We start from the raw sequence: 113082 nt of genomic DNA, 5'->3' as shown, positions 1-113082 counted from the left end.
GAGTCCCCCATCCCTTCTGGGTACCACGAAATAATGGCTGTAGAAACTGCTCTCCAGCTTGCTCGGCGGGACTTGCTCTACCGCTCCTTTCTTGTCACCTTATTGGGGGGGCTAAACCGGGGCTATTCAAAATTCTGACGGGGCTACTGCCCTCCCCTAGCCCCGGTGTAGTGCCGTCACTGCTTTGAAAAGCTACGCCTTTTGAAAAGGACGCAATATTGATGTGCGCATGCGCCGTAAGCCCTGGTAGGAAAATCTGACGGGTTGGATAAAATGTCAGGACACTGGAACCAGGAACACTTTCCATAACACCCGATGTACTTGGCATCCAGGGGCGGACTGGGACAAAATTTCAGGCCGGGAGATCTCACACTCATCCAGGCCATCCCATAAACCCACAACAAAATTTTAAACCACAGACAACAATATTTTTTGTATGACGATCATCATCATCACCACATAAAAAACTTTAAATCCCTAGGCTGAGGCCGTGCAAAATAATTCAAGGTTATCACTTGAACTTCCATTTTCCTTTTTAGTCTCTTCATTTTCCCTGACATCTCAAGTCAAGTCACCTTTATTTATATAGTGCTTTTAACAGTACAGATTGTGTCAAAGCACTTAACAGTATCAAATTGGAGGACAGAGTGTCAGTAATGTATAATAATAAGATTAAATACTCAATTTTCAGTTAAAGGCATTTCATTATTGAATTCGGTGATGTCATTGTTTAACTCAGTTTAGTTTAAATAGTATCTGTGAAATCAAATTGACGATAATCGCTAGAAATTAAGTGTCCCCAACTGAGCAAGCCAGAGACGACAGTGTCAAGAAACCAAAACTCCCTCTGTGACAGAATGGAGAAAAAAACCTTGGGAGAAACTAGGCTCAGTCGGGGGGCCAGTTCTCCTCTGGCCAGGATATTATTGTTTATTTATTGTTTAATTATTGATTTTATTAAAATTTTAAATGTATAAATGTATTATATTTCTATTTTTATTTTGTTGCAATTTCTAACAATAATAGTATTATGTAGTTAGGTATTTTATTTTTAAAATATTTATATTTTTATTTTATTTTTAGTCGAGGTCTTCACTGGTGATATGTCCCCGGGGCTAATCCAGGTGTCCGGCCTCCGGCGACGATCAAGGCCGCAAACATCACCTCCCGGCGCCGATCCACCATCTGATCAGGACACGGACTGAGAAACAGAATAAGAAAGAAACAGACAAATATTAGCGTAGATACCATTCTTCTTACGATGTAATGAATACATTGTGTGTTATGGGGAGTGTTCTCGGTTCTGGTTGATCTAATTAATGCAGCCTAACAATCCATTAACGGATTTGAATAATAGAAGTTTAGTAGTGTGTTATGTGTAAGCCAGGTTAAAGAAATGTGTCTTTAATCTAGATTTAAACTGACAGAGTGTGTCTGCCTTCCGAACAGTGTTAGGTAGATTGTTCTGGGTTTGGGTGCTAAAGTTTGGGTGCTAAATAGGAAAAGGATCTGCCGCCCGCAGTCAATTTTGATATTCTAGGTATTATCAAATGGCCAGAGTTTTGAGAACACAGCGGACGTGGAGGACTATAATGTGATTAGAGCTTGCTCAAGTACTGAGGAGCTAAGCCATTCAGGGCTTTATAAGTAATTAACTTTTTTTACCGTTACTGATGAATGATACTCCTTATCAAACTCTATACGATGTTTGATAGGGAGACAGTGCAGTGTTGACAGAACCGGGCTAATATGGTTATACTTCCTGGTTCTAGTAAGGACTCTAGCTGCTGCATTTTGGACCAACTGTAGTTTGTTGATCAAGCGTGCAGAACAACCACCCAGTAAAGCATTACAATAGTCTAACCTTGAGGTCATAAATGCATGAATTAGCATCTCTGCATTTGACGTTGAGGGCATAGGTCGCAATTTAGATATGTTTTTGAGATGGAAAAACGTAGTTTTACAGATGCTTGAAACGTGGCTTTCAAATGAAAGATTGCTATCAAACAGCACACCTAGGTTCCTAACTGATGAAGAAGAATTGACAGAGCAGACATCAAGTGTTAGATAGTGTTTTAGGTTATTACATGTGGGGTTTTTAGGTCCGATAATTAACACCTCTGTTTTTTCAGAATTTAGCAGTAAGAAGTTACTCGTCATCCAGTTTTTTATATCGACTATGCATTCCATTAGTTTCTCAATTTGGTGTGTTTCACCAGGCCGTGAAGAAATATAGAGCTGAGAATCATCAGCATAACAGTGAAAGCTAACACCATGTCTCCTGATAATATCTCCCAAGGATAACATGTAAAGCGTGAAAAGTAATGGCCCTAGTATTGAGCCTTGAGGTACTCCATGCTGCACTTGTGATCGATATGATACCGCTTCATTCACTGCTACGAACTGATGGCGGTCAGATAAGTACGATTTGAACCATGCTAAGGCACTTCCACTAATGCCAACAAAGTGTTCTAGTCTATTTAAAAGAATGTTGTGGTCGATAGTGTCGAATGCAGCACTAAGATCCAGTAGAACTAATAAAGAGATACAACCACGATCAGATGATAGAAGCAGGTCATTTGTAACTCTAATGAGAGCAGTCTCAGTACTATGATACGGTCTAAATCTTGACTGGAATTCCTCACAGATACCATTTTTCTCCAAGAATGAATATAACTGTGAAGATACTACCTTTTCTAGTATCTTTGACAGAAAAGGGAGATTTGAGATTGGTCTGTAATTAACTAGATGCTTGGGGTCAAGTTGTGGTTTTTTAGAGAGGCTTAATAACAGCCAATTTGAAAATTTTGGGAACATATCCTAATGACAATGACGAATTAATAATAGCCAAAAGAGGATCTATGACTTCTGGAAGTAGCTCTTTTAGTAGTTTAGATGGAATAGGGTCTAACATACATGTTGTTGGTTTAGATGATTTAACAAGTTTATACAATTCTTCCTCTCCTATAGTAGAGAATGAGTTCCTCAGGGGATCTATAGTGCATCTGATGTGATACTGTAGCTGACAGCTGCATGGTTACAATTTTATCTCTGATAGTATCAATCTTGGAAGTAAAGTAGTTCATAAAATCATTACTGCTGTACTCTTGGGAAATGCCAACACCTGTTGATGCTTTATTTTTCGATACTTTAGAGACTGTATTGAATAAATACCGGGGGTTATGTTTGTTTTCTTCTAGAAGAGACAAAACGTCATCAGATCTAGCAGTTTTTAATGCTTTTTCTGTAGGATAGGGTACTTTCCCACCAAGCTATACGAAACACTTCTGGTTTTGTTTTCCTCCAGCTGCGCTCCATTTTCCAGGCTGCTCTCTTTAGGGTGCATGTGTGCTCATTATACCACGGATTCAGACTGTTTTCTTTGATCTTCCTTAAGCGTAAAGGAGCAACTGTATCTAAAGTGCTAGAAAACAGAGAGTCCATAGTTTCTGTTACATCATCAAGTTTTTCTGTGCTGTTGGATATGCTGAGGAATTGAGATAAATCAGGAAGATCAAGTACTTACAAAGCAGTCTTTTGTGGTAGAAGTGATGGTTCTACCATACTTGTAACAAGGAGTAGAATTTACAGTTTTAGCTATATGGAGTTTACACAAGACTATGATCTGAGATATCATAGCTTTGCTGCAGAATTTCAACACCAATAACATCAATTCCCTGTGACAGTATTAAATCTAGAGTATGATTTCGACAATGAGTAGGTCCTGAAACGTGTTGTCTAACCCCAATAGTTGAGAATGTCTATGAATGCTGATCCTAATGCATCTTTTTAATTATCGACATGAATATTAAAATCACCAACAATTTAGACTTTATCTGCAGCCAGTACTAACTCAAATAGAAAATCAGCAAATTCTTTAATAAAGTATGTATGGTGCCCTGGTGGCCTGTATACAGTATCCAGTACAAACATCATAGGGGATTTATCAATAACACGTGTTTCTCTAGATAATGTTATACGCAGCACCATAACTTCAAACGAGTTATACTTAAAGCCTGCCCTCTGAGAAATACTAAGAATATTGCTATAAATTGTAGCAACACCTCCCCCTTTACCTTTTGGACATGGCTCCTTTTTATAGCAGTAATCTTGGGGAGTAGACTCATTTAAATAATGTATTCATCTGGTTTTAGCCATGTTTCTGTCAAACAGAGCAAATCTAGGTTATGATCATTGATCAAATCATTTACAAAAAGTGCTTTTGTAGAAAAGGACCTGATATTCAGTAAGCCAAGTTTTATCAATTGTTACTCTGTATTGTAAACATTTTTTATTTGTTGAACATCAATTAAATTGTTACTCTTAATTTGGTTTGGACGTTTTCTGTATTGTCTAGAACAGACACAGTCTCTATAGCGTGATATCTAGGTGAAGGAGTCTCTATGCTGCTGAAAATTAACTGACTTCTGTGATGTGAGGCAGCTAGCAGACGGTCGGTTTAGCCAGTCTGTTTGCTTCCTGACCTGGGCCCCAGTTAGTCAAGTACGAACTCTAAGACTATGTGCCATATTTCTAGAGAGAAGAGTGGCACCACCCCAGGAGGGATGAACACCATCTGTTTTAAACAGGTCAGGTCTGCACCAAAAACTCGTCCAATTGTCTATAAAGTCTATGTTATTCTGCAGGCACCACTTAGACATACAGCCATTGAGTAACAGCTGTTTGTTTTGAATCTCGTCACCCCGCAGGGAGCGGGCCAGAGCATATTACAGTGTCTGACATCGTACTTGCAAGTTCACACACCTCTTTAACATTATTTTTAGTGATCTCCGACTGGTGAAGTTGATCATCATTAGCGCCGACGTAGATAACAATCTTACTGAATTTACGTTTTGCATTAGCCAGCACTTTTAAATTTGCCAAGATGTCAGGCGCTCTGGCTCCCGGTAAACAATGGACTATGGTGGCTGGTGTCTCTATTTTCACATTCCGTACCATAGAATTGCCGATTACTAGAGCACTTTCATCAGGTTTCTCAGTGGGTGTGTCACTGAGTGGGGAGAACCTGTTTGATGTTTTGAGCAGAACGGAAGAGCAGTGTTTTGACCCGCGACTAGGCCGCCTTACAGTCACCCAGTTGCCCTGCTGCATGGGCTCTAATGCCGGAACCAAAGAATGTACAGGACTCCCTGAGCTAGTCGCATCCAAGGCCGTATCTACAGCCCTCACATTCTTACTATCCTTAACTAAAGTTTGGATGCGTGTCTCTAGTTAATTTATCACATGTGAATCCCTCGTCGCCGACAGAGATAAACTGTACATGTGGCAAGCAGTGGAAACAAAAATAGCAGGAGAAGAAGCCATTACTCACCGTTACTGATGAATGATACCAACTTAACTTACCACTTACCACTGTTGTTTGATGAACTCGTGAAAAACGGAGCGAGAGAGAAATTAAAACGGAGTGAGAAAAAAGAAAACAATAATAGGCGAGTAACAAGCTAACTGGCTAACGAATGCTAACGCGCTGCACTCGCGGTTTTAAAAGCGAACGATCAAATTAGTTAGATTAGTTTGACAGTTAATACCAGAAATATGGTGGGAATTTAGTTATATGTTATCACTTTAAACAACAGAGAGTGAAAGTAAGGTAAAGATTAAATAAAAAAAGCAGAGCTACAATCGCAAACCTCTCAGCAGCACAACAGACAGGAACAGACTGAAGCAATTGATCAGGCAGGAAGCAATCGCTCTGTCCCTTATGTGTATGTTTACTTTTTCACTAATTTTTGTCATCAACACATCTCTACCTTTTTGCAAAACAACCACCTCATTATAATTTGTTTGCACGTAGTATACTATTATTTACTATTAAGAATTACATTATAATCATATGTTATTGTTTTATCTTACCTAAATGTCAAAATTGGTACAATACTAGCTACATCTTGAATATACCTTCTGTGTGAACGCAAAAACATCCCAGGATTAATTCTGGGATCGATTCCTGGTTGGGGACCTAGTAACATTGTCGGGTTCAGTCCTGGAACGAGCTCTGTGTGAACAAAAGCCAGAACCAATGCCATGCCATAAAGTGTGTGTCGTGCGACTCTTTTACCAGGTGTTTTGAAGGAAGATCAACGTTCACAATGCAAAAAATATGTGCCAACTGTAATGAAGCAGAGATCAGGGAGCTCCTCACCATCCACGTTGAAGCTGAGATCGTTCGCCAGCTTAGTGAAACAGAATGCATCACATCACACGTCACATCGTAATGTCACGTGTCTTTACGGGATCTTTGGGATGTGTGTACACACACACAGATTCCAGAAAATCACTGGCAGTGTCAATGAACCAAAATAAAACCATCCCAGGACAAATGGGACACATTATCCATGTATTTTCTGGAATTTCTGTGTGAAAGAGACTCTAGAAGAGCCCCAGAGACAGATCCCCAACCAAGACCTCGTTACCTAGATGGACAAGGAACCAGATGAGTCCTCTGCACACTCTGACTTTGTTGCAACCTAGAACCTAGAAAACTACTGGTTTGTTTTGGACAGAGGAGAACGGCACACTATTTCGACACACTATTTCCATTTAATACTGTAAAGCTGCTTTGACACAATCTGCATTGTAAAAAGCGATATATAAATAATGGTGACTTGACTTGACTCCTTAGGAGGGGGGGCTATATTATGATCCCTGCCTGTGTCAATGGTCATGGACTATTGTTGTGTAGTTCTGTGTCTTTGTTGCTTTGTTCACCTCATGTCTCCCGCTGCTTTGTTCCCTTGTTTGTTGACATGGACACTCATTGGACCACACCCATCCCCTTGTTAGTTTCTTTAGTTAGTCATTAGTTCATTGGTTCAACTCAGCTTATATAGCCCTTGTGTTTCTCTTATGCTTTGTCAGTCATTTGATGTTATGGTTGATGTTATGTTCTTGTTTCTCGTGCCCCCAGTGTTTGTGTTTGCAGTTGTTCCTATCATTAAATTCCTGCACTAAGATGCTTGTACCTGCCTGCATCATTACACTTATCAGCTCACTGCCAGCACTCAGTTCTAAGAATATACTAACTTCATTAATGCCTTCATTGTTCAGTTACAGTATGCTGGTAAATTATTTACACTGTTGTGACTGTGGGTCATTTACGGTGTGATAATATAGCACTTTATAGACTTCTCTAAGACTGAACAGTGGGCCATTAAGGTTGATCATCATTAAATTTGCAACATTTAGAGCAAAACATTAGGCACGTTTCATTTGAAGCAGAATGATCAATTTAGACGATTTGAAAGCATAAGGATACATAATCATTCTGCATAGCGCCGCTTCAAGTCGAATGCGCCAATTTATAACTCCTGTCAGACATTGATATTCATAAGACTAAGCCCTCCTACATTCTGCTGTCTGACAGGAAAGGTCTGTATATGTTCCTGAGGGGTTTCAAATCTTGGCACTCAGTATGAGGAAATTCAATTAAGTCTTGCATTCCCCTAATGGCCTGGGCATAGCACAAACTAAAACGTGTACACAGTCTACAAATCTCTGCTTCACTAAGCTCCAATGGCTAAGCTCCAATGGATACCTGCTTCTATAAAGAAAACATAGATGTTTGAGAATTTCCTTTGTAATTCAAGATTTTCCATAAATCTTTGAGAAAAGGAGGGTACTTCTGTAGACTTAAAATTAGGCTTTGCAAAAAATCTTCAGTGTTGAAGGAATCCTAGAGTTTAACAGTGGCTTTAACAAAGAGAGTGTCTATAGTTCACTCACTACACTGTCTTCCCTCAATCGATGACTGGTCAGGGGTACCCTTACCAAAATTAGTATACTTCAAGTTTGTTTTATTAAGTATACTTTATGTAGTAAGTATACAAATATCAGTGTACTAGTAGTATACTTGTAAGTGTACTATTTCAATACTCCTTGGGACTAAATTAGCCCACTTTCTAGTATATAAAAGTATACTTTAAGTATAACAGTAGTAAACGTTGAATACACAACTAGTTTACGTCAATGTTTATAGCTTGTACTGTAACTATACTAAACATGGACTTATAGGTAAACTGATAGTTTACTAATCAAATATTTGTAGTAGCATTTTTAGTACACTTTGAAGTATAATCTCAGTAAACTACTAGTTTAGTAGTTTTATACAGCAAGTTTTCTTTAAAGTCCGCATGAACCAGAAGTTTGCGACCATTTTTACTTCCGTATTGTGACGTACTTCCCAGAGAAACAGAATATTGAATGAGGAAAATAGAGGGCTTGGCTTGTTTTTTATAATGTGAATTGATTGGATGTAGTAAAGTAGGCGTTTCATAAAAAAATTAACTGACTGTTGGAGGGGCGTGGTTAAGGATGTCACACTCATGCCCAAGCCATCAAACTAATAGGTGCGTTCGACTTCATGCAGCACTTAGCAGACCGATCGGCGGCTGACTTGAAGCAGTGCATGCCGGTTAGAAATTTAGTCCGACTTGAACCGGCGCCAACCACACGTCACTGTCACGTGTGGCATCAAAGTACCGCGATAGCGTTTCGAGAGCAGCCGGCTGACTCAGACGGCGCAATTTCTCCAGAGCGACTGCGGGAGCGCTGATGACGACACAGCTGTTTCATGATTGGCCAAATTCATCACATGAGAACAAGGACGTGTATTTCGGGTTTATTCTGACAACTTCAGTCCCACTAATGCTCATATACGGACTTTCAAAAAAATAAAAATAAATTAACTTTTCATGTCATCTTCATCTCGTAAATCATGTTTATTAAAAGATTACAATTATTTTTACTGCAATCACTTTTTTGTTAATTCGTTTATATAGGTTTTGTGCATAGGTTTATTTTGGACCTTTTTCATACAGACCCTTTACAGTATTAAGCTGCATAACCTATTTAGATCATTTTTTTATGGAATAAATCAAGTGTCAATCTTACAGACTTTTAATATAATGTGGTCATCGTGGATTCTGATTGATACTAATTGTCTTGTTGCTGGGTTCATCCATCTTCACTTGCATGTGATTACTACCAACAACTCTGGCTGGATGTCAACTTAATACAACATTCAGATCACTTTTATAAGATGGTATAAATCATAATAGAAAGGCAAATAAATTGGGCTTATCCGTAGGCCTGTTCATGGTGATCACGTATGAATGTTCATGGTGTTTTGTCTTACTAAAATGTGCTTACCTAACTGGAGAAATAGTAAAATAAGTAAACAAATATGTAACATCCTAATTCTTTTATCTGTAATGAAAACCACATTTAGTACATACAATTATTATCTTCATAGATTATTTTTATTAAGTTGCAGTAGCAAAAACACACATAATGAATCATACTGCACAAGTCAAATTTTCAATATGTTCTATTTATTTACTTAAAACTTGTTTCTGTCGTGATGACACCCTTTCAAAATATTACATACATCTTAAAGGTTTATTAAAACATAAACCAACATAGTAATAAAAAAAGAATCACTTCTAATGAAAATTGTTAAGTATAATTGCATTGATTGGTTAGTATTAGAAATAACGAGTCACACTGGTGTTGGGTATGGTCCCATGTCCCTTTGGATATATAAAAACAATACTTATTACATTGAACCTTTACTCACTTTCGTTGCTCATTGTGCTCAATTTCATACAACAATAACGGCAATTCTATAGCTTCCAGTTCGTCTGCAATAAAGCAAGCAAACGCCACGTGATCTGCCATGACTGAGGTAGATGCAGCAAACTACGAGAGCCCCGAAGTGTCCGACTTGACGACTCCGTTTTCAACTCTGCCCCTGACTGCAAGCGGCTACTCTCGTTTACCACCGTCTGTAGCCGTGCTTCAAGTCGAACGCACCTAATGTCATCAAAGAAGGCCCGTCATTTTAGAGGGGAGGAGCATTTTCAGATTTTGATTAAAGATTACCAAAACAAACTATTTTTTTCAGCTGATTAACTTGCACGGATTGTTAACATCAAGACTAGCAATGTGCGATAGTAAAGTAGGCTATATAAAGTCCATTTTGATTTTATGCCGACTTTAAATGTGCTGTATGTAGGATTTTGACTCTACTAAAGCATAAAAATACAATATGTTTGCAGATATTTAAGAAGCATGCTTAGTTAACATACTTGTTTATCTGAAAAACAATGCTACAGTCAGTTATTCTCCTTTGAAAATGTGCATACCGGCCCGAAATGTCTGTGTTTCTTATGGTTTGTGAAACCTGCACACTGGCAGTTTACCCAATTGTATTTCGGCACCCCGGCTTGCCAGATGGCGGGAAACACATTTTATTTAATTTCATTAATCATCATGTGCTCCTTTCTGTTAGTGTTGTTAATCTGGCAACCTGCGCGTGCGTCAATTGTGAGGAGGAGGGGCCGGGTGAGTCTGTCCTCTTTGCAGCCTGTAGCACGATGACGTACTGGATCAGATCAAATACGTAGTGGATGTTTTACGTGCATGCGCAGTATTTGATTTTAATGCGCATGGCTAAGTGGGGCTGTCATTAAAGCTAGTATTACATGTAAATTAAACTGTAATTGCGAGATATATAGGTGTGTTTCACAGGCTTACACAAATTATAGTATACTGTGATTTTAAGTGCAGGCTATTGAAACTTTTTTTTAAGCAAGGATGGCATATAGTTTTGAATGAACGAGTTTATTTTTTACTAGTTTGAGTCGTTTTGGAAATACAAATCTACTAATTACGATTTTGTTTGTGCTTTATGAAAAAATGGGTTCTATTGTCTTGTTTTTTTCCCCCTAGTCTTATAGTTCTGTCAATAATTCGTTCATGAATCAAATATTATTTTTCGTTCTCACTCTCGGTGCTATAGGCCTACGTGACAGAGTATAAAAGTTATAGGCCTACTAAAATATGCGGACATCATTTGTTTATACCGTATAAAAATAAAAAGAACAAAAACAATCCTGTCAATCGGGGTTCCGTTAGCCAATAGACCCGTTATCCCAGGTTATACCGGGTTTTTACAGTCAATCCTATGTCCTACAAATAAATACACACACGGTCGGGGACAAGGTAACAAAGATGACAATTTCTATTTTTTTGTGTGTTATTCATATGCAAGTTAAATCCCTGGAGATAGATCTAATGGCTAAATACATATCATCCATTCCGTTACAAGAGCACTCTCTCTCTCTCTCTCTATGGAGACTTTGTTTGAGTGTTTTGTATTGTATCATCAGACGATGTGTGAAAAGCAACTAATAAAACAGTTGTTACCTGACTGAGGCGTTATTAGCGAGGTAAAGTCTTATTATAAATTTAATACTTTTTAAAAAAAATATTATTAGCCTATTGAAAATGTTTGTAGCTATATAAACAAAATGGATCGGCATTAATTTAATATCCCCTATGAAATTCAAATCAACATGACGGATACAATCAAAAAGACATTAAAGCTAACTCTGTCAGAGTGAGTTATATCTTTATAATTAGCTATTTACAGTGCAACATATATATGAAGAGTTCATTTGCAAAAACAGATAACTATGTTTTTATCAATTCTCAGAAATCATGTTTCATTGTGTATTCCAATTAATCTCAATCAAACTGCTGGGTTATTTTGACTAGGTTAAAAATAACTAAAAACAGCTAATTAACACAACAAAACACAATAAAAACATAATAACATAATTAAAAACATGATTTTTTGTTTTTACATTGTAATGTAATGTAGGTCATCGCGTATTGTAATGTAGATGAAAAACCCTTAAGTCGCTTTGGATAAAAACGTCTGCAAAATGATTACATGTAAATAAAAATATTAATTTATTCGAGACCAACATCCACTATGTATTGGATCTGATCCAGTACAGGCTGCAGAGAGGACCTCTTGAAAACCGTGGCTTTCAATAAAAAAAATAAAAAAATAAAATAAAAATAAAACCTCTTGAAAACCGTCTCCAATATTTTGAATTTGGACTGCAATGTCTAGTTCAACCGCTGGGTGTCAATCCTACATACAGCACCTTTAAGTGAACTTTACATCATACTTTAAGTATACTACTATGCCCCTATTTAGGTATTAATTTGTATATATTTTGTTATATGAATATCTGAACATACAAAACATCCAAAGAATGAACTATCTACTTGTAAACAAAAACATTTTATTCTAGCTTCATGCATTCTTTTTTTTAAAACACTTGAATGTGGACAAGTTTAATAAATAAAGAAATAAACAACATTTTGAACAAAAAGCTGAAAAAGACTGAATTAGATTCAGAATGATAATCAAAACATAGATGGAGTCGATCAGCACCCCAAAGCTTGACAGTCATTATGGCCTCTTCATTGGTGACATTGTATTCCATAACGTTACACAGTTTTGATGCTGTTTTATGTCTGATGATCGTGTTAGATTACATGAAGCATCTGTTGTTTATTTTTCTTCTTTACTTGTGTTTTTTGGAAATTCTGAAGATGTGTACAGAAGATGTGTACTACCATATAACAATGAAAACACAGATTCCAGCACAAGTATAGCTCAAATATATTTAAACTTTTAAAGTATAAGTCAAGTATACTTAAATGTAATTTTAAGTAAATTTCTGAGAGGTACATAAAGCCCTGAGAGGTATATAAAAAGTAATTAAAAGTATACTTTTTTATTTTTTAGTTTAAAAAAAGTATACTAATAGCACACTTGAATAAACTTTTTTCGTAAGAGTAGGGAATGGTACAATTCTTGTGACAATGTACTAAATCAAAGAATCAAATCAAGATCAAATTAAATGGCAAGCTAACATTAGGAAAGTATGTTATGGACTTCTGAAGCAGCAAAACAAGTGAAGGTATAGAAAAAGTCTGATTACGTCGTTATATGTAAACAGCCCAGAAAAAAAAGCATGCAGCATAGGCCCCCGGATACACCTCTGATGGTGTCAGATTTCAGTGAGCTAACTTCATTTGGCCATTTGAGTCTGTTTGGTTGGATCATGCACCCACAGATATGAAAGATAAATGTGAATCAGGCAATTTTGTTTAATTAGAATTAAATACTTTCAGACTGTGATGATACTAATGCAACAATATTAATCTGAACATCAGTTTAAAAACAATTAGCCTATCCTAATTAATTAATGGAGGAGAATACTAGATTTTTCAGTATAACAATTATTTGACACATTGCTTTTGCATCTAACAAGGCTGACCCATTGTGAGTGGCAGGCAAGGGTAAACAATTGATTTCTTAGAAAGTGAAAGAAGTAAGAGTTCACCCAGACAGGTGACCTCTGAACAAGTTGAAAAGATTGATCAAAAAAAAAAAAAATCCATAAACTTATTTTCTGCCCCTAAACTTCACTGAAAAAGATTCACAGGATATTCAAATAGCCTAGGTTAATTCCAGAATTGACGTTCCTGTGAACTGCGGTGTTTGACTGCTAGGGTGTGTACTCTGGACAACTGCGCATCATTTCACATCGAAGCAGAAGGCGCGGAGGAAAATGAGCGGAGTCTGAGGAGCAATTTATTGCGAAGCGAAAATATAAACAGATATTAGAGAAATATAATATTTACAAAATCAGTAAACATAGATTACTATAGATCAGTGGATTGATACTTTATGACATCTTACACAGGCGCCGCAAAGAAACGTGAAAAGAAAACAAGAGGAGAACAAACAGTGACATCTGTGTGGTAGGTTTCCTTTTTAATTGTAGAACCATACGCTGATATATAGGGGAGAATAAATTAAAAGCGGAGATGCAACATTTTGTTTTAATAATCATGTTGATTTTTAATTGTGTTTAAGAGCATAGCGATATGCAATTTCCTAAGAACAGCAGTGGCCATTGATACGTTTTCAATTTAATAGCCTACATTGCTGGCAAATGTCTAGGCCAAATCCTGCTCATTTATTTATTACTTTTGAATGTAGGCTATATATAGGCTGTGTGTGTGTGTGACCTGTTAAGTCCTGTAGGCTATTTGAACTATTGGTACTTACAGCATTGCATGATTTTGAAGGTCTCCGAGTTTAAAAAGAGTAAAAGCTGTCCTAATATATATATATATATATGATTGAAATATCTGATTGACCACCGCCAAGTTGCGCTGTACGATAACTAATGTATACAAAGTGAAAGCTGTAGCTACATAAAGTAAACTATTAAAATAATGGCAGCAACCAGTAATATAAAAATGTTTACTAGGGGTACCTTTTATATAGCTTACACAATTTATATTTTACTTAGGCTAGTTATATTCTCTAGATCAGGGGTTTTCAACCTTTTAGGACATGCGCCCCCCCCAACACCAACCACCCCCCCCCCCCCCCCCCCGCCCCGCGCGAGCCCAAAGTGCGCGAACATCATTCACATATTGTTTGCTGCATTTCCAGTGCGTAGCATTAAGAAACATACACATATAACCAGCTTACCTGATTCAGTGTGATGGCTGAGCCCGTTTCTGAGATAACAACATGTCAATGGTTGGATTTCTGACATGACTAACCGTAAATTATTTTACACCATTCTCACTGTCGCCTAACAGCGGGAGTCTGATTGCCCCCTAGCGGATGGCTGAAGATTTGAAAGCTCGTATTCGTAAATCTTCAAGGCAATGTCTCTGAATTAATTGATGCTCGCGCCCCCCTTGACATGTGCTGGCGCCCCACAGGTTGAAAACCCCTGCTCTAGATTATATATTATTTCTGGTGTAGCCTGTACTTTCTGCAAGAAGTTGATTACGCATTGCTGATTCCAGATGTCCACTGGATGGCATTAAGACACGACTTTCTTGTTTTAATTAGAGTTATTTCTAGTAATCACTGGCTTCTATAAGTTTTAGAGTAACATAGCATATCAATATGATGATGATGAATTTGTAAGTAAATGTAATTGACATTTAAATCAATTCACAAGAGCAAGTATATTGTTTGCACATGTTTATTTACATTAAAGGCAAAATAACAAGATAACTGAAATAATAAGAGCACAAGTATAGATCTGGAACTTCTTTAAGTCTGTCTAAATATGTAATTACAATGTCTTCTCGTCCATATCCTTTCCTCAGGAAGGTGTGCTAGACATTGATTAATGCAACATAAAAATACTATACATATTTATATATTTTGCTCTTGTATTGTGGAGTGACACTTTCATAAACTTTTCTATGCTCCTCTGATTATATAATGGTAAATATTACAATATCATAGCACAACAACAGTGATCAGCAATAATGATAAGCCTAATCACAATAAAATAAATAAGGTCATATAGATCATAACACAGTCTCGGAGGTAAGAAGTGGATTATCCTTCACCTGAAATTTCTTTTCATCCTGAAATGCGAGGCAAATGTTGGATCACAATAATTAGGAACCACAGTTTTCACAAATCCCTTCACTCGATTGGGATGTTCTCTTTTATTCTGGATGGCAAGGGCAGTGACTGTAACATCGAGCGTATTTTGCAGTGTTAAAAATGTATTTATACCGATTTTATCAGGCTATGAAAATTCTTCAAAAAGAACACACAGAATGGCCTTCTCAGCTGCCATAGTTGCAACACTTGCGTCATCAGAACAGGATGTTCAACGCATCATCGTTTCCGTTTAATAAACGTTTTGCACCGTTTTTTCGGGGCTGAACGCAGCCCTGGTGATCAAACCCTTGACCTTGGCACTACACTATGCTGTATATTGAGCTACAGGAAGGTATTTATGACACTAAACCATTTATTTTTATTGTATCCGCAAATAGTTATTGACAGTCCTAAAACCAAGAAAGTGATTTTGTGATACAATGTGATTTTCACAGGATTTAGTTTATCATTAATGTTACATAATTCTGCATATGGTAAATAGAATGGTAATAAAATACTGGTTAAAACTCTGGTTGATCATCAGAGAACCATATATATCTATGGTTCTTACAAGCATAGCGTGCACAATGTTATGGCATTTACATGAATATTGATTGGTTTGTTAGTATGAGTGATGAGTAGAATATTGACTGTTCCAAGATGGTGGACATGTTGACATGTAAAAAAGCATTACCATAAATCACGCTACCAATGGTGATTTAATCTAAAGATCGGTTAGCTCATATCACATTAAATCGTGCAAATTATTATTGTCGTTATACTTTATTCTCAAATGATTAATGTTAACAACATCAGCATTGCGTGACTGAGTATAGTGTGTAGATTTCAATTTCTGTACAGTCTAATCTAATTGTAATGCCATTCGGATTTCATATTTAGAAATTCTTTCAACCCAAAAAGCAAACTATGCTGCCTTCAAACTGTTTTTCTTTAAAATACAAATCTTGTGTAATCCCATGGCTATCTGTAATCAGAAGCATATGTAAAACTGGAATATAATTTAATTTCATTCACATGTGTTTCGTAAACACATAATCCTTTCTGGATCACAATCCACCATTAAAATGATACATTTAATTATTCTAGCTGCTGTGAGAAAAGGCTATAAACGATGTGTCACCTGCAGGATCCTCACATGCGATAGCCTACTAGCCAGGACAACTTCTTATGTTTACAGACGTGACATAATGACACAGTTCCATGCTCGAATTTCCCTCAAAAACCTACCCGTACCACTCAAATTAGAAAACATTATTATAAGCTAACCGTTGTGAATCGGGCTAAAGTAAGGTGAAAGTTTTGAACACTGGCTGGTTATGTTTGATCAAATATTGATTTCGGATCATTTTCAACCAAAAAAAGTTATGGACTGCAGCCTTAAATAAATGCTTTGTTTATAATGGGAACATTTTAAGCTATGAAACTTGCGGGATGTTTTAATGGTACAGAGACCTCTTATATGCCAAAAGATCAAGCCAAATTTGATTTCTCATGTCATGACCCCTTTAAGACACATAGTGCCAAATCAATGGTGCGATACAGCTCATTAAAGCTCTCCAGCATTTGTCCATGCTCTTTAGAACATCTGCGTAATAGTATAATGGCCTGACCGCCATTCCTCTTGACTCACCACTGCTTAAGTCTTACCAACCAACAAACACATGAGCCTGCACAACTTTGGTGGAAAACTAGCATGCTGCACAGACGTGCAAGTGGGCTGGCAAAGCCTCGTTGACTGGGTGGGGGCACCTTCAGATACCCATTCTAAGTGGCAATGTCCAATGGCAAAGTCAGATGCCACTTTTTCACATTTCTCCATCCCGCAGGGGAGAGATTCAGAAAGAAACTTGTCTGATTGTGACAAGACATCACTCTTGGTATCCTTCAGTGAGAGAGTATTCATTCCCTCATCCTTGCAGCCAAAAGTGACAGGACAGTGTAAAATGAGAAATACAAGGCCTGAGCTGCAGTCTCCTTTCTCCATGTCCTTCACTTTCTTCGCTTTTGTGACCTCTCTGGCACCACAGAGGTTAGATATCAGGAGAGCTGGGGATTGATCTTTTTAAAGAAACCAACCTAAGAAGAAAGCATCTTGAACTTCATGACAGAGGCACAATAAATAGCGCTCATGTCCATATGAGAAACTTATATATTTCTCACATAGAGGGAAACATCTGAATACCATCTTGAAAAAGATGTTAGTGCAGTCTCTCTTATATTGTCCAAATCAATCATTATCAAACACCCAGCAAGAGGGCACTTCAGTGTAAATAATACATTTGTTGCCACACAGCTGGGGGTGGAAAATCTGAACTGAAAATAAGACAGAAAATAAAGTAAAGACTAGATGTAATCGTGAGCCTGAAGACTAAAAATGGGACAAAATGACACTGAACCCCGAGTCTATATGTGCATGAGATTCATATATGTTTGTGGCCCAGTTCGAGGCTTGTCACAAATAATTTTTTGTTCAAAAAATAATCTATTGTGTGGAGTCATTATGATTATTTAACGGCTCCCGACTGAGACAGAGTGTCCCGAACTCAAGTTGTAAATTTCAAACATGTTTGATATTTACAACTCTTGATTGAGCTGCCTCTGACGTTATACCCATGAGCAATCATCACCTACCGGATGTTGCGTGCTTCTATAGCTGAAACTTGACAGCCACAAACATGCCATGAATGTAGAGTACTGAGAAAGAACATCACCCATTTTTTGTTTTGTTTTTCAGTGTTCAACAGAACACGCGGCAGGTGAGCCATCTGACAACATCGATAGTCCTCCGAGTGCTTTGCTTCTCTAGTCACATTTGATCTTGCAAGTCTGCTTGAGATCTCGTGTCACTGTGAAAATGTTCCTACAGTCAATAAGTGTGTGGTTTCGCGGTCTGGTCGAATCATAGTGTGTATGTTCAGAGGATCATAGGGCTAAAAGTCAATTGAAACTGTCTTCGTGTTTGTGATCTCCCATGGTTTAAAATTTCACATGAAAGTTTGATTTGCACCAGCATCATTTGTTCCAGACTCAGTTTAAATATTTTGCAGGGAATAAAGAAATCAGATCAGTTGGATAGAAGTTATTTGATCACACTGTTAAATCATAAGGATATAGAAGCTACATGATGGGAGCTGTGTGTTTTCGACATAGGTAAACATAGTTTTTCTGAGCAAATTAAGGATGGAGAATATTGCAACAACAAAAATAATATATATATATTTAAATATAAATAAATAAATACATATAAATAATAATAAATAATGGTCCATTAATCATTAGTTTTACAAAAATATGAAAAAGTACATGATTTGTGTACTTCATCCACCACTATTATAGGCCTATGTAAAATTGAAATAAAACATTGTAAAAAATCAATAAATTATAAAAAGGATGAAATTTAAAATATAGTTGCATTTATTTCATGTGAAGAATTACTGTTCGTAGACTAAATTGAGAATTTCATCATAGATCACAGGGTTTGTTTTGTGGAGCTGAATGGCATGCATATAACATCAGCACACATTAATTGCCACAGGAAGTTGGCAAAAAAAGTTATGGTGTTATGGCATTAATTATATTAATATTTTTAACATGTTAAAATGTATCACAGAAATTAACCCATACTAAAACAAATGTCGTCCTCTTTTTCTATTACAGCGTGTAGGTAGATCATGGTTAAGGAAAGACACACTTGGTGGTTTTTGGATCCGAAGGACAACCTTTTACACATCAATGTGGGTGGGTTGAGGCACACTCTATGTTCAAGCATTCTGAAGAAGTTTCCGGACACGCGTCTTGGCCAGCTCTTGTCCTGTGACTCAGAAGATGACATTCTACAGCTTTGTGATGATTTTGATGTTCAACAGAAAGAGGTTTATTTTGACCGTAACCCTGGCCTTTTCCCTTATGTCCTGCACTTCTACCAGACTGGCAAGCTGCACATTATGGAAGAGCTGTGCATTTTCTCCTTCTCTCAGGAAATAGAGTACTGGGGCATCAGTGATTTTTTTCTGGACAGCTGCTGTAGTTACCGTTACCTTGATCGTAAACTGGAGAGACATCATAAATCCTGGGATGAAGAGAGTGATGTTAGCAGTGTGGATACATCGGTTGATGAGATTTCTGATCTGATCAAAGATATCGAGCACTTCCATGAAATGCGTTTTGGAAACATTCGAAAGTGTCTGTGGCTAACATTGGAAAATCCAGGTTATTCAATTCCTAGCAAACTTTTCAGCTTGCTTTCCATTTGTGTGGTGTTAATATCAGTTGCCACCATGTGTATCAATAGCATTCCAGAGTACCAGATATTTGATGAAAATGGTAATCCAACCGAAGACCCAACTATGCATGTTTTAGAAGTGTTCTGCATCTGCTGGTTTACCTTTGAGGTAGTAACACGTATGCTTCTTGCACCAAACCATCGTAAATTCTTCCTGCTACCACTAAACCTGATTGATATCATCTCAGTGATGCCAATTTACATCATTATCTTTTTTGATCTGCTCATTGGGAGTGAGTCAGAGCTGGGCAACTTGGGAAAACTGGTCCAGGTGTTGCAGCTGATGAGAATCTTCAGGGTGCTGAAATTGGCTAGGCATTCAACAGGGTTAAGGTCACTAGGTGCTACACTACGGGTGAGAATACACTGATACTGTTCAAGTGCATTTACAAGCTGTATATGTTCAAACCTGAACTTGAAGTGAGACCCACAGCACTCCACATTTTGTATGTCTAAAAACCCATACTATCCACCCTAAGTATATCCAAGATTAGAATCTGTCCCAGAATACAGTATGTTGAAGTGAGAATCCAAAGATACCTGGATGATCTACTATTTCCAGTGGATTTTTGAAGCATGCATCCATGCACAGTCTAACAGCTACACAAATATCAAATAACTATAAACACGGCAGATGAGCATTAAATCTATGCACATTCATTAATTTCATAAAACTTCAATTAAGTTTAATGCTTGAATGCAATTAAAAACAAAACAAAATTGTTGTAAGGCCAGACAAAAACACAGAATATGGTGACCATACTCCCTCTTTTTCCCAGATATATCATGGTCAAGATTTCTAAATAACCGTGAGACCTAAAAAGAGAAGACACTCTGCATGCATGCTATCGTGGTACATTGTTGCAGCACTGCTTCAAGCCGAACACACCTTTTGAATTTGTTTTCTATTGGTTTCATACTTGCTGAAAGTAAAGACTGAAAAGAAGTTTGAAAAATAGCATGCAGCCATTGTACATAATTGAGCAATCATGGCATGCAAGAGTCTACAGAGAATAGGCAACCAATGCAAATTTTAAACATTTTAGGCAATTAAAGAAATCCCGGCCAGGACACCCTACACAGAATGAGCTGATTAAAGTCACCACGAAATCAAAACTGACAGTTTATTATAAGTGATTTATCTATGCACAAAGTAATCTTTAATCAAAATAACTTCCCCTGCAACAATATTTCTTCTCTTCTATGATGACGTGTTTACAGGTGCAAGGGTGGAACAATAACATCACCACTCCACCAGCCTGTCACTCACATGAGATCACAACAATAGCAAACAACAATGATCCAACGATCCAGCTAAATAAATCCAAAACAGTAGGCACAAACAGGCAGTGGTCAAATAACAGGCAAACTGTCCAATGGGCAATCAAGAACATCATAACATAAGGCTGATAATCTGAATCAGGTGTGTTATATAAAGAGAGACGTAGTTCTGTGGGTCCCCAGGATCAGGATTGAAAACCACTGACAATTTTAACAAAATTAATCCATGATACCAGTAGCAAATAATCCATAAATAGCATATACAGTATTTTGACTTCCTTTTATTAAAAATTCTATTCAACCTTCAAGTCCTTCCAATTATTACAAAAATGGAATACAAAAAATACAAAATTATGGAATAAAAAATGATTCCTGAACCAGTTCAGGCAACTTAATAGTTTAAGCACTTAAGTGCTTAAGTGTTTCTACTTAAATTTTCCATGTCAAAAATCATGTTTTTGTTTCTTTGTGTAGCACAGCTACAGAGAGGTCGGAATCTTATTACTGTACCTGGCAGTCGGTGTATCAGTGTTCTCCGGAATCGCTTACACTGCAGAATATGAAGAAGATGTTGGTTTGGACACAATCCCAGCATGCTGGTGGTGGGGGACTGTTAGTATGACAACAGTGGGATATGGAGATGTAGTGCCAGTGACAGTGGCAGGAAAGCTGGCAGCATCTGGCTGCATCCTAAGCGGTACATTAGTTGTGGCACTACCCATCACCAAAATTTTCAACAAGTTTTCACATTTTTACCGCAAACAAAAAGCTCTTGAGGCTTCAGTGCGAAACAGCAACAACAAGAGACTTATAATAAGACAACAGAGCAACAGTGAAGACAGCTCAATACATGGTCATAACCACTGTTTGGAGGATGAAGACGTGAATTATGAGATAGGAGTTGTCAACTTTTGCTACGAAGACCATCCACTGACTAATAGATTCTGATTTGTCCATTATGCAAGAAAAGTGATTTTTTGGGAATATTATACCAATATCAAACATCATATCCTCGCTGAAAATAGAGTAGATGGACAAATTAAAGGAAAATCTATCCGATCCAGTGGTTCCGCTATGCTGTGGGGGGCATTTTACTGCCATGTCCACTTGCACCCTTTGAGGGAAGAGTGTTTCTTAACCGGAAGGCTGCATCCTTTTTAGACCAGTCCTTCTGAGGTATTTAGACTAGAGTTATCCTCAGCATTAAACAACAGAATGAGACAGTCTATGGCTATCCCCAGCATGGCTCCCCTGCGTTCACAGCATGAAAATACTATGAAAAATTAATTTTGGGGAAAAAACTATATTGAAAATCTTCATATATCTGACTTTTTTTTAAAGCAATACAGTGAACAACTGTCAGTTTATTTTTTATTTTTTTTGTGAATTGGAATAAGCAATAATCGTGAAGTCAAGTCACATTTATATTATATTTGTATAATGCTTTATTCAATACAAATAGTTTCAAAGCAGCTTCACAGTAATAAACAGGAAAGTAACTGTCAGTGTTACAAAGTGCATAAATGAATTATGAAAAACTTTAGTTATAAATATAAGTTATAAAGCAGCTCAGTTTTGGAAAGTTTATCAGCTATAAAACAACTTCAAAGGAAGCTATATACAAAAGAAAATAGTATCATTATTCAGCTCAATTTTATTAAAGTTTTGCTCTCACTGAATAGCCTTAATGAAGTCAATCCATTTCTGAAACAATATAGTAATTGTCTTTTAAACCCCAAATGAGCAACCAAAACTCCATCAGACAACAGTAGTGAAGAACAAACCTTGGGAGAAAACAGGCTTAGTCGGGAGGCCGGTTTTCTTCTGGCCTTAAAAGAACAAACACTATGTGATCTATCATTCCAATCCGCTGCAACACAGGTCAGACTTTGTGGACTGATATTAAAAGAAAGAGAGTCCATAGGTTCTATTGCAACATTGAGTTATTATAAACTACTCTCATCTGATATACAGAGGAGTAAATTCAAAAGCAATTTTTAGTGGAAGAAGGGATAGTTCTCCCATATTTGTTAACAGGGACTTGAAGCTAAAATCTAAGCTAAATGGAGAATAAACAAGATTAGATTCTGAGATGTTACAGGTCTGATAGAATTTCAATATTATCAACAGATTTTACGTGACAATATTAAATCTAAGCATGATTATGACAATGAGTGACTCTTGACACATGTTGTCTAACTCCAGTAGAGTTTACAATGTCTATAAAAGCCAATTGTAATGTAACATTTATTATCATATTATGGATATTAAAATCACCAACAAATAAGGATTTATCTGCAACCGGTACTAACTAAATCAGCAAACCAGTGGCAAGCAGTACATGTAACAAAAGAAGATGCCATGACTCACAGTGTTTGTAAGTTGATTCTGAATTAAAGCAGCTGTTTGAAAGACTTGTAAAATATGAAATGAAAGAAAGAAAAGAAACTGTAAACACAACTGACAAATTAATGTAATGCTAACAAACTGTGCAAGCAATAGATATTCAGATTATAAAGCAAATGATATAAGATTATTTTTGATAGCCAATATCAGATATGATAATATTTACATTATATTTAGCAATTTAAACAGAACATCAAACATTAAACAGCAAGGCAGAACCTGGAAACAGTTTGTTGTGGGACAACAAAAAATACGCTTGGCACATCCGTCAAATGCAGTGAACAAAAGATGAAAAATGAAGGCTGCCTTCCAAAGAATTCTTCAAATGGAGATCACTTTCAATAGAAATTGATGACTTGGTTAGGTATGCAGCATTACTAGCATGAAACCTTTCAACTGAGAAACACCCAAAGTTATTCTGAGTAATCACCTATGACAAAACATTTCTATGCATAGAGCATGAGGGGTCACGGAATGGGTTGATGAGTATGAAAATGATATTATCCACATGACCTTCATAGTCACCAGATCTCAACTTAACTTTAAGTTAAACTTAGTTTTTGGCATCTTAGACAGTGCAAACCCATGACCTCTGCAATACTAGCATTTCTTGGTAATGGAACCCATGACATCAGTATGAGGCGCCACGTAGGATTTAAATCAAACTTTGCTTATCAATACATACATAAAACACATGCATATACACCTATAAATTACTCACATATACATGTATACTATTGGATGTTCAAAATATATATGAAATACATGTGCCCACTAATATGAAATCCATACCAATACATATTATGTTAGTAATGAATGCATATACACTTGTTAATAACTTGCGTATACACATAAACTTGACGCATACATACACCTATAGACACTTGCTAATACATATAAACACGATCCATGCATATACACCCACAATAACACACCAACAAACATATAAACTCGCTGCATGCAGACACACCTATACATACTCGCATATACATATAACCTTGATCCATGCTATAAACACTCGCACATACATATAAATACATATTATGTTAGTAATGAATGCATATACGCTTGTGAATAACTTGCGTATACATATAAACTTGATCCATGCATATACACCTATAAACACTCACACATACAGTGGGGAAGTCGTGGCCTAATGGTTAGAGAGTCAGACTTGTTGCCAAAGGTTGCGGGTTCGAGTCTCCGGCCGGCAGGAATTGTAGGTGGAGGGAGTGAATGTCCAGCGCTCTCTCCACCCTCAATACCACGACTGAGGTGCCCTTGAGCAAGGCACCGAACCCCCAACTGCTCCCCGGGCGCTGCAGCATAAAATGGCTGCCCACTGCTCCGGGTGTGTGTTCACGGTGTGTGTGTGTGTGTGTGTGCACTTTGGATGGGTTAAATGCAGAGCACGAATTCCGAGTATGGGTCACCATACTTGGCTGAATGTCACTTCACTCATACATATAAACTCAATTCGCACACACACACACCCATAAAACACAAAATTCACAAACGTATACAATTCTGATAAGAAAGACGCATGCTTTAGTTAATACACTGCCGATTTTTCAAGTTTTCCTACAAAGAATGGAGAGATCTGTCATTTTCATCGTAGGTACACCTCAACTGTGAGAGACAGAATAGAAAAAAAATCCAGAAAATCACATTGTATGATTTTTAAATAATGAACTTCCATTTTATTGCATGAAATAAGTATTTGATCACCTACCAACCAGCAAGAATTCTGGCTCTCACAGACCTGTTAGTTTGTCTTTAAGAAGCCCTCCTATCCTCCACTCATTAACTGTATTAATTGCACCTGTTTGAACTCGTTACCTGTATAAAAGACACCTGTTCACACACTCAATCAATCAGACTCCAACCTCTCCACTATGGGCAAGACCAAAGAGCTGTCTAAGGACACTAGGGACAAAATTGTAGACCTGCACAAGGCTGGGATGGGCTACAGGACAATAGGCAAACAGCTTGGTGAGAAGGCAACAACTGTTGGCGCAATTATTAGAAAATGGAAGAAATTCAAGATGTCTGTCAATCTCCCTCGGACTGGGGCTCCATGCAACTGTCAGTGTTACAAAGTGCATAAATGAATTATGAAAAACTTTAGTTATAAATATAAGTTATAAAGCAGCTCAGTTTTGGAAAGTTTATCAGCTATAAAACAACTTCAAAGGAAGCTATATACAAAAGAAAATAGTATCATTATTCAGCTCAATTTTATTAAAGTTTTGCTCTCACTGAATAGCCTTAATGAAGTCAATCCATTTCTGAAACAATATAGTAATTGTCTTTTAAACCCCAAATGAGCAACCAAAACTCCATCAGACAACAGTAGTGAAGAACAAACCTTGGGAGAAAACAGGCTTAGTCGGGAGGCCGGTTTTCTTCTGGCCTTAAAAGAACAAACACTATGTGATCTATCATTCCAATCCGCTGCAACACAGGTCAGACTTTGTGGACTGATATTAAAAAAAAGAGAGTCCATAGGTTCTATTGCAACATTGAGTTATTATAAACTACTCTCATCTGATATACAGAGGAGTAAATTCAAAAGCAATTTTTGTATTAATTCAATTCAAGATGTCTGTCAATCTCCCTCGGACTGGGGCTCCATGCAAGATCTCGCCTCGTGGAGTATCAATGATCCTGGGAAAGATGAGGGATCAGCCTAGAATTACACGGGAGGACCTGGTCAATGACCTGAAGAGAGCTGGGACCACAGTCTCAACGGTTACAATTAGTAACACACTACACAGTCATGGATTAAAATTCTGCAGCGCAGGCCCGTCTGAAGTTTGCCAAAGACCATCTGGATGATCCAGAGGATCATGGGAGAAGGTCATTTGGTCAGATTAGACCAAAATACAACTTTTTAGTATAAACTCCACTCGCCGTGTTTGGAGGAAGAAGGATGGGTACAATCCCAAGAACACCATCCCAACCATGAAGCATGGGGGTGGAAACATCATGCTTTGGGGGTGTTTTCTGCAAAGGGGACAGGACGACTGCACCGTATTGAGGGGAGGATGGATGGGGCCATATATCGCAAGATTTTGGCCAACAACCTCCTTCCCTCGGTAAGAGCATTGAAGAAGGGTCGTGGGTGGGTCTTCCAGCATGACAATGACCCCAAACACACAGCAAGGGCAACTAAGGAGTGGCTCCGTAAGAAGCATTTCAAGGTCCTGGAGTGGCCTAGCCAGTCTCCAGACCTGAACCCAATAGAAAATCTATGGAGGGAGCTGAAACTCCGTGTTGCCCAGCGAGAAGGCCTGTATGGAGGAGTGGGCCTAAATCCCTGCTGCAGTGTGTGCAAACCTGGTCAAGAACTACAGGAAACGTCTGACCTCTGTAATTTAAACAAAGCTTTCTGTACCAAATATTAAGTTCTATTTTTCTATTGTATCAAATACTTATTTCATGCAATAAAATGGAAATTAATTATTCAAAAATACAATGTGATTTTGTGGATTTTTTTTTTTAAATATTCTGTCTCTCACATTTGAGGTGTACCTACGATGAAAATTACAGATCTCTCCATTCTTTGTAAGTGGGAAAACTTGAAAAATCATCAGTGTATCAAATACTTATTTGCCCCACTGTATATGCAAGTGATTTCATATGTGGATGCGCGTGTACTTTTCAGTGCAAACGGAAGGCATTTCAGTGTAAAAGGAAGCAGCGGTGGGAGGAAAACGCTTTACGAGTAATTAAACACGTTACATTCTTATTCTGGACTCATCTACTTGTCTATACATCGTATGCTTTATTAATAATGTGTTTATTGAGTTTGGTCTTTTAAAAACACTGTTTTAATGCATTAAGCCACGTTAAGCATTTTCAAATGTTCTGCCGGAAGTGCCGCTGCTTCCTTTTACACCGAAATGCCTTCCGTTTGCACTGAAAAGTTCACGCACATATAAATCACTTGCATATATATATATATATACACAACTAAAGCATGGGTCTTTCTTAACAGAATTGTATACGTTTGTGAATTCTATTTTGTATGTTTGCGCGAGTGTTTTATGGGTGTGTATCAGTGCGCATTGAGTTTATATGTATGTGCGAGTGTTTATAGCATGGATCAAGGTTATATGTATATGCGAGTATGTATAGGTGTCTGCATGCAGCGAGTTTATATGTTTGTTGGTGTGTTGTTGTGGGTGTATCTGCATGGATCGTGTTTATATGTATTAGCAAGTGTCAATAGGTGTATGTATGCGTCAAGTTTATGTGTATACGCAAGTTATTAACAAGTGTATATGCATTCATTACTAACATAATATGTATTGGTATGGATTTCATATTAGTGTGCACGTGTATTTCATATATATATTTTGAACATCCAATAGTATACATGTATATGTGAGTAATTTATAGGTGTATATGCACATGTTTTATGTATGTATTGATAAGCGAAGTTTGATTTAAATCCGATGTGGCGCCTCATACCTCAGCATAGCAGGTGTGTTAGTGGTTTGAACATGTGCTGTGCATGATGTCCCAAACCACAAGAAAACATTTGCTTCAGCTGTTCCTGCTCTTCCTCCAAATAGAGGTTTACTATAAAAATAACAGTCTTGTATGGTATAGTCCTAAGAGAACGTGATGTAAGGTACCTCTAAACAGCGATATATATATATATATATATATATATATACATACAGAGTTCTGGCATGAAACTCTAGATGGAATAACACAACTCAGTCTGATAGGTCTAACTCAATCTGACCTAATGGCATCATTATCACATGGCACAGCTGATTGGTTGTATCAGTAGCCAATGAGCTCTCTGCTCAACATTCAAATGACTAGTGCTTGTTGTATCAGTTCGCAGCGTGCTTCAGAAACCTTCCACCTTCCCCAGCTCCACCTGTATAGATCTGCTACGAGGTGACACATGTATGCTATAGGGGGTTATCTCATGTATGTTATATTTGGAGCAACAGTATTTCTTACATGCTCACCAGGGTTTGAAATTAACACCTGCCAAATGCGGGTAAAAATCAGCTGTGGCGTGTAACGCTGTCAAATCACTAGCCAATTTGGCGGGTTACTTTTCGTAAGTTATATTCACTCATTAATTTCTTTGGGAAGTTCATGCAAGCCAAATCTGCCAGGTTAGCGCGAATACTGAACTCTGACAGCATGACATTATCGAGTATATTGCAAAAACCAAACAAAACACACAGAGTGCACTCGACTATTTGATGAAGCCTGGTTAGACTAACTTAGTGCGTGTGCGTTTTTAGAGTGCATTCTTTCACTGCATGATTCAGTCTATTAATATTCATTAAGAATGACCACAATTAAAGATAAGGGGTCAGAAAATGTATATATATCAATTCATATAGTTAATCAATATCACACGAAGAGTGCCGTTGTTTCTTTAAAAATCAGCATGGTTACAAATGTGATATTGATTTTATTCAACAGTTCAATAAACAATAAGTTAATATCAAGAGACTTACGTTTTAGACACCATATTGCCTGTTTTTGCGCTATTTCGACAAGAAAAAAATATTCCAAACACAGCCACAGCTTTGTTTTGCGTCTCTAAGCAACATGATGGTGTTTCGTTCCTGAATGAATCAATAAACCGGTCAATCGCAATGACTCACTTACTAACAGTGACTTGATGCCACCTACCGGTGGTTTCAATTTCACATTTACAGTATCTTTTCATTTTTTTAAATAATTTCAAACATCAGTATTCAGCATTTCATGTTTAAAATATCAAAACATTATTTATGCATTTCTAACTGCAAGTTAAAGCTTTCCATGTCCATCTAAGCTGCATTAACGTGTAAATACATCTAAATGCCACTTCAAATGCAACTTCTGCAAAGACTTCCAGTCTTTCCAGAGCCTCAAACTGTTTAAATTTTTTTTTTTTTTTTTTTGGCTAGTAGAAGTTATGAATGGCCGGTTTAAAATTTAGTAGCCAAATTGGCTGGTGAGTGAAAAAGTTAATTTCAATCCCTGATGCTCACAGCAGGATGTTGTGGATATATTGCCAGTAGCAAGTCTCTGTACTTGCTCTGCCGCAGCAGCAACGTAGCAGATCTATTTTGCCAAGAAATACATTAACATTGTCATGTACATTACCATGCCAATCCCTCCGAGATTTGTCATGACAGAAATATATATACATACATATATATATATATATATATATATATATACATTTACTTTTTTTGTTGTTTTTAGATTTAGGCAATTGTCTCTCTACCATGAAGAAATGTTGTTTCATAACAAATCAGAGTCATTCATTTCATTCTCTAAGGTAGAGGAAACTCTTTTGTTGCCTCAGGGGTGTCCAGTCCTTCTCCTAGAGCTCATGTGTCACTGTCCTGCAGAGTGTAGCTCCAACCAGCTCGAAAACACCCGCCTGGAAGTTTCTAACAGAGATTGTCTTACTATTCCCAAGTGAAAAAAGGGCACTAAAATACATTTTATTTCAGTACACTTCCATAATGTACTTAAAGTGCTCTAATTTTCTACTTAATATACCAAAAATTATTCTTTAGTTTTTCTTAAGATAAACTTAAGTACATCTAAGTGTACTCAACACAACCGACCTCTTTTGGGACACCATGAATATGAACTCAAATGTGCTTTTAATATACTTTCTCTGAAATAAATAAATAAATTTAGTTACCACTTATAGTACAATTGAAACCATCTTTCATACACTTTTTTTAAAATCTGTTCATTTCACAAATAATAACAGGATACAGGTACAGGAGAATCATTAAAGAATAATTTTCTTTCATAGACTTTTAAAAAATACTCATACATAGAAAATACACTTATTAATTATTTAAAATCAGAATAATATATAATGAATATATACAAAATATATTTATAATGTATTGCTCACATGTTTTATAGATTAAATAATTCATTTCAAATGTATTGTAATTCTTAACATTCCCTTTATATGATATACTTACATGCTTATGGTGTCTTTATATAGTACAATCAAGTGCATTTACTATGTCATTAGTAGCACTTTTTTCACATTAAAAACACTTCAAGTACTTTATGCTAAAAGTATACTTACTGTTAAATTGTGAATTTGGGTACACATCTAAACACATTCTAAAATTACACCAATTGTGTAGTCACTTCATGTTTTCCATCATTAAAAACTTCACTAGTTAAATGTTAGAAATAATACATTTGAATAAAAATACTTTAAATGTAATTCATGTAAATGTAAACACCCATAGATTGAAAGGATAATTACCCTATTACCACATAGATACAAACAAACATAAGAGTATCTCTTTCATCAAAAACACAATTTTTGTGATATATAATAGTTTCACACACCACACAAATCCAAACGGACCTTTAAAGAAATGTGGTTTTGGTGCTTCCGCTGATATCATGATTACCATTTAAAATAGATGATATAGCTCAAATAGATGACGTTTGTTGTTATCTTGCTGCTTCAGTAGAATGTACTGTTTGTAGAATGTGCTTTACTGATCAGGAAAAAACCTGAAAACCAAAGAAAGAACACATTTATATTTTTATACAATACACATCATTACACAACATGCAGCATATTTTTGACCCTGGACCACAAAACCAGTCTTAAGTCGCATGGGTGTATTTGTAACCATAGCCAACAATACATGGTATGGGTCAAAATTATTGATTTTTCTTTTATGCCAAAAATCATTAGGATATTAGGTAAAGATCATGTTCCATGAAGATGTTTTGTACATTTCCTATCGTAAATATATTAAAACTTAATTTTGATTAGTAATATGCATTGCTAAGGACTTAATTTGGGCAACTTTAAAGGTGATTTTCTCAATATTTAGATTTTTTTGTTCATATTCCAGATATTCAAATAGTTGTATCTCGGCCAAATATTGTCCTATCCTAACAAACCATACATCAATGGAAAGCTTATTTATTCATCTTTCAGGAGATGCATCAAAGAGATTGCTCAATGTAATCTCACTTTCAAAAGATTGATCCTTATGACTGGCTTTGTGTTAGAGGGTCACATTTGCAGGTAGTAACACCTGACTGGAAGTTTCTAATGAGCCTGAAGACTTTGATTAGCTGGTTCAAGTGTGTTTAAATAGGGTTAGGGCTAAACTCTGCTGAAAGGTGGCCATCCATGAACAGAATTGGACATCCCTGCTCTACATTCTTCTTAGCTCTCCTCTTATACCATTCCATCATAAACATTTTTTCCCAAATCTTTCAATGGTTATCATACTTGTTCTTTCCCTACCGTTTTCTCTTCCCACTTTCAACCTCTATTTAGCCTGCTACATCTTGTTCACCTCCTCTGCTCTTCTCTTCACCTCTTTCTCCTACTGCTTTTCCTTTACCCACTCTACCTCTTTTAAGTCTTACCTTTTCTTCTTTTTACACTTTCTTCACAGTTGGCCATTGTTTCTTTCTTTGCCCTGAATATTCACAGGTTACTACTGCTACACCATCTATTCTATCTAAACTTTAGATTGGGGAAATATGTGTGTAGTGCTCAAAGAAAATAATGTATATATTTTATTTATTTATTTAAAAATGTATGAAGGCCCAAATATGCAAAAATGAACAAATAAATGCATAAATATGTGAATCTATAACTTAATTCTTGTTCATTCCTGTTTCTGCTTACTTCTGAAGTATCTATTGGTCTATTGACATGTCTTTGTTCCATCTGCACACTGAAAACCAGTCTCTGAAACAACAGACACCAGAGAGCATTGGATTTGGACTGACATTGGACCACTGGACTGACAAGAAATGAATTCTAGCTATGTTGTGTTTGTTTCTAATTTTGTAGTTTTTCTTACTGGTCAAGAGAAAAACAAAGTCCCCATTCATATTCTCCAAGATACTCATGTGGCCCAGTTGTAAGTGCTTAGTGACATTTTACCATTCAATGAAGATTTGTATCATGGTTCAGATGTGATGGTCCAATAGTCTCTCAGAGAGTGACCATTCAGTCTGATCAGGTTTTTGGTCTCAGGTGGCATTGCCAGAAAACATTAGCAAAGAAATGTGTAAATACAGCTAACCTAAAAGTTTGTCTAAAACATAACCATCCCATCCAGTTTTTTAAACTGGGAACAAAAAACACAATTGGAGATGGAGACTGGTCTTCCAAACAGTGAACTATTATGGATGCCTTTGCCTGACAGTGCAAATATGTATGAACGTGACAACATGAAGTGGCGCATGTTCACAGATAGCATAGGCAAAGAGATCCTGCCATTCAACAATGTAAAACAAAATGCATTTGCATTTACAAATATGCTGCAAACAAAAGTATATTCAAGCCTTTTATAACAAAGTGAAAGATGATATTCTGAAGGAGATAAACGACGTCTCCTTTTACTCTGCCACTACTGTGGTCAAACTTAAATGTGATACTATATATGGGCTTGACCATACATTATGTAATAATGTATGGTCAAGTCTGTTGACTAGACTCCAGACAGACCAGATACAACTCCCAGAACCATATACTGCTGATGTACTTGCCAAAGCAATGGGCACTGGATGAGTGCAAAATGACCTGAATAACTACAGTCAATGGTGCCAACACCTGCAGAATGCCTACGTCAACATCATTGCCTCTTTAGCTCTGCCCACAAATTTCACACATGCAGTAGGAAGTGAGTAAATACAAAAGACATGCAAACACAGGATTACTTGAGTGCTACTTGAGGATTACTTGGCCCTCTCTACTTGCAGTGCTCCGAGCGGAATTCGAACCGGTGTCTCTGGCATCTGAGATATGCACATTAACAAGGACTCTAAAGATCACAGCCTCTAATGCCTGTCACTAGCACACCTCTTGAAATCAGGGGAGTGAGGTTTAGCTGACCTCCAGTACACTCACCTCCCTAATCCTCATTCACATCCTGGTCATGACACCAATGTAACCCCTCCAAGTCTACTTGTCCCACTCAAAGCGTTTACAGAATGGGAGGCAGGAGAGTTGTAGTATTTAGACTCGGGACTTGGAATTGGACCCTGACTCAGACTGCAATTGTGAATGAACTTGGACTTGGATGGACTCGGGTGGACTCGGACTTAGATATTTTGGATGCAGAAATTTTTCATAGCACAGACGAATCCATGTCATATAAAATAAAATTAAATAAAAAAAGTAACAACATAAAATTTATATGAAAAGACTAATAAACGTCTCCCACTTATCTCAACTGATTAAAAACTAGAACTCGACATTGGACTCGGACACTGGACTCAGATTCAACACTGGAAGGAAGGCGTGCTAGCAAGGATGCTAAAGACCACAGCCTCTATCATCACTAGGGTTTTGTCACGATACAACGCAAGGGAAGCGAGGAGACGAGGAGTAAACTCAAAATAACCAGTCTTCAATCAAATCCAAAACGGGGTAACACAAGGCAGGGCAGAGACACATAGGAAACAGGACATCAACATTAATACTGGACAGGAAACAATGGGCAGAACACACTATAAATACTAAACTAAATGAGGGAATTAAACAAAAACAGGTGGGACTGAATTAACTAATAATGAACCAATAAAGACAGGAACAGGAACAAAACCAAATATGGGCATACATGATGATGAACTAAGTAATAGGGAGCACATGAGACAGAAGTGAAGTGACATTCAGCCAAGTATGGTGACCCATACTCGGAATTCGTGCTCTGCATTTAACCCATCCAACGTGCACACACACAGCAGTGAACACACACACACCGTGAACATACACCCGGAGCAGTGGGCAGCCATTTTATGCTGCAGCGCCCGGGGAGCAGTTGGAGCAGTTGGGGGTTCGGTGCACCTTTGGATTACAAGTCCAACTCTCTAACCATTAGGCCACGACTTCCCCAACAACAACACAAGACAGGACACAGGTCTGACAGGTTCAAGTCCAGTGCACACTTATTTTGAGTCTTTGATAGACTACTGTGACACCGGCAAGTATTGTGTCGATACTCTACCCACACCAGCTGTTGACTTGTGGGGCTTGTGGGAAACCAGGCATTGAAATACCTTCTCGAGAGACTGGTTTGCACACTCCTATCTTGCCATTGGTTTGCAGATTGTCCCTGATGAAAAACGTCTCAGGTTACTTATGTAACCGTGGTTCCCTGAGAGGGAACGAGACACTGCGTCCTCTAGAGGTCGCTATGGGGAACTCCATCTACGTGACCCGTGTCTGAAGCATATATACAAAAACACCAAATATTGGCCGGCGACAGCCTATGACGTCACTCCCGGTGCGCCACAGTATAAAAGGGCGCCGGGAGAAAGCATCATCCACTTCTTCGTCTGAAGCTGCATCCGAAGCATGGCCTAAAGTCTAGAGGACGCAGTGTCTCGTTCCCTCTCAGGGAACCACGGTTACATAAGTAACCTGAGACGTTCCCTATCAAGGGAACTTCGAACTGCGTCCTCTAGAGGTCGCTATGGGGAACGATATACCCACGCCGCCATGCTGAGGGAAGTGCATGCCATTCCAAAGGCGAGCACTAAGCATCAACTCTTATCAACGATAAAGGAGTTGTCCCTGGGATGAATTGACGGCTGTCAGTGACATTATCCCCTTCGGCCAAAGGCCTGAGTTTCATACCCCAGAACTTACCTGATAGAGGCCGGACCTCGTGGATCTAGTGTAAAACTCAAGGCTTGGAATCAGAAAGAAGGATTCCTTTAAGGGGATACGACCAAGCGCTTAGGATAGTAACTAAGCCTGGCCTGTCACCCAGGGGCTACTGCTTGCTCCTACAAGAGCTTGCTGAAGGAACTGTATCAACAGATCCTTAGTAGTAGCCCCCGTACAAATAGTATCACTGGGGATACATAGGTAGAGTGGGGCCCAAGGAGACCGGGGCCTAACCGACTCAAAGAATGGGACGAAGCCTCAGCGCGTAACCCATACCATACAGGATTTTTAGAAAAGACCACAAAACACTCTGTGTGCGATCTTACCACAGTGTGGCTTTCAGAAAGTGCACAAAGACTAGCGTGCGCACTTACCATAACATGGATTTATAAACATCGTCCTTTTCATATGCTCTGGAGGGAGCAGCAAGCTCATAGATAACCCTCTATAGCGAGGGGAGCAATGCCAGCTCTACCAAGACAGAGCTCCAGAGAGTGGATAACTTAACTCTCAGTTCATGAGAGGATACTAGCACATACATGGGTAGAGTGGGGCCCAAGGAGACCGGGGCCTAACCAACTCAAAGAATGGGACGAAGCCTCAGCGCGTAACCCATACCATACAGGATTTTTAGAAAAGACCACAAGACACTCGGTGTGCGATCTTACCACAGCGTGGATTTCAGAAAGTGCACAAAGACTAGCGTGCGCACTTACCATAATCATGGATTTGAAAATTCTATTCTCCAAGTGCTCTAGAGGGAGCAGCATGCTCATAAGTGACCCACAAAATGAGGGGAGCGATGCTAGCTCTACCAAGGCATAGCTCTGAAGAGCGAAGAACTCAACCCTCAATGTAAGAGGGGACTCAGACGCTCGTAAGGGAGCGGCATGCTCATAAGTGATCCTCTAAGACAGGAGAGAAATGCCAGCTCGACCTACAAGAAGAGCAGCATGCTCGTAGGTGACCCTCTATAATGAGGCGAAGCAATGCTAGTTCAACCAAGGCAGAGCTCTAGATAGCGGAGAACTCAACTCTCAGCATGAGAGGATACTCAGCACATACATAAGTAGAGTGGGGCGTAAGGTAAAAACCGAGGCCTAACCAACTCAAAGAATGGGACGAAGTCTCAGCGCGTAACCCATACCATACAGGATTTTAGAAAAGACCGCAAAACACTTGGTGTGCGATCTTACCACAGCGTGGTTTTTAGAAAGTGCCCAGAGACTAGCGTGCGCACTTACCATAATCATGGATTTGAAATTTCTATTCTCCAAATGCTCTAACTTTAAATAACGTTACTCTCTATCAGATGCTCTCTGGAGGGAGCAGCATGCTCATAGTCAAAGTGACCCTCTAAGAGAGGGGAGCAATGCTATCTCGACCAGCAAAGAGAGCTCCTGAGGGAGCAGCATGCTCATAGGCGACCCTCTAAAATGAGGGGAGCAATGCTAGCTCTACCAAGACAGAGAGGATACTCAGCACATATATAAGTAGAGTGGGGCCCAAGGAGAAAACGGGCCTAACCAACTCAAAGAATGGGACGAAGCCGCAGCGCGTAACCCATACCATACAGGATTTTAGAAAAGACCGCAAAACACTTGGTGTGCGATCTTACCACAGCGTGGTTCTTAGAAAAGTGCACAGAGACTAGCGTGCGCACTTACCAAATATGGATTTTAGAAACCGTATTGTCAGATGCTCTCTGGAGGGAGCAGCATGTTCATAGATGACCCTCTAAATGAGGGGAACAATGCTAACTCTACCAAGAAAGAGCTCTGGAGAGCGGAGAACTCAACTCTCAACATGAGAGGGAACTCAGACACTCAGAAGGGAGCGACACGCTCATAAGAGACCCTCTAAATAAGGGGAGCGATGCCAGCTCACCCAACAAAGAGAGCTCAGTCAGGGAGCAACATGCTCATAAATAACCCTCTAAAGTGAGGAGAGCAATGCTAGCTCGACCAACAGGGTAGAGCTCGGAGGGGTACAGCAGCAACCAGGATCAGGTTGTTAAGTAACAAAGCTCTGGGAGCGGAAACTCTACTTACAGCAAAAAAGTTTCAAACACTCAGGAGGGAGCGGCATGCTCATAAATAACCCTCCACATTCTAGGCGAGGGGAGCAAAGCTAGCTCGACCTACAATCAGAGGGATACCCAACAACCCGAACAAGCTGCTGGAAATAGTATCAGGGTAATAGGTAGCTGAACAGAAGGCAACAAGGGGTCAGGGAAACTGCTACTTAAAACCCTAATAAGGGTGAGCAGTTCTAACCTAAACCTCTATGCACCTATGATGGCCTCGTTTGAAGAACAAAAGGGCCAGACTAGAAAATGCTGCTCCTCAGAGCCAAAGCATTGTAATAAAGTTGCTCAGCACTACACCTGATACCAGCCTGTAGTACTGGTTTATTTTAGGTTAGTTCGAATGGTATAAAACACACATACCAGCGAATCTGATAAAATTGGATCGTACTCACCCATCCATGGATCCCGCGCAGAAGAACGGTCCAGTGTAGGGGCAGAATAAGAGCGCAGGAGGTGCTCACCTAACCTCGGTCAGGTGGTAGAAAAAGAAAACTGAGGTTGCAGGGGAATTAGAGAGGGGAAGATGAGGGCTTTGGATGTACAGGCCCCCTGAGGGAAGGAGAGATGTTCAACTCTACCCTGGCCTGGGCGAGAGCATCGCAACGCCTCGTCCGGACCACCTCCCCAGGTCTTGCTACCTCTCTTTGACCCGCGCCACCCTGAAGCCCTACCCGCAGGCGGGGAAGGGCGCGAGTCGCGACACTAGCCTTCTGTGCCCATTTCTGATCCTCAGATCGGGATGGGCCATGACCCCTGCGCTGTTTGAGCTCAGACCTGGACCTTCTCATTAAATGAAGGTTTAAAAAGCCGCTGAATGCGCCTTCGCCTCCCTAAACCTTTCAACCACCGACTCGACGGAGGTACCAAAAAGTACGGAAGGCGAAACCGGAGCACTGAGAAGAAAGCCCCTCTCTCTCTTCTCAATATCTGCCAGGTTCACCCACAGATGTCTCTCCGTTACCACCATGGTCGCCATAGAACTGCCCATAGCAGAGGCGGCCTGCTTAATGGCTCAAAGAGATAAATCAGTGGTGCGGCACAGCTCAGCAACCTCGTCAGGTAAAAAATTATTATAATTTTTTTTTTACAAACCCTGACTTTTATCCAGGTCTTTCAACAGATCAGCCTGATATGCCTGAAACACTGCCATAGTGTGTAATGAGGCGACAGCCTGACCTGCTGCTGCGTATGTATCACATCCCAGCGTTTTTCTTTTTCTCAGATGACGTCAGCGAAATCGCGTCATTGTCATCCAACAGCTCGCCCTCGCTCGCGGCAGACGAGCGCGAGAAGGAAATCCCTTCTATAACTCATTGGCGAGAACCACCTGCAAACCCCATGAGCTCATTTTCCTCCGTGCTTCAGCAGCGGAGGGTCCTGAACCGCGGGAAGCAGACGGCTGCCCCTCTTTCCTCGAAAAGAGAGACAGACGAGAGCGGAGCTTTTTAGAAAAACGCTCGCAGTACATGCAGCGCGCAAACCAAAGATGCAAAGATCATGTGAGTCATCAAGCATCAGATAACGTGGATACGGATGCACACATCTCTCAAACGCCTTGCTAGTGCTCGCCATTACAAAAGTAAAGCATACTTACCTTGTAAGATGCACGCTTCAAACAAAACAGTCATTGAAGACGAAGAAGAGGATGATGCTTTCTCCCGGCGCCCTTTTATACTGTGGCGCACCGGGAGTGACGTCATAGGCTGTCGCCGGCCAATATTTGGTGTTTTTGTATATATGCTTCAGACACGGGTCACGTAGATGGAGTTCCCCATAGCGACCTCTAGAGGACGCAGTTCGAAGTTCCCTTGATAGGGAACTGGAGATAGTGCCAATCGGCCAGCAGAATTTCCTCCAGAAGTGGGAGATGAACTGGAGCCCCTGGACACCACATCCTCTAGAAGCCCTTGAATCCAGAAACTGTGGTCCATATCCACTTGGGTATCTTGTCAAGATAGTCTTCGCAGTTTGGTACTTCTAACAGTTCCCTAAGCATCAACCATTGACAAGTGACAGAAGCATTTTAAATGGCAAAGGCCATTGTAGGAAACTGTTAGGGGTTACAAAGGCAGAGTACTTTCCAGAGACTTAGACTTGCCAGTACTTCTTCAGTAGATCCAACTTAGTAAGTAGTCGTGGCCTAGTGGATAGAGAGTTGAACTTGTAACCCAAGGGTTGTGGGTTCGATTCTCAGGTCCGGCAGGGATTATAGGTGGGGGAGTGAATAACCAACAGTCTCTCCACCCTCAATACCACGACTGAGGTGAGACCCTTGAGCAAGGCACTGAACCCCCAACTGCTCCCTGGGCGCCGCAGCAATGGCTGCCCACTGCTCCGGGTGTATGTTCACTACTGTGTGTACACTCGGATGGGTTAAATGCAGAGCACAAATTCCGAGTATGGGTCACCATACTTTGCCACAAACCACTTCCCTTTCCTTATTCACTTTTCATTTAATGTTTGAGATGGTACAACACAGAATACTTCCTGATTAACTTAACTACCTTATCACAATGTTCTTTGGGAGCAATGGTAGCACTGTGAAAAGGGAAAGTCTCATGCAGCCATGCCCCACCAGCTGATATGATATAGACAAATTTCACATTAATTATAAGGGGTGCAAACCGTCATTAGCATTACTCAGAATGTATCGAATCTTCACTTGTTTTACTGGATTTCAGCAAGAAGAGCCCTAGCTAACTCACATACTTGGTGAAGATTTTCTCAAACAGTATTCACTTAATCTAATACAGACTCTCCCAAAACCAGTTCTATTTCATTCTTACTGACCACCAGAGGCAGTGCTTACACTGAATATTATCTCTCTTGCTCGTGCGCAGGTCGAGTCTAATAAAAGCAAAGTCATCACTTGACCCAGAATGTCAAGGAGATCTCCCCTATTTAATCCTGTGACATCCGGCAAACTGTCTCTATAATCTTCTCGCATACATGCAAGATTGCAGGTCTAGAGAAACCTTAATACAAATACCAGTGATTCCATCTTTAACAACCTCGTATCAAATATTCTGTTGGAGCCGCGCGCAAAGCGTCCTCCAGGGGTTGCGGCCGATCAAGTTCATTTATCATCGGGAGTACGATATCCGTCTGTTTATTTGGACGCGGAAAACTACGGTAAGCCTGTGGACATATGATGAGAGTGGTTTTCGCTCTGTAAAGTCTAGTTGGTATTAACTATATAGGAGGTTGGTGAGTGCTTTCGCTCTTAACAGCCGAACATGGTCTTTGGTTACAGATGGATGATTCACGCATGACCGGCTGCCCTGACAATAACCCTTGTCTAGTGGAGTTATACTATCACGAGTGTTTTCACTCTGTATAGTCCTTGTATGACATCTGATATTCTATTACACTAGGTATATCAGTACTCAGTCCTCTTTAAAAAAAAAAAAAAAAAATATATATATATATATATATATATATACAGTATATATATATATATATATATATATATATATATATATATGTGTGTATAAAAAATAAAATAAAATAAATAATAACAAAAAAACAACACACAACGAACACTATTGTTTTGATAAGTATATTGTGGCACCTAGAGTGTTTTCGCTAGGGCATTAGTAATACTGTTGTGGCAGTATGGAACAACTTGCACTGTGTGCAGGGCTCTTCTACAAGACAGTGATGGACATGACTGCTGCCCATCTTTAATTAGTCTTTACTAATTAATCTGTAACCACGTGAGGCACCACTACATGAAGCACTACCACCGGTAACGGAAAAGTGTTTGGCAAGTACATCATCAAGTAAACTTTACCTTTTATAAAGATGCTATGTCTATGGCGACATCTCAGAGTCAGTTCTGTGAAGAAAAAGAGGATTTTTTATCTGAAATCCACTCTCAGACCTTTCATGATGACTCTCAGTTCACAGCACTTGGATCAGGGGAAGGAGTAGATATGGACCAGGATGTTATTAGACAAGCACTACAGTTGGCACTGGCACATTTAAGCCTGGACACTGCTCCGACAGTAGCAGCTCATTCAGGTGCTTTTTTCAGAGGGGCAGCAAGACCTCCTGTTCTGAGTATTCCTCCTTCCAAAGATTATATTAATGAGCTTCAGAAGTGTTGGGCTAACCCTAAGAAACTTACTCATCATACAAGTAAGTAGGGATTTGGCAGCAATGCAGGAGGCAGAATCTTATTGCCTTTGGCAGATGCCTGAAGTGGATCCATTTATTGCCTCCGTTATACTTTCACCTGAGGAAGCATTGAGACCTAATGCTCGCTGTCCACGGCCCCAGTGCAGAATCACAGATGCACTTCTTATCCAGGCATATAATACCGCAGCACGCATGGGTCGCATAGGAAATTCTCTCTCCCATCTCATGTTAGCACTTTCTCAATCTCTTCAATCTATGGGGGATCAATACAAAATATAAGTGATGCTTCGTTGCAAGCATTTGCATCCATGTCAAGGGAACTGGGTAGACTAATGTCGACACTCAAGCACGCCACCAAGTTTGGCTGGCACAGTCTCCATTATCAGAAACTTGTAGGAAAACACTACGTGACCATCCAGTAATACCAGGCCAGCTGTTTGGTCCAACTACACAGGAAACTCTAGAGCGTAGCGTGCAGATGAACAAGACCAGACAGGATCTAGGAAACTTAAGAAGAGCACCACCATCTCACACTAGGCAAGACTCTAGGGGAAGATACCCGGTGCGTTTTCAACCGTTAGTTCATTCTGGAACTGCTCAAAGGAACCAATCAAGGCAAGTAGAACGGCCGGTTCAGTACTCTAGAGCTCGGGGTCAACAGTTTAATCAGCCGTCGGACGTTTTTCACACCTCAATCTTTGGGAAAAAACCACCCTAGACCCATAGGTCATAGCAACATTATCTCATGGTTACAAGCTGCAATTCCGACAGCGGGCCCCTTACTTCAACGGGATCAAGATGACCACTGTCAAAGACCCCAATGACGCAATGATATTGGCACAACAAATAACAGAGCTCCTAGGAAAGGAAGCTATAGAGCCAGTAGAATGGTCAGCACGGCTAAGTGGATTTTACTCAATCTACTATATAATTCCAAAACAAGATGGAGGTGTTCGACCTATTCTCGACCTTCGGGAACTGAATCAGTTCCTGAAGGTTTTGCCATTTCACATGCTACGCACATTGGATGTCCTTCAAGCAATCAACCCACAGCAATGGTTCACCACGATAGATCTGAAGGATGCTTACTTTCATGTGCCAATCGCACCACAACACAGACTATTTCTCCAATTTGCATTTCAGGGTCAGGTTTACCAGTTTCGTGTGCTACCATTTGGCCTGTCTCTGTCCCTGCGAGTGTTCACGAGGTGTTTGTTGGCAGCGTTATCTCCAATTCAAGCTCAGGGGGTACACTTGCAATATAACAGACCAGTCTTCTGATCTCTCACATAACAAAACTGGGCCTCAAGGTGAACTTCAACAAAAGCCAGTTAGTCCCATGTCAGTCGGTGAAGTTCATAGGTATGCTACTGGACTCGAAGTTGATGAAAGCCTCACCATCACTTCAGAGAGTGGACAACATTTTGCTCCTCCTTCGACGTTTCCGGAAGCATGTCAAGCTTCCATTCAAATGTGTCCTCAGGTTGATGGGCATGTTAGCAGCGGCAGCGATGGTGATTCCACTGGGTCTGCTTTGGCTGCGCCCTTATCAGAGATGGGTGAACGGTCTGCGCCTGAACCCCACATGAAGACTAGTAAAAATTATAGAAATATGCCTTCTTACCTTGAGACAATGGAGGAGGAGATCATTTCTGACAAAAGGAGTAGCTCTGGGGGTGATTCCGTGTCACCGAGAAGTAGTTCAAACCGATGCGTCACTGAGTGGGTGGGGGGCAGTGTGGCAACACAGAGCGATCAGGGGAAACTGGAATTCCGATCAAGCATCGAGAAACAAATATTTTGGAGTTGAAAGCGGTGCAACTAGCTCTGGAGCACTTTGGACTGGCGTTGCTGAATCATCATGTTCTCATAAGGACAGACAATACTTCATTTAACTAAATGCATGATTTGTCAAGTCACAAAGGGATCCAGAAGCAAAGGACGAGTCAAAACAGAGAATTTATTATCCAAAAACGAACTCAGGCAGTCTGTTGTTCGCTAGCCGGATTAGGCATACGCAGAACAGGAAAAACATTCATAAAAAACTGGAACATAGAAGCAGACTTGACTTGAGCGGAAGGGTGTGCGGTCTCGGCCGGAGTGGCGAGCAGCAACTTCCACAGAAGGCAGTACAGTCCGGAAGGCTTGCGCCCGGAGGCAAACGGACCACTGGCCGCCGACAACTGGGAGACTGAGCAGAGATAAGGTCAGACACTCGACAGGGCTCGACTTGACTAGACAGGACACTGTTCTTGACAAAACACAGAGTAACGGTAATAGATCGAAAGAGAGCTGGCAGAATGGCTGCGATGCACAATAATCTGACAAAGAAGTCTAGAAACACACAGAAAGAAATAGAGGAACAAATCAGCGTCAAAAGGAAACAGGTGCCGTCCCAATCTTCCGCATTATTGAAGTGCAGTACAGACATGTACACACCTTAATCACACTATTACCATTGTGTAGAACTTTTCGTTGCATTTTGCGACAGGATACACACACAGCAGTGGTCCGTTTGACGTCAAACAAAAGAGCGTGGCTTCAACAACTCCGTCGTCTGTTTGCATGTATAGCATGACAAATAATTAACTGCACTTGAAGCTTTCGTAAAATTAAAAATGCAACACACAAAAATGTATATGGCAACAAAACGAAGACGAACTGTATGTTGATACGTGAAATTCTAGAGGGGATGTTGAATGGCGTCGTGTATGGACATAATAACGTGTGCCATTAATCGATCTTTACTTTACTTTACTTTTGTCATTTAGCAGACGCTTTTGTCCAAAGCGACTTACAAATAAGAAAAAGTAACTAAAACTAAAAAGTTACAACTCTATAAATACTATCTACCCACATATTTAAGAAAATAAAGAAATTAAATAAAATTGACACATGCATATAACAACAACATTTCAATAATAAACATATCAATGAAAAAATTAAATAAAAAGCTACTACTATCCCTTGCCGGTGTCCCTGCCCGGTGGAGTCGCACGGTAGAGTCGATGGTCTTTACACTCTTTACTTTTTTACTTTTGTCATTTAGCAGACGATCTATGTACTATATATGTAAAACGGGAACATGAAAGGAATATTCTAAAAGCCACTCATGTAAACACCTTAATCATAATATTGTCTTATTTAGAATAAGGTACAGAATTAGATTACTGATGTCCATGTAAATGTAGTCATTGGCTTTTGCCAGCAATATTGCACTGGACCATATATCTTATGGCCAGTTTAATTTAGTTACAATACACTCGAATGGATTGAAGTATGCATCAATCTCCCCTTCACAAAAAATGCAGTACCAATTTTACATATGTCGAAATCTGGCTCGACTGAAACAGGAACACTAGCAGAGGGAGAGCAAGACTGAGGTACCAGAACCACCTTAGCACCTGGACACTGAGATCTAATCTCCTCATCTCAATCTGCCTCTATCTATCTCCAATATCATGTTCCTGTTACTTCAGCTCCAGATCTTTTAAACCAAACACAATCACAGGATCACAATCTGAACCCCTTCCTCTATCCTTGGAACCTGCTTTTACCAATTGCTTCCATAAGTTTACTGTACAATTCTTTTTTAATAATTTGTTTCTTTACAGAAACAGAAATATTTAAAAAGTCTGCAATATAATCAGATATTTTTTCAACAACTGTTTCATTACTCTAATGTTGGAGAAAAAAGGAAACATTACCAAATAAAGCCACTCACTTTACTCACCGGACAGGTTTGAAGCTAAGGCAGAGCAGACTGGAGAATGATGGCTCTCCAGCAAAGAGATGGCATGAGCTCAGGATACACAGGTTATCACAAGACATGACAGACTGACAGGGAGACAGGTATAAATCCAGTGAGCAGCCACCGTGTGAAGAAATGAAAACAAAAACAAGTGGAGAGCTTCTCTTACTGGAGTTTTTGAGAGATATTAAGAAGATATTTTTTTAATTTATTAAGTCCTATCTAAGTTTGTTCTCTGTTGTGCATTTTCAAACAACTACTGTGTGTCATGATATTGATGTAGGAGACCATCCAACGATCAAGCAGCATGCTTATTCGAACCCGACTAAGCATCAGGTAATGCAGGATGAGATGAATTCCACCTCTAACACACAGAGCTCACCCTCCCTGTTGAAAAAAACAGCATATGCTGGTTAGGTATGTTCTGAAGAATGGCTGTTGGTTTGAGCTGGTTAAGCTGGTCCTAGGCAACTAGCTCCTGCTCAGGACCAGCTTAGGACCAGCACTTGACCAGCTCATGACCAGCTAAGGACCACCTTAAACCAGCAGCCATGCTTCAAAACATACCTAACCAGCATATGCTGTTTTTTTTAACAGGGCTGACTCTTTGTTCCGAAGACTGATGATATGACTCATTTTTGCACTTATTATAGAAAAGTCAATGCAGTTAAAAAGATTCCCTTTCCTCTTCCTCATTTGGAGGACTGCGTAGATAGGGTGGCATCTGCTACTTTCATTTAAAAACTTGACTTAGTTAAGGGCTATTGGCAGGCGCTCTTAGTCTTAACCCTCCCATACAGCTGCAAATTCTGCTTTTGTTACACCAAGGCACTTCAACTCCAATACAGACAGGCCAGTGTCTCACTGATTTTAGATCTGTGAACCAAACACACCAAAACAAGCTAAAACAGTGTGTTAAAGATGCGACTGCCATGCTTCGCAGCCCAAGTATAAATCATCAGCATGTGCAACGCATATTCAGCTTTTCATTCTGCTCCTCTAACCTTTGTTTGAATTGTTTGAATTTACTAATAAAATGGACACACATTCGTGGATTAAATTGATTTTGGTATTTATGTCTGCTAGAGACTGGCCCTCCACGACTGAACCTGAAGACCCCTATGTTACACCTTAACAACCTGCTTCATTATCGTGATGGCTTTCGAATTGCAAAACATCATGTTTCAGCCTTTGATGAATAAGGTTCTGGCAAGCTTGTAACTTTACTTTCATACTTAGACATTGTAAGCATGACAATATCATAATGTGTATTTGTACAATTGGGATGAATATCTAAAATGGCTCTTTACAATGTTTTACCATTTACATCCTTTTTGTTTAAATTAAATGTAAATTCAGCTAAATGTAAATTCAGAAGAGCCACAGTTACCTATTATAAGTTTGTACTGTAGCTGTTAAAATGCAGACTATTGTGCAGTTTCTTGTCCTAGATATCAAGCGGCAGTTAATTTTTATGGAACATATAATACACTGGGTGGTGATCATTCAGGTATTACATCAAATTGTAATTTTTGGGTGAACTATCCCTTTAAGTTTAAGAAGGGAAAAGTCAGTGTTTTAGCAGATAGCTTGTATCTAGTCTGTGCGGACATCTGTGGACCCCCCCCCCCCCCAATGATCAAAATGACATAATGCGGACAGTGCTGGACCGTTGAAGAACACGAACAGCCACAGTATACTTTGTATCTTCTAACCTGAAACTATGAAACTAAGAACCTGATGTTTAAAGAGTTCAGTGGCATTGTTTATTCTTACATTGGCCAGAATTACAGGGGGTCTTACTCTCCATCACTGTAAAGTTGAAGTTGTTGATGTAACATTTTCCCACTGTCTATAAATATATTCATAGTTTCAGCTGCTGCACAATGGGATCAGGGAGGGACATACAGTATGATGCTTGCTTAAAACTTAAAGACAAATTTTTCACATAAAAAAGCAAAACATAAATACAAACATAATGTCTAAATTGATGATGTGCATGGTGCTTAAAATGTAACCTCAGGAGTAGCTGCATTATGTGCCATTTATAATTCTTGAAGAATCAAATTGTATTGCTGTGACCTTGAACAGCTAGTCTGCAGACAAGCGAGAAATATAACCCCATCAAAAACAAAAGCTAAATCTAAACACTATTTGAATTATTAATGATATTGGTAGAAACACTGCTGCAGTCTGGAGAGCAGAAATATGCATGACACATAATTCTGCCTCCACGATGCAATGAAAGATGATCTCACTCTATGTTCCCATTTGAAATACACGTAAATATGATATGTGTTGTAAAATCTTTTACTATATACAGACTGTGTTTTGTATATGACAAACTTAACTCACTCTTCTGTTTGCCTTCTACCATATTTATTTTCATTGTCTTTACCATAGATTTCGTTACTATATTTCTTTGCTATTGAAATCTGTCTGTCTGCTATATATGTTTAGTATATTTCAATGGCAGAGAAATATGGTAAACAAAGATGGTATTCTTTAACTTGGCAAGGTAAGGAAATTGAGCTATTTTTACCTTATTGACCACTGCAATAAATAGCAATGCTCGCAAATGCTACTCAGGAGCTGCTGGAAGATTTCAAGGAAGCTTAAGTCTATGAGAATGACTTTCATATATATTTGAAAATTTGTTATATGGAGAATGTGTTTTCTGGCTGTAGTGATAATCCAGATACTTATTCTCCAAACCAGAAAGTTTACATTACATTTCAATGTGTAAGGACTGTTCATGCAGTGAACTCTTCCTCACATACTTGCATATAACTAGTAATTGTTGCCAGTGTTGAACTCGTAACTAGTGACAAGGCAACATCTTTATTGGTCAGTTTAATGAAAGGATAGACTGATGGACATGAACCCTTACAACAGTATTACTAAAACATCTGAAAAGAGCTGATTATGACATGATTACCACAGTGCTTTCCTGTGAGTCTTTAAATTAAAAATGAGATAGTAAATTGAAGAGCTAGGTTTATCTACAATTAACACAGTGCAATTTAAAGTAATATATTAATAAAGTATATATGATTAGGTGTCTAAATAATCTGATTAGTGAATCTGTGAAGTGGTTATTATTTCTGCACTGAGTTTGGATGAATGTGTCATCATGGATTAGTATAAACAGTTACTATTTATTTCCTTCTGATCCCAAAGTTAAAAATAAATGCCCCATCCATGAGAAAGATCTGAGATGACGGATGTGAAGAATGATGAGGATGTATTTACTGACCAGCTAGAGGTGAGATCATAAGAAATCCATTGTTTTTAACTGAAATTTAGGTATTGTGCCTATGACACACTTCCCTGACATACATATTAAATTATTTAAAGTAATACTTAAAAGAATAATTAAATTAAAATGTAAAAATAATATGGAATAATATTATTCTTAGATATTTAAATAATATTGCTCTATTACACACAATAAAATCTTACCCTTTGATAAGCGGTTGGGTTTGAAACAACATAAGTGTAAATAAATTAGCTTCCCTTTCAGTCGGACACTATCGACGTGACACAACGAATTGGGAATCTTGCCGGAGAGACCAATATACTTTGAGTGTAAACAAGCCAATGCACATTGGCATGAGATGCATCTGACTGCCATGCCTCGCAGCGCAAGTATAAATGTGCAACGCACATTCAGCTTTTCATTCTGCTCCTCTAACCTTTGCTTGAATTTCCTAATAAAATGGAAAAAATCTGAAATCTGAGACTGTTTCATATCAAAAGTAACAAAGCACAAAGCTTAGCCTACTGCAATTTATTGGATGGGAGACACACTATATGTACTGTTCATTCATCAACTGAAAACAGCATTGATTGGGATTTAAGAATTGATTATTGGTTCATAAAAATGAGAATCTATTAAAATGGACAAATCATTTTAGCATATTTTGTTGTTTTTATTGGCCTCCGCTGTCATGGCGTGGCATGATAGTGACGCATAGTCTCTGTTCATTTGTTCTTATCATAAATAAATAAATGCATAAGCCTATATGCTCGTCCTGTAGGTTCATTATTAAAAATGAAAATGTGAAAAGTAAAGCTTATTAAAAGTTATTATAATTAAAATATGAACATTAAAATTATGGTTAATAGATTATGACAGAATTTTTACGACCCTGTCCGTCAAAATGATAGACAATGTTAAAGTCTAACGCAACCTCTGGTACCAGCCATTTCCTTTGGGGCTCCCCATGATGACCGGATGTCAATTACTGCATCGGTGTCACGTTCCCTCTCGGGATACAAGGAGGTGCGGAGACGTGGAAGTTCCAATAATCCCTTTTATTGAACACACAGTGAGACGAGGAGCTTGGGGAGAGACGAACATCACTGACGATAAGACCGGACACAGGGGCTAGGAAACACAGGGCTTATAAACACAGGGAAATTAACGAGGAAGAACAGAAACAGGTGAGGGCTAATCAAACGCAGGGCTGGGGACACATGAACTACTAATTAAAGGAACGAGGATGGCCAACTAGGGATACGAGAGGAGGGGAAACACAAGACAAGGACTGACAATCGGAGGGTGAGCCTGATTTCTCTGCGGACGAGAATTCAGCTGCGCTACCTCCTTCTGGGACGTTGGCAATGCCTGAATCCGACCCGGACATAACGGGTATGCTTGCCCGGGCCGCCGAGAGGGTTGGGCTTGATTGGAAACCTCCACTGTGTCCTGAGCCATCAAGGGTGGATGACTGGTTTCTGGGGGCGGCTCTTGTTGGTTTTCAGCACCCCACCCTGGTGCCATTCTTCCCGGAGGTGCATGACAACTTACCAGGTCATGAACGGCACCTTTCACTGCCAGAAACCGGCCTGGTGACTCCTCCTCCCTCACCACTCTCAACGAAGGGGCGGCCAGCGTGTACACAGGAATCCCGCTGGTGGAGTGGTCAGTTGCAATGCAATTGTGTCCAATTACTGCTGCCACCTGGTGAGGTAAACTGTGCCTCCCTTCCCAGGCTTGTAGCCACTCATACAGTCTGGCTGGCAGTGCTTACAGGGCCTGTGGAGAGGCTGCCTCTGCCCTGCACACTATGGCGTGAAGCACCGAAGGACCTGTACGAGGCTGGTCATGACCCAGCAGTTCTAAAAGAGTTAAGGACAGCAACTGAACTCGCGTATCGAGCGACAAAGATCACTGTGTGTTAACTGGGTCATGCGATATCCACGCTTGTGATCCAGGAATGCAATCTTTGTCTGTGTCTGGCCGCGGTCGAGAGTTTGCCCAGCATTTCTCAGCTGCACAAAAGCAGACAGAGGTCGTAAAACATATCCTGCCCCCGTGGGCAACTGCCTCCACCTGACCGCCGGCCACAGCGTCTCAGTCTTCTCATCGCCGAGGGCTGTCTGCTGTGTCCGCCCCCGCTCCCGCACTGCAGTAGCATCCTCCAGCCAAGCAGCGCCATGGAGACGGTCGTAGGCAGGCTGCCCTGCCCATCCAGGCCCCCGCCAAACCTGGCCACAAGCGGAAAGGTAAGAGGCCCTGAGACAGGAGACCCAGAGATGGAGGAAGCAGCTCTTCGGGAGATGGTGATCACACCACTCCCTCCCCCAGGCCGGGTGGAGAATCTTTTGTTTTGTTTTGCTTTTGTGTTCCTTTTTTACTTTTTGGTACCCAAATTCTCAACAAAAAATAGTGGTTTCATCAATCTCTGGGTCCCAAAAGGTGCAGAACTGTACCACTCTCATCCTCCTATATCACCAGCAGGCAGCAGTGGGCGGTTAGAGAGCACAACCAGGACTTCTTACACACCCTTTGCCCAACTGTGAAACCAGGTAAGTGTTGCACTGCAGACCCAGACCCTGCTTTGACCCACCACCGAGCTCCCCGAGCTGGATCCCTGCGTTTCACCTCGTTGCCCCACTGCAGGCACGTCTGTGGTTCCGCTTCAACAATCTCTGAGAGCCTGGCTAACGCTCCCCAGGCTGTCTCGCTGGCTTCTTCGGACCATCAGACTCAGCTATGCGATTCAGTTTGCCCGGCATCCCCCAAATTCAGGGCATCCAGTTCACCTCAGTGAAGGTTGGCGATCCTCATGTCTTGCGTGTGGAGATCACAGTCCTTCTGGCGAGAGATGCGATAGAGCCGGTCCCTCCAGCTGATATGAAAGCAGGGTTTTACAGCCCCTACTTCATTGTAACTAAGAAAGGCGATGGGTTACGGTGAATCTTGGATCTGCGAGTTTTGAACCGAGGCCTTCACAAACTACTGTTCAAAATGTTGACACAGAAACGCAATTTCGAATACATCCATCTCTAAGATTGGTTTGCAGCGATCGACCTGAAGGACCCCCGAAGGTTCTCGATCAGAGCCATGCTTTTCTTTCTGCAGCAGGGGTGGAGCGAATGTTGTCTCCCCTCCACCCTAAAAGTATGTGTTGCTGCGATCTCTGCACACCATGACCAGATAGGTGGCAAGACAGTAGGGAACCATGACCTGGTCCTCAGGGGGTAAGAAGGTTAAATTCTCCTCGCCCTCTCTCCCTACCCTCTTGGGTCCTGAGTCTGGTGCTTACAGCACTTCAGCATGTCCCATTTGAGCTTTTGCAATCAGCTGAGCTGATGTTTCTGTCAATGAAGACTTTGCTCCTGGTTGCTTTGGCTTTGGGAAGGGATTTTCGGTCGATGAATCATAGAGTTTGGCCAGCTGACTCCCATGTAATTCTGAGACCTTGGCCCGGCTAAGTGCCTCATCAGACTCAACATGACAACATGGCCCAGTGAAACACACCAAATTGAGAAACTAACGGAATGCAGTCAATATAAAAAACTGGATGACGAGTAACTTTTTACTGCTAAATTATGAAAAAACAGAGGTGTTAATTATCGGACCTAAAAACCCCACATGTAATAACCTAGAACACTATCTAACACTTGATAGCTGCTCTGTCATTTCTTCTTCATCAGTTAGGAACCTAGGTGTGCTGTTTGATAGCAATCTTTCATTTGAAAGCCATGTTTCTAGCATCTGTAAAACTGCATTTTTTCATCTCAAAAACACATCTAAATTGCGACCTATGCTCTCAACGTCAAATGCAGAAATGCTAATTCATGCTTTTATGATCTCAAGGTTAGACTATTGTAATGCTTTATTGGGTGGTTGTTCTGCACACTTGATCAACAAACTACAGTTGGTCCAAAATGCAGCAGCTAGAGTTCTTACTAGAACCAAGACGTATGACCATATTAGCCCGGTTCTGTCAACACTGCACTGGCTCCCTATCAAACATAGTATAGATTTTAAAATCTTGTTAATTACTTATAAAGCCCTGAATGGCTTAGCTCCTCAGTACTTGAGCAAGCTCTTATCACATTATAGTCCGCCACGTCTGCTGTGTTCTCAAAACTCTGGCCGTTTGATAATACCTAGAATATCAAAATCGACTGCGGGTGGCAGATCCTTTTCCTATTTAGCACCCAAACTCTGGAACAATCTACCTAATACTGTTCGGGAGGCAAACACACTCTGTCAGTTTAAATCTAGATTAAAGACACATTTCTTTAACATGGCTTACACATAACACACTAATACGCTTCTATTATTCAAATCTGTTAAAGGATTGTTAGGCTGCATTAATTAGATCAACCAGAACAGGGAACACTCCCCATAACACACAATGTACTTGTTACATCCTTAGAAGAATGGCATCTACGCTAATATTTGTCTGTTTCTTCCTTATTCTGTTTCTCAGTCCGTGTCCGGATCAGATGGTGGATCGGCACCGGGAATCAGATAAGCCGCTTGTACAATCTGACATGGCTGGGGTTGGAATTGAACTGCGGGTTTCGTGTGGCCAGAGGAGAACTGGCCCCCCAGCTGAGCCTGGTTTCTCCCAAGGTTTTTTTCTCCATTCTGTCACAGAGAGAGTTTTCGTTCCTTGCCGCTGTCGCCTCTGGCTTGCTCTTTTTTAGCTCTTTTTTACTCTTCCTTCAGCCTGAGGTCTATTCATTACACTTTTTAGTGTGAAAGGGCTTTTACATTTGCTATGATTAGAACTTCTTGTATTAAAAACAAGCCCTGCTCATATTTAAAAAGTAATCCATAAAAAGTAACTAAGTAACGTAATTAGTTACTTTTTTAGGGAGTAATGCAATATTGTAACGCATTACTTTTAAAAGTAACTTTCCCCAACACTGGTAAAGACATACTGTTAGGAAGATTTCTATAATTTTGCTGCCAGGATTCAATCAATCCTGTATAAAGTATCACAGGTTCTAGAAAAAATATTAAGCAGCACAATTGTTACCAAAATATAAAATCAGCACATTAGAATGATCTCTGAAGGATCATGTGACACTTAAGACTGGAGTAATGGCTGATCAAAATCCAGCTTTGCATCACAGAAATAAATATAAAGAATATTAAAACAAAAAAACATTATTTTAAATTGTAATATTTGACAATATTACTGATTTTGTCTGTATTTTTGATCAAATAAATGGAGGCTTGATGAGCATAAGAGACTTCATTCAAAAGCATAAAAATAGTATTGCATCCAGACATTTGACCAGTACTGCATATAAACAAAAGACAGAAACTGTTTCCAGCAAATTTATTAACATGTGATCAATATCAAAAGCAGCAGGCTGACCATGAGCAGCTTTGAGTACTACATTGCATTTCATCCTCAAGTTCTCAAACACATCTGGGTGTTCATATGGTCACGTGTGGTTTGGCACTGTCCTGTCTCCATGTAGCACTCACTGTCTTAGGTGTCTTACATTACAGATGATGGCTTTCCTAAGGCAAAAGTAGAAAAAACTATTATTTTATTTAATGCACAATATTTACAAATAATACTATTATTGTTTAATACATCAGTACATATCAGTACACATCAGTACTCATATAAGCGTGCTGCGAGCTGTTTCATCAGACTTCCACATGACAAAGGAAGCGCTATCGAATGTACGGAATGGCAAGCATCGCAGCATCTCGTTCCCTATTCAGGGAACCAAGGTTACATACGTAACTGAGATGTTCCTTTTCATAGATTCACTTCAATGTCGCGATGGTGTCATAGCTATGGGAACGCTATACCATAACGCCTGTCATATCTAAGACAGCTGGAAGACCGAGGAAAGAGTCTGCTCAAGCGGAATAGGTCCGGAAGCCAAGAGCCATCCTCACATCCAGACAGTAGAACTTGATGAAAGTGCTAGGAGAGGACTATCCTGCCGCAGCACAGACATCTTCCATCAAAGGCCTTTTTAAGAGAGCCTGAGAAGAGGCAATTACTCTCGTAAAATGATCACGCTCACGCACCTCATAGGCCAGAGATATAGCCTCCTCTATTCAATGTGACATTCTCTGTTTGGTCACAGCAGACCCTTTGCTCTTACAACCAAAACACCAAAACAACTGGTAGAGCCACGCCACTGGGCTGTGCGGTCAACAAAGATAGCCGTCACCAGGCAAGACCCAGAAGTTGCATATCACTATCTGACCCTGTATCAGAAGTGGAGAATGCCTCCAACCACTTGCTGAAAGCGAAACAGAGTCGAAGCAGCCTTAGGATTAACTAGGCCTAGACAGCAGCAAGACTTTAACTAGACTTTAGACTTTATAGAGCCTGCAGATCCTCAGTCCTCTAAGAGAGGATAGGATCACCAAAAAAACTGCTTAAGGTTCAAATTTATCTGACACAGACTTAAACGGCTCAAACGGATGGCCTGCCAGGCCTTCCAAACGAAATATAAGTCCCAAAAAGGAAAAGTGCCAGGCAGAAAGGCCTAAGCCGTCTCGTCTCCTGAATAAAACGGGAAACCAGAGGGTGACATCCCGCTGAAACACCTCTTATGGGTAATGCTCAGCAGATATGGCAGCCACATAAACCTTAAGAGTGGCAGGGCCCTAGAGGGCAATGGACTGGGCCCAGACTGCGTTGCTTACATCAGGAAGCAAAAAGCTTCCACTTACACATACATTCCACATACAGCGTCTCGTAGAGCGAGCCCTAGAATTAAGACATAGTGTCGGTAATCTCTGCACAGAGACCGGAACACATTACAACTCCGCTCAGGGGCCACGCCCATTACTTCCAAAAATCCAGATGGGATGTCCAAATCAGCAGGTCATGTCTGAGGGTACCTCCCAAGGGGGTCGTCTAACAGACTGACCAATTCTGAGAAGCACGTTTGAGTGGGCCAAACAGCACCACCAACAACAGACGTTTCACTCTGACCACCCTTACTCTGAACAGAATCGCTTGAGAGCAAACGGGTCGATGGGAAGTCATAAAGACTGATCCTGGGCCATTCTTGGACTACTGTAAATCCCTCGCATATGCAACTAATCTTCACTCTGGGCGACTAAATGATGTCTAATATTAGCCAATGGCTAATAAATTCTCAGATTTTACTCGCCAATATGTGAGTTGGAGGCCAAGTATATAAGTTTAGCACAGATATATTTTCACTCTCTGAACACTCTGACTGAGCACTTCAGAGTTTTGCTCTCTGTCAAGCGATCTGTGTTATTTTTCAGTGCATCTGAATGGCGCAGCGCACCTGTATTTGGCATACCCTGAACTCTAGTGTAAGCCGCTTTGGTGAGAGCAGAGAGTAAGAAAGAGTCTTACATACATGCAGAATTGACACGCTACATGTAAACGATATTCTTTGTTGTATTTTCCTGTCAAAATAATGGCATTCCTTTGGATTTTTTCAGCTTTTAAGAACTGCCGGGTTTTTCGGTAGTGGGCGGAACTAATGCACAAACGGCAAACTCATTGGCTGGTGCTTACCTATTATCTTCCCTGTTTTGATTTCAGCAAATCAGTTCGAGTGAAAGCACACAACCTGATTAATATTCATGAACCCAACAGCTTGTTAATCCTTAGTGCATTTTATACTGTTCTTTTTAGCTAGTTCTTTTTATTATTATTATTATTATCGTCTTATCAGTATGATTGTTAGTTTTTTCCCTTTTTCTTTTTTTACAGAAACACTGAATGACCAAAACAGCACCACCACCAGTCCTCAATTCAGTTAAAATGTCTATGCATTCATACATGGTTACTAAGTTTTAATTCTAATTACTAAAGTTCTATCATTAAATAATACTTGATTATCATAATGTCATATTATAATACTTGACTGACTGAAGTTAAGAGTGTGCTTTCAGATATTTAAAAAGCTGTACCATTTTACAAACATATACAGTAGGCAATATATGTATATATATATGTATATATGTATATAGGCCTAGTATTATCAGTCTGGCGAGTAAAGGGGGAAGTCGTGGCCTAATGGTTAGAGAGTCGGACTCGTAATCCAAAGGTTGCAGGTTTGAGTCTCGGGCCAGCAGGGATTGTAGGTGGGGGGAGTGAATGTCCAGCGCTCTCTCCACCCTCAATACCACCACGACTGAGGTGCCCTTGAGCAAGGCACCGAACCCCCAACTGCTCCCCGGGCGCTGCAGCATAAATGGCTGCCCACTGCTCCGGGTGTGTGTTCACGGTGTGTGTGTGTTCACTGCTGTGTGTGTGCACGTTGGATGGGTTAAATGCAGAGCACGAATTCTGAGTATGGGTCACCATACTTGGCCGTATGTCACTTCACTTCAAACTAAAAAATTTACTAGCCAATGGCGATTCAATTGCCAAGGTGTCCGTAGAGGGTTGCAAATCCACTTCCACTCGGCCGAACCTCTGCCGTATAAGACTCACCACCTGAGAGTGCAATCTCCATTCTCCGGCCTCCAAACTCTGTATCAAGAGTAAGTCCGCACCTGAGTTCAGGTGACCCGGGACATGAACTGCTCTGATCGACAGGAACTTGGTCTGCATCCAAAGAAGAACACGTCTCACCAACCTGCACAGGGGGCGAGACTGTAATCCTCTCTGACAATACATGTACGAGACCACAGCGTGTTGTCTGTCCTTGACCTAAATTTGACAACCACTCAATTGGGGTAAGAACTGTTTGAGTGCCAGAAATGCCAGTTCAAATGGAAGAATACAGTACTGGCAAGCTTTATTCCAAAAGCAAACCTGAAGAACTTCCTGTGTCTCTTGACGATCTGGATGCAGAAGTACGCATCCTTAGATCGATGGTCACAAACCAGTTAGAGAAAGGATAAACTTCTGCGTCAGCATCTTGAAATTGCTTACACCAAGCACAAGGTTAGATGACGCAAATGCAAATCAACGCAAACCAGTCACACTAAAAGTCTCAGCGTTACTCCCAAACGGGTGGTCGCCATAGAAGCTGGATGGTGTAACCATAAGACAGCCTGATCCTCCCTCATGAGGCCCCAAGTCACCTGAGTCGCGGGGGAAAAACGTGTGAAACAGGAATGGATACTAAAATCAGGCATGCCAGCACCAACCACAAGAGTGGGGATGTCAACATAGACCCTGCACCAATGGCCTTAGGGCTATCCTCTCAATCTCCGAAAGCTAAGGCGCAGAGAACGATCAAAATCAGTCCGAAACGCAACAAGCAGCAGAACAGCTGATAGAGAGGCAAACACATTTATAGGTTGCCCACATTCATGCAAAAGTTCCAGCTCAATGCAACAGCGGAGCTGAAAATAACAAAGTAATTAGTTATGCAAACCACTGCTTGGTAGCATGAAGCACCCAATATTTCTAGTGCACAATCATGTATGCTGCAGACACATAATGCAGCCAGTTATGTGAAGTGAGTGTTGGTAGCGAAAGCGCCGCATCAATCACATGAAGTAGAGCATTAATAGCTTACCATAAGAGATACTCTCTCATTCACACAGTAGCTCAGCTCAGTGCATCTCAGTTGGGATGAGAAGAATAATGATTAGTCATGCAATTAGTGTTGGTAGCCTGAAGTGCCAAAAACCAATGTTGCACGACAAATGTGTGTTGCAAAACTCCACAGAGCCAGCTTATAGAACAGAGTCTACAATTTGTTCCAGCCCAAAGCAGCAGCAGAGATGAAAGAATAATAATTATGGAGTGTCTATTTACACTAAGTGCAAATAGCCCATCTTGTTGGCAAAGGCTTTTTACACTAACTCCGCCCATTAACGTGTGATTGAGTTAGTCAAGAATAAAAAAAGAAGTTAATTCAACATCAGTTTCAGTGGCGTAGATGGTAAGGCGCATGCTTTTTGACGCGATCGACCCGAGTTCGAGTCCACCTTTTGCCAAACAATTTTTTCTCCCTTTTCAAATCTCATATCGCATCAGAAAGGCATTTATTTTCAATAAAAATGAAGGAAATAATAAAAAAGTTTAAAATAAAGTATCGGGTAGGTGTAGGGAGGGCTTTATTGTCCCAATAAGGTGGCATCCATTTAATAAATTTGAATTAAAATTATAATTTACACTCAGTACGTTATTATTGCGTACTGTTTTATAATGTACTACAATACTGAGGTGCAGATAATTGCCACTATTTGCAATAAGTAGTATAAATAGCAGAAAATCTTGCTATTTTAACAGTGTAAAAAGAATCTATAGCTATTTGCACTTAGTGTAAATAGCATATTGTTAAAAAATACTGCTATTTACACTGAGTGTAAATAGCATCTATTGCTATTTGCACTTAGTGTAAATAGAATCCATCGCTATTTGCACTTAGTGTAAATAGCATCTGTCACTAAAAATATATGCTATTTGCACTTGGTGTAAATAGCATCTAATTACTATTTACACCGAGTGTAAATAGCATCTATTGCTATTTGCACTTAGTGTAAATAGCGTCTATCGCTATTTACACTTAGTGCAAATAGCCGCTGCCTAATAATTATTAGTCGGGCAGACTAGTGTTTGGTAGCATGAAGCGCCAAAAACCATAGTGCACAACAAATGTCAGCTGTGCAGTCTGTGCCTAAAAACAGTCATATGAACAAGAGTTGGAAGCGTATGCGCCAAATCTGTGTATGTGCCTTAATTAATGTAGTGCAGGAGTAGAGAGAGACAGGAAAAACCCCTGCTCACTCTGCAGCCCGAGCCACTACGTTATAGCTTTCAATAAGAAGGCTTGTTTATAAGAATACTCTTATCCATGTTTCATCCACTTATTTGTTTCAGCTCGACGCAGCAGCGGAGCTGAATGAAATAGTCGGGCAACTAATGCTTGGTAGCACAAAGTGCCAAAATCATAGTGCACGACAAACATCTGCTGCAGAACTCCTCAGAGTCCATGTCTAAAAACAGTACACAGACAAGAGTTGGAAGTATAAGCGCCAAATGTCTGCATTAGTGCCACGCAGCCGGTAAGCGCTGTTGGCTAATGAATTGGCGTGATGGTATAAGGGCTTCAGACGTCACACCGGAGGTGTTCCCATACCGATGATGCCATCGCAGCATTGAAGTGAAACTATGAAAGGGAACTTCTGTTTTAATATATTTTGCAATTTGAACTTTCAATATTTTTTTTTATTTTAATCTATAGGCTACACATTCAAAACATTATACTATTATACTATACATTATACCCCAAAATTAAAATTGTCGTCATTTACTTATTCTCAAGTTGTTAAATCTGTACGAATTTCCTTCTCCTGCTGAACACAAAAGAAAATATTTTGAAGAACGTGTGTAACCATACAGTTGATGGTCCCCTATGACTTTCATAGATTTTTTTTCCCATAGGCTACTACTGCATGAAGTCAATGGGGACATTAACTGAAATATCTTTTTTATGTTCAAAATAAGAAATAAACTCATAACTAGAGGGTGAGTAAAAGATAACAGAATTTTCACTTTTGGGTGAACTATCCCTGTAAGTTCTAAAAAATAATAATAATAAAGTTCTTGAACTGAAACTGAAATGAACACTTGACTACTTTTATTTGTAAAATAATATTGATATATATTTTGGTTTTATTTTACAGAGCATGTTCACATTGTCCATGTAAGAAAAATATTTATATACTGTTTATATTTTGCATTATGGACCCTTCTGATAGATGAACCCTGATCAGCTCTGGTCTAGATCAGGCATCAAGAAAGGCATTACATGTCCCAAATAGAATATCTACAAGGTATGTGTACTTTGTGTAATTAGTATTAGTAATATACACACTTGCATATTTTTTTACTTTTGTTTTTAAATACATGTTTTACAATAGTTTACAAAATTATAAACTAACAAGCAAACAAACAAACAAAAAGTACATTTTAGTGTCATCATCAGGGTAGGCTACTTTAGATATACTAAAAAAACAATATCTATCTATCTATCTATCTATCTATCTATCTATCTATCTATCTATCTATCTATCTATCTATCCATCTATCCATATATCTATCTATCTATCTATCTATCTATCTATCTATCTATCTATCTATCTATCTATCTATCTATCTATCTATCTATCATCATTGTATTTGTATAATTGTATTTTATTTAATTTTTTCATTGCTTTAGTCTCCATAACTAGGGCAACAGTGATGTTGATGTGCAATCTTACACAACTTACCTAATTTTTTGCCCCATGACTCATATTTAGCTGCAGCATAATAATTAGAATGTAAAATACGTGACATTTTGGTGGTACATAAACTTTAATTTAAAACTAAACTAGACCAGTTGCCAACTCTCGCGAGACAAATAAGCAGCCGCAGCTTCAAAAACAAGCCCAATATGTTTTTTTTTATGATTTATTATCATCAATATTTATTATCAATTATTTATTACCAATAAATGAGCCTGCAACATATTACACTGAAACTACTCTTTTATCTGAAAAGCAAAAACAGAAGCTATTTTATAAAAATTAGCAAACTGTAACAAAAGTGGGAACAAAACTCGTCTCCAATCACCTGTGAGTAGAATAGGATTGGAGAGATGGAAAGGAGAAAAACACAAGAGCTTCAAAGGGGAGCTGTAACATAGCCACATATTTATAGTCTAAAATATATAGGGGTCATTCTATGGAAATGTCCATTTTCTGTCATTTACAGAAATATTACACTTAAAAAACACTAGGATACAATTGTTTTATATAATTTAAAATGAAACCGTGTTATTTGAACAATTACACCTTCTTGAGCCATCAATGTGGCAATATTTGTTTTTAATTCATTATAAAAAATTCCAAGCACCATAAAACTGCTCGTCCCCACAGCCATGTACAGAGGGAAAGTGCTTTATATTATAGAATATTATTAAAAATATTATAAAAAATCATTAAGCTGTCATTTATGTGTATTCATGAAGTCAAAAGGTAATCTAATAATGTGGTCTAAGTTTAAATGTTAAAAAATAAATACATTTTGCCATACCAGGCTATTCGACCCAAATGTATTTACTCAGTATTAGGATATGACTACTTAATTTTCATTACAGTCCGTGATAATTAATACATTACAAAAACATAGTAAAAATTAGGCTAAAAGAAAGTCATCCCACTCCTCTGCGTCTACTTCTATCATCGCTTGGATAACAGCGTCACGCGTCTTCTTTCTGAATGCGATTTTTCTCCAATGAGGGGCAGAACATTTGAGAAATTACGCTACGGCACTTTTATTATTGCACTGGTTGCTAACTGCGAGCAGACAGAATGTCACTCAATGCTTTGGAGAATACGGCGAACATAAATAAAGAAACGAAGTTGCTTGTCAGATTTCCCTAACAAGCAACCATATATTTTTTTAAATAAGCCCCCAAGGAGCTGATTCTGAAACACACAGGCCCCGGAAGCTGGTAGGGAGCTGTACTGTGCCCTCTGCAGGCTGGAGGTGGAACTGCAGGTTTGATCTCTGACCTGAATTTAACGTCATGGCAATTACATAAAATCTTTGTCGGGTTCTTGAACTGTTCTGGTCATCGAAATCCCCGATCGACAGGTATTTTTTAGGAGGACAGAAATGAACGTTAATGACTGGTTTTATGTTTTAAGTAACTTCCTGTGAGTGTGATGAGGAAGTGTAAACAGCACGCATGGAGGGCGTGTCTCTGATATATGTTCCTGTAGCTGTGATCATGGGGATTTCTCTTAAAAATATGTGTCTGTAGTGCTGGATTATGGGGGACGCGGCGGTAGCGAAGCGTCGGGAGCAGCTGACGCGTTGGTCGGGCTCCAGTACGGACAGAGAGCCGGCGGTGCCTCGGAGTCGCTTGAGAGGAGAGACGAGCACCGGAGCTTCTGATGGAGGCAGAACAGACACCAATGAGCAGCAGGAAAAAAACAGGTTTGGAGATTCATGACCACAGTAATGTCAACCAATACAAAGAAAACGTGTTAACATTAATTAGCAATATAGTTCCTCGATGTAAACAAGCATGTCCGAATAAAGCAGTTTCTGTGTTTCTCAGCTTAACTCTTTAATGAAGATCTCCAGATTTAGTTTGCTATTTTGGGTGTCAAGGACCATCTGCCATGCATTGGATTAGTATCATGCTAGAATGTATTTACTGAATAGTTTTAATACAATTTAATTAAAGAACCAATACAAATGGAAAATATTGTTCCCAGAGCTGATGGTTGCTAAAGATGAAGGTTGCAGTTGAGACTGTAGAAACCGAATTACACAATATTTGAGTAGGAATGTGATTTTAATGTGCATCCAAAGCCTTTAATACTACTTACTCATTCTATCTTGCTTCTGATGTATCATATTATGCAAGATTCTGTAGTAATGTTATTGTTTAGTTTTTGAGGTGTCTGATGCAAAATACCATTCCAGACAGCCTGACTGTCCCTCTCTCAGGTGGCGAGTGAGATTTGAGAAGACTGCAGAGTTCCTAGCAGTGTGTGCTAGTGGTGACACAGAGGAGGCGGAGGAGATGCTGAGAGAAGCAAGAGGGCAGAATGGAGAGCATGTTATGGTTAACTGTGCCAACGCTGATGGAATAACAGCTTTACACCAGGTTAGAATCTGGCTGCATTTTAATCCATTTATTGTCTTGATAAAGTGAACAGATCATTTGCCTGATGTCTCCACATGCATGCTACAGTGCTATTTTGCTAAAATGTTTTCAGGAACTTCAGTCTCTTTTATAAGAAAAAAAAGTATGCTCCGTGTATCGGTACTATACTGGGTAATAATTGGCTGTTATTAGAGAATTTTAGTGTGTAAGTATATTCTGGGATATTGGATATTTAAATGTGCATGCTCATTTCCCCTATTTTAACACTCAGTTAGGCCCTGATTTCACCTGGTATAAGGATGTGTTTTCGGTGATCCGATCAAAAGCGGTTAGTCGAGAAGTATTGTTGTTTCCAGCTTGTATTAACTTGTGTCTCAAATGCATCTTTTGTGACCATATGTGATCAGACGTATTCAAGACTCCCTCTTTTATTTCATCACACCCTGTGTAAGACAAATAAATAAACAATTGAAAAGATGGGCTGCGATTTTGATCGTAATCTGTGTGTTTTGGTACAACTCATAACAGATCCCATAGCATTTACACTACCATTCAAAAGTTTGGGGTTAGTAAGATTTTTAAGCAGCACAACCATTTTCAACAAATAATAATAATAAGAAAGACCTCTTGAGTACCAAATCAGCATATTCAAATTTTTTTTTTTATTGATAATGTGACATATGGCCACTGAAAATGGAGCTTTCACATTAGAGAAATAATAAAAATGTAAAATATTTCACTATGTATTTTTGATCAAATAAATGCAGCTTTGACTAACATAAGTCTTCTTTTTTCAAAGACATAAAAAAACACCTTTACAGTGTACATTACCACATTGTATTTGCACTCATCTAATATGTAATGTGCGTTTTTGGCAACCTTGTGTGTGTCAAGGTCAGTAAAGCCTGAACGATAACTATAAAGATATAGTTCTAAAAATTGTTCTCAATATTAAAGAATAACCACACCACAACTATAACGATAAAGGCACAGAGAAACAATATCATTGGAATCGCTTTCAGACCGATTTTTTTTTCCTGCTGACGAACGATACAAACATTGACACCCAATCAGAATCCATTCTGCTATAACGAGCTCGAGAATTTAAAGGGGCAGAGGAGCGTGTGCTTAGAATAAACAGATGATATTGTCTGCTGGTGTGGACGTTAATATAGTTATCTTTTTAGTTATAGTTCTTAGTGTGAACAGGCCTTAGGTCTTTATGAGTCTTAATCACAAGGCAAGGTTAGTTCATGCCTTGTAATAAATAAAGTGCAATCCCCCAAAACTTAATTAATGTTTTATTATTCATATATTAATGCAAAAATATTAAATATTTAAAAGCAAAATAATGATTATGATGTGTAAATATACATTGCATGTATTCAGAATGTATGGAAAATAAGTTATTACATTTTTCTTGATGGTATTATTTTTAGAGTATGTACATTTTTAAACTTTTGTTAAAAACAGTATAAAAGATTTTCAAAGAGCACTTTTCTGAGAAATTGGCATATGTGTTTAAACTTGGTTTTAAAATGTTATGTTGTTTTATTTGTCATTGAACCATATTATAATACTTAAATTTGCTTGTAACATTTAACATTTAGTTTTTAGTGTTTGAATTTTCATTTATTTGCACATTCATTTCCATTTATTGGTTATCAGCCAAAACATGGCTGTAATTTTATTATTTTAATTGTGGTGCATTTCTGTAAAAATCTGATGGACTGTACATGGTGTTCTTTCCCAGGCCTGTATCGATGGCAGTATGGAGATGGTGGAATTTCTTCTGTCTTGGGGTGCCAATGTTAACCAGGTGGACAGTGAGGGTTGGACTCCTCTTCATGTGGCGGCATCATGTGGAAACCTGGAGATAACAGAGTATGTTATGACTGAATTTAATGAATATGCATCTAAATTAATGAGTATGTGTCAAAATTGTCTAATATGTATATTGTTTAACTGGCTTTGAAGTTGCTGGCTGTTTCAAATGTGATTGTTCTATTTTAAGACTAATTCACAATATAGCACAGCCTCAAGGCCATTATTAGTTGTATTAGTCGGTTATTACTATGGCTATGATTCAGCTAAATGTAACTATTGAATTGCATAGCATTCTGTGATTCATGAAAACCTAATATTATCATTTTTTTTGTTGTAAATAAATTTGCACATTCATTCTCCCAAATTAATTTTACATTAACAAAATCCTTTCAATACAATTTATTCAGCCAGTTTTACCCATATCTACGTGGCTTTATCTCTGAGACAAACGCATAAAGTATTACTGGCAGGATCAACCAAGTTGCCACAGCCAGACAGACACTGCAATGAGTGGGTGTCCTACAGTGGTTTGTTCCGTGGGTCCGTGGAAGAACTGCATGCAAATAGCACGCCTCCATCCACAGGAAGTTGCTGCAGATGATACATTAAATGCACTAAAAATGTTCATGCTTTAAACCAGTTCATCCTAAACACAGAACTTATCTCATTGTTTTTCCCAGTCCTCTGTATATTAAAGACACACATTTTAATTGAAACATTTTACCAAGCAAATTCCTTAAGTAATATCCTTCATAATTACTGACGTACCAGAACAATACTGTGCAGTGAAAATAATAATATTCTTTGGTGTGCAGTGATATGGTGAACAGATGTCAGCAGTTACTACACCTTGGCACTGCTTTAATCCCTGTTTTTGTATTATACTACTATTTAAATGTACTTCAGCAATTAAGCATTTTAAAGGTTATCGAAATGCTTGTCAACAGAAAAAAATAAGTTGCTTACAATGTGACAATTTTAAAATGTGTTTTTGTTTGTGGACAGAGTTGTGTGATTTGAGGGGTTGAAAATTTCTAAATATTTCTGCCTCAAGTGCTAGAAATACTTACACTGCTATAAAATATATTATCCCAGTTTGCATGTATTATACTGTGCTTATTTATTGGTGCTGTCACTTTTAGATTTCTGCTCAGGCGTGGTGCATCTCTCTGCTCGGTGAACTGTGATGGTGATGTGCCAATGGACATTGCAGAGGATGAGGCCACAGAGACACTGCTGCAAGAACACACATTGACACAGGGTTAGTCAACAGAACATCTGGAATGTCACATCATAAATACACTAAAATGGAACTCGGTTCACAAAGGAAACAAAAGATTTTTACACAATGTATTGTATAACTTTTTACAGTTCATAAAACATATTTACCTTCTCACAGACCTTAATTTTAATTTATATTCATTCACAGAACATTTAAAAAATAATCACTATCTTTTAAGTTCTTTTTTTTTCTAGAAATACACAGATCAGTACATTTACATTAAATGAACTTGTCCAGTCAGCTAGTAGATAAATTGTTAATAATTCTTCTCTGCAAAAGTGTATGAGACCTTATAATTAGTCCATCTCTCATCAGATGTGGAAGTAGCTAAGCGGGCAGAGGAGGAGTGGATCATGCATGATGCCCGCCACTGGCTCACAAACGGGCTGCCTGCTAATCTTTGCCACCCCCGGACTGGTGCTACTCCGTTACATGTAGCAGCAGCTAAAGGATATTTGGAGGCCATTAAGTAAGTGTGAATGCAAAAAGAGAAATGTTTCCTCATGAGTTTCCTCTTGGCATTGCAAAATTTTTACTCGTATGATAAAATCGTATAAAGCAAATCTAGTTATATTCTCAGCAGAGAGTTTTACCGCAGACTGCTGGTATCTCAGTGATTAAACCCTAGAGACCATTCCACCATTATTCAACCAGGTTAACACCCCATGCTCGTGCAGAATGTTCCGCTATGCCATTGGGCAGTTCTCTGATCACAGAGAAACCATTGTTTACTTCCTGTCTCTTTGCAAAGTGGAAAAGGAGTGGAGGCCTGTGCCATTGAGCCTGTTTCCATCCCATTGAGCCGTTTAGAGCAGAAGTCACATCAGCTTCCTCTACAATGCATGATATTTCAAAACTTGACTGAAGGGGAAAAACTTTTTTGCCAGTGTTTAGAGTTTTAGAGTTGTCGTCATTGTGAGTGTGCTGCCTCACTGCTGGAGGAGTCATGAAGAGTCCCCCCATCCCCACTTATTTATCACTGGTTATTCTCTCTAGATTTAAAAACATCCCAAGATATTGGCATGGAAAGCTGTGGAAATGTGGGAGGGTATAGGATGGGAAGAGGTGAGCAGAGAGAATAGGGAGATTTTTGACAATTTTTCTAGGAAGTAATTTACTCAGACAACTTATTTGTCTTGATTCTCAACCAGGGGCCAGGGCTTGTTATGGGGCTTTAGTAAACTTTCACACCCCAAAAAAAGCATGTTTTTGCTTCCACCCTAAAAGAGATATAATACATATACATTTGTGTAATTATGCCAAGCTCTACAATATTTATTAGGTAGAAACCCAAGTTAAAAATCTTTAGTCCGACTCCTTAGTTAGACACCTAGAAGAGTAGTGTAAATGCATTGGTTAAAAAGAGTGGGAAGACTCTAAATAATACTAAATATTTTTATGAATTATTTATTTATTGTAATTTAGAGAATCTAGGACTGCTTTTAGATTAAAATAAAAGCTAGGGCTTTTTTTCTTTTTTTTTTTTTACCTGAATACAGCTTTGTAAAGGAAGCACGTTCTGTATATCAGAGGCTTCTAGAAACACATGCTGTGAGTGTAAGATGCCGGTTTCCTGTGTGCGAGTGCTTGCCCTCCTCTCAGTATGCAATTATCTGAGAAAATGGTATTTTCACCTAAGACTGATATTTATGTGGTCCTATAAATAAATATGTCATTAAATGTCTGGCGAGTTTACTGCACTAATAATATTTTACCTATAATTACCTAAATGTATTTATCAAAGTGTTTTAATTTGGAAGGTGTCTGCAATATCCAGGAGGCATACATTTCTGGGATTATCAGATTTATATATATAAAAAAAGAATACATAAACACTTGCACTCTCTATTCTATTTCTATCCTAACTACTTATTTTCTTTTTATTTATTATAAAAATGACCCTCTAGCACTATTCCTTTTCTATTCTTTTGACTTGTTTTATTTTAATAAAAAAAAAAAGCCCTAACACTAGCACTCCCCATTAATTTTTCAATGCTATCTACTTGTTTTCTTTTCATTTGTTGTATAAAAAACCCTTGCAAACTACATTAGGCTAACTGAGACTTGTCACAGCACTTATATATTTCTCTTTTGTTGATTTTGATTGCTTTAATTGTCCTCATTTGCAAGTCGCTTTGGATAAAGCATCTGCTAAATGACTAAAAGTACATCTTTATTTATTTTACTTTCTTAATTGTTAATTTGGAAACGTAACTAGAATAAAGATATAAACTTCAGTTTATTCAAATCGGTCTCAAAAATGTAGATTAAAAAAATAATTTAGTGTTTCATACCCTTTAAAATGTCAGCTTTAAAATGTTTTAATACAGAGCTTGTGTCTTCACAATGTACTGAACACTTGTACAGATGACTTCATGCAGTTTTGTTTTTTTTCTGTCAGATTGTTGTGTCAGTGTGGTGTGGATGTGAGTGCTAAAGACTATGATGGCTGGACTCCTCTCCATGCTGCGGCTCATTGGGGTCAAAGCGAAGCCTGCCGTCTACTCGCTGAGCAACTGTGTGACATGGAGGCCCATAGTAATGGGGTGAGTGAGAGAGAGAGAAAAATGTGCTAAACATTTAGCACCAAATTCTGTTGGCCAGTAACTGTTGCCTATGGCAAACAAATCTGGCTTCCATAGGCAGGTGTTTACCAGCCTTAAAATAATAGTTCACCGAAAAATTAAAATTCCAAACCAGTATGACTTTCTTCTGTGGAACATAAGATATTTAGTGAATGTCTCAGTATTGTTTTGTTTTAATCTTCAAACATTGTTCAAAATATCCTCCTTTGTTTTCCGTATAAGAAAGTAAGTCATACAGGTTTGGAACATCATGACAGTGAGTAAATAATGACAGAATTGTCAGTTTTGGGTGAACTAGCCTATTTCTCTTGTGTTGTTATCAGTTGATTCTGAAAATAAATTATTTTACATCTGTACTGACATCAAGAAATATGGTAGCAATAGCCAATACACTGTAATTCTAAATAAAATAAATGCACTGTTGTTGTAAATTGGAATATAAAGGCAAAGGTTGAGGTCCGATACACTATATTGCCAAAAGTATTGGGTCACCCCCATCTAATGAACAGGTTTGACTACTTTAGTAATTTCCATGAGTACAAATCTTAATTTTTAAGCATATAATGATATTCTAGGGAATTGTGTGCTTCTAATTTTATAGCAACAGTTTGGACAGGACCCTTTTCTATTCTAACATGACAGTGCCTCTGTGTATAAGGCAAGGTTCAAAAAGAAGTGATTGATTCAGTCAGTGTGGAAGAACTTGACTGGTCTGTAGAAAGCCAAGTCCTGATCCCAGCTGAACACCTCTGGTGTGACTTTATATGCAGACCTTGAGCCTAAAACTCATCACCAAACACCAATGACTTGTACATACACTATGTGGACAAAAGTATTGGGACACCCCCCTTCTTTAGAACAAAAAAAGGCACTTCCAAAACTGTGGCAACTTAGATGGAAACATGATTCATTTATTTAAAAAATGTATTTCTATCTCTGTTGGAACAGTTTTGGAAGTGTCTAAAATGACTGTACCCATGTGTACAAGTCATTGGTGTTTGGTGATGAGTTTTAGGCTCAAGGTCTGCATTTAAAGTCACACCAGAGGTGTTCAGCTGGGATCAGGACTTGGCTTTCTGCAGACCAGTCAAGTTCTTCCACACTGATTCAATCAATCATTTCTTTTTTAACCTAGCCTTATACACAGAGACATTGACATGTTAGAATAGAAAATGGTCCTGTCCAAACTGTTGCTATAAAATTAGAAGCAAACAATTTCCTAGAATATCATTATATGCTTATAAATTAAGATTTGTACACTTGGAAATGACTAAAGTAGTCAAACCTGTTTAGATGGGGGTGACCCAATACTTTTGGCAATATAGTGTATGCTGGAGAAATAAGTGCACAACAGGAGTCATGCACTCTTAAAGGAAGAGGAAGTGTGGAGCTTCTGTTCTGTGTCAAAATGCACCACAGTTCTGCAGCCAGCAGCAGCAATGCAGTTAGCTATAGCTCCGTTTCACAATGTGTGTGGGTGGGTGTGTGTTTGCGTGCATGTTTGGGAAATTATAATAACTGAAACTGCTGTTTTGTTTTGATTTTAAGGGTCAGACTCCATTTGATGTGGCAGATGAGAATGTTGCGTCTTTACTGGAAGAACTGTCTCAAAGACAGGCTAATGTGAGAACACACACCTTTATCTAAACCAGTCTGTCATTTTAGACACACAAGGAAGATTCTTACTATATATAATTCTTACTATATATAATGTAGCAGGCCTGTTTAACTGGTGGCTGTGGGCTTAATCTGGAGATTTTGGAATTTCTCATATATAAAAAAAAAAAAAATCACCGTAATAAGTTATATGTACAGATGCATCTCAAAAATTTAGAATATCATGAAAAAGTTTTTTTTTTAAATGATAAAAAGTGAAACTTTCATATATTCTAGATTCATTAGATGTAAAGTAAAACATTTCAAAAGTTATATATACACACACACAATTCTACAGGACTACTGTCAGTCTTCACTAACATTGGTCTCCCAACCCATCATGAAATACTGTAATTATATTTGTGTCATTTACTAGGACAAGAAAGCATTTTGAATAGAGTGCTGCAGAAATTATGTATTTTTGTAGGCCAACCAGGAAGTTACCATCACCCTGGTTCCCTTGACAAAAACAAAAATAGAAGTTTGGCTTTTGGATCATTGCGGAAAATCTGCTCTGACCAAAACAATGTATGATTCATAGAAATTTAGTTTCTTCTCAAATGAACACAAGTTTTGCCAATTTTGTAGCGTAAATACAGTTGTCAGAAGGCTGTGTATTTGGGTATTTACAAATGCTAAACAAAGGCTATAAATGCACCACAGACTTCAACGTCACCATCACTAAGCTTCCTGGATCTCTTTTTCAGTCTGTATTTAAAAAATAAAAAAAATTATCTGAGTGTGATTAATAACACCATGAGGCTGTGAAAAGTGGACTAGTGAGTAGATGAGTTTTCATGTTCTTGGTGTTATGACATGCTCTCAACCGACAACCTCTGTAGTCCCATTTAGCCTCTTGTTAGTAATAGCCTTTATCAAGAGAAGTAAAAAAAATCACAAGGGGTTTATTACCGATGCTTTTATGTCATAGAATAAAACTTATATCTTGTGCTTGTGTTAACCACAGATCTTATTTCAGGCATTTAACAAAAAAAACATTGACTTCAGGATGATGGAAATGGAAGTGCTAAAATGGCAACTTGTTTCTGGGTTTTGGCCTACAAAAATATGTCATCCAATCAGTACTCAATTATCTGTACATGTTTGCTAAATTTGATAACATCAAGCTAATTTAATGTTTAAGGCCTTTAACCTATAAATACACACTCTCAGAAAAAAAGACAAACCCTGATAGAGACGTACATCATGGAGATGTTGGTTTGACGTTTATCAGATGTTTTTACACAGCAGATGTTTCCCAGATCAAGCAGACTAGTTGGCAGACATGTTAGAGACATAGCTGTGCTATCCGGGAAACTGACACTGTGGAGGTACCCTTTCAATAGGGTACCAATATATACACTTTATGTGCTAATATTTACTTTTAAGACAATAATATGTACCTTTTAAGGTACTAATATGAACCATTTAGGTGTAATTAAGGAACAAAGATATGCCTTGTAGCTTTTTGTAGGGTAAATATATATATATATATATATATATATATATATATATTATATAATATTTTTTTTCTGTCCTTAAAAATCAACTGCATTTTAACCTTTTAACTTAATCTATCGACAACTGTAATTTTATTTAATAAGCCATGTTGAGGCTGTTTATTTGTTGTTTACATGTTTTTGTACCTCATTGTACTCATTACTATATCGTTTAAACTATTAATCAGAACAATAATTAAATCTGGGATGTTTAGATCCATTCTAAATAAAGTATGAAGATTATATTAATTTTTGCATCTGTTTATTTTAGTGGAGGACTGAACAGGCACTTAATGAGCAACAAAATTCACAGATCTCAAATGCCAACACTGCAAACAAGAAACGCAGGTACGAAATATGATTAGTCTTTCAGGCTTTGCAGTCACAAACATCTTCGCTCATACCTCTCTTTCTCTAAGGAGCTCTGTGTGCCGAATGAGCAGCAGGGACAAAATAAATGTACAGGACCAGTCTAAAGAACGAGGGGTCTCAGGAGGCCTGGGACTCAACGATGAGAGAGAAAGCAGCCCAGGTTTGTCTCTCTCTCTCTCTCTCTCTCTCTCTCTCTCTCTCTCTCTCTCTCTCTCTCTCTCTCTCTCTCTCTCTCTCTCTCTCTCATACAGCGCCATTCAAAATATTCACATACAAGAAACATACTTGTACAAGAATACAGTCTGTTAGATGATGTTTGTTTTGTTCTCTGTTCTAGAAAGTTCAACAGTGTCGACACCAGAGAGCATTGTTCCCTCTTCAGGGGTCAGACACACACTCCTCTGTCTCAGCTCTTAATATGTCAGAATCTCTCTTCTTGCCCATGTGATTAATCACTGTGTGTTTGTGTTCTTCAGACCATTGAGGATAAAGAAGTCAAGGTGAATGACCAAGACAGAGCGAGTCGCACAGCAGTTGTACAGCCCACCCCTCAAAGACGAGAGTCACCTGCTGAGAGCCCCAGTAATGCCTCTGGTGATGGAAGGAAGTAAGATGGTTTGATCCAAAGAATTAAATGCTTAACAATTGCACTTTTATTTATTTTGTTACTGCTGTACAAATCTTATGTAATATTTGAAGCGAAAAGAGTTCACGATTAGGAAGTATTAGTGATGGCATAACGTAGCAGTATTACCAAGTCAAGACATTATAATAATAATAAAATAAAAATTAATGAAAAAATATAAATACCCTCTACGGATGCATTAATTAAATGTCTACAGCAGGTAAACTTATAAAGGAGTGTTTAGAAGCATTTTGGTATTGAAGTATTGAGAATCATTCAACATCATATTGAATTTAAATAGCTTCACTAAGTCAGTATGCAAATTACTAAGCAGTATGTAAAGTAATATGTAAAGAAATGTTACCTTTAAAGCAATAAGCCAAGAAGCCTAAACCCCCTTAGCTGTATAAATTCACTCTAAACTACGGCTACAATGAAATCTGACATTTCAAAACCGTTTCTTTAGTGCAGTAATACTAACGTTATGAAGTCACAGGTGTATATTTTGAGAGTAACATGGCTCAAACTATATATTAATGTTGTGTATTACATTGTTATCTGTCAATCATGGCATTCAGTTCTTGCATTATTGTTGCAGCATTTGTTTTATTGCTAGGCTGAATTTTTTTGTACAATGAAAACTCTAAAACTCTAGACCTCTAATGTTTAATTATTTCTGCAGTTGTGTTTGGTGCCAGTAGTAGTAAAGAAATGACATATTTCAGAAATTTTAAGGACTCAAACATTCATAATCAAGGACCGGAACTATCAATTTTATAAACTGGATTTAAGATGTGTTTATGAATAGTGATAAAATTGTGTTTTACAGGTTTCAGGCTCCAGTGAGAGATGAGGAGTCAGAGTTTCAGAGGAAAGCTCGCTCGCGTCTCATGCGGCAGTCACGACGATCAACACAGGTGTGTATTCACAACCCTGAATACAACTCGTTAAAAGAAAAGAAAACCGTATTGAGTAGTTTGGCTTAATATTTTGTTAACATGTTAATAATGTGCCAAAAAAATCATTATTATTATTAAAATCAATCATTTTTGATTGTCAGGGAGTAACACTGACAGATCTTAAGGAAGCAGAACGGATTATTGTTAATAGCAATGAACCTCAGCACCTCAGTGTTCAGCCTGTGAGCGCCAACATCACAATAACACCAGCTGAGAGAGGTGAGTCTCATTACCATCCAGTGTGTCTGAAGCACCTGAAGTTAATACTTCTATTTCAGGGGACAGTAATTATTTTTGATCTTTTTGATTCAGTGTGAATTCTGTATAGATATTGAGAGTTTTCTCACTGCACTAGAAATGGAGCCAGTGAAGGAATCGGGAGATGCAGAGACAAGACTAGGAGTGAGAGATCGCAGGAAAGGGAGGAAAGAGAGACGCTCAACCGGTATCGTTCAGCTGGCTGGAGAGGTGAGCTACGAGCATTCATAAAAAACCCAGGGCATTTTCGTTCACACTGAGCGTTTTCAATATAAATAGACTTTTTGAAGTACACTTGCTGCTTCTCACCTGTATATTACAAAGAATAACAAAGGATGATGATGCATGTGAATTTTCATTTTAAGCAAATGTTGCCCACAACCAGGTTTCCGCAGTAGAACAGGAGGAGTTTGTGGAGGTTCCCTATTTTATGATAATGAATTTAGCAACATTCATATGCAAACATAAACAGTAGATGACAAAGGGTGTATAATGTACACTTTAACACTATAATGACTTGGTTGTCTGAAAACTGGTATATGATTTGTTTTACAGTATTTCCTTGACACACGTCTTTAAAATATGCATCAGTCAGTACTTTGGAAAAATCAACCTATAATATTTAATAGGGGTGTGAATATTTGTTATGACTTTGATTCTTTAATCTTACAATTGTGATGCATCATGAAATTGGGTCATGATTCAATTTGTGAATGAATTAAGTATTTTAAAACAATTCATAACTGTTTCCAAAAAAGGCATTAATGTAATTCGAGAGACAGTTTGCACTGTAGTCAAATAATGACAAAATAATGAATCAAGTCATACATTCGCACTATTAGAAATTTTATTTTTTTGTAGTGGACTATTGAATATGCATCATAGATTTGCACATTGTTACGAAAAATTCAATCAACCGACAATATGTAGGAAAATGATATTAATGGCATTTATTACATTGTTGGTTCTAATTTGTCAATTGTAGCATTCAGTGGTCATTCAATTTGTGTATTCTTGTTCCAGTATTTTTGTTGCTAGGCTGATTTTTTTTTTTTTTGTACAATGAGAACATTTTTACACCTCTAACTTCTAATTATTTTTGCAGTTGTGTTTGGTGCCAGTAGTAGTAAAGAAATTACATAATTCAGAAATTTTAAATGACTGACTTATTGACATGGACAGTTATTGACAATTAATGTTACTTTTGTTCAGACGGATGATATGGATGCAAATGAAGATGCTGAACAAGACAACAGAACAAGGTTTGTGTGTGTTTTATTAAGGTTTTGTACATCACCTGGTGTGTAGCTTTGTTCAAGATAGGGGTGCTCTGATTGATCGGCTACCGATCACTATTGGCCGATAATCGTTTGGGGATGTTTGATTGGTGGTCTCTAAAAAGGCTGATCTCAAAAAAACGATCTCTAGCTGATGATGCGCCTGCTGTGAGAGGTTTGGCACGACATTCAGCGGCACCGTCTCAGTCTTTGTCCGGCGCGGGTGAAATAATTATTATGCTGTAGGTGAGGTACAATTCATATGTCTTCATTAAATAACTTATAAAGTCATTTGAAAACCTTATGTGAGACGTAATTTCACACACGCCAGGTTCACATCCGTTTGCAGTGCGCATAAGGTGTGTATTTTTTCCACGCTCATCATAACGGATTCGAGCGTTCACACTGCACACGGCTGCAGGTCCGACAATGCGTTCCAGAAACATGGATTGACACGAAAATGTAGTAGTAACACCATAAATGCATATAATTAAAGTTTACTGTGTTTCACAGTCAACACACAGGGCTTTTTGGCTAGGTTTAATAGGAAAGAGCACTTTTAGATAAGGCAATAAATGTTGTGTTTGTGGTAAACAGCCACAGATCAGTTGCAGACTCCTGTGTGAAAGCATAGTCAGTGCTGCTTCTGCACCGTTTACGTACCACACATGGACTGCATGCACACTGCAAACGGAGTAGGCCTATATGTGAACCTGGCATAAAAGGCCACCTCATATACAGCTCACAGCTGTGCTTTGTGTAAATAAAAATGCACTGCATGATCAAATTAACATTTAGGCGAGATAAATATATATTTTTGAAAAATGTCTAAAAAATGCCCCCTCCACCCCTCAAATTAAAAAATCCCCTCTCACAAGAGTCATCTAAGGGGGAAATTCATTCTCAAAAATGAAATTCAGGCCCTGAATAAATTATTGGAATATCAGTATAAATAATTCTACATAATAAAAAGAAGGCTTTAAAAAGATTATTAGTACATCGGTGATCGGATTGGCAGATACTGCTTTCTGTGATCGGCAATCGGTGATTGGCCTCAAAAATCCTGATCGGAGCACCTCTAGTTCAAGAGGTATATCCTATATGTACTTGGTGTGCATGATTACGTAGCACAGTGTCTTGTGTTTTTTGTTCTGTGACGTCTTTCTTTGTAGATGTGGATGCATTTGCATTTGCCTGTCCCTAACCATGGCAGGGCTCGCAAAATTTCTAAATCCCTGGTAGCCCTTCGGGCAGGTACTCTTCAGATTTTGGTAGCCCGAAAATTAATTTAACTAGCCCAAATAAAATAAAGACCATAAATGTCAATCAAAAACATTTTCAATACACAAATATCAACGAATATCAAGGAAAGGGTTTTATTTTACTATTTACAAGGTATCTGCAGAATTCTTAAAAATCTATTTAAGGCAATTTGAAAAATTATTTCTTAACGTATTTAAAAACCTTAAAAATTCTTCAGTTTAGTTGTATCAAATTTAAGGACCCGTGGGAGCAATGTTCCCTCTAATTTTTTTTTTCTTGCTGAGCAAAACTTTTCTCTATCGGGCGGACATTTCGGGCACCTGAGCAAAAGCATTCTTTATACCAAACCTGTACAGCACGCACACAAAAAAGTGTGTAACTTTTAACTTTAATGTGCTATTTATATTTGATTTGACCCTTGATGTAACTAAATGATGTACATTTTAGGTTACCTGAGAAAATATTTTTACTGTACAATACACTGCAGTTCAAAAGTTTGGATCAATAAAGCTTTTTAAAGAAGTTTCTTATGCTCATCAAGGCTATCTATTTGATAAAAAAAAATACTGAATATTATTTCACAAAATAATATTGTGAAATATTATTGCAATTTAAAATAAATGTTTTCTATTTTTTGGGACCTGTGATATTTTTAAAAAATAAAAAGTTAAAAAGAACAGTGTTTAGTCAAAATAGAGATTTTGTTACAATATAAACTATTCAAAATTTTGGGGTCAGAATTTTTTTTCTTTCTTTTTTAAAGATACTTTAAAAAAGTTTAAAGCAAGTTAAATAAACTTTATTAAGCAAGGATGTGTTAAATGGATCAAATTGATAGTAAAGTCTTCTATTGTTAGAAAATATTTCTATTTTGAATAAATGCTGTTCTTTTAAACTTATTAATCAAAGAATCAAAGAAAAAAGTAACACAGGTTCCAAAAAAATATGAAGCAGCAGAACAGTTTCAACACTGATAATAAATCAGCATATTAGAATGATTTCTGAAGGATCATGGGGCACTGCTGGCGTAATGATGCTGAACATTCGGATTTGATCACAGGAATAAATACTATTTTAAAGTATAGGTATTATAAAATAGGAAACCAATATTAGAAATTGCAATAATATTTCACTATATCACTGTTTTTTCTGTATTTTTGAAATGAATACAGCCTTGATGAGCAAGAGACTCAAAGTCAAAAACCTGATAAATAATTTACCTTGTTTTGAGTCTATAATATAGGCCTAACATAATATATTATCATAACAAACTATTTAAACTAATAGAATAGAATAGAAAAAAAACATGTTTCAGAGTTTTGTTACTGTTCTTTGCCCATCCTCCTCTATTTCCAGCACTTAATCAAGCCACTCTTCTTTAATACATGTATGAGGATGTTTTATTTCACATGTCATTGCGTTTGCGTTGGCTCTCGTGTTGAGCGCACCGCAAACATTGAAGTATTCAGTTTCTACAGCGACTCATTTGGTGCATATCGTTCTCTTTCTATGAAACCTGTAAAGCGCATTCACCGGTTCTAACTCTGTCGTGACTGCAGCTCTACAGCGGTTTGCCCGAGCATTGCTACTCTTTTCCTTTTACTGGCGGCATTCAATCAAATGGCTTCCCAACTCATTTTGTGTGCGCGAGGCACATTATTTCTTTTGAGTGGCCGCGGTGGAAGAAGACCGCGTGACCGCGCTCAGCTTAAAGGGAACACTGCGTGGGAGCCCTGTATTTAAGATAGCCCGTCGGGTAGGGCAGTGATACATTTTGGTAGCCCGACTGGAAAACACAATAGCCCCGGGACGTCGGGCTAGCGATTTTGCAAGCCCTGCATGGGATTAATTAGCGCACAGTTTTAAGTAATCTGTTAATAAACTCATGTGGAGAGAGTATTGACACTTTTGTAATGTTATTTTAAAGAGTATTGTTTGTTTTTGTAGTAATCCTCAGTTAGACGATTCCAGACACTCCTCTCGGGATTACAGAAAGGTAATGATTTTTATTGGTAGCACTTTATTTTAAGGTGTCATAATTAGGTAATTACACTGTATTAAGTACTTAGTAGTAACGTTTGTACTTACATGAAAGAAAATGTACTTACCGTTATGGAACAGCCTGTAATAACAGTTTGTAACTATGAAGATGTAATAGGCAGCTACTGTTACACATATGTAACAGGCCGAGTCTGTTACACAGCTACTTGTACACTTAAGTACAGTCTTGATACACTTAGTTTAAGTAGTTTATGCCTGTGTAATATTCTGTAATTTTAATGTAATTAGAAAGGTAGTACATGTATTTAAGCTGTGTACTGGTGGGTTAAATCAAACTAAGGTGCAGCTGGATAAGGTGTACAGTATAGATACACATGAGGTACACGTAAATACAATCTTGATGCACTTTATTTTAAGTAGCTCATACCTGTGTACTTATAATTATCGTATAAAGTCTGCAACACACATGTAGCAATATTTTGGTTACATAAGTAGCTGTGTAACAGACTGTTACATAAGTGTAACAGTAGCTGCCTATTACATCTACATAAATACAAACTTTAAGTACAGGCTGTATCATAACTTACTTACACGGTAAGTACATTTTGTTTCATGTAAGTACAATGACTACTACTAAGTACTTAACTTGGTAATTACTCTGTATTATGGACACCTGAAAATAAAGTGTTACCCTTTTTTTTAAAACATTAAACATTCAGAAACTATTGAGCAATATAGGAGCTGGTTCACACTGTTATGTGTGTTCTCTCAGTTGTATCTGCAGATGTTGCAAGATAATGGAGATCTAAAAGAGAAGCTTCAAGAAACTCAACTGCAGTTAAATGAGAGTAAAGTTCAGCTGGAGAAACTCAAACAGGTGAGAAGTGTTGTTTTTTTGTCCTGAGACCTTTGGATAGGAAAGAAATGTTGAACCACTAAAGTGAGTTAGATATATATATAGATATATATATATTAGTTGTATTTGTTTGTATGTACACAGAATCAAGAGAATGGATCAGACAGATCAGCCCTGCTGGAGCTGGAGAGATTTGTAAGTTACCGCATTTTCATGCTGTGTCATGGTTCAGGTGTCTTGGGTGTTTTAGTGGTAACAATGCTGCAATTTGTTTACCTTAGTTAATGCACTAGTATCATGTACTAACAATAATCAACAATTTGTTTAATTAATTAAATTTGTTAATTTAAATGTTAAAAATGTATTGGTACATGCTAAAATTAACATTAGGAATAATTGATGACTGATTAATGCATTATTTTTAATAATTCAACAGTCTTTGTCAGATTTGATAAAACTTGTTTGTAGGACCAATTTCTTATGCATTTCATCTCAAGCACCGGTTTCTAATTCAAAAACGGCATTTTAAAGCTAATAACGGAGGTGTCTTTGAACAGCATCGTTTCAACAACATTGTCTACTAATAACAAAACTGAAAGTAAAAAATACGTTTTGAGAAAATATGTAAATAGTTTGTCATTTTTTCAATTCTATTATTTAATGCATTTAATTTCTTGGTCAGTGTCTTTGTGGGTTTTGGATCTTTTGCCTTCGTATTCTGGAGCTTTGAAATAACTGAAATCATTTGGCGAAGTGATATTGAACTGAAATGCGGTCAAGACCTCCATGAAAAATAACCGCACACCATAGATCGTTCGTCAAACGATCAGAAGCTAGCATTCAACAGCCCTATAATATAACCTAGATTAATAAATGTTATTTCACCTAATGCACGCATGTTAAAAAATTTTACTCTATTGTAAAGTTTTTTTGTTTTGTTTTGTTGTTAATTCTGCTCTATTCTTTATTCAGGAAAAGAAACTTCTTCAGCGGAGAGCGTCTGAGTTAGAAGATGAACTCAAAGTAAGAGCTTGAGCTTTACAGTATTTAGAACTGTTTAGATTTTCAGAATAGATTTAAACATAGTTAAATTAGTTAAACAGAGCTGTGATTACTACACTTTTGATAGCTGAAAACACAATTGGCATAACATGTAAGAGTTCCATGTGGACCTGTTCGTCTCACTCTGTCATCCTGCTCCTAGGTGCTTGTGGATTTGCGTGCTGACAACCAGAGACTGAAAGATGAAAATGCAGCTCTCATTCGTGTCATTAGTAAGCTGTCTAAATGAATCTTTGGGTCCTTTTGGATTTTTTTCCTGAATTCATTGGGAAAGTTGCTGTCCCATTGTCTGCCCTAAGAACTGCACAGCATGTTTCTTCCCCTCTCTCATCTCTGGGTCATATGCCCCATGCCTGGGGTGGTTAGACTACTGTTCTTTAAATGGATATGTACATATGTAAGGCCTTGTTTAGCTCTAGACTCATCAAAACTGGAATTTTCAGTGACACAACTCAAGTCCATCAGCTGCTCTAGATTATGATGTTCAGCTCTGATTCAGGGTGCTCTTGTAATGTTATTGATTTCTTTTGTGCAGTGTGCTTACTTTTTTTTTTATTAATAGCACAGATAAGGCTTATAGCTTTAATGTTCCTTAAAATTCTGCAGACTTGCCATCGCACTTAGTTAATGCCCTTATTGTGCCCTACACTGCGCAGCACTGATGAGAATTTTGAGTAATTTGAAGTTTCAGTTCAAGTTTACTGTTCAGTTTCACTTAGAGACAGCTTGCAATCTTTGCCTTTCAGCAGGTAGCGCTAGAAACCTGCAAAAATAGATAAATTAAGATTTTACGATATACTGGATATAGAATATTGTTCATTAATATCAAAATTGATATATTACAGATCATAGATCTGCAATGTTAACAGAACAGGTTAATGTACGTTGAAATAGAAATTACGTTTTAATATATTTTCATATACATTCATATTTGAACGTACACTCTGAAAAATGATGGGTTAAATACAACCCAGCGCAGGGTGAAATATGGACAAACCCAGGGACTGGGTTGTTTTCAACCAACAGTCCGGTTAAATGTTTAACCAAACCTTCTGGGCAGTAACCCAACCACTGGGTCAAAACAACCCAATCGCTGAGTTTGTCCATATTTTACCCAGCGCTGGGTTGTATTTAACCCAGCAATTTTTAGAGTGTACATAAACCACTGATCTGTTAAGAAGTATCTAATGTTTGTTAAAGGCTTATTACTGAAATTGCAGTGTTACCAGACTTAAATGTTTAAATTGTGCTTTTTAATGCCATGGCAATGTCAGCTGGGCAAAGCCATCATCATTTTAGCTTAAAAAATAATTTTAACATTTCTTGACATGGGAAGCAAAAAAGAGAGAAAAAAATGTGCCAAACAGTAACCGCATGCTCAGGGGTCTCTTAGTGAGACAGTAGAAGGTCTTGGGGTAATGTGTCTTTTTCTCAGTGTGTATGTGGATTAACACTGTACTTTAGCTGACTACTGTTCTTTGGACCAAACAGGCATTAGTATGGATCTATTTCTCTATTATTGCATATTTATGAATATATTATAAATGGTGAATTTTGATGCTGTTGTGTTCTGCCAGTGGTGTAATCATTTTTTATTAGGAAGAGAGACACGAGTGTTTTGTACTGTGACTATGAGTTTTGTCCTAAACCAAACTGGCACCATAGGTCAAAGCTTTTAAAGGTTTACCACTGTTTATTTGTTTTTTTCCTAAAATTATTGCTTTCAGGACTTAGGCATTTGTTCATCCAGCAAGTGTATTTCGCCAAAAATGTGCCTTTCTATATATATTTATATATATAGATAGAATATATCCCTGTTGCTTTGTTAAAAATGTTGGAGTCAGTTATTCTGTCTGACCAATAAAGATCAGTGCAAATGGTTGGGTAACAGCCATTAAAGCAATCTGTGCACAAGTGCTTTTATCTCTTGCATAAATAAATAATGGCTTGCTAGATAAAATTATTTCAGAGGTGTGATTTCCCATTAAGTGGTAGGAAAATTAAATGAAATGTAAGTAGTAGACAAATGTGTGGTTACTTGCGAAAGTGTAATTAATTCAATTTCCTCCAGGGAAACATCACAGGACAATTTCATACCAATCTTTACCGAGTCCTATTACAAACTTAAAATATGGCTAATGGTGTTCTCCTGGTTTATGTTTGTATCTTGAATGTGAAAGATATTTTTATTGTAATGAAATGAGTTAAATGAAATAATACATTCTGAAGACATTTCACCTGTCCTCCAATTAAACTATAACATGGTAATCTACACACATTATTCTATTACTTTTAAAATAAGACAATGATTTGTATACACTCAGTAGCTCATTTTAGATATTTATTGGTGTTCAACATTTTCTATAAAGACTGTACATTGTAAATGTTATATTAATACAGAAATATTTAAAATGACAATGTCACTTTTTAGGTTAGCCTTTGCATAGTATATCCCAGCCATGGTCCTGGAGGTACCTGACAGTACACATTTTGGATCAGTTCCATTCGGAAGTGAGCATTAGTTAGTATGTCCTACTCGCTCCAAAAGTCAGAGCCCATGGAGTTGGAACTCTTGAGAGAAGGTGGCAACTGTGTCTCATTATGTGATGTTGACCACATCGTTTAGTTATCTCACCCGTTAGAATGTTATTGAGTATAGTGCAGTGTCAATTCCTTAGGCCAGGAATTTCTTATTTCTGTTAATGTTGCAAATAAATATTTTGCAATAAAGTTTTTAAATATTGCCTTTGTGTCTCAGTTGAAAAAACCTTATTTCCACATACAAATACATTATTTATTTAACTCTATTTAGCCAAAAGTCATTAGGTGCATTATAAGTTTTAATAATTACTGCATAGCTATATAGTTTTGGTAACACTTTAAGGTTCAATTCACACTATTAAATAGTTGCTTATTAGCATGCTTATTACTAGCATTTTGGTTGTTTATTAGTACTTATAAAACACACATTAATGCCTTATTCTGCATGACCAAATTCTACATCCTTTAATCCCTATACCTAAACTTAACTTAACCACCTCACTAACTACTAATGAGCAGCAAATTACTAGTTTGAGGAAAAACTCCTAATTGATAGTGAATACGTGTTCTAAAGTGTAACCATAGTTTTTAAAATGAATCACGAGGACAACATGCTCATCAGTGATAAAATTACTTTTAATTTTGTTAATTTTCTCACTTTTATTTGGAACTTCACTTTATCCCCTTTGCCCAGCGCTCTTTAAGGGTGCATAAATATATTTATAACTGCATTTTGATGTGCCCATTTTAAGTCATGGAAGCTGATGATTCGAGTCAGGTATATTTGATTAGGGACTCAATCAATCATAATTATTTCTACAGCACATTTAAAAATGTTATCACCGTAACCTCATTTCTCTGAAGGAAAGGAACGAGACAAAGACCAATCAAGTTGCACCCTCTTGTGAGTGTTCTTGAAGTTCTTCTTAAACAAACATCCCTTTGGCAGCGGGAATCGGCCATGCCATTAACTTATTGTAAGGCTGACCGGCAGTCTATTTATATTTAGGCTGCATGCGAAAGCTAGCTGTAGTTGCCTCGCTGCCCTGTCAGCTAATGACTTTGCAGGCAGTGCTTGTGCATGAAGATACTATGGCTTTAGCATTTTTCGTACCCATCACACACTTCTCATAAAAAGTGCTCCAAATGACTGCAATCATTATGCCATTAACTCGAGAAGATGTAGTCATAAGTGAAAACGCACTCACACTTTTGTTTTTATGTGCACTAGAGTATGCGTTCAGTGCACGATGCCCCATTTTTTTTCCAACCATGAATTCTCTGTATAATCATTTCAAATGTGCATGTGTTAACCACCTGTGTTTGTGTACACTGAATGAAGAATACTTGAGGCCTTCAATTGTGCAAATATAAATTGGTCTTAACTGTGCATGCTCGCAGGTCACCCATACATGTAGATTTTTTTCTTTCAGTAGGCTACTTAGTCTCTCTGCAAGGTGACAACTCTGCCTCGGTCTGGAAGATGGAGAAGTTTCCTCGCTCTATCTTCCAGCCCATGACCGGGAAATCTAAGTCAGTCATCTTGAAAGATCTCAATTCTCTAATTGCACCTCAAGAAATGAGGAGTGAGGAAGTTTCCAGAGGAGCTGGGAGAGAGGGCAGGTGTATCCTATGCTGTAGATTCTTCTGGCTTGTTTAATTGGAGTCTAAAAGACACCAAACTTTCAGAAAAATATTGATATGACTGCAATGACTTACACAATTGGATGAGAGCAAAACTTGAAATGAATTAAACTGGATGATGGCACTATTGCCTTTTGTAGAGCTATCTTGCAACATTGGATCTTTTAACACTAGAATTCAGTATTAGACTGAATTGAATCGACATTGCTGCATTTTGTAGAGCTGCTTATAGCTGAATTAAAACTTGCTTCAAACTGGTGAACTTCACACTGTTATTGATCTGAACTGAACCAACACTGATCTGAACAGTGGCTTGTTTAGATGGGGTCTGAAAGACACTTAACATTCAGTAATTTATCAATATGACCGCAGAGACTGACACCATCGGATGAGAGCAAAACTTTTACTGAAATAAACTGGATGATGGCACTATTGTATTCTGTAGAGTTTCTTTATAGCTGTATTGCATTTACAACACCGACACTAGTATCAAAACTGAATTGAATCAACACTAAACTGACTCAAACTGCCTTTGTAGCTGAACTGAATTTGTTTCTAACTAATGAACTTCACACTGTTATTGATCTGAACTGAACCAACACTGAACTGACCTGCATGAGTTGAATAATGAGAGTATTGTCCCTTTTAGAGCTGCTTTGCTGAATCTGAATTGACTCTATAGATGAGTTTCCAAAATTGATTCCGATAGTTTCCTGCTTTTTTTTTTCTGTGAAGCTGCTTTAACACAATATTTATTGTTAATAGATAAATGTCCCCTTAATATAACATAATAACAGCTGATGAAGCTTTGAAGTGATGCTTGAGTGATCAAGAACAGTCCAATATAGGTTACAATTTTTTTTCCTTCTATTCCTCCTTTCCTTACATTGACTCCTAAAAGTGCTGATACACGGGGCAACTTTTTGAGCAATGTTGCTTTCAACGGGCAACCAGGTGAGACACAGGACCCACAACCAATCTAAAGTATCCAGATAGAAACTGGCTACCCTTTTTCAATGGGAAAGTGTCCAAGCAACATTGCTCAAAAAATTACCATGTGTATCATCAGTCTAAGGGAACTAAAATGCTATGAAAAAAACTAAATGGGAAGAACCCCTAGTATGCATTTTTTGAATTATTATTATTATAATTATTTAAAAACAATTTGCCCATATAGGCCTTCAATGTAAGTCAGTGGTAATCAAAGTTGTTTGGTTACCTACATTTTTTGTGCAACTGTTCATCAGATAAAGAGGTCTATTTTTTTCTTAATTGCCACTAGTGTATAAGATGTGTTAGTTCCAAATGAGTTCTGTATGAAAGATCCTGCAGTAGGCAGTTTCAGGACTGCATTTCCAGGACCATAGTTTTTGTATGTAATAGCAGTTTATACTATTTCATAGCACTATATTCAATTCTGTATTTGCATTATTTTTTTGCTGTTGATTGTTTATTCTATTGATGTATATTTACTTTTAAATTGACTTTTTGAGTTTACTTTGTAATAAAGTTAAAAACTTAACCGATAAATAGAATTAGTTTATGTCTGGTGATGAAGTGAATCAAAAATGTTTTGTCTTTACACTGAGCACTTTTGCAACTTTTTGGTCTCCAAAATAAAGCCTAAGAAATCTACAGCTGCTATTATATGTGCAAGCTCCTCTTCTTGTTGAACTTTATTATTAATTTTCAGGAATGATGATGAACTGTATTTATTATTTAGATTTAGTTGATATATCATAAACAACCCTTATCCCTAACCTGCTGTTGTTTTGTTTTTTAAGCCCTTATATTCTGAATTAATTCAGTCCTGAACCTGCAACCACAGTTACATGATTACACTACTGGAAAAAGAAAATCATACAGGTTTAAAGGACATGACTCGTGAGAGTGAGTAAATAATAACAGAATTGAGCTTTTTGTGTGAGTCCATGCCACAAACGGACGACACCTGCAATTTTTGGCGGCAACTTAACATTCTCTGATTTAATATTTTGACTTAGAATAATAGACTTTATTTACAGATACACTTTATTTTCAAATCATGTTCTTTATAATGATTATTGATCTTCGGCGGAAAAGTGACCAATGCTTTGCTCTCTCTCATCGTTTCACGTGATTGGATGTTCGCTGGAAACGTCACACTTTTGTGCACTAGTCCCCGATCAGAAAGCGAAGAGGAACATCACGAGTTGACAGAGAAAAATAATTCCATAACAGAACTGCAGAACCCGATCGAAATCTATTTGAATTTCTCATCTCAACTCTACACGTGTTTCCGGTCCTGTGCTTTGCTGGATTGATTGTTTTGCGTGTGTTACCATAGCAACTGCTCGGCTTCTTTTGCGTTCACTGCTTATTTCTCGTTTATGTCCGGTAAAGTGAGTATATTGATACCAACGTCAGCTCTCTTTGGCTAGGATACTTAATTGTTTTTGTTTTGCAGCAATGATGGCCAGCGGATCAAAATATAAGGAGCCCAGAGTCAATCACTATAGAACAGAGACGCGACAGTTAATACAAAGTATGTGTGTGGTAATGCATGCCAGCACTAATGCATCATTTCTTTTAGTTTATCTTTTCTATGGCTCCACCTGTGGGTTTGTTTTGTTTCATTGCAGTGATGATGCAGGAGTCTCGTCTAACAGACTTTCAGCAAAGGCAGATCAATAATAAGCTGAAAAGTGAGTTCAGGTGACAGATTTTATAATATCCTACAACTGTCATGACAGCTCAGTTCATATTTTATACCTAATACACTATTTTCTGTTTGAGCAGATGGTGGCGCTCTTCCACTAACATTTAATGTCAGCCCGCTTGAGCCCAGTGTCCAGCCAGAGCCCAGAGTCACTAAAGGGACCGCACTGATTGGTCACCAGCAGAGACGCAGTGCAGAGAGATGCAGTGCTGGCGATAATTACAAACGAGAACAGTTCAAGCCTAGAGCAAGAAGTAAGTGCGAAAAACGATGAATATTGATACATGGGAAATGTTATTTTTAATTAAGGTTCAAATACCATAGCATGACAAAATGCCTTCGTCTTAAGCTTAATATATCTTACCTTATCAAAACTAAAAATTAAGAAATTAAAGTTACTGGGAAAAAGAACTTTGTAAGCTCTCCTTTGATCAAACCCCTCATTTCTTTGAGACAACACAATCATTTACGACACATTGTGTCAAAGTTTGTTTTTGTTTCTCTTAAGAAGTTAGATGGGGGCCTGTTCTTAAATGTAGCTGATTTTGATTTTGTTTGCAACAGGCTTAAATAATTATTCACTTAAATCAGCATACATTAACACATTTAAGTAGTAAAAAAAAAACGGTAGTGTAGTGGGGTTTTTTTGTGTGTGTGTCTTATACATATTCTCTTAGGTGTGAGAGGTTGTCGTTTTTCATATTATTGCTTTCCGTTTGTGGTTACCCCTGCCACAGCATCTAAATGTGAGATCATTAACATACAAACCTGGCAATGTAACAAAATACTTCCCAAAGATAAATTTAGTAATAATGACTTTTAACCAATTAAGGACATTTGTATAAATATGTCATACTTTACCCATATTCACCCCTATATAAGAAATATATAGAATTCAACAGTCTTTTTATATTACAGTATATTAAAATGTATCCATGGTCATCATCAGTGTGAGCTGTCAAGTGTGCCTTGTCTGTATACATATATAGGCTTACATGCATTTTTCTTACCTGTGTTTTATGCAAGTGTTTTCAAGTGTAACAGGAAATACTTTTCTATTCATTTCTGCTGATTTGTCTCTCTTTCTAGGAGATCTAGAGAAAGAGAAGAGACAGCTACAAAATCTTTTTTCTACTGGTCAAAAGGATGTAGGGCCAACTCACTCCCAAAGAGATTCCACAGAGAGAAGAGAGCAACAGATAGACCGATTCCAAGAGGGTGAGACAGGCAGTATATAAAAGTTATTGTTCTTTCGAATCCATCTCATCTAAGGGACCTGAATGTATATTTTATTTATAGAGATTGAATATCGAAATAATTTTGTAAGTAATGTTCTCTTTTTAAATTTACTTTCCTTTTTGTGGTGGCCACAGATTGATATGCTTTCAGTTTATTATAATTTAGAGGGGTATGGGGAGAGTCATGTTTACAAAGACAATTTAATGGGAGCTCAGTATCAGCATCTCATGGTAACATGGAAACTATAAGTATGGAATATCTTACCAACAGTTCTGGATGAGATTGAGGAGAGGAGGCAGTTTTTAGAGGACATGGTGGCATTGGGAAAAGGTCACCAATACCAACACCTCATCAACACCGAGATTTCCCAGGTGAAGATACAAACACTGGAATACCATCTTGTTGCTGTTGTGTTCAGAACAGATCAGATCGTGATTTTGATAATTGTCACTCACATGAACAAACACTGATTTGCCTCAGATTTCAAGCATTTGTCTGCGATTTCCATATAACTGTCGACGAGTAAAAACCGGGGCTAAAACCATGCAGTCTGCACCCGGCTTTAGTCTTAATTCAAAACGGCTGCTAACTGTGATATTTTCTAACAGAAAATCCATGAACTTGAAGAGATTGACAGGAAACGGAGTGAAGAGCTAAGCACACTCAAGCTACATGGAAAAAAGGAACAAAGCAAAGAGGGATAGAGAAGGTGAAAATATGAATTGTTAAGACATCTATGAGTATTAAAATATACTTTCAAAAAGGTCAAAACTTCAGAGGGTTTTCTTTTTAAGTAATTTTATTTTTAATGTCCTCCATCCTAAAAGCACAGACTGTTTTAGAGAAAACAGAAAGCCTTTGGAGTTGATCAGGCACACATACACTCTGACAGAACAAGCACAATACTGAAATATGATAAATACATTTAAACACCCAAATACTTGGAGAAGACACACAAACTAAAATGTCAACAAACTAGTCAAAGACACTCAACAGCCAATGCTAGGACATATGCATAAATTAAACAGATTAAAGGCACTCCTTCAGAGATACACTCCTGCTTGGGTTTACAGAGATTAAGGCCCAACACACAACATGTGACATTCTACAATGAAAATAAACCATTTTAAAATTAAAAACTTAATATTGGATTATCTTCTTTCAGGGTCTCTGAAGTGTGAGGAACACCTATTATTGCTTAACATTAAACACCTTACAGTTAACATTTTGTGTGTGTGCTGAGTTATAGTTTATATATTTGTTTGTCCTTTTATTAAAGGGTTTAGACTCATCTCTTATTTTAATGTTTATCGGTCATCGATTCTTCAGGCTGAACAGCTGTTTGGTCAGTCTGTAACAAGCTCAAATGAATTTACAATTTGATGGTTTCTTACACTTTTAGATAGGTTAACCTAAATTTGACACTCAGGTTTTGCTAGTATGAAGTTATGCTATGAATTAATACCCTGTCAGTAAAAAAACAAAAACATTTCTCATCATTGGGTTATAACAAAATCATTTAACAATATTTTCGAAGCTAATTTTTTATATGAATAAATCTCCTAATACACTGAATTGTATTATTAATATAATTCCCATTGTCAATACATGATCTCTGCCAAAACTGAATGCAAAAAATGTTGGAATGTTGCATAAGGTTGTTGAAAATGTGTATATTAAAATTGTCCAGGGTAGGGTTGCACCAGCTGTTCATGTTATTCATGAGTTCTTGCTTAAACTGGAAAATAAAGTCTCTTTTTTAATTTGGTTCTGAAGCTATTAAATCGTAAAATATCTAAAAAAAAAAATCATCGTTTGCCTTAAATTATTCAACATCAGCTTTTAAATTCATGAGCAGAAGTGCAAAAAGCAGAAGTTTATCCTCTTTTTTTGTGCCGATTTCAGTTTATCATCTTAAGGTTGATTCCAACTTCTTTTGCCTCATGTAACTTATGCTAAAATTATGTTTCTAAGACTATTCTGTAAATAACACTGTAAATGACAAAATAAGGAGCAATAAATAGATACTGATGCTATACTGTTTTTTTTGCACACAGGTGTGCTGTTTAGATCTGGTTTAGTGCTGGAGAGCTGCAAGTCAGCTATTCACATACCATTCTCTTTTTTTTTTTTAAATGTAAATGTCAACACAAACATGTCTAAAGCACTGTATTCTGTCAGGTAAAACAAGAGTTTATTGATGCATTGTGATTGTCGAAGGCTTCCATCATGTAGTGTATATATCTATCTATATGTACAGTTATGTTTGAATTAAGTTTAATGGTGCAATTCTCAAATATTTAATACTGCGTAAACTATAACTCAATGCCAATTTGAAACTAGGCAGCTTCTTTTTTTTGTAAATTAACCACAGCTGGTGCAACCAAACCCAAGCAGACAAAAAACACCAAATCTCTGTTACTAAAAAAAAAAATAATAATAATAATAATAAAAATCCCAAAGCATTCATAAGATGGAAGTGCTTTTCACTCTCTTAGCAATATTATAGACTTCAAGATTGGTAATTAATTTCTGCTTTCATCTCAACAATGCTTCTTTAATCAAATAAAAGAGCTGAATTTGGCCTGAAAAGATTCACTACAACTGTTTTTGTTGTTTTTTTGAACTCTTCAGTGTAGACAGAAATACAAGTAACTCACCTCCATGCCATTTATAAATAAATATAAACTCGGAGAACAAGATTAAATTAAGTTTGACAATAATAAATGTCATACCATACTCTTCCTATGACTACCGATAAGTTTAAAAGAAAGGTATGTGTTAAAATTTGGGACTCTCAATGTCATGTCTTAATCACATTCAGTATCAGTTTTCTTTTACTTCAACATGTAGAGATTAAAGTAAGATTATATATTTGGCTGAGCCGTTCAAGATGGTTGTTGAAATAAAAACAAATGGTCATATCTGACCAAGACAGTGTTACTTTTATGTATTGCAGTAGTGCAGTATCAGTTCAGCTGCTACTACCTCAAAGGCAAATTTAACTTAACTGGCTCTGTTTTATAGCAATATATTCAAAAGCGTTAATTAGACTTAAAAAGCATTTAGTACATCTTTTTAGTATATCTTTTTTTTGTTTCTCTTTCCATCAGGAAGTTTACTCTTCAGCTGTTCTCTTTTCGTGGACTGTTGTCCTTTACTCCTTCATTCTTGGTGCTCAGTCTCTTCAAAACCTTCATGGGCTTAAACTTCCCCGTTTTCTTCTTCTGCTCACCCTGTCCATGAAACTCTGAAAAGAAATTCAAGAATCAAAGCATGAATGAGGTGTAAAGCGAGAGTCAGTAAAAAGAGAATTAACACTGACCTTTTTTCTTTAGCATAGCTGCTACTTGTTTGTCTTCCTCCTCGTCCCTAAAGAAGAAATTGATGAACTCTTCAAACACAGAATCCAAACTTGATACTGACAAAATTTCCATTTCATATTAAATTTACAGAAAACCATTTTAGCAGAGACACTCGAGCTCTGAATCCGAGTGCATTTGCATTGAGTGATTACCTCTGTCTGTCCAGATCCATGCTGTTAACAATCTGGTTCCTCTGCTCAATTATCGTGACAAGTTCTGCCATCAATTGCTTTTCCCTGTCTTTGTCTTCAGCTGTCCATTCTTTCTCTATCAGTGATGTAAGCAATTGGGAAAGAGATATAAAGGAGAGATGGAATAAAAAATTTAAAAGAAAGGAAGAGGATTTACTCAAAAGAAAAGGCTTGTGTGTCGTTTCATACCTGGCTTGTTAAGTAAACATCTAAGCTCATATTCCACATCAGCCTGCCTCTCCTCCAGGTTCTGCTGTTTGGCTCTAAATCCAGACAATAATCAGACAGATTTATTCTGGTTTCATATTTAACTTTAACCCAACTGACCTCCACTGTTCTGTGTAGAGATCCTGAAAATTTCAGGCTGACATACAGTATATTATTATTATTATATTGACTGCACAATGTACAGGAACTGACAAGAACCTGTCTGTTAACTGTAGCACCTTTGCTATGGCAGTGGTTCTCAAATTGTAGGACAGAAATTTGGCACCAGTGTGGCTGCATAAAAATTATACATCTAAAAAATTACTATACATGTACATAACTATTATAAATTGATTGTCATGGAATATTATGTACACATAATGGTTTGTATCCAACCAGCAGAGTGTTGGTTGCTTCAATTGTGTACATTCAGAGTTCAAAGTTTTTTAAATTTGCTTTCTTGTCTTTTCTAGTCTCATGCCATTTTTATTTTCTAGAGCGGTCAGGGTTGCCGACTTCTGCGTGAGCGACAATTTAAACACATGCTGCTTTTGGTACTGGATGCTGTAAACTATTAATAATGGTGCCAAAAATTAAAACGTTCACTTGACGCTCATGCATTGTGCGTCTAAGGTGACAACTCATGCACTATATGTAAAACAAGATGAAACTTCATTGAACAGACATCAGATATACTGATAGATACACTCTGACAGAACACTTGAAAGGATTAAAAAAATAAATAAATGATAGAAGAGCCTAACATGTAAACTGTTAAAACCATGCATACTCAATCAACATCGCCTAATTCATCTGGGGCAAGGATGGGCAACTTCGGTCTTGGAGGGTCGGTGTCCTGCAGAGTTTAGCTCCAACCCTAATCAAGCTAATCAATGTCTTCAAGATCACTAGAAAGCCACAGGCAGGTGTGTTTGATTAAGGTTGGAGCTAAACTCTGCAGGACCGATGTTGCCCATCCCTGATTTAGGGCGTGCAAATAAAGGTATTTTTTCCCAGAAAGAGGTTCTGCAGGTAAAGAGAGTCTTATCCTTCTCTCTAGGACTAGCTGTGAGCATTTGTAGTGTCGTTAAATTGATGTTACAACATTTTTTAATGATACGTATTATTCAATTATAAATGTAAGTTGAGATTGTTTTGCATCATATGTTTTCTTTGGAGAGGTTGCAAATGGATACCATACCATACACAAGGGGGGCCTTAGAGTTTAGGAACCACTGAGCAACAGCAAATGTCAATATAATTGTTACAGATGTTACAGCATTTCAGCAAATGTATGCTAATAGTGCACTTACGTGTAGACCAGTTCAGCCTCTCTCCGAACCAGTAAGTGCTTCTCATGAATCAGAGTGAACCAGTCAACAAGTAGATGTTCCTCCTCATCATCTAAAATGACAAAACAAAGAGTCACTCAATCCAGTAATTCAAACACAGCCATACCCAAGATCATACACACTGCTCTGTTCTAACCAGAAATGAGACAGTCTGTTAGAACAGAGTCTATATTTATGAAGCTTAGCCTAAGTTTTGAGTTATTAGCTTGGGGCTCAGTCTCAGATTGATCAGCCTCTATAAATGACATGAACTGCTACTCTCTTTAGCTGAGCCAAAAGTAAGAAAACTTTAGTTTACCTGGCTGAGTGAAATTACTGTTCACAAGATAAAAGATGGTAATAATACACCAACAAACAATTTCACTAAAAAAACTTTTATTTCATCATTTAATATAGCTACTAAATAATAATGATTTTAATCATCATCAATATTAAAAATATATTTATTTCATTATCATCATTTAATCATTTAAATAATGAAATAAATATATTAAAAATATATTTATTTCATTATCATTTAAATGACTAAAAACAAATCAATAAAGAAAAAATAAGATTAATTTACTAAAATTTTTCAGGACAAAAGTAAAATTGCAATATTTATGGCAGTCTTATTTTCTTTTCTTCTAAATGTTAAACTACAGAGCTTTTGTTTTGGTGGAAAAACACCAGTAGACCTTAAATCATCTCTTTTGTTGACAACAAATTTGAAAACAATTCTTATTACAAATGTGGGCAGATCGTTGGTGTGTCTTGTCATGTTATAAGTGAGCCAAACTCGCAGTGTTTGCAGACAAGAAGTTTGTGTGAAACACCATTTACTGTAAATCAAGCCACTCCAGGACACTTGATCATGAGCTACTCGTGTAAAAATCAGATCCCTGACTAATTAATATCTCATCAGCACAGCCAATCTTGGCAGTTCTTCTGTAGCATGAAGTTCTCTTACCATTTGAACATTCTCGTAAGCTCTTCTCCAGATCCACCCCTCTATGTTCTAATTCATCCAACCGTTTCTCCAGATCACTCATCTCTACATGGATGTCTTCAACTGGGATATACTGGTCTGACTGTACCTACCAAATGCAATGACGGGACAAGAAATTATAAGCATGCAACAAAATACAACCATATTCATGATTTTAAAAAAAGATAGAGAAATCAAAGCAGCAAGAGGTTGTTTCTGTGCCTCACTTTTCGCTTAATGAGAGGAAATCCATGTCCAGGAGCAGGAGGTCTTGCAGGACGGGGCCCTTTTGGGGGTCTGGATACAGATACAGAGCTGGTTGTCTTCCGATTAAATGGATTCTCTTTACAAGTGCGCTGAAGATGACAGTGATGAGAGAGCATTAATCAAAGATACTGAACAAAGAAATTAATAAAAGAAAACTCCTGGACTCAGGTTGTTTTCCTGGATCAAAGATGTGGAAACTTTAAATTGAAGTCTCTCACAAACACCCTTGATATTACTGCTGCCCTTTTACTTCATGAACTGCAGTTTCAGAAGTGTTTGCAGAAATAAAGGTCCAATATTTGTAAAAAAAATAAAAGAAACTTGCAGTATGTTTTTATTGTAGAGTTGATCTCTTTTATGTGTACATATAGATATTTTGATTCTCCATGTCACGACCCCTTTAAATATTTTGCTACTAAAAGCAGTTTAGGTAGGTAATTACATAATGGTAATTACACTTCCTTTCTTTGCCATTGTCCAATAACTGCATAAAACATGGCAAGTATCCGTTACTAGTCCTAAAGTACCACTTTCGAATTAGCCTTTGTTAATTGAATTAAAATAATTTTTGATCAAGTAGATGCTTTGTTGGTGAACAGAACAGACAAAACATAACATAAAAATGTCTTGACTGATTCTAAACTTTTGAACAGCAGGGTGATCTTGACAGTAAATCTAACCTTGCCTGGAGTGCTGGGTGTCTGTGAAGAGGGCAACAATGGTGACCTCACACTGCGATTGGTTTGTGGAGTAGCTGGTGCTGAGTTGGTATTGGTAGGTGGTGGTGGAGGAGGCAGGTTTGGAGAACAGTGAGGTTGAAGCTTAGTTTTTTGGGACAGGGCAGAAGCAGGAGTGTTGATTGATGGTTCAGACACACTCTTGGTAAACAAATGTTCCTGTTCATTAGCAGAAGGTTGCTGGGGGACTGCACTGTGGTCTGAGGAAGAGGAGGACAGGCTCTCTGTGCTCAGAGCTATAGAAGAAGCAGGAGAGGAAGTCTGAGATGAAGGAAAAGCTAAAGAACAGCAGGAAAGAGAAACCCAGAACCCAGAAAAAAATATAACAAAAATACAGACATGTGAGTAGTTACACAATTACAACATAAGTGTAACACAACCATGGGGCCTCAAACATTCAGGGCTGCAGGATGACTTAAAATGATTTAATTTAATAAATATTAAAATATTATAACTCTAATTGAATATGAAATATGTTTCTACCACTGTGGCTGCATAAAAATGTGATGATTTTCTATATTTACCACTCAATAATTTGATCTATAAATACTCCCGGGGGGCACCTTTGAATATTATGTTGGACAATTCAAATTCAGTCTTTACCAGCTCTTCAGTTGTGTAAAGCAAAATGTACCATCAATGTATCAGACACGGTAAGCAACTAACCTGATGAAGAAGAATTTGGAGCTTTGGGTGCTGGTCGCTTCTTCCTTCGGACACTTACAGGACTTTCAGAAGGGGCAGGACTTTGTCTTCTTGTGTCCCCAGCTGTGATTTCAGCAGCCTGGCTAATCCCATACCAAGGGTGACTAGCCACGACAGGACCAGGGGGATCTTCAGGACCCGTTTCTGGCTCCTCTTCCTCATCATCAAAGGGATTTGGAGGAGAGGATGGTCTTGATTCTTCCTCTTTTTGAGAAGGAGATGAACCAGAGCAGGGAGGTATGGCTATACCTGTGGGTGGGCGAGGTGCTGGTTTCTTCTTGGTTTCTGATTGGACAAGAGCCAGCCAGGGTGGGTCTTTTGGTTTAGGAGTGTCATTGGCCTTGTTAGAGCTGTGAAAGGAATACATTACAACCACTAAGAGGAACTCACAAAGAGATCATGACTGGTAAAAAGTTAAGATATAACTTGAGAGTTTTTGTGTTTTTGAAAAAAATATAGGTTACACTTTATATTAAGGTGTCCTTGTTACAGTGTAATTATAAATTTACATACTGAGTAATATTAATTAACTACATGTACTTACTATATGGTTAGGGTTAGGATTAGGTGTTGGCTTAGGGTTACTTGCATGTAATTATGCATAATTAATTGTTATTATAATAGTAAGAACATGTAATATGTATAACAAGGACACCTTAAAATAAAGTGTTACCAAAATCTCTTATGTTCATTAAAGCTGGATTTATTTCATGAAAAATACAGTAAAAACAGTAATAATTTGTAATGTTGTTACTATTTAAAATAACTGTTTTCTGTTTTAATTTTAGATTCACCCTTGTCTCAGCCTCAGACGTCAAGCCCATGAACCGCTGGCTGAACATCTGATGCATATGGCTCACAACAGTGGAAACACTTAATATTTGACATTAAATTTAATATTTGAAATTTAAGTTTCAAAGTCGGTATCGGATTGCATTATACAGGATTTCCGGGAGACATGCGTGTTGGGTTCTTTAACGTTCTGCCTGGAAACAAAGATGCCGTAATGCCAAACCCCCTCACGAAATAAGAACGCAGTCATGTTTACAACTGTGAAGAAGAGCACTTATCAGGATCAACTAAACCGGGCCTTGGCCAATGAAAGCTGCCATGGATTCCAGACCTTCAGAAGTCAGTCTGAAGGTCTGGCTACGTGAGACTAGGCCCACCCGTAGCTCCGCCCCTGATTCAGCATAACACGATCCTTCATAAATTAATCTAGCAAGCTGATTTAATGCTTAAGAAACATTTCTTCTTATCAATGTTAAAATCAGTTTTTGCTGCTTAATGTTTTTTTTTAAGATAAAATTTTTAAAAAGAAAAAAAACATGCTTTTATTTAGTAAAGGTACATTAAATTGATCAAAAGTGACAGTAAAGCCATTTACAATTTTACAAAAGATTTCTATTTCAAATACATTCAGTTTTTTTAAATCCTGAAAAATGTATCCCAGATTAAACAAAAATGTTACCAAATCAAATCAAAAATATAAGAATGATTTCTGAAGGATCATGTGACACTGAGCAGTGAAGTAACGGCTGCTGAAAATTCTGAGAAATTAATTCAATTTCAAAATATATTAAAATTTAAAAGAAAAATTTCAATATTTTTCACAAAATTACTCTTTTACTATATTTTTGATCAAATAAATGCAGCCTTGGTGAGCATAAGGGACTTCTTTCAACAACATCAAAAATCATAATTATTCCAACATAATTATTAACTTTTGAACAGTAGTGTATATGAAAAGAAACAAAACCAGAACAATGGAAAATAAGAGATACAGTAGAGAAAACGCCAGCCATCTTACCGAGCAGGTGAGTGCAATCTTTCTCTTGGCACAGGAACTTGAGGAATTTCAGTGTCAGGATCTTCTAGAGCCACAATTAACAGATAATTAAAAAAATAAAAAATAACAAAAACATGTAAACAACATGTAATAGCATGGCCTGTGTAATGTTATGAATGCAGACAAGATCAGCATCAATGCTCACCATTGACAATAGGGCTTTCAGAGGGTCTGGGTGGGCGAGATCTGGGGACAGGGAGAGGAGCAGGGGTGGGCTCAAATACCCGTCTAGGTGCTGGAACCGGTCGATCCTCTGCTGCAGTACTCTCCACTGACGTTTTTGGCTCATCACCATTGGCCCCACCAGCGGCTGGCTTGTGGTTTTCTTTTTGTCTGTCCTTATCCTCCTCTTCAGATTCATCAAAAGGATTTGGTGGACTAGAAGAACAAGGTGCTCTGTGCTCTGTCTCAACTTCTGATCTGCTATCTGGCTGCTTACTTGATGCTTTTGCTATTTCAGTTATTTCCTCTTCCTCTCTCTCCGGGGCGATCTCAGCATTGCTGAGTGATGCTTTAGATTCTAAACTCCTATTGTTTGGGTCTTCTGGGCTTGTTGAGGTTAGTTTGGCTAGTTTATTACTCATATCTGAATGACCATTCTGATTGGCATCTGAGGCAGATCTGGTGAAGTGGTGTGTGCAAACTAATGATCCAGGATCCTCTGTGAACTTATAAGATCCAGGCAGTAAAGTTCTGCAGCATTTCCTACATCTGAGATAAAATCAGAAATTCTCACAAAAACAGTGATAACAGCAGTGGGAATAATAAGTAATGTTATTTTTAAGCATTCAATAATAGAACAATACAGATGGAGATGTCACGCTAGGCAGCTGACCAGTCACCTGAAGCAGTTCCGATGATAAAGTTTGCCATCAACGAGGATCCTCTGAACCAAGTGAACATGCTTTCCACAGATTGAACAGGTGCTGCTCAGAGTACTGCGTTTTGGTTGGCTATCTGCACCAGACTACGTAAGACCAAAAACCAGGTCGAGAATGGAAGGTAAAAAAACATGGAAAGGTAGAGGAAAAAAATGGTAAGAACCACTGATGTCTATTTGGGACCATATTTAATATTTTTTGTACTTTGTGAATACTTTGGACTATATAAATATGCATACAAGACCAACTACATACTTAACATTATGGCATTAGTACAATTGGTCTTCAACAAGCAAACAATGTAAAAAAAAAATATATATTTTGGATGACAATACAGATGGATGTCAATACAGATGCTTATGTCAAAAGTAACGCATTGAGAAACTAATTTTACTGACCCACCAGTTTTATTGACTAGAAACATAGTCATAGAGAGAAATGGAAAGCAAACGATAAAGAAAAGGAGGAGAATTCTGTCTGTGAATGGGAGGTATAAGGAGGACAGGGGAACATTTCTGGAGAAGAAAAATTCTCTGAACTCAGACAGCTCACAATATCTACCAGAAACCAAATACGTGATTTGGCTCTGACTGCTGATTTCATAAATTAATTAGAGAATATGGCAACAGCAGAGTATTTTGCTCTAAATACATGGAATTAGGCCAAAACGAGATCTCACTGCTCTCCATCTTGTGTTGTAATAATAAATTCCACTCCACTCATGGTGCAACAGCAAATCCTTAAATGTGATTAAAAGTGTGAAGTTTTGGAAGATTTGTCTGTGCACATACAGACTGTTGTTAGGTCTACAGCCACCCAGATAAACAGAACAAGAAAACGTCTGTTTTTTAAAAACAATGCTGTCTTCTTTACCTCAGTCTGAGCGCCGCGGCCCTCTAGAGGAGCAAATGGTCTCTTTATGGCTGGTTTGATGTGACCAGGACCACCAGGGCTCTTTAGGTTTGTGGAGACAGCTAAATAGAGGATACAAATTTTTAGTAGAATGTGTCCAGCATTTTCTACATTAAATGAATGTAATTCAAAGAATGTATAATACAATTGACAGCATAGGGGACATACTGTCACTTACACCATAAAAAAGCTACAGGCAGTACAAACTTGATTTAAAAAAAAAAAAAATCATAGGTTTATAAACCTAAACATCAAAAAACAAATCTGGACAAGTAATATGCTCGAACAGCAAAGCTGGTTTGTTTACTTGCACCACCCAATGATTAATACTGTGTAAATCAGTCCAAACCATGCCATGCTAAACAATGAAAGTCCATGAATCTTAAAAGCTGCAACCCAGTCTGAGGCGTAGTGCAAACCAAAGCATTCTTATTCAAAAATTTCAATGTTAAACAGAACCTAGTTCTTTCTGTTTTCACTGGATCTCTTCTTTTCTCATTTTCCCAATATATGTTATTTACTGCAATGTGAGATTGCTTAAATTAATCAAGTGTTACAATACCTCAGCCAATCACTTGCACTTTCAGTCACACTTGCAATGTTCTGTGACATCACATACACTCGCTGCATACAGAAACATACTGCAGAACAACACTGCGGCACTGTAGTCATTTCACATCTGCAACTAAGATTTGGACATGAACTTAATCTTATAATGGATTGGCTCATGAGAATAATTTGTATGTGACTGACACTTTACACAGAATGTGCTGGAAGATTTTGATTTACTAAGCATTGGGGGAGATTATAAAAAGGCCCTAAATGCGTTGCGGTCGTCTCTCAGTATGTGTAAATAAAATGCTAGTTTAAGTCAGCATATATATTTGCAGTGCTCAATACTCACTGTGAGATTTGTTGGTGAAGTAGTTGTAATACTGAGATACATAGGTGATGATGCTCAATCTGTCAGGCACACTCATGGACACCATGTCTTCTGGATCCAGCAGGGCTGGAATACCCAACTCACTCTCAGCAACCTCAAACGCCTTTGAATTGAAAAAAGAGAGAGAGAGAGAGAGAGAGAGCAGAGCATAAACAACCAAAAACAGTGAATAAACAACATAATTATGGCACAAACTGTAATACTAGACATAAAAATAAAAAATAATATCTTGTTTTCATCATGATGTTGCCTGTAAGCTTTTAAAAATAGCAGATGACAGTGATATATATATATATATATATATACGCATACATTTACACTGCTGTTTATGCAAAGTCACAAATAGACAAAATAATGGTTATTTATGATTAAAGCTCAACTAACAAAAAGCGAGCATTACTGTGACTGACACAAACACAGGTGTTTTGCTGCAACCACTTCCTCTTTCAAGAGCAGTACTGAAAACGAAGACAATTTAAGAACTGACAGCAGTTAACTGTTGATTCTACCTAATAGTACATATTAACAGTCTAAATTATAATCATTCCCTCCCTATATTTAATTGTTTTTGGGCAATGGTTTGTGTCATACTCACCATACGGTTGTTCTCAAAGACATTTTCTTTTGAGAGGAAGTCAAAATCTCTAGGGGATAAAGAAACAATACGTTTAGCATTATCAAATGTTCAGAGTCATTCATCAACACAAATCACGTTTTTTTTTTTTTTTTTTTAAGTATATGGGAATAGATGCAAATTCACTCCATTTGTGTGTGTGCCTTTTGTGAATCTCATTTTATATGCAATTTGGAAAATGTCAGTGAATCAGAGAATTAACTAAATCACACAAGGCAGCACTGCCATTGATTCTCAGATCGTATTAATAATGGCATTATTTCCAGTCAAAATAATGTATTTAACGGTTTCGGTGTTTGTTCTTTTCTAATTTGCTGTCTATTCATAAATCACTAGTTCACTGTATACACCCCAAAGATTTATCTACAAAAGGTAAGATTAAAGAATGAGAGACACCCTGACATGATGTATCAGAAAAGTGTATGTTGGTTCATTTAAAAAAATGCTTTTTTGTTCTTCTAATCCCATATTTTAAGGTTTAGCAGCCTGCAGAGAAGCAAAATGGCGGTGGTGAATGGTCTATTCACATCAAGAGTGAAACAAAATATGCGGCTGGCTTAAGGAAACTCAAATGCATGCCTGTACAATAGAGTGCAAAAGTTTTGTCTGAGGAATATTAATATGTTTTTTGTGAGTGAGACATGTAAAGAACAGCTGTTGCAGAAATCTGTCTGTCATCTATATTTAAGCAGCACATGCAGTATATTTTACTGTGAGTGTAATCTGATCCCAATTCACATATTTTTATTTTTCTTATCTTAAAATGAACTGTATGCATTAACGTATAAACTAGAACAACATAACTTCAATCTAGATTCTTTATGCCCTATTAAGTGTACTGACTAGTTTTCTTGACTGAGTGTGAATGTCTCCAGCATGACTCAACGTGCCCATCGCAGCTGTACATACAGTACATGTGATCCACCCAGAAGATAATGACAGAGATAGCCTGAGGAATCTAGAACAAGTCATTGAATCTGTGGCTTTGTTTTGTGACAGCAAAACGTGAAGTGGGAAACCCAAAAGGTTAGATTCATACATTGTGCAACACATTATCGAAGGAAGCCTGGTTAACTCAGGTCCACATTGATGTGTGCTGTGATGGTACTTATTGTGAAACCAGGCTTCATTCACACCAAGATGGAAATCATATTTAGTGTCTGAAAAATCGCTACCCTATAATCCCCATATAGTGCACAACGAGGAAAGTAGTAAATGAGTGAAGTGACCAATTTAAAATTCAGCTTTAGTTTGAGACAGGTGGTATTTCTAATTTAAACGGAAGGCATATTCTTGTCTAAAAGCCTATTTCTGCATATAAAATCTAGTTTTGTTAGCATTTAGATTTACACTAGAATACAGGTCAAATTAAAGTGGTATATTAAAAGTGATACAACTTTTTTGTTGTATTAAGATTTTATCTGCTGGTATGTCTTAGAGTTGAAATAACATTTAATAATAGCGATTAAATTGTATGAAATTTTCATTTACATTTGACATTTATTAAAATGAATATATCTGTATTTTCTCACTGCGGACCTATTTAAATTCACATACACATTGAAATACAGCAGACGTGGTCAGGGTATAATTGTTTACATTCTTCATTAGGTTCATAATAACTTTTCATTATACGATCGATAAAGAAATGACTGGCATGAAGGTTTGTAAATGATGGACAAATTAGTCCATTTGGGCTAAACTATTTCAGACGTGAATCACACTTCCTGTTCACTCAAAGTCACACCTAACAATAGCACAACACAACCTACATTTCCATTAATCATGTAAACAGTGTTTCCATTAGTTACAACTGTCCTGAATTAAGTTTGTTAAGATGATGACATTTTACGAGGTATGTAATCTTTAGAGAAGTGGGAAATGCAAACAAATGAAAGATGAAGTGTGAAAGAAGTGCTCACATGAGATCAGGTCTGTGTCTGTGGATGATGGCACAGAAGGCCAGTCCATCTCTGAAGGATGAAGACATGTTTCTAATGTCCACATTATTGTAACTTTCACACTGGTTCCTGCACCAGTCCTGCAAAGCTTTTAGAGAGCCCATGGTCGAGATTTCAAAATCCACACCTATAGCCTGCTCCTGAAATACACATGAAGACCCAAGAGTTCATGAGAGACCCTCTTCCACATGTCTCTGTCCGGTACAGTTAGATCCTGCTGTCTGAATTCTAGACGATCTCATTCGATCAAAGCAAGCAGTGCGGATTTGACCGTAACGTTACTCCGAAGAAGAAGAAAAAATCAGCACACACACCAATGGAGTCAAACTTCAGTTACAGGCTTGAATGCCCGTCTTTTAAAATGAGACATCAATGAAACTCCGATTTGCGGCGTTCAACTTCAAAAACGATACATAGTCAAACGCAGGAAATAATAGGCCTGACAGTTAAATGTTCTTTTAGGCGTAGCGTGTCCTGACTTTGGTGTCTAGACGCGTACAAGCAATAATTTCCTTGTCAAAATAAAAGTCATGTCCAAAATAAATACAAAACAAATCTTACAAACACGATTTAATTTATTTGTAGACTCTGAATTGATGTATTATTATTATTATTAATGTTTTTATTTTAATTATTATATACACAACAATAATATAATGTAATCGTTTTATGTCTCATCAAAAACTAATTCTGAGTACGTGTTTAAAACCGTGCTGGTATGAACAAAGAGTGAAAAGAACAAAACATAATACTAATTGAATGAAAATTATTTATATATAAATGCATATCTATAAATATATAAACTATACAAATGTAAATTTCCACCAATATCAACAAATCTTTCCTAGAACACATTTTTTCAAAAGTTATAACAAGTATAGGCTACTTTCTTTTTCTTTCCTTCTTTTTTTTTTACCAAACAGATCACCTACACTCATTCACGAATCCCTGCATAGTCTCAACTGTGACTCAACTGTGCGTCAAAGAGCTGAGGCAGAAATGACTGTATCTTACACCACCCAGTGGCAAAAGCCTAAAAGAGCTGTGTTAAAACAACTATTACATTAAAATACATCCATTGCCTACTACATTATTTATTTATATTTACTGTATTACTTTTCATTTTAAAGAAAGGATTCAACACTTTCAACACATAAATTTAGATCTGTATTCAGTGAGCGGCAGCTTATTTAGGTCATTGGCTACTGGGTGATTTATAAACAAGAATGCTTTAAAATCAATTACAAATGTAATTGAAAGACAATGTAAAGACCTTAGGACTGGAGTGAAATGCTCAGATATTTTTGGTTCTGGTCAGAATTCTCTATAAGCTGCTGATATGTCAATACAGCAAGCACTGTTACTGATCCCATACTGTTTCTTCCAGGGGTTTGCTATCAATTCCCTCAATATCAGACATAGCAACTGATTTCAGTTGTGAAACTACATAACATCTCAACTTCTGAGATATCAGGAGGACAAAGGGGTCTGCAAATATCTTGTCAAAGATATAGCCTTCATAAATAACACTTTAGTGTTCTCATTTAGGCCTATTTTGACAAAGACAGATCTACTAGCCTACTTAGCTAATATACTGTCACTGTCCACTTTGGTAAGACTTAAAAGGCTGTACACTTACAGAGTGGACATTCTGACCTACAGTCAGCCTTTACACCATGAGCAAATAGGTTTATCAAATAAAGATCTGCATGGTTTTTAACTATTTAATTTTAAATATACAATCCCCTACTGACTTTTTTCATTATTTTGGAAAAATGAAAAGATAAATTTAATGTACAGAAATAAAATCTCACTCACATAAGTTTTTTTTTCCCTCCAAGTAACTGATGGCAGCGTTATGATGTAATTGAGAATTTAATTGTCATTTCACTCTGCCAGGTTTCATTTGAAGTTCAAGTGGACAATAACTTGAAAGACATAAGAACTTTTATTACTAATTGCTACATTAAATTTAATATTTGAAAAACAATCGATACATTACAGAGCCCATCAATGTGATAAAACTGGGAAAAAAATCCCTCATAAGTGTTCCCTCATAAGTATCATGAAAATGAAATACGAGCCTGCATGGAGACATAGGAAAAAAATATGATATTTGGTGATTTAATATAAGGTAAAATTTTTACAGTTATTTTTAAGTCAACTTCAATATGCTTCGAGTTCAGTTGTTGTTATTTATGACACCTTTAAACATTTTACCGCAGTGAAATCATGATCTTCACTGGGAATACACAGGACACCAAATACTAAAAACTTCAAGTCCAAGTACAAGTATAATAAATCAGCTGTAGAGAGGATAATACAGTTTTAGTGAAATAAGTGCTGCAATAGTTTCAATTAGAGTTTCAATTTGACATGGCAAGGAAGGAACCAAAACTCTTCCAGGATGATAATAATGATGAAAATAACCTTGAGAGGAACCAGTCTTCACCTGTGGTGTATATTTAATATAATTGCTCCTCCCTCTCTTCTACACTCTGTATAACATCTGCATTTATGACCAATTCCACACTGAAAATAAATTCTTTGAACTTCCTGAGGTCCTAAAATACCTCCACAAGCAGATTCTAAAACAGGGGGTAGACACTCTAAAGTAGGTGCCCTTATAGGCTGTAAATTCTATAAAATGACACCAGTCTATTCTAAATAAGGTTTATAAGAACATCTCAGCTGTGGTCACAGCCTATAAATGTCTTCACCTACAGCTTTATTGTTGGCTGGGTGCTAGTAGGTGGAGGAGCAAGGATGTTGGCTGGGTACTAGAATTTTTCTAAGAAAAATGGTTATAGAAAGATTGTTCATTATTATTATCAAAAAAAGTGTAAAATCTTCCCCTTTGAACAAAAGCCCCTTTTTTACCATTTCATCTGTGTCTTTTAAAATTATCGCTCCTTCCTGTGAAACATAGAGAACATACACGTGGTTCAAATAACCGACCACTAGAGGGTGATACTGGCACGTTTAACAAAGTGGTACACTTTGGTGTATAGTTATTTATTTATTTTTTAAGTATCAGAGGCTCAAATCTCACCTTATGAGAAATCAGCACATTTTAAACCCTTAAAATGATTCTCATCTGGACCATTTTGACTTAACAATTAAAGTCATACAATAAATAATGTTAATCTGATATTTTTTTATCAATGTAGTGTGCAACTAAATTTATGCATGAACTAATTGCCAATATTTGCATGCAACAGATATTGTCCCACATTACAAATTTGGCAAAGGTTATAGTATGTATATATGCAATCAATCAATCAATCAATCGATCCATCAATCAAAATAATAGTTTGCTAAGATTATTGTTATTATTTTATATGACTTGCCGTGGTAAAAAAGGACGACAAAGTCCAGAAGTGCACTATAATTGACTCTTTTGGTTATGACATATTTGTGAATGTGACTCTTTGTAAAGCTACAGCCTATTAAATAATTGTTTACTCATATAATAAGGGAGGATAAAATATTGACACCCTGCCTCATTAAAATACGGCATAATAGCACAATAGCCAGAATTAATTGGCAAACTGTATTAAAGATGTGCTCATCAACTGTCATGTGCTGCGTTTCTCATAAACAATCGTAAGCCCCATTGGTGCTAGTGGTTTCTATGATCTTTATAGGATTCTATGGTCTTTGTAGGATCTGTGTATCATTGTATCATTACAATGCTTTTTAGTTGTCAATGCCATTGTTGAGTTCTTTATTGTATCCAGTGACAGGGGTGTTATACAAGATCTTTTTTTCTGTCACTTCTTATTTACAAACTTTTTTTTTTTCTTTTTTTTTTTGACCACAATTATTTACAATTCAGTCTGTTAGACTATGGGCACTTCAGAAACACTGCTTTGGTTTCCAAACTTGTAAAAAAATTTTGTTTCAAATCATTGGTTCGGAGCCATACATTAAAGTTTTAGAATATTTTAATATGCCACATACCAAACACCTTTCTTTTGACACTATGCACTCCTGTCCAGTTATTCGCGGTAATGCACAAATAGCTGGTTTGCCAACTGCCAAACAAACTCCATACGAAGAAAAAGAAGATGATTTGCACAAATAAGGTCTTCAGTATGGCAGTAATTTACACACCAGCTTCAGCATCTTTGCTTGAAAAAGCAAATAAAGTACAAAATCAAGTCTTAAGAATATGCTGTGGAGCCTTTAAAACATCCCCTAATATCAGCAGGTAGAAATGGGTGAGATGCCGTTGGAGCTTCGTAGATTAAAATTTAAATTGATATATAATGGGGGCATTCAGAAATACACCCAGTTAAAAGAGTGCTAGAAAATTGCAGGGAACATGAATATGTTAATTTAAACAATTTTGGATGGAAAGCAAATAAAGAGGCTCATCAAATTGAAATAAGTAACTGTGTTGTTTGCCCAACTGTAGGTGCTGCCAGCCGTGGGGTTATTTCCAATGCCTATAGCCGACTTTCAGCTTCTAATGTTAAAGATAAAAGTAGAATAGAGCCTAAAGATACAGTATAAAAACCTGGATCAGAAATATTTATCATCAGTTAAGATATATAAAGATGGATCTCAGATACAGGACACACAGCATCATATACATATCATATACATACGGAAGTGCACAGAATAGCAAAAAATAACATCTAATTATATATCAGTTTATACAACAGACAAAAAGGAGTTGTAAATAAATTGTGGGGAAAAAAAGAAAAAAAGGGAAGGATATCGAGAGTAAAGGACGTCATCTATAGGCATATTCAGAGATTAGCTGGATGTGAGAGGAGAAGTTTTGGAAGTTGCACTTAATCGGTCATTACTTATCATAAACATGATTCCGGTTGTTGTGTCAGATGTGAGCAACCTGAAACAGTCGAACATGTTCTAATAAAATCTAAAGGATATGAGAATGAAAGACAACAACTAATAGAGGATCTTAGAAATATACAGCTTTCATCAAGACAGCTGTTAAATAAAGATGCAAGAGTGTTCAATATGCTATTAAAATATCTAAAAGACACAGGATTAATTAACAGGATTTAAAAGAGAATATGTTTTTTCGCCCCCGTCCACATCAATGCTCCATACTCCATCCCAGTAGGTGGCGCAATATACACAAAAAGCGGGTTTGCCAACTAAGCGTCAAAGAAGAAGCGAAGAAGAAGATTAACGGCCAGTTGTACGGGTTGTAGTTGTCACTTTCACAGTGAATTCTTTCTATTACAAGCAGTAGTAATGTCTGAGGACAGAGCTGAACGATCAGATGGACGGATAGTGAAGATGGAGGTTGACTACAGTGTTACTGTAGATCAGCGTCTACCTGAGTGTAAGGAAATGGCCAAAGTAAGTGTGAATGAGCGGCTGAGTCATGCTGCGTGCTAAAGCTAACGTTCAGCAAATCATTCCAGAATTAAACTATATGAACGATGTGTTTATTATAAACCTCTGTAGCACATTTAATTGAAAACAAAGGTTTTGTTTTGCAGACAAAAACTTCTCAGGAAACTGTTGTCTTAGTAGACATTTGACTTGTTTTTTAGCCATAGATACACCATTCATATTTAATCTCTGATAAACAATTACTGCGAAATGCACAATGATTTGACGAAGCAAAGCCCTAACATAATGTTCTGTTTTTGTTTTTAAGGATGGCAGACTGCAGGAGGCCATCGAAAGTCTGCTGTCACTAGAGAAGCAAACAAGAACTGTAAGTGTCTCACTGTGATAATTTCATCTAGATTGAAATTACTAGCTCTTAAAATGCTCTGCATTGTTTGCATGTGTCACTTCTGTCCAGGCTTCAGATATGGTGTCCACCTCCAGGATCTTGGTGGCTATAGTTCAGATGTGCTATGAAGCCAAAGACTTTGATGCCTTGAATGAAAACATCATGCTACTCTCTAAGAGAAGAAGCCAGCTGAAGCAGGTAGGGATACTGTTTTGAACATTTAATGGAGCCAGGGATTGAGCTCATGATGCCTAATTAAAATGTCCTTCGAACACTTGTACCAGCCAGTCAGTTTAAAAACACATCTACAAAATGTGTTTTATTATTATTTGGCTAGTATGGAGAATATGCAGGGTGTGCTGACACGTTGTTATTATTATTATTATTTTTAGCTACATATTTCATGCTCCATTATATAAAACAATATCTGAAAATTTTTGTAAAGTGACTTATTTTCATAGTCATTTTTGGCACATTTCCACTGATATCAAGTTAATCTTGCCATTATTTTTGTACCTTGGAGTAGTAGTTGGTTAACTAAGAAAAAGTAACAAGTAAAAAAGATTGATCTCTAATTTTCTTGATTTGTCATTGCCTTCCTAGGATGACATAGGTGATTATAACATTCTCTTAATTTTCCTTTACAGGCTGTTGCAAAGATGGTACAGGAATGTTATACATATGTTGATGCTGCGACTGACCTGACAATCAAACTCCGACTGATTGACACGCTACGCACCGTCACTGCAGGAAAGGTCTCCACTTCCACTGTTTTTATAGCTTTATTATCTGTGTACCAGATCTATTTCTTATGAGCTCGCTCACTCTTCTGTTGTAAGGATCAGCTTTACTCTTTATTCATGCGGCTTATATTTCTAGATATATGTGGAGATTGAGCGTGCCAGGCTGACTAAAACACTGGCCCATATCAAAGAGCAAAATGGAGACGTGAAAGAGGCTGCAGCCATTCTGCAGGAACTGCAGGTGAGTGTTAGCGAGAGATCTGCCTCGTCTGCCTCGTCTTCGTGCTCTTAAGGCCTATTCAAACTAAATGTGAATATTCATTATGTGAATGTTCATTTTCAGATTTAATTTTTCATCTCATATTTGTATTTGATTTCATTTTGTATTATACAAGTATGATGTTATTTTTCTTTGTGCGATATTTAATGTATTTATATATAATCTTGGAGTGTACAAACTAAAAAGTTAGTTTAATTTTATTTTATTTAAGAAGCACATTTACTGATAAACAAGAGCATGCTATAGGTTATGTTATCTTATGTAATCATCATGTTAATGTTAAAAGTGTGCTCTTGGTGCATCTTTTACTTTCTCAGCCTGAATTTGTTTCCTTTAACCTGGCGCATTCACACTTGGTTTGAATAGACATTTCTTAACATTCTAACCCTCTGCAGGTGGAGACATATGGATCAATGGAGAAGAAGGAGAAGGCGGAGTTCATTCTGGAGCAGATGAGGCTGTGCATTGCTGTCAAGGACTACATTCGAACACAGATCATTAGCAAAAAGATCAGCACTAAATTCTTCCAGGAAGAGCTGCGGTTGTCATTCTCTTCTCCTCTAGTCTTTTATTTTGTCTGATTTCTTGCCAATCAGTTTATAATCTTTGTGGGTGGTGTGTTCAGTTATTCCATTTTTGTAACAGTTTGATTTTCTTTAATGTTTAGGATTTGAAACTGAAATTCTATAATCTGATGATTCAAGTTGATCAGCACGAGGGCTCCTACCTGTCCATATGTAAACATTACAGAGCCATATATGACACTCCCTGTATTCTGGAAGACACCTCCAAATGGCAGCAGGTACCTTTATATTGGCATTATAATTCCTGTCTTGCTTATTCTTTTTAGCTCTGCTGTTTTACAAAAAACATTGCCACTTTTGGAATCTAGTTTTATTTAAAACTGAAAATGTCTCCTGTATCTTTCAGGCTCTGAAGAGTGTGGTGCTCTATGTGATTTTGGCACCCTATGAAAATGAACAGTCTGATTTAGTTCATAGAATCAGCATTGACAAGAAACTGGAAGAAATACCCAAATACAGGTGAAAGAGCCAAACTATACTGGGAGTTTCTGCAAGAGCTAAGGGATGTTGCAAGCATGTTAGGTAGAAGAGTTTATGTTTTTCATCCCTCCCTTGCAGGGATCTCCTGAAACAATTCACCACCATGGAGCTGATGCGCTGGTCATCTTTAGTGGAGGATTATGGAAAGGAACTGAGGGAGGGTTCCATGGGAACTCCTGACACTGATGTCTTCACCTACTCAGAAGAGGGAGAAAAGAGATGGAAAGATCTGAAAAACAGAGTGGTAGAACATGTGAGTTGGTCTTATTTTTGCTGAAGTGGGAAGCCAGATTGTTTATATGTTTTTAGCCTGTCACTCTCTTAAAATAATAATTCAGCACCAAATGTAAATTCTCATTATTGTTGTAGTTCTTTAAAACCCATGACTGACTTCCATGGGACACAAAAGGATGATTATATGGTGTTGTATTGGCTGCTCTTTTCCATGTGTTTTCACAGAATGGACGCTGGGGCTTTCAAGCTTCAAAATAAGCATAAAGTGTCAAATATTTGACTATATAAACATAAGCCATGCAGTACCTTTGTATGAGGATGAGACCAAAAGTTAAGATTATAATGTATGATGCGTTTAAAATGCATTTAAAAGTTTGCATAGTTTGCAAAATACTAGTTTTTAGAATATTATTACTACTTTCAATGTTATACATTTTTAGCAAAAAAGGGAAATAGAACTAGAAATCATATTCTAATCTAGCTGTGCTTTGAACTATTATTTGTGTTGGCAGTTTCATTTCACTGTTAATTGTTAACTGTCTGTCAATTACCAGAACATCAGAATAATGGCGAAGTATTACACAAGCATCACAATGGGGAGGATGGCAGCCCTGCTCGACCTCTCTATTGATGTGAGTTCTGTACTGAAATAATATATAACTTGATGCTTGATGTTATGCTTTCTTTCTTTCTTTCTTTCTTTCTTTCTTTCTTTTAAATCAAGGCTATTGATCAAGGCTTTAATGTTTTTCCCAATCTCTCTCTCAATAATAGCTAATAAAAATGTAAAACATTTCAACAAATGTTGACAACTTAAATATTTATACTTCTTGTAGGAATCAGAAGAGTTCTTATCTAACCTGGTGGTTAATAAGACCATCTATGCGAAAGTGGACCGCCTCGCTGGTATCATTAATTTCCAGCGGCCTAAGGACCCTAACGATCTTCTGAATGACTGGTCTCAAAAACTGAACTCTCTCATGGCTCTCGTCAACAAAACTACTCATCTCATTGCCAAGGAAGAGATGATCCACAACCTCCAGTAGAGCCTGTCGGGGCTTTTTTTCTTTTTTCACAATGAAACATTTGATTAAGCAAATGTTAAATAAACTTTTGCTGTTAATGCTTCTGTTTAAATTCTGTTATTGACAACAATGTGGCCTGCCTCCAGACTGAGAACAATGTTAGTCTGTTTCCATGAGAAGTTTTACACTGCACTTAAGGTTTTCCCTTATGTTTTGTTTTTGTGACCTCTGGATGTAGTTTATGTCCAAAAACTATCACTCTAAACTCCATATAAAGCCCCCCCTCCTCCCCCATTTACATTGTATTAAATAAATGCCTTGTATTACATTTAAACATTATTGAAAAAAAATGCATAATACTATTCTGATGTTGAACCCGAATCCACATTAAACGTTTTTGGAAATAATTCTTGGTTTGTTAATTTACCATTCAGAGAAAATACAGAGAAGGTGTACCGTTTCTTTAGAATTATTTACATTTTTATTGCAAACAATACTTTCTTGATTTTCTTGATATACATTTTGAATTAAAGAATTCTTAAGCTTCCAGTAGACAGTGCTAGATTTAAGTTTGTTTATTTGGTTCCACAACTTTCCAATATAT

At 37.6% G+C, this 113082-nt stretch overlaps 4 protein-coding genes across 7 annotated transcripts; 3 read left to right on the top strand and 1 right to left on the bottom strand.

The window, feature by feature from the left end:
* Window positions 1-19005: 19005 nt before the first annotated feature.
* On the top strand, window positions 19006-21845 carry LOC306844787 (delayed-rectifier potassium channel regulatory subunit KCNS2-like; the record flags this gene model as incomplete). The annotated part of the gene is made up of 2 exons (XM_079377165.1): window positions 19006-19971; window positions 21372-21845. 2 exons carry the CDS (start codon window positions 19006-19008, stop codon window positions 21843-21845), a joined length of 1440 nt encoding a protein of 479 aa, XP_079233291.1.
* Window positions 21846-61651: 39806 nt separating this feature from the next.
* LOC306844840 (UPF0193 protein EVG1-like) lies at window positions 61652-89203 on the top strand. 2 transcript variants are annotated; one of them, XM_079377240.1, is made up of 27 exons: window positions 61652-61768; window positions 61938-62113; window positions 62633-62792; window positions 64546-64676; window positions 65762-65880; window positions 66217-66370; window positions 68303-68447; window positions 70035-70109; window positions 71913-71989; window positions 72061-72173; window positions 72351-72397; window positions 72490-72620; window positions 73468-73555; window positions 73699-73816; window positions 73953-74065; window positions 75068-75117; window positions 78343-78391; window positions 79169-79273; window positions 79397-79447; window positions 80225-80275; window positions 80457-80526; window positions 86946-87023; window positions 87121-87183; window positions 87278-87451; window positions 88287-88415; window positions 88707-88807; window positions 89045-89203. In XM_079377240.1, the coding sequence occupies exons 2-27, from the start codon at window positions 61947-61949 to the stop codon at window positions 89138-89140; spliced, it is 2655 nt and encodes an 884-aa protein (XP_079233366.1). In that variant the 5' UTR covers window positions 61652-61768; window positions 61938-61946; the 3' UTR covers window positions 89141-89203. The 2 variants fall into 2 exon arrangements, with proteins under 2 accessions (XP_079233366.1, XP_079233367.1); XM_079377241.1 differs by lacking the exons at window positions 61652-61768; window positions 61938-62113; window positions 62633-62792; ... (16 more) ...; window positions 80225-80275; window positions 80457-80526 and adding an exon at window positions 86653-86875.
* A 24-nt stretch (window positions 89204-89227) lies between these two features.
* Window positions 89228-103937, bottom strand: LOC306844841 (MICAL-like protein 1). 3 transcript variants are annotated; one of them, XM_079377242.1, is made up of 16 exons: window positions 103369-103937; window positions 101408-101456; window positions 100774-100915; window positions 99831-99931; window positions 98919-99043; window positions 98222-98787; window positions 98038-98101; window positions 96189-96577; window positions 95466-95800; window positions 94746-94874; window positions 94501-94627; window positions 93513-93603; window positions 92182-92255; window positions 91954-92068; window positions 91762-91808; window positions 89228-91686 (listed from the first exon to the last, which is right to left on the bottom strand). In XM_079377242.1, exons 1-16 carry the CDS (start codon window positions 103509-103511, stop codon window positions 91562-91564), a joined length of 2622 nt encoding a protein of 873 aa, XP_079233368.1. In that variant the 5' UTR covers window positions 103512-103937; the 3' UTR covers window positions 89228-91561. The 3 variants fall into 3 exon arrangements, with proteins under 3 accessions (XP_079233368.1, XP_079233370.1, XP_079233369.1); XM_079377244.1 differs by having other exon boundaries at window positions 95466-95758; XM_079377243.1 differs by having other exon boundaries at window positions 98038-98098.
* Window positions 103938-108554: 4617 nt separating this feature from the next.
* LOC306844519 (26S proteasome non-ATPase regulatory subunit 12-like) lies at window positions 108555-112880 on the top strand. The gene is made up of 11 exons (XM_079376721.1): window positions 108555-108747; window positions 109052-109111; window positions 109202-109330; window positions 109780-109887; window positions 110012-110116; window positions 110551-110718; window positions 110823-110957; window positions 111086-111198; window positions 111298-111472; window positions 112008-112085; window positions 112290-112880. Exons 1-11 carry the CDS (start codon window positions 108640-108642, stop codon window positions 112497-112499), a joined length of 1389 nt encoding a protein of 462 aa, XP_079232847.1. The 5' UTR covers window positions 108555-108639; the 3' UTR covers window positions 112500-112880.
* The last annotated feature ends 202 nt before the right edge of the window (window positions 112881-113082 follow it).

Source organism: Barbus barbus (assembly GCF_936440315.1).
Source record: "Barbus barbus genome assembly, chromosome: 25".
NCBI lineage: Eukaryota > Metazoa > Chordata > Actinopteri > Cypriniformes > Cyprinidae > Barbus > Barbus barbus.
The sequence above is the reverse complement of the archived record's forward strand: the minus strand, read 5'-3'. Positions and strand labels throughout refer to the sequence as shown.

What these genes read in the sequence shown, in the direction of transcription:
- LOC306844840 (XM_079377240.1), top strand. Translation starts at nt 61,947, where the DNA reads ATGGGGGACGCGGCGGTAGCGAAGCGTCGGGAGCAGCTGACGCGTTGG. An exon ending in GGAAACCTGGAGATAACAGA is followed by an intron (nt 64,677 to 65,761) that starts GTATGTTATGAC and finishes TGTCACTTTTAG; the next exon opens with ATTTCTGCTCAGGCGTGGTG. An exon ending in GTTCAAGCCTAGAGCAAGAA is followed by an intron (nt 87,452 to 88,286) that starts GTAAGTGCGAAA and finishes CTCTCTTTCTAG; the next exon opens with GAGATCTAGAGAAAGAGAAG.
- LOC306844519 (XM_079376721.1), top strand. Translation starts at nt 108,640, where the DNA reads ATGTCTGAGGACAGAGCTGAACGATCAGATGGACGGATAGTGAAGATG. An exon ending in TAGAGAAGCAAACAAGAACT is followed by an intron (nt 109,112 to 109,201) that starts GTAAGTGTCTCA and finishes ACTTCTGTCCAG; the next exon opens with GCTTCAGATATGGTGTCCAC. An exon ending in TGTCATTCTCTTCTCCTCTA is followed by an intron (nt 110,719 to 110,822) that starts GTCTTTTATTTT and finishes TTTAATGTTTAG; the next exon opens with GATTTGAAACTGAAATTCTA.
- LOC306844841 (XM_079377242.1), bottom strand. Translation starts at nt 103,511, where the DNA reads ATGGGCTCTCTAAAAGCTTTGCAGGACTGGTGCAGGAACCAGTGTGAA. An exon ending in CTTACGAGAATGTTCAAATG is followed by an intron (nt 93,604 to 94,500) that starts GTAAGAGAACTT and finishes TTGTCATTTTAG; the next exon opens with ATGATGAGGAGGAACATCTA. An exon ending in ATGGATCTGGACAGACAGAG is followed by an intron (nt 91,809 to 91,953) that starts GTAATCACTCAA and finishes TTTCTTCTTTAG; the next exon opens with GGACGAGGAGGAAGACAAAC.